General features: G+C 49.1%; 3 protein-coding genes and 1 pseudogene across 8 annotated transcripts; 2 read left to right on the forward strand and 2 right to left on the reverse strand.

Annotated features, from left to right (window-relative positions):
- The first annotated feature begins 4,385 nt into the window (after nucleotides 1-4,385).
- Nucleotides 4,386-19,112, forward strand: MEAK7 (MTOR associated protein, eak-7 homolog). Its single transcript, XM_054578997.1, has 8 exons — nucleotides 4,386-4,415; nucleotides 7,393-7,570; nucleotides 9,284-9,514; nucleotides 9,844-9,988; nucleotides 11,741-12,166; nucleotides 16,614-16,732; nucleotides 18,252-18,431; nucleotides 18,976-19,112. Exons 2-8 carry the CDS (start codon nucleotides 7,418-7,420, stop codon nucleotides 19,087-19,089), a joined length of 1,368 nt encoding a protein of 455 aa, XP_054434972.1. The 5' UTR covers nucleotides 4,386-4,415; nucleotides 7,393-7,417; the 3' UTR covers nucleotides 19,090-19,112.
- Nucleotides 19,113-27,672: 8,560 nt separating this feature from the next.
- On the reverse strand, nucleotides 27,673-88,018 carry ATP2C2 (ATPase secretory pathway Ca2+ transporting 2). Its single transcript, XM_054579113.1, has 27 exons — nucleotides 87,854-88,018; nucleotides 70,795-70,905; nucleotides 68,720-68,836; nucleotides 66,098-66,187; nucleotides 64,694-64,729; nucleotides 64,529-64,590; nucleotides 61,023-61,131; nucleotides 52,875-53,024; nucleotides 52,720-52,788; nucleotides 52,308-52,383; nucleotides 50,930-50,996; nucleotides 43,929-44,053; nucleotides 43,688-43,785; nucleotides 42,727-42,828; nucleotides 41,246-41,335; nucleotides 39,067-39,168; nucleotides 37,490-37,646; nucleotides 36,047-36,217; nucleotides 34,595-34,692; nucleotides 34,447-34,497; nucleotides 33,247-33,413; nucleotides 31,927-31,995; nucleotides 31,711-31,827; nucleotides 30,172-30,319; nucleotides 29,681-29,779; nucleotides 29,382-29,523; nucleotides 27,673-28,022 (listed from the first exon to the last, which is right to left on the reverse strand). Exons 1-27 carry the CDS (start codon nucleotides 87,950-87,952, stop codon nucleotides 27,904-27,906), a joined length of 2,841 nt encoding a protein of 946 aa, XP_054435088.1. The 5' UTR covers nucleotides 87,953-88,018; the 3' UTR covers nucleotides 27,673-27,903.
- LOC129075304 (double homeobox protein A-like) lies at nucleotides 79,795-80,471 on the forward strand (annotated as a pseudogene).
- Nucleotides 88,019-113,342: 25,324 nt separating the features above from the next.
- On the reverse strand, nucleotides 113,343-135,980 carry WFDC1 (WAP four-disulfide core domain 1). Of its 6 annotated transcripts, none has more exons than XM_054579116.1 (7): nucleotides 135,726-135,980; nucleotides 126,051-126,243; nucleotides 122,221-122,304; nucleotides 121,057-121,197; nucleotides 116,657-116,695; nucleotides 115,399-115,471; nucleotides 113,343-113,844 (listed from the first exon to the last, which is right to left on the reverse strand). In XM_054579116.1, the coding sequence occupies exons 1-6, from the start codon at nucleotides 135,843-135,845 to the stop codon at nucleotides 115,413-115,415; spliced, it is 636 nt and encodes a 211-aa protein (XP_054435091.1). In that variant the 5' UTR covers nucleotides 135,846-135,980; the 3' UTR covers nucleotides 113,343-113,844; nucleotides 115,399-115,412. The 6 variants fall into 6 exon arrangements, 4 of the variants coding, with proteins under 4 accessions (XP_054435091.1, XP_054435090.1, XP_054435093.1 ...); XM_054579115.1 differs by having other exon boundaries at nucleotides 113,345-113,844; nucleotides 116,657-116,698; XR_008529606.1 differs by lacking the exon at nucleotides 113,343-113,844 and adding an exon at nucleotides 118,353-118,563 and having other exon boundaries at nucleotides 115,453-115,471; nucleotides 116,657-116,698.
- Nucleotides 135,981-136,518: the final 538 nt, after the last annotated feature.

The raw sequence follows: 136,518 nt of genomic DNA on the forward strand, positions 1-136,518 counted from the left end.
GCCCACTTCCCTCCTCCGGTTTATCTTCAACCCCAACACGCAGCCGGTTTCCCATCTACACCCTCATTCCCAGCCACACCTCTCCCCAGCCACACCCCTTCCCAGCCACAGTCCAGCTCCTGTTTCATACTTCAGCCCAGACAACTGGTCCCTCCTCAGGCCGACCTCCCTGGCTTCTCCCCTGAGTCACCAGCTCACTTTCCCAGACCCGTCCTCAGCCCCTTTGCCAGTTCCTACTCCAACTGTACCAGCATTAATCCCTCCCCTCCCACCCACAGCTTCCTGCGTGCAGCTGCCTCCGTGCAGCAGCTTGCGTGCAGCAGCCGGTTCGTCCCACCTACAAGTCTGGCCCCGCCCAGTCCAGGGCCCCGCCCTTACCCGCCAAGGCCCCATGAGGTGAATTGCCATTGGCTGACTCCTTTACAGGACTCCACCCCATCAGCCGCCACTTCTGCGATTGCGGCACACAGACGCCAGTCAGCACTGTCGCCTGGTAACGGGGCTGGCCGCTTCAGGGGAAAATCCTTCGGACAGCCCAACCGGAAAGCGAATCCAGTTGGTGAAGCTGGAAAGGTGAGTCCAGTTCAGTGATGACAGGAGTAGGGGGGCGCAGAGGTGGCCTGGAGGCAGGGGTAGGGATCAGGGGCAGGGATCCGGGGCAATGGCCCTGGTCCTGGGAGCGAAGGTGCCCGGAGTCCAAAGCCCTGAACCTCCCTGGCTACCTCTCTCTCCCGACCCTCGGTGAGGGTTGGTTGGAGGCGATGGCGGGACAGCTTCAAGAAATGGAGGATCTTTACGTGTGGTCAGTCAGAGCAAAAATCACCCTGCACCTTTAGCGTTTCGTGTGCTGGAGATAATAGGGTCCCAGCAGGTGCATCCCCAGGGTTGAGGCCAGCTGCTTGGCAGCGGGGAAGAGAGACCAATAAAACTGGTATAGACGAGGGAGGGACGGGAGTTTCTGGGGGAGGAGGAGTCAGGGGATTTATGGTGGACTGTGTGTAGGGTGGGAGGAGGGAGGAGGAAGGAGGAGGGGGGACCTTCCGTCTTGTATTCTGATCACAACCAGTTCTTCCCCAGGTTAGTTGAGTCTGATCACTAAATGCAGGACAGAGGGAGAGAGAAAGAAAGTCCTCCGAGGCTCACACCTCTGCAGATGAGTCAGCGGGGCTATCTGGAGGCAGGAAGCCAGCCTTAGCCAGGACAGGTCACCTTCCCGCCAGCAGGGACACTGCTGCCTGAAGGCTGGCTCAGGCTCCAGCTGACCTTAGGGCTTGGAATACTTCTGTTCAGATGAGGCAGTTGAACTCGTTGCAGAAAGGGGGTACTGAGGGCCAGTCACCACTCAGGACAGTGGGCCCTTGGAGGCTGGGAGTTAGCCATTGACAAGCCAGGGCAGAGAGCACCCCCAAACAGGAGCCAGTTGGAGAGGCTCTGGCAAGAGTTCACTGAATATCCTATCGTGCCTATTTGGCAAAAAAGGGCTCCTGGCTCCCCGCAGCACCCCCACCCCCTGCCCGTCCGCCCACCCCCAGCACTGAGGGAGTTTGTTCCTTCCAAGCTGGGCTGTTGCTGTCATTCCAAGGCAAGAACTCAGCCTTTCTTTGTTGCGGGCTCATCTCTGTCTCTCTGATTCCAAAAAGCAGGATTAAATGCCCTCTGTCATTACCTCATTTAATCCTTTCACCTCCTTACAGGGTTAGTGACACTTCACCATTTTAATAAAGTTCGAAAAGGCTTAGTAACTTGCCCCCAGTCCAAGAAGAGGCAGAACCTGAACTCAGATCTGCCCATCTCTGTTTACACCATAACTTCAGCGCCTGGGGCCCCAGTGCTGAGAGGCGAGTGTTCTGAATATGATGCAGTGCAGTTTAGCGTGGACTCTCCCACTCTGCCCCGAGGCCCCACATCCTTGGAAGTCAGTGTTGCTTACCCTGTGCCCTACTGACATTTGAGGCCAAGCAGTTGTTTTGGTGCGGTAGTCTCCTGTGCATTGTAGGATATTTAGCAGCACCCCTAGTTTCTACTCACCAGATGCCAGCCAGCAGTGACCTCCTCTGCAGTTGCGACAACCAAAAATCATTGCCAAATGTCCCCTGGAGGACAAAATTGCCCCCAGTGGAGAACTACTGGTGTGAGCAGTCTTAGAGTAATGTGGAGGCGTGTCCTCCTGAAAGAGTACTTGATATAAGTAGCCTGCAGAAGACTCAGGCCAGCAGAAGGTGGTTGTATGCACAACTTGCCAGGAAAAAGTCTGTCCCGCATGGCCCGGTGCACCTGGGACAGTCCCATGAGAAAGCCATTGCTGGGGATTGAAAGAAAACAGGAAATTGCATTTTGGGAGAAGCAAGGATGCATTGAAGGCCTTCATGTCCTTTCCAAAATTGATTAAAGAGACTTCTGGCATGGTTAAAGCAGTCAAGGCTGGGATGGATGAACCAGAGAACACTTTGTAGCATTGCTGTTACTTCATTGGGCCTTGAAGAGGCCCTTTAAAAGGAAGTGGGGTTGTTGTCCTTGGAGCTGTTTCGAGATGCGTCCCTTCCCCAGTGCCCTGCAGACTGAGAGTGGTGGGGCATGGGTAGGGGTCTGTTTTTGGAGGTGGCTCCTCTCCCCACAGGCCTGAAGCTCCTACTTGAGGCTACTGCACACCCTTCTCCCTCCTCCTGGAAAAACTGGGGTAGCCTCTGGGCCTTTCCTGGTGTCTTCTGGGCCCGCCCGGTACCCATCCCCATGCTGATGGTCCGCACCTCCCCAGTGCTTTTCTGCCCAACGTGGCTGCGCGCCCAGCTTGTCCCGTTCTCACAGTGTCTGGGCGCTGGGAAGTCTGCCAGGCTGTTCCCTACTGATTTGTTTTTAGATGACAGTGGAGGAACCGATTTCCAGTGGGACAGAGGAGGAGGCGGGGAGTGCTGGAAGTGAGGCGCCGATGAGAACCCTCTTGCTCTGTAGCCCCTTCTGGTACCTTCCCCACTGGACCAGACCTCATCTCACTAAGCTCGGCGTTCACCCCACACCTTTGTGCGCACTGACCCCACTTCCCCGCTGTGGGTGCCTGAAGTCCCAGCCAGAATACATCTTGACTTCTATGTCCCTCTCACACCGATCCGCACTGATCCCTGCAGCACTTGTCCGTCCCTCCCTGTTAGACAGGAAGCTCCTGCAGGTCCAGGCCTGCTTGACGCCTCTCTGTGTCACCTGCTCTCTCTAATGGGCCTGGCCTAGGAGATGCTGAGCTATTTATTAAAGGAATAGACGTGTGTGCTGATATCAGAAAGTGTCCTGCAGGCGGTGGGGGCGTGTGGCCCCTTAGTGGCACAGCCCTGAGTATACTGATTTCTCAGTCATGGGACATGTGGAGACTTCTGAGGAATGGCATTTAATGTCGGCAGCCTTTTAGCCCCAGTCGTTAGGGCCGAGGGTGAAAAACCCCTTAAAGAAGCTGGTACCCCGTAGGAGAGCAAATCCTTGGTTTTGGGCAGGGGGGAAACTTTCTCAGGATTCTGGGAATCAGAGGTGCGACATTAGATGTCTTCATCTTTTATAAGGAAAAGTTGGAGGTGGTGTTGTCTTGAGATCTTGTCCTTGCTGTAGGCTCTTGCTGGTGGCTTTTGGGCTTGTGTTCTTCGGGCTGGGGCGAATTGCTTCCTTGCATGTGCTGAGTCCCTGCCATGGCCTAGGTCTGGTGGGCTGTGGAGTACAGAAAGGAGGCGTCCTGAGGCCATCCCGCTGTGAGAGGTACAGAGAGTGGCACCGATCCAAAGAGTCCCTGAGTGCTGTGAGCCCCTGGGAGCAAATCCCCTAGGAGCTGAACGTGGGGTGCTCGGGCCTTCTCAGGACCTAGGCCAGACCAGCCGCCTGGAATTTGCCCACGGGAGCCCGCAAGATGGTGGGAGAATGGATTGGTCTACCTGAGAGCGGCAAGGAGTGACACAGCCATCGGACGGCACTTCCCCATGCCTGCGTGCACCAGGTTGGCTTAGGTGCTGGGCAGGTGGCTGTGAGGCAGTCTCTTTTGTGACTTTCAAATCTGGCCAACCAATTAGGCCTGAACCTGAGTGCTGGGGAACAAGCCGGGTGCGCGAGGATGGGTCTGTCTCCATTGCAGTGAAGGCAGCGTCAGTGCTAGGAAAACCACCATGCCGGGTGGGCTCAGAACCTGAGGGCCGAGTATGCTGGTGAAGCGTGCGAGGTGGGCAGTGAGGGCCCTCCGAGCCAGACCAGGGCAGAAAGGAGCTGCCTAGAGGGGGAGGCGTCTGATGCCCCCAGTGGACCACACACAGCCGTGAGGCTGGCCTTGGGAGCCTGCCTGGTGTGGGCGCGGCCTGAGGGCTCAGCTTTGATGTGAAGCTGTGTTAACGTCTCAAAAACCTTTCCCTTCCAGGTGCTGGGAAGATTTTATCTCCTTCAGCATTTAGGTAAGTCACGGGGCCTTCCCACGTCATAACCGTTAAGGTTTTCTAGAGGCAGTGAAAAAGCGTGATATTTGGTATGAAGACCCTATCTAAGAATGAAGTGAATTCACTAGGGTGCATTTTCATATGTTTACCTTTTTCAGGATTTCAGCAAAATAGCAAGATAGGACACAGGGAGAGTTGTGTGACAAATTTTCTGATGACCTGATAAATTAACACAGATTTTGATTGATCAGAATTTCTGGGTGTGTGTGTGTGTGTGTGTGTGTGTGTGTGTGTGTGTGGTGGGGAGTATGAATCTAAAAATACATTTGACTAATATTGTCATGATTTACCACGGATAGATGCTCTACAGACAAGGATAAGATCGCTGAGCAAGCCCCCTGCATAAACCCCAGCCCCCTTTCCTGGTAAACATGAACAGTGCAATGTCCTCCCTAATAGGAACTCGAGCCTCTTTCTGTTCTTCCTGAATCTTTGTTTAAAATTAAGACACCCAGTCTCTGACTCACAGCCAATTCATACTGAACCCTCCCTTCTTAAACGCTCCCAAGAAGGCAGCCCCCACACCATCCCAGGCCCCCTCACACACTTACCAAGACCCCCACGCTTCCTCACGGCAGTAACCTCAAAGTGCAGCTTTGACCACGTGGGTTCTTGCTCATCCTTAGTCAGTGGGCGTGGACGTGTTTCCTGTTGTGATTTCCCCTGGGCATGGCCTTAGGATGTGCCACAATGCACGCAGCATGTGGACGCAGGAAACTGACCGCAGGATCTGTGATGTTAGCGCCCTCCTTCTCCCTTTGCCTTGCACCCTTCCCTCCTCTCTGCTGGAATCAGTGGTATTTAAAACCCCGATGATGACGGCTCATCTCCTAATCCAGTCCTAAATGATCAGGTTGCTTCTTGGAGCTCTTAGTAGATAGACGGAAGAGAATGGGTCTGTCTTGGCATGGCTGTTTGGATTGTACCCCTGGAGGGGACCAGGAGCCAGCTGGTGCTGCCCACTGTGTGTTAGAGATGAGGAAAGCCATGTGCAGGCTGGACCTTAAGCCCAGGGCCTGAGGTTTCCGTCTTGGCTCTTATGCTGCTGAGAAACCCGAGGAGTGGAAGCATTTAGATCAGATGGCCCATGAGTGACAGCTCTGAACTGGGGTGTGTAAGCCCTCATTTCTAGCCTGCCTTTGTGAGTGCGCTACGGTCCCCCTCCAAGGAGCCCTCTGCTGCAATCTTCCTGTTCCGGGCAGATGGAGCTCCCTGCTAGGATGGCAGTGATAAAAAAAGATGGAAAAAATAACAAGCAAGCTGGAGAGGATATAGTGAAATTGGAACACTTGTGCTGTGCTGCTGGGAATGGAAAATGGAAAGCAGTTTAGTGGTTCTTCAAAAGTTAAACGTCAGATTACCTACCATAAGACCCAGCCATTCCATTCTGAGGTCTGTACCCTCAAAATGTGAAAGTGGGGCACTCAAACAAGTAAACATGAATAGTGCTGCTGTGAACATGGGTATACAAATACCCAAAAGGTAGAAAGAGCCTAAATGTCCATCCACAGGTAAGTGGATAAACCAAATGTGGTATCTTCACACACTGGAATATTACTCAGCCATGAAAAAGAATGTAGTGCTGCCATCCGCTATAACATGGATGAGCCTTGAAAACAGTGTGCTGAGTGAAAGAAGCCAGTCACAAAAGAACACATATGTATGACTCCATTTACATGAGAAGTCCAGGGTAGGCAGATCCCACAGAGATGGCACATTAGTGGCCGCCAGGGGCGAGGGGGAGGGGAACGGGGAATGACTAACGATGGTTACAGTGGTTCTTTTGGGTGTGATGGAAACATTTTGAAACTACGTGGAAGTGGTGTTTGCACAATGTTGGGAATGTACTAAGTGCACTGAGTTGTATCCTTTAAAAGGGTGAATTTTATGTTAGGTGAATCTCACCTCCATAAAAAGAAAGGAGCGATCCCAGCTATACCCCATTTCCCTTTGAGGTTTTGAACAGCCAGGACTTGGTGGGCCTGTTATTCACACTCCGAGCTCTCCGGGGTGGCCTGTCCCTCCCGCACTGTCCTCTGGGAGCCTGTTGACACTTGTGTTGACTTAGTTTGTAGAGTGCTCGTCCTTCCAGCAGCTTCAGCAATATGAGTTTCCACAATGATTCAGGATGAGAATTAAGGAGTCACAGCACTTGCCCCTTCAGAGACTTTTTCCATTTGATTGTGCTTTTCTCCTTTGAATCCACGGATTTGTTGGCATTTGACCCCTTTCTGTAATGAGGACTGTGACAATGAACAAAGGTCATCAAGGTCACCAATGGTCACCTGCCTTTGGGTGCTAGTCTCCACAAACATTCCTGAGCTCAGGGGCTGGATAACTCAACTTGTTAAATTATTACAGTGATCTCTGAGGTAGGGCTGTGATTATTGCCATTTTAGAAATGCGGAAATTGAGGCTCCGAGTTTCTGTAGCTTGGCCATGGCTACACAGCTAGTGGGGGCAAGGGCACGGTCACAAAGGAATGTTCGCCAGATGGCGTGGTTCCTTCGTCCATGATGTTTTCAAAGGTGTTGAATTTATTCACATACACGTGATCATCCACACTACAGATTATTTTCAACTCATGTTTTTTTTTAAAAATGAATATTTAGATTAAAATGCTGATTTTTTTTTCCTACCTTTTAGTTATACTAGCTTGGGAACTATGTCTTCAAATAGAGAAATCTAAACTATTTGACAATTATGAGCATGTCTTTGGAGATTATGGAAATCAGGACTGGGTTTTCATACTTATTTATGTTGGCTATTAAGTCCCACCACATTGAAACAACATCACATAGCTCTGATGTGTTTTAACCACTTTTTGCAGCTAAGTCAATATTTATTAACTGGATCATATAATTATGAATGTTTATTTCCCATGAGTATGACATTTTGATTTTCCTCTCTAACTCGGTATCTTTGCCTTCTGCAGCGAGCCCCGGCAGATAGAAGGAAGGATGGGGAACAGCAGAAGTCGCTCGGGGCTGAACGTTAGTTCGCAGTTCCTTCCCGAGGAGCAGGCTGAGATGGGCAGACTGTTTGACGCCCTGTCATCGGAGAAAAGTGGCTCCAATACCTCGCCCAGATCCTTCTCTCTGAAGGCTCTAAAGGCAAGAGTATAGTCATCATCAGTTCATGTTTAGTCCAGAGCAGGAACCTATAAACTCTAGCCCCGTGGGCCAAAACAAGCTCTCCATTTTTGTAAGACTAGACTTTAAAAAGTTGGTTTTCTGTAAAGGGTCAGATGGTACATATTTTCATGTTTGTGGGCTACTGTGGTCTCAGTCACAGCTACTCTGCCCAGCCTTCAGGTCACATTTCTAATCTGAGATTGGACAAAGGGGCCAGCCCTGCTTCCCATCCCTTGACCATTGTCTCCTGACATCCCTCCGGGTGACAGACTGGTATTCGTAGGGCCAGTAACCACAAAGCTTCAAGTGTTCCAATTGTCTTTAGGATTCATAAGTGTGTGATGTCCTAGGAATCTTACGGTGCTCCCAGCAAAATAATACTGTGTCAAAGTCAAGGTTCACCTGACAAGGAGTTACAACTCCTCGTTTCCCCATCTTTTGGTCCTGTTCCATGGGACTTTTAACTGCCTGTCTTGAGTGCTCAGACTGAGGCGAGACACTGGCAACCGGACAACATCAGCCCACCTTCCCGGGCCGTGGGAGGGAAGGCAATGTGTGAAGGCTTTTTAGCAGCCTCCTCTTCTAGGACGTGCAGAATGGGAGCAATGGGCATTGGGGATCCCCTAACATACTCCCTTTACAGATGAGGAAACTGGCCAGGGAGGTCATGCGGGTCATATCTGTGTGGTATATATGTGTGTGCACAGGCATGTGCACGAATATCTCCACTAGACCAAAACCACCCCCGTCTGCCTGGTCCCTCCGCATGCTGGAGCAGACAGAACTAGACAGAGCAATTAAGGGCTTGACTGCAGAGTAGGTGGCAACGTTTGTAAGTGTTTATCAAGATAAATATGGTTAAAGTTGATCAGAAAGCTTTGGTGACTGTTTCCTTTGGGAAGGAATTCAAGATTGATTTTCTGGTAGAATTTTGAAAACACTGATAGAACTAGCTATACTCTTCCTGAGTAAGCAGGGTGGGGACGAGCTCTACAAAATCTCAGAATATTGATGTTGTTACAAACGGAAAATCCAGTTTTCAGACCCTGCTATGATGGAAGTCCATGATTTGCTTTCTCTCAGCATTTATTTTCAATCTCTGGACCAAATCTGATCTGATATTGGTCAAAAGGAAAGCGATATTTATAGGATGTTATTGGTAAGACATTAAGAACTAGATTTTAAATTTAAATAAAAATTAATTAAAATGCACATCGAGCACAAAGAACTTAGATAAGAAATGAAAGCTAGCTAATATATTTGGAAGTCTCTAATATGAAGGAGACCAAATAAGCTATAAGTAGACCTATGCCCCGTCTGTTGATAAATTCAGACATGCAAATGGTAGCCCTCAGTATAGATGGCGGAGATGTTCTAAGCAGAGTGAAGAGCAGATGCTGGCCAGGGGCAGCAATGACATGGCCAGCCTGGGGAGACTGGAAAGTTTGGAGAGATGGGAACAGATTGTGGAAGAACCCAATGGCCAATATGAGCCACGAGCCAGGTCCTGTTAAGTATGGGGGCCCTCGGGGGATGCGATGCCTGAGGTGGGGGAGAGATGGTACCCATGAGGCTTTTGTCAGGTAGCATGCTGGTAGAGGCTTCCCAGCCTGCGAGTGTTGGTCTTGGTCCCCTCGTTACCATGTTTAACTTGTACCCTGTCTAACCTTTTCTCCTGCTTGTCCTTAACAGAGCCACATTGGGGAAGCTCTTCCCCCAAAGATGGTCACCAGACTGTATGATGGCATGCGGAGGCTTGATGTGACGGGCCAGGCTAAGGGGCCCAGCGAGGGTGTCTCCCAGGAGCAGTTCACGGTGTCGATGTCCCACCTGCTGAAGGGGAACTCCAAGGAGAAGAGTCTCATGATCCTGAAAATGATTTCTGCCACAAGTGGTCCTGTGAAAGCAAAAGAAGTCCAAAAGGTAGAAAGGCCACTGTAGCCATCCCAAGTAGTCTTGGTGTCCTTAGGTGGGGCACTCGGGGCGGAAGCAGGACACGCTCTCCACCTCTGGGGAACCCTAGACCACGTAACTGGATGAGGTCAGAACTCCTGGACAAAGGCCTTGGCAGAACCGGACCAGCCGCGGGTATCATTAGAAAAGTGAATAACTACCTGAGTTACATTATCCTTGCCCACATAGGGCCATTGTAGTTGGCATTCAAGTGATAAAACGCTCTTCCCCTTGTTGATAAGACGTAGGTCATCGGTCATGGCAGCAATGTTATTAATGGTAAAATTGTAATCTTCAAGTTTACAGAGGATCTCGTGGGCTCTGTGGTGCATGTGCTAAACCACAGACAGGAGCTGAGGGGCTGGATTCAGAAGAAAGCCCCAGGCCCCCCGCCCAGGGTGCAGGTCCTGGCTGCTCAGCTGTTCTCCGAGATGAAGCTTGCAGGCAAGTGACTCTCACTGAGCCCTTGGTGGCGGCATAGAGTGGTACCACACTGTCCCAAAGCTGGAGCCTTGCAGCCAAGTTCTGAAATCTAAAAGCCTGAGTCTTCCTCCTTGGGGAGACTATTCGGATGGTCTAGTTTGGTTGGCGTATGACTGCTCATAGCGCTTCTTTATAACCCTCATTCTGCAAGGTCAGCGGTGATGTCCCCACATTCACTGCTGATTTTAGTCATCTGAGCCCCCTCTTTTTTTATTGGTCAGTCCAGCTAACGGTTTGTCTGTATTTTGTTGATATTAAAAGAGCCACTTTTTGGTTTTATGGATTTTCTCTGTTCGTTTAGTCTCAATTTCATTTATTTTCATCCAAGTCTTCTATTGCCTTCCTTTGGCTTCCTTTAGGTTTAGTTTGGTCATCTTTCTAGTTTTTTAATCTTTAATCTAGAAGGTGAGGTTGCTGATTTGAGATTTCTTCTTTTTCAGCAGAGGCTTTTATGACTATAAATTTCCCTCTAAACACTGTTTCCATTGCTTCTGTTAAGTTCCGGTATGTTGTGCTTCTGTTTTCATTCATTCCCAGTGTTTTCCAACTACCTTATGATTTCTGCTTTGGCCTGTTGGTCATTTAGGGGTATGTTATTTAATTTCTACATGTTTGTGTATTTTCCAAATTGCCTTCTGTTACTGATTTATAACTTTATTATTTTGTGGTCGGAGAACATATGTTGCATGATTTCAATCATTTTAAAGTTATTGAGTCATAGTTTATGATCTAACATTCTGTTCTGGAGATTGTTTCATGTACCCTTGAGAAATGTGGATTCTGTTATTGTTGAGTGAGAAACAGCGTACGTTTAAATTTACTTGGGATTTAAAAATACCTTGTGGGGCATCTCTGTGCAAAGTAGATTTGTTTTATGAAAGTATTACTGTTTTTATTATAAAGTATTTTTAAATGCAGTTTGAAAATAGGTTATATTTCAAAAATTCATTTAAGTGAGGCATTTGGAGCTTGGAAAGAATAATAACAATGTATATCAAGTGCCAGTAGTTTGTCTTTTGGTATCACCAGTGTATGACGTCCATTCTTAGTAGGAAAGCGAGAGAAAACAGGATTTTATAGATGCTGCTTTGAAACAGCTGAGCACAATTTGCAGTTAATGAGACCTGTTCCTCCTGATAAACTAGACAGGTGCTGATTAAGTTACCAATCACTACCTTGACTTGGCCGAGAACAACGCACTTCTAAATCCTTTCCAAATGACTTTGCTATGATGCGAGCCCCGACAAGTGGCTTTGGTGCAGTGTTCTCGGAAACAGTAGTGGAGAGGGCCGGACTGGGCCGGGGGTGGGGGGAGGGTGTGGCTGTCTCTCCCGGGCCTCTGAAACGCAGCTCAGAGGGGAAGAAAATGTAAGAGTGCTGACGTTGGATTCGCGCTGACCAACAGATCTAATTCAAGTGCCAAAGCAAAACATACGTGAAATTTTAAATATTCTAGTAGCTGTATTAAAATAATAAAAAGAAACAAGTGACGTTGGCTTTAATAGTATATCCAAAATACAATTTAACATTGGCAATCAGCCAATCAAAAAACAATTGAGATATTTTACACTCTTTTTTCCATACCAAGTTTTTGAAGTTCGGTCAGACGCGCCACGTGTTGAGTGCTCAGAAGCCATGCATGGACAGCGCAGGTTTAGGTGAGTAGGTATAAGGCAATGTAATCGCCCGCTAATGCTGTTTCCCTTCCCTTAGACGGCAAGAAGCTGCTGGGGCCTCAGCAGCTGGACTGTGACTGTGACCAAGCTATGATCGAGGACTGGGTGTTCAGGGCCCACCTGGTGGCCACGTTCCTGAGTGTGGTCATCCACAGAGGCTTTCTCCTGCACTTGTCGCTCGATCTAGCCACTCTGGTGCCCCGGCGTGAAGTTCCCCAGGAGCAGGAGTTTGAGAGTGTCCTGGACGTCCTGTCGGTGATCTATGTCAACTCCCACGTGCCCCGGGAGCAGCAGCACCGCTGGCACCTCCTCTTCTCGTCCGAGCTCCACGGGCACAGCTTCTCCCAGCTCTGCGGCCGCATCCCACGCCGAGGGCCCTGTGTGGTGTTCCTTGAGGACAGCGATGGCCATGTGTTCGGTGGCTTTGCCTCCTGCTCCTGGGAAATCAAGCCTCAGTTTCAAGGTAACACTCAGCCACCAAAACCCAGTGGTAGCACGGCGCTTGTTAGGAGTTCTGGTCAGACAGCTATGGCGTGGAGACCTCTGGGCACCGACAGGGGATGTGAGCCTTAAAAAGAATGTGAGCATTTCTTTCACTGTGTCTTCCAAGGGTTTGTCTGATGTGTTTGGGAGGAACGTGAAACATGATGCTGCTTTAGGGTGGGTAAACGCTTAACAGATTTTTTTTTTTTAAATTCTAACAATGGGGTCAGATAAGCAGGACAGGTATCCTCACCTCAGATATTAGGGTTAGTAAATGGTGCCAGGTCCCACCTGTGGGCGTGGCCAGGCCGTGGGTGCCTCACGAGGGATTCTTTCAGATGGGATGTTTTCTCTCCTGGGACATCTTTCTTTCCTAGGACCCCAGTGTGTCTGCTTCGCTGCTTCTCCCATGGTTTCTGGCTTTGTGGTTTTGCTGGAGTTGGGGAGTTTTTTTTGTGGGATCTCCAGTGCAGCGCATGAATGGCTTTAAGTGAATTTTACCCCTTCTTCAGGGAAAACGCTCTGATACACATTTTTAAAGGACCATTGTTAAAAACGCTCATCTGCTGGGCAGACTCAGGGGTGAAGCTGCCTTTCTAGGGTTTGCTGTCAGTGCGTGTCCCATGGTGCGTGGCTCGGCTGCCCGAGTCTGTGTTCTTAGTAGGGCTCCTCAGGGCCCACGGCTGTGAAGTGGAGGGCTTTTCCTAGTGGCTCTGAGAGACCAGATACCTTCCTGCCCTCACTCGCAGGGGCGCAGTGAATTCTGGGCAGGGTCCCTCCCAGAAGGGGGCGGGGTGAATACCCTCCCAGGCTGGGTGAGCGGAAGGGTAGATCCAGGGACCTGAGATTCAGGAGACAGAGGAGAGAGGCCTCTGGGACAGAGACGGCGCTTCCGGACCAGATGGCCATCAGCTCCCATCCATTGTGCCTGCGTCCCTCCCGCCGCTTCTCGCCTTCTCGCTCCTTCTCACTGGCCCTCTGCGTTTAGTCTCACCCCTCAAATCCATTCGCCACACCCCGGCCCTTCTCCTGGAAACCCTTTAACAGACCCCCTGCCCTCTACCCTCAGGGCGGTGCACCTTTTATCTCCACTCTCACGACCCACGCCTGTCCCCTTGCCATCCGTGCTCAGTCCCACTGACCTTCCTGTGGTTTCCAGACAGGCTGTGCCCTTTCTTGTGTTGGGACTTGGCACATGCTGCCTTCTTCCTCTTTAATCTGTTTGCACGGACAGCTTCTTGTTGGGACTCAGCCCAGGGTCACCTCCTCCAGGAAGCCTTCCCAGCCACATGAGGGCTGTGTGCTCCGTGAGGTCCTCGGTCAGGCTGCGCGCCCCTAGAATCGTTCCTGTCTTTCCTCCGCTAGGCAGAGCGTCTGTCAGCTGGGGAGCCATGCCCGGGTGCAGAGCTGCCATTCCTGGAGAGGGTTTAGCAGTCGTAGGCAGCCCCTTTGCCTAGGATGGGTGGACGGAATCATGCGATAAAGGTTGGGCACCACCTTCCTGGAGATCCTGGTATTTCTAGGATTTTATTTTTCTCTTTGGTTTTATAATGTTCCAGATCTTCAATCCAGGTGCTGCTACCAGTTCTTCCCCACTGTGTCAGAGGTCCCCAAGACCACCCACACTTCAGTGATTCACTAGCAGCACTCATGGACTCAGCATATAACTGTGCTCACAGCCACGACCTAATTACCCTAAGAAGATGCAGAGCAAGATCAGCATGTGGGGTGAAGTCTTGGGGAACCAGGCTCCAGCTCCCAGAGTCCCCTCCCAGGGGAGTCACGCAGGACAAGCTGAAGGCCCCCAGCAACAAGCTGTGATGACACTTGTGAAGTCCTGTCCAGCAGAGAAGCTTGTGAGGGACGCAGCACCCAGGGTTTTATTGGGGGCCGGTCATGTGGGCACCCTCTGCCTGCAATGCCCCAGCTCCCAGACTCCCAGGGGAAAGCAGGCGTTCAGCACCAGGCCCTCTGTTTGCACCAACAGTTTAGGCACAGGGGCCACTCTGATCCGTTTTGGGAGCGGCAGGGGCGCTCCCGAAATCCAAGCCCCCAGACGCCAGCCGAGCGAAGCAGGCCTTCCTGGGCCCGCAGTCGCAGGCCTGCGGCCGTGAGCCTCTTCTGCACGCCCACCTTTCCCTGTCACAGTGTCACAGGGATGGCACCTCCCCCCCCCCTTGCTGTCTTGAGGCCTTGGGGGAGTGACGCGTGGCCCTGTCTCTTTGTGTGGTTGGAGGCTGCGCTTTAGGAAATGGGGAAAAAAAACCCAAAAACCTTGAGAATCGTTATTATAGACAAAACATTCTCTTCTTCCAACTGCTTTAATATTAACTCCAGGTTAGCGCTGCTGGGTCTAATGTTTTATTAACAAGCAGAATTCATCTTCCTGAAGAACTGCAAAAAACTGCAATTAACAAGTTCTCCAACTTGAGTTTGTTCTGCTCTAAGGGGCTGGAATTCCAGCAGAGGGCAGCCTTGCACCAGAGTCTGGTCAGAATCAGGCAGCATGCTTGTCCATTTGTCTTGGGAACCGCTACTACTTTTTCAGACTTGAAGTGACAGACACAGGGTCACTTCATTTTTGCCGTCGTCTGTGGTGCAGTTGACAGGCCTGAGCACAGGACTGAGCACGGAGCCTCATGAGTCCAGCTCTGGTCCTGGGCAGGGTGCCGAGTTCCCGGGGCCTTGGTTCCCCAGAATTATGGGAAATGGTGCCATGGGAAAGCAGCTTATAAATTGTATCTCAGTGTTACGGGGTGGGGGGCGGTCAAGTATTGCTATTGTGAGCATTAGGTGGGAGCCTCACTGTTGGAATGACTTTTTTGCAGGTAACACTAACTCCGTGGGTCCTTACCGCCACGTCCTAGAAAGACTCTTGCCCCCCATGGCCTCCCGGCTGAGGGCCGGCCCCCTGGTGGACTAGAGTGGGGTCCATTGCAGCGGAGCAGCCTCTGCTTGTGGCCCCGTCGCCTTGCTTAGCATCAGGACTGGGTATATGTTGGCGGAAAGATAGCCTTAGGATTGCAAAGCAAAGTAATGCTATGCCCAGCACTGGGGACAGCAGGGTGGAACCGGGTAGCCCATTGCTTCTAAAACGGTCCTCAGTCTGCGGAGGCCACCCAGGCCCCTGGACTCAAGCCTGAGTCTTTGTCTAGAGTGAAGTCCTCTGTCATCTGGCTCCAGGTGGCTTGCTCCAGGCTCGCCTCCCTTCTTCCCCCGCCCCAGTGCTCACAAACCCTTCAGGACAAGGCAGGCGCCCTGCTTAGTCCCCACAGGTCTTGTCGCTGTGGGTGGCGGGGACTTCTCCGGGGAGTGGCCCTCGCCCAAGCCCTCTCCATCTCAGGACGTCCTTCCTGAAACAGCGTCCAGAAGCCCCCTGACCGCACCCTCAGGGGTCTGTCAGGATGGAGGCCTGACCACCGCTTGCCCAACTCTGCTTCTTGAGGCCTCTCAGGGCCCGAATCCCCCTTCGTGTCTGTTTTCCACATCTGTGTTCTCATTTACTTCCCGGGAACTGCCTTCCTGCCTCACGAATTGCCCGACCCCAAAGTACCATGAACTGGATCCAGTGTTGGCTTGTATGTCTTGTTTTGACATCAGGTGCCCTTCATTGTCACTGTGAAGGGCAGGCCTTCGGGCCAAGTTCTCCTGTCTGTGGGGGCGTCCTTCATTTGGCTGCCCCCGAGCTTGGAACTCCCTGGAGGCAAGGGGTGGGCTCCATCCCTCTCCCCAGTTCTGAGTGTGCTTCTGGGATGAATGAATCAAGAAGGGAAGGGAGCTTGGGAGTTGGGGTGCTGATCGTTTCCACAGCTTCAGTTGGTACCATCTCTCACGCTTGTGGACAGAGCTAGACGGTCGCCTTTCACTGCCTGTCCCCTTCCTTCCCTGTGAGGCAGCTCTGCAGGTCTTCTTTCCCCTTTTGGACGGCGCAGTCCTCTAGGCAGGGGACAGCCTTACCCAGCGTTAGGCACTAACTTGAGGAGGCTGTGCCAACACCAAGGCAGCTCCTGGAGTGACCGCCGGCATCCTCGCTCCTAAGTTACAAGGGACCCGCCTTTCCTGACTGGGATGCACTCTTCTGACAAGCAGCGGGCAGGGTTCCATCTCTGCTTCCCTGGCGAGGGCGAAAAAGCGCCCCGGCAAGCAGATGTCCTTTATTTTTAGTTGTCACTCTCACTGTCGAACCCTCCGCTCTTCATCTGGGGCCCTGGGCAGCTATAAGGCCTGTCTTGTGTGGGGCCTGGGAGCTGCCCACGCAGCTGTGATGGCCGAGCTCCTGCGTCTGTGGGAGCTCAGGGCACCTCTGAAGACCCATGGGATGGTTCTCGCCACTGTGCCTTCTGAGGGGTGGCTTGTTTGCAATCCCCGCCTCTCTCTGCATGGCTCAGATCAGTGACCCTGCTTATCTGTGCTCTGGTCACTTTCAGGGGACGACAGATGCTTCCTGTTCTCCATCTCCCCCAGCATGGCCGTGTACACTTGCACGGGCTACAATGACCACTACATGTACCTGAATCAGGGGCAGCAGACCATCCCAAATGGACTGGTGAGGCCTGGGGAAGGGCTGGGGACGTCCCGTCTTAGTGCTGTCCATCCCGGTGGAATCGGAGCTGATGTGCTCAGGCTGACACTTCCCGACGCCCCGGGGGCACTGTGTGCACGTGGTCACGCAGGCGTGCCGCGCTCCCTTCATTCTGCCCGCGTTCCAAAGCTAGGACAGGACTTCTGTTGAGGAAGGTTGGAGTCTCTGTTGGGGTGTTTTGACATTTTGTGTGCAAATGGTGGATTTCACCAGTTTTCCTGGTTGGCCTGTGGCCTACATGGCTGGACATGGCATCAGTGTCAGACCTGTCACTGGGCCCTGCTGCCCTTCCCCTTCCTGGGGGGTGAGCCGGGGGAGGGGGCGTGCCCAGGGCTAGGCCCCCAGGACCCATGGGGAGCTGTCGACAGCAACTCACGAAACAGTGTGTGGGGCTGCCATTGGGGTGACCACACCTGCAGTCTGCTCTGTGCTCCGGCCTGGGGACTGAGCGGCAGGAAGAGGAGGACGGGGGCGAAGGCCAAGGGCAGGCAGAGGGGCCGGGGTGGGCGAGGCGGCAGGCTGAGGCGAGGGGCTGGGCCGGGCGCCCCTGTGCGTACACCAGCCCGGCACCTACAAGCCAGCTGCGCGTGGGTGGGAAATGTGTCTCTGGCCAGCACTCCAGCCAATTTGTTTTTCTCTGCTTCTTAACAAAAAACTCCTTTTGGGAAATTGTAGCCTGGGCTTGCAGAGCCAGGGGCCAGGAAGGCCGGTCACCCTGTGCAGGACAGAGAGCGCTCCTTTCCAGGCTTGGTGTGCCTCACATGGGGCCACCTGAGGGCCCCCCGGACACCTCCCAGAAAGGGCAGTTTGGTGACCGCAGAGGCAAGGGCTTTGGCCTCAGGAGCAGCAGCCACTAGGTCCACAGAAATTGCTAATAATCAGTCTGAGGGAGCAAAGCAGCTCTGAGAATCCACTGCATTTTCTTGCTTTGGTCTCTTGCTCAAAAGTGGTTCCAGGCCACCAGGGACACGAGGTGGCACCCAGACAAGTGACTGGGGAGGCGGAACAGCAGTTCTGTTCTCATCGCCATGGGCTTGATGCCAGCAGCATGGTGGGCGGTGGCAGAACAGCTCTGCTTATCCCCGGTCTGCTTCCTGTTTTCACTCCTTGCAATTGACACACTGGATAAGGGGCTCACGCCCTCAGCACAGTGCCCTGGCCTGTGTGGGACTTGTGTCCCGGCTGCAGGCTTTCCGTCGCCGAGTTCTCTGGGCCCCGGTGCCCTGCGTTCTCTGTCCCGTGCTGCCCGCCAGTGCAGCCCCGTGAGGAAGAGCCGTGAGTTGGGAGTCCAGACACCTCAGTGATTATTCTAGTAACTTGTAGGGGGATATGTAAATTGCACCAATCTATATAGTTCAGGGTTAAAAAAAGAAAATAACATTCACTTCTCTTCCGCCCTCCTCTCAGACGGGTACCTAAGGCTGATAGGGGCTTGGAGCCTGACACTCGGGCTGAGGAGGTGCTGACGGCCTTCTCTTCACAGGGCATGGGAGGGCAGCATCATTACTTTGGGCTGTGGATCGATGAGGACTTTGGGAAAGGACACAGCAAGGCCAAGCCCACGTGCACCACGTACAACAGCCCTCAGCTGTCAGCCCAGGAGGACTTCCGGTTCGAGAAGATGGAGGTGTGGGCGGTTGGAGATGACTCCCAGACGCAGCTGGTGAGTGTGTGGGCGTTTCTCCACTTTCTCAGCTTTTCCCCTTTTGCTGGATGGAAGCATCGAGATACAGTTCATTCCAAATTTGTTTCCATCAGTTGTCATTTTCAGGGGACATTTTTAGAAGGCCAGAGAGATGCCAGTGGGTGCACAGCAGAGTCCTGTCCGGGTCTGTGGGGTGGGGAGGCGGCGGGGCGGGGGCGGGATTAGGAGGAGGAACCCCCTGGGAAGTGGGACGTGCCCAAGGTGGGAACTTGGGTGGCTGGGCGGCCCGGTCTGCAAGATGAGGAGGGTCAGGTGCCTTTTCGTTCTGCGGTTCTGTGATGAGTCATCGTTGGGCCTTCTGCACCTTGGCACCTCCCTGGGAGGGCATGCCAGGCAGGGTAGGGGGGCCTCAGTGAGGGAGCCAGAGCCTCCACCACATTTCCTTGTAGCCACAGTAGGATATTGACCCACTCTAATAAGCTTGAAGCCAGCACAATGTCACTGCCTGTTCTATGCTGCACACCATTGGTCATTGAACTCACCCACGCCCCTTTTTCTCAAGGCCACCAGCAGCAAGAGCATTCTTGATGTGGACCCCGAGGCCCAGGCCCTGCTGGATATCAGTGGGCGGACTCGCCACAGCGATGGGCTCCGGAAAGCCCCTGACCAGGAGTGAGGAGGAGCCTGGAGCATGACACCCTGGACAAGAGCGCACAGCCGCAGACCTCCCCGTCCTGTGCACGCTTGGCTTTAACACGGAGCTGCACCGGCTGCTGCAGGTTGTCCTGAACCTACTCAGTCGGAGTAGTGAAATTCCTCTGATGATTAGTGGGTATATCTCCCAGGAAACCTGAGTGTCAAATTAGCAACTTAGCTCTTATACATTGTTAATTGTGTATCACTGAAATGCAGAGACACTGAGACATTTGAGACCACTGTTGGAATCAGCATTTGATGGGCAAGTGAGCTCTTGTATGTAGGGGGTTCCCCTCGCTGGGGGTCTCCTAGCCTCTGGCCAGGCCTTCCCAGTTAAAGTGCCTTGCCATTCCATTTTGACTGCTAAAGGACAGAGGCGTTTGGATGGGAATCTTGATGTTTTTCTGTGTATTAATAGGGGGAAATAGTTGAAGATTTTGGAGATAACAGTGGCACTGGTCTTCACTAGGTGTTTATTGTAAGGGTTCACATCTGCCTTCTCAGCTGTTTTTAAATGAATCCGTGCCATGATCAAATGAGACAATGAGGAGACAGAGAAGCAAAGCTGTGCTTCTGTTACTGATCTATTGTGGGGGACATTCGGAGGCCCCAGTGTGGCCTGTTGCGTAAATTAGCGGTGAGTACCTTTGCAGCACTGGCCTGGGTTCCACGCCTCCGGACACGTACCTATCAGTATTGCCTCCCTGCCCAGTGCTGCTCCCGAAGGGGCAGCCGGGTGATTTGACAGTTTGAGCTCACTTTAAACAAACTGCAGGGATCCGGAAATGCTAACAACCGCTTAGTTGGGCTGGGCTTCCAAGCAGAGCTGCCCTGTCCCAGGCCCGAACGAACTCGAACTTGGTAAACACACTGTGCAAATTCCCTCCTTCAAGGAGCTGTGGGTTCCTCTCTCAGACATATACCTCATCATCTTGTCTTTTGCTATGCACTTTGACCTTTTATTATAGAGTTTGCCCTGATAATAAGCCATAGCAAATGGAGCTGTTTGCATTTTGAAGGTTCTGCATTTTCTACCAGGAGGCTTATCAAACTTTGCAATTAGTAGTACCCATGACTGAGGAGAAATGCCCTGCAAATTAGCCTTCACAAGAAAAGCGCACGCTTAAACAGTGCGTAGAGGTTGTGTGAAGGGCAAGCAGCGTGACACACAGACTCAGCCACGATTGATTTTCCTTTTGAAAAGCCCGTTTAGCCCTGGCTGGTGTGGGTCCATTGGTTGGGCATTGTCCTGTGAACCAAAAGGCCACCAGTTCAATTCCCAGTCAGGATACATGCTAAGTTGTGGGTTTGGTCCCTATTTGGGGCACATACGAGAGGCAACGGATCAATGTTTCTCACATTGAGGTTTCTCTTTCTCCCTCCATTCCTTTCTCTCTCTTGCTCTTAAAAAAAAAAAAAAGCCTTTTTATAATAGCTTCTTGGATACATTATGTGACTTCCTAACTGATGGGGCAGCAATGATAGTATTTGGGGATCCTTGGATATCCTTACCATAAATCTGAAGAATTGGGTCTTGAATCTTCAGTTTGTTGTAGAATTAAAAAAAATTTTTTTAAATAAAATGCAATTAAATACCTCACTAATAAATGGTCCATTGGTGTCTGTACCTTGAGTACCATTTACTGCTGTGTATTTGTGGCTGTCAGAGGGCTTAGATTTTGCCTGCGTGTGTGCTTTCTGCCTTGCACTTGTTCTCATGAGAGTGCAGGTCACAAATGGTGATATGTTCCCAAAGACTGCACACTTACAGGAGGAAGGGAGGGTTCCCAGTCCAGGTGCCTGCTAAGCTGGGGGAGGCTGCCACCGCGGCGGGCCTGCGGTTCTCAGCACATAGACCTCGGGTGTCAGTCACGGTCGGGCCCCTGGCCTGAGGCCCCGTGCTCCGCCTGGGACAGGAAACCTACGGTGCTCGTTTTAACAAATATTCTTTTATGAAACAGGAATAACAGTGCAGGTTGGAAGGACCCGCGGTCTCCCTGCAGGTGAAGAGTGATCAGCACTCCAAAAGGTGCTAGAAGGAAGAGGTAAAAAAATGCAGTTCCTGATACAAACGTGGCTATTACTTTTTCCCACGACATTTTTTAATGAAAAAAATTACCATGTGTACCTGGTGAAAAAAAGAATCAAAATACAAGGATAAAACTTGAAAAGGAAGTCTTCCTCCTGCGCCCTTCCTAGCATTTCCTTCCCAAGAGGCAAAGCACTCATGATAAAGCCACTTAGGCCTCCTTCCAGAGGTCATTCCTTGCACGCTCAGCGTGATTGTGTTTGACACTCTGGTGTGCCCCTCCCTCTTTATTGGGTGCAGATGGCTCCATACTCGCCCACTGTCTCCCTCTTCGTTTTCATTGACTGCCCAGCGTCCCATTATGCAGAAGCACCGTCATCCCTGGCATTCGGCGTCCCCGCCTGCAGGATGTTCTGTTGGTAGCTCACTGGCCGCAGTGAGTGAGTGTCCTTTGTGCTCTGACAGGATGTCTTTCGGGAGGAGTAACCCGTGGAAGCTGACTTGTTGGATCAGAAGCTATGTGAAGTTTTATCTAGATATTGAAAAATTAAACTTTTGAGTTCACTTTATAGTTTGAACACACTAGAGTTCTTGTTGGCTATATTTTAACCGACACTATATTAAAATTTAGTTTTTGTTTACCTGATGATGAAAACTATAACTTTATTTTCTATTTCTTTTATGTGCGACAGCTTCATTTCTCAAAAGCCAGCTATATCATATCCTTTATCTAGTTTTCTAGAATGTGGGTATTTTCTAGTTGATTTGCAAGAGCGCTTTTTTTGAATGAGGCCAGTTAGCATTTGATGTGTATGGCAAATATTTTTTCCAGTTTGTTCAAGTCTTTACTTTTCTTTACATAAATTTTACATTGTATGCCATATTTGCCAGCATTTCCTCTTAAGGATTCTGAGATTTGAAATTTTTCTCCACTTTGAGATTAAAAAAGTCCATGTTTTCTTCTACTTCTGTGCTTTCTACTTTTACATCTACATCTTCGAATCATTCAAAATGTATTTTAAAATAGACCTCTATCTTACCCCAAAGTAAACTCCAGTACCTTTTATATTAAATGGTATGTCTCTTTCCCACTGACTTAAAATGCTACTTTCTCATTAACTGAATTTCTGAATAAACTTAGATTTTTGTTTCATATTTTAGTTACTGGAATTTTATGATAAAAAGATGTAAGGACTGTTCCCCTATGTCTACTGTTTTTTGGAATTTTCCTTCATATGCTTGCCTGCTTATTTTCTTGTGTCACCTTTGGGAGCACTTGACTACTTCTAAAAAGCTTGATAGCATCTTCAAGATATCATTAAATATATATTATATAGGCAGAATTGACATTTGGCTAAAAATGTATGATTCTTGCTATCCAAGAATAGGAGTATCTTAAGTTTGCTATATAAAATTTTTGTTGTCATTTCTGGCACTATAAGTAGACCTTTCCCCACCTCCCCTAAGATGACTGAACATAGAAAAGCTCTTGATTTTCCAACATGGTTTTGTACCCAGTTACCTTGCTGAATACTTTTATCCAGTGGCTCTCCATCCTGAGCCTGCCTCAGAATCATTTAAAGGCCTTCTTCAGATGCAGACTGTGGGGCTCCACCTCTGGAGTTGGATTCAGTAGGTCTGGGAGGGAGGGACCCAAGAGTTTACATTTGCAATAAAATTCCCCGGTCATGCTGATGCTTCTGGTCCTGGGACCTCACACTGAGAACTACTGCTGTTTGCCATTTTGGGTCATCTATAAACTCCCTGGGAGTTTGCAGGTGGTATAATTTTTTTATTGGTGTAAAATCTTTATTTTCGCCTTCATTTTTGAAAGATTGTTTTTGTTTTGCTTTTTGAAAGATATTTTGACATATTTTTCCCCAACCACTTTAAAGCTGTCTTTCTGTGGAGTTTTGGCTTGAAGGATTACTATTTATTTTTTTCCCCAGCTTTACCAAGATAAAGTTGAACAGACCATTGTGAAAGTGTAAGGTATGACATGTGAGCGCAGGTGTTATGATTGCGTACCTGGAAATAAAGATAATTTCCCCAGTCTTCCAGTGTCTAGACCTTTTATTCCTTTCTCTTGATTAATGATATCCACAAATATTTTTGAGAACTTTAAAAACATTTTTTTAAAGATTTTATTTATTTACTTTTAGAGAGGAGGGAAGAGAGGCTGAAAGAGAGGGAGAGAAATACCATTGACATATAATTGGTTGCCTCTCACATGCCCTCAGCCAGAGACCTGGCCTGCAACCCAGGCATGTGCCCTGATTGGGAATCGAACCTGTAACCCCATGGTTCACAGGCTGGCACTCAATCCACTGAGCCACACCAGCCAGGGCTATCTTTGAGAACTTCAAAAGTAATGATATATTCTTTTCATTTCCGACTTTAATGGAAATGCATCTAGTCTTTTATCATTAAGCATGACCCTGGCCGTTTGGAGATATTTCATATATATAAATATTTTCATGAAGTATCCATTTGTGTTTATGTTATTAAAGGGTATCTATAAAAAGTAGATGTTGAATTTTATTAAAAGTTTTTAGCATCCATGATTTTCATATTTAGAGTTATTAGTAAGGAACAGAGTTCCAAACATTGAGCTATCTTTGTATCTTAACTGTCACATTTCCAATGTGTTAATTCACTTGGCCCATGTTTGGTACTTTTGTAGCAATGTGTGTAGATGGGTTGGTTGGTTTCTAGTTATTTGTTTTGTTTTGGTCAGATTTTATGTAAATCATGCTTTAGTTTTAAAGTTGTGCCAGCTTTACAAAAATAATTTAGAACTTTTCCCTTCTCCAGGTTCTAGGAAATGCAAATAAAAGGCATTCTTAAAGTTTGGGTAAAATTCACTTGTACATTTTGATTTGCTAGGTGAAGATGGGGTTAACTTTTGATGACCTTATCCATTTCTTTTATCATCTGGGTTGTTTCAAATCAATGCTGGGATCAATTTTGATAATTGTTATATTTCCTTCCAAAATTTCCATTTTAAGTTTTCAAATTAATTTATATAAGATTGACTAACATATTTGAAATCTTTCGTGGGTTTTGTCTCTTTTTAATTTTTCCTAGATTTTATTATACCAATTTTTTAAAATTTTGCTTTCACGTTTCCTCCTGCTTACGCTTATTTTTCTTTGTCAATTTTAAATATAAAATTTCAATTGTTCATTGCTAGTATATAGACATACAAGTGATTTTTCTGTTAATCTTATATCTTGTGGCTTTACTAGACTTACTTATTCATTTGTTTAGATTCCTTGGGATTTTTCTACATACGTAAATGATAATGTTATCTATGAATAGGATCAGTTTTATTTTCTCCTTTCCATTCTCTTTTTTATGCCTTTTATTTTTTCTTTTCTTGACATATTGCACTGGCTAGGAATACCAGCACTTTGTTGAATAGGAGTGGTGAGGCTGGACATCTTTGCTATGTTCCTAATTTTATGGGGAAAGCATTCAGTCTTTAAGCATTCAGTATGGTGTTAGCTGTAGGTTTTTTGTTTGTTTGTTTTTGTAGATGATCTTTACCAGGTTGAGGAAGTTTTCTTCTGTTCCTAGTTTGCTAAGAGTTTTTAATCATGAATGGGGTTTGAATTTTATCATGTGCTTTTTCTGCTTCAGTTAATATGACCATGTAGTTTTCCTTCCTATAGACTATTAATATGGTGGATTACATTGATTTTTAAATATTGAACTGGCCTTCCATTCATGGATTAACCCCACTTGGTCTTAGTGTCTTGTACTCTTTACATGTGTGGCTGGATCCAATTTGCTAATATTTCATTGAGATTTCTTGCGTCTGTGTTCATGAGACACGTTGGTCTTTAGTGCTGTTTTTATCTGATTTTGGCATCTTTAAAATCTACCAGTGAAACCAGGTTTCCTGTTTGGGGAAGAGTTTTAAATACAACTTCAGTGTCTTTACTAGTTATAGAACTCTTCAAATTATTTCATCTTCAGTGAGTTTTGGTAGTTTGTGGTTTTCGAGGAATTAGTTTATTTCCTCTAATCTGTTGAATTTAGTATTTCCTTATTGTTGGAATATCTTGAGGGGTTTATAATGATAAACTATCTTTCATTGCTAGTATTGGTAATTTCTATCTTTTTTTTCTTTGATAAACCTTTACCCAGACTGATATTCATTGATCTTTTCAAATAACTCACTTCTTATTTTTTTTCCTCTATTTTTGTTGATTTCACTGATTTCTGCTCTTTACTATTTTTTATTTTGGTGAACGTTCTTCTGCACTTGATGGGGGGAGTGTTTTATAGATGTAAGTCAAGCTAAGTTGCTTAAGGGAGTTCCAGTTACTATATCCTTGATGAAAAGGCCTTCATTTGAGTATGGTTTGATTGATCCAGTATATTGGGTTGGCCGAAAAGTTTGTTTGGTTTTTTCTGTAAGGTGTCTCTAATAGCACTTGTCTTTAACTTCATTTGAAACAATTTTGTTAGATTGTATTGTGACGGCTGTCATATTGGCGTGCCTTAAAAAAAAAAAAAGCTTATCAAAATTGGTGAATTTCTGTGTAGTCATTTTAATAATGAAGATGGAAGAAAATAAGTGACATTTTCGGCATGTTATCCTTTATTATTTCAAGAATGGTAAAAACAACTGAAACGCACAAAAGGATTTGTGCAGTGTATGGAGAAGGTGCTATGCCTGATCAAATGTGTCAGGAGTGGTTTGTGAAGATGATGCTCCATGGCTGGGTAGACCAGTTGAAGTTGGTAGTGATCAAATTGAGACATTGAGAACAATCAGTTTTATACCACACGGGAGAGAGCTGGCATACTCAGAATATCCAACTCAATAAAGTTATTGGTGAAAATGAAAAATGAGTCTTATTTTATGGAAAAAACTAAATGGACTTTTTGGCCAACCCCAATACTTTATGGCTCATGTTTTACTTAGTAAAACTTTACCTCTTTTTTCTTCTAAAAAGCTTTCTCGTTTCATCTTTTCCATTTACAATCTACCTTGGGTTCTGTTTTTTGTTTTTTGTGCAATGGTATAAATAGTGGTTAAGAGTAATTTTTGTCGTTACTGCAAGTATCAAGTGACTCTGGCTCTTGATTATTTTTTTTAAGGGGAGGCCTACTTCTTGGGTCACTTTGCTGAAGGATCCTGAAAAGGGAGAGGGGCAGCAGGAAGTGTCCCTAACTCAGCGAAGTCCCCTCGCAGGCTGCTTATGAGAAATCATTTGGCCTTTACCTCCGAGCGGTTGCCACGGGCTGGCCGCTGCTGGGCGGAGACCAGCCCTGCCCGAAGGGCTCTGCACCCAGCCTTCTCGGGCTTCTTTGTGCAGGGATGGCGCGCATGGGTCCCTCCCCACTCAGTTCTGGTGTCACTTGGCGGGGGTGGGGTAGAGGGCCACAGTGACCTCCCCCCAGGCTGTGAATATTACTCTGGAGGGATTTCAACTCTGTCTGGGAGCTGCAGGGGTTCCCTCTGACGTTTACGCTGATCTGGCCCAGCTGACACCATCCTGGGTAGGTCTGCCTGACAGCTGGGTCGGGGGAGTCATACTTTCATGTGTCAGCTTGAGCTAGGCCATGAAGCCCAGTTGTTTGGTCAAATGCCAGCCAAGATGTTTCTGTGAGGTATTTATAGATGGAATTAACCTTTATATCAGTAGGCTTTCAATAAATCAGGTTATCTCCTAAGGTGGGTGGGCCTCACCAAATCAGTTGAAGGTGTAAGAGAAAAGACTGAGGTCCCTAAGGAGGAAGGAATTCTGCCTCAGACTCGAGCTGCAGCCTCAGCCCTTTCCTGAGCCTCCAGCCTGTTACTCTGCCTAAAAAGTGTCAGACTTGCCAGCCCCAGTGATCACATGAGCTAATTCCTTAAAACTATTCTCTTTCCCCCTCCATTCTGTTGGTTCGGTTTCTCTAGAAAACCCTGGATAATAGCTGGGCAGTTAGAGCTGTGGCCTCACTTCATGAAAGGTGAGTTCATTTCTGGTCCTCCGTGGTGGTTTTTGCCCAGCACCAGATGGAGGACTGGGACAGAGGCCTCCCTGCTTTGCTGTCCTTCAACCAGAAGGACAGACACGTTTTAAGAACAGTCTTTGGGGGCATGGGCAGTAAGGCGCCTTGGCAGGCAGCCGGCAAATATTCCAGTTCCTGGTTCTGAAGGGAAAGGCTACTTCCCGTCCACTTCAGAAGCTGGGGCCCTCATTTAGGCCTTTCAGGATGTGACTGCTTCTTGCCACATAAATAGTAACGAGCCCAAGGCTGTGGCTTTCCAACCTGGCCACTAATCAAATCCATCAAAATAATAATCAGCCTCCTGGCACAGCACTCACCAAAATTACCCAAAGCCCCATTTGGTGGAGGGGGAGAAGGGGCCAAAAACAGGCAGGGAAATGACCAGAAGCCCAGACCCATCCCCAATCCGCCATCTGCCCAACCTGCCAGGCACCCACGCGTTCTTCACGAGTGGGCTGTACCGCACTGGGCTGTAGCACAAGCACCTAGGCGGACATGGTTTATAAAAATCACATTTAATAAATAGCAAGGTGTTTCTGTACAGGGCCCTCACCGTCTGTCCCAGGGCCCGGAGGGAGAGGACGTGTAGGGGTGAGCCTGGGCCGAGCTTCCCGCCAGCTTCCCAAGAAGAACTCCATGAGTGACCTAGTGCTACGGTGTCCTGAAAACACCCCTCTGAAGAAGGCTGGGGGCGGGGCCGCGGTCACGTAAAAATAGAGGTTATTTCAGGAATTTTACACTGGTCAGGGCCCGCTACACAGCTTCTTGGTGCACCTGGGCTCGCTTGGCTCTGGAGCAGAATTGTTCACACAGTTTGAGGAGCTCTGACAAAATGAACACGGATGAAGCCAATCCGGTTAGGAGCAACAAGTCTGTGAAAAGGGGAGGAGAGAAAAGGGTCAGAGAGCACAGGTCGTCCCCCCCGGCCACCAGCCCCGCTCTGCCCCCAGTGTCAGGTCAGTGCCCAGCGCGCAGGGGGCTGTGGGTCTGCCCCGCCGCTTTCAGAAGCCTTAGTTACATAGAGACGGGCAAGGGGGTCAGGAGCTGGGGACCAGCCCTTCCCATTCCCCTGAGCCAGCTCCACGAGGACCAAGAGCCTTTCCAGGCGGTTCAGGGCAAGGGGAGGTGTGCTGTGGTGTGGGCTTGTTACCAAGGTCAGCGGCTCCCGAACCGTCACCTCTGGCCCCCAGTCTCCCCTGACTTGTTCTAGTGGGTTAATCCCAAAAGACTCCCCCTGGGCCCCATTGTATCTTACTGTTCAGAACCATCCCTGACTCCCTGTTGCCAATGATTTGTGACAAATGTGGTGTCCAAGCACAGCCATGGCATTTCCTTCAGAGCCGGTGAGCCGCCTTAGTTCCCAGTGGATGGAAACACCCATTAAAATTTGGGGGGCTCTTTTGTCTGTGCGACAGGGTATTCACAGGAGACCCACCTGGACCCTGCTTTCTAGGTTTTGGGGAGAAAGAGCAGATTCCCCAGCCTTGCCTCAGACCGCATTGCTCTGCCTGGGAGCTGCCTCGCCTGCCCGCCGGGGGTGGGGCTGGCCAGTGGAGAGCTTGGGCCAGAAGGAAGCGAGGAGGTGGGAACGGGGTGGCGTTCGCCTCTGCTCCCTCCTAGTCCCTGTGGTCACTGTCTCTCTAGGCGACTTCCCCCCTCTCAGGGCCCAGGCCTCCTCCTGCTCACTGTCATCACAGCTTCAGGCAAAGGAGGTCAGGACACCCCGGGCAGCTGCCCAAGAAAGAGCGAGGGCCTCGGGGAGCCCAGCTGGGGATCGGGGAGAGCGCAGGGCTCTGCACCAGGAATGTGAGCCCTGCCCCCAGAGGGCTGGCCACTAAATCCTGTCCCTTTCAGCAAGAACTGCCCGATGGCAGATGCCCTGTCTTCAGGTAAGCAGTCGTCCAATTCACACTGGCCCCCGTTAAAATGCCCCCGCCCATGGGGGACCGCTCACTCCTCAGCTGGGGCACACAGCATGACACAGACCAGACTGTCACTGTACCTGCCGTCTGTGCTCTGAGCCTCCTTGCCCTGGAGGGACCAAGATGCTAAGTCCCCTTCTGTCCTGGGCCGTCCATGTCCCCATCATGTGGCCATCCTACCCAGTGCAGCCACCAGTCTGGTCCTTCGGGGATGGAATGGCCTCAGGTTGCTACTTAGCAGCCCCTCTCCCCAGGTGTGTAATGGCCACGGCCTGTGGTGACCCCGTCCTCAGGTCCCCTCCTACTCACCGAGCACTCCTAGGTTCTCCGTCTGGAAGACCTTCTGCAGGGGTGGGACGTAAATCACAGCCAGCTGCCCTAGAACTGACCCGAGCACCGAGTAGAGGAACATGTGGTTCCGGAGGAAGCCGATCTCGAATATCAACTTGGTCTGCGGGAGAGGGGCGCATGACCCCCACCTCAGACAAGGGTGCCTGTCTCCGAGAGCCCCTGGGTGACTCGGGCAGGGACCACAGTCTCTCACCGAGAACACAATTCAGTTCTACAGGGAAGGAAGCCGAGAGAGCCCGGAGGGCCGCAAGTCTTACCTGAGAGCGACAGGTCAGGGCATTGAAGAGGTCAAAGAATACAAAACAGGTGAAGGTCATTGTCGTGGTGCGCGGGGTGCTCGCCTTGTCTTCGGGGATCTGGAACACAAGTGCGTGGGATGAGGTGATGCAGCCCCTTCACCGAGAGCCCAGGGAGGGAGGGAGAGCCTGTAACCGCCGCGTGTGTTCAGGCGCAGCGCTTTAGTTTTACTAGGGATTATCAGAACCTCCCGTCAGTTTTGAGTCAACTGGTGTGACCCAGAAGAGTGTCTCCCGAACGCCCCACCCCCAGGACCCGGGGCCCCTCTCTCAGCACCTGGGAGGGGCTACCAGCTGCTCACATAAGTAAAGGCAATGTCCCTTTCCCCAGCAGGTGACACCTCTACAGTTAGTTACTTCCACGTTGCAGAATGTCGCTTCCCGCACACCTGCCCCGCATCAGCCTCACGCCTGGGCATTGACAGAGCTGAGCCAGCGAGGACTTTCCTCACCTCTTTCCAGAAGATGAAGAGGGTCCCGCTGATGATGACAGCCGCCGACAGGAGGATCTTCAGGATGAGGGCTCTGCTGAGGATCATGTCCTTGACGTTCCTCGGTGGCTGCCGGAGGGTGTCTTTGTCCACTGGCTCTACCCCCAGGCTGCTCGGAACAAAATGGGAAACTTTGGAATAAACCACTGAAAAAGGTCATTTTGCAAAGGCAGGTAGTGGTTAAACAAACAGGGAAACCTGAAGCAGGAAAGTGCTTGAGTCACCGAGTCACCGTTAAAGGCACAGCCAGGACAAGGAGGAGACAAAGGCCTCCCTGCAGTCCCGTGGGAGCTGGGGGTGTTCCCGGTCTTATGGGGACCTCCACTTCCTCACTGGGAGCCCCTCCCACCCACCCTCTGACCCCTCCCTAACTTCCCAGCCCCTCAGCTCCTTCCGGAGAGCCCCCACAGCCTGAACCCCAAGGGCAGCCTGCCCACCTCCATTTGGACACTCCCCCCACATCTTGATCTTGGAACCACACCTAGTCACTCCTCCGCCCAGTTTCCGTCACCACAGGCAGACCGCAAGTTGGGCCTGGCCTCGTCGCAGCTGGCCCGGAGAAGGACCCTGCCCACCAGGCCCTGCCCACCACGGAGTGCCCGTGCAGTGAGGGGCACCTGCCTTTAGCCGGTGCTGAAGCAGTGGGGTGGGGGCACCGAGGAGGGAGCGGGGCAGTGAGGTCCCGCTCTGAGCAGTTCTGGCTGAAGTCCTGCCCTGTTCTCAGGAAGAGCATGTAGGAGAGGGAGCCCTTACTCTGGGATGACCAGGTACAACCCTCTTTCCCTCAGCAGGGGTCACCCGTGGATGATTAAATTAATCATAGTAAGAATAAATCGGCTACATCGGAAACGACACCTGTCATGTGCTCAAGCACAGTGAAGGGCTTTGTGTGCTTTGGTCTTCCTAACTCCAAAGCCCATCTTGTCCTGCATTGGTCAGCTAGCCTAACGCTCCCTTCTCATTCATTCAGCCAATAATTGACTGAGCCCCTACTATATGCCAAGAACCACTGCGGGAGCCGGGGCGCCTACAGGGAACAAAACAAAAACCTTGCCTCTGTGAAGCTGATGTTCTAAAGGGGAGATGGATTATACATAATCAGATAAGCAAGGAAATGCATATTTTCTTGCCGGGGGACAAATAAGGCAGGGTAAGGTGACTAAGAGTGAGAAGGCTGCTGTTAGAGCAATCCAGGAAGGCTTCTTGAAGGCGGTGACATGAATGAACAGCATTGGGTCATGTAGCTAGCAGAGAGAGAGCATTCCAGGCAGAATGTTCCATTATCCCCTGTGCTGCCTGCCTAGGCGTTTCCTCCTGTGTCCAGTGCACTCCTCTCGCCGTCTTTCCCCCCAGTGCACCACACTTTAGTTTTCTGGGGCTCCTTATGGCCAGTGATTGTGTCTGTCCACCTCTAGCACCGGGCCCCTGAGCAGAGTAGCAGTGCAGTCAGTGGAGGCTGGCAGAAGCGGTGTGGTGGTCCCAGCCAGCCCGGCGCCTCACCTCTGTGCCGGCGGCCCGTCCATGATGATGTTGATCCACAGGATCTGCATGGCGTTGAGGGGGTTGGGCAGGTTGCACATGGTGGACAGAGTGATGAGGCTCAAGGCCGAGATGCTCCTGTGGGGCACGAGTGGCAGAAGAGGGTCCTGTCAACAGCTGCTCGCCAGGTGCAGACGCAGCACCTGACGGCACTGGGAGATGCTGGCCTTGACTTACGTGCTCAGCTGAAATCGGACAAAGTTTTTGATGTTATGAAAAATCCCCTTGCCTTCCTCCACCGCATTCCTGCAAGAGAGGAGAAAGCATTTATTCACAAAGAGGGCCTGGTGGAAAGCCAGCTCTGTCAGCTGCAAATGGAGTGATGGTATCACCCAGAGGTGAAACCATGCTTGGACCTCCCCCCATCCTGTTCCCGTCTCCCCTCGCTGGCATTCTCAGGAACACACTGGTAGAGAATGAAAATGTCCCAACAGGCTCCACCAGCTGCTGGAGGCAGGTCCCTGAGCCATGATCGCCCTTCTGTCCAAAGTCTATAAATTAATCTGTCGTCGGAGCCCCGGGACTGCAGCCCTCACCCAGGACTCCTGAGTGCCTAATGCACCTCTGTGATTTACTGATGACAAGAGGCACAGCAAAACCAATTAAATTCAATAATTAGATCCAGGGGCACAGCAAGAAGAGAGAACTGAGGTTGAAAACATCGTCTATTGTTAGAAGGCTCTTTGTGAAAGTCCTTGAGTCACTAAGATAGTAGAAAACTGTCTAAACCCGCCCCTTTTTACTAAAAATTTTTGCAAAAGAACCAAAGCTGTAGAGCTATGTATTAACTACATTTTCTCACCAAGAGGAACTGTTTTAAGAATTCCTAGGGTGAATCCATTTGTAAAGAAAAGATCCCTTTTGTAAAGTCAACAATCACGCCAAACTTCAATATTTGTTCAGCTTTTGATATCAGATTTAAGAAAAAATTTTTCCCTACCCTCAATTATTGTAATTTACTTAGACCACATTGGTGTTAATGATCTGGGCATTTCTGTCCAATCTCTTTTCAGTGCACGCAATGTACGTATCCATGCAAACACAACACTTGACTCAAACTGAAAATACTTGTTTCTCTCAAACTGAATATATTTATTTTTAGTGTTTTTCATTTAACACTACAGTGTGAGCATTTCTCTGTCACTAAATGTTCTTCAATGTGTTTACTAATGACTGCATAGTATTGCCGTCTCTTGCCGCTGGCATCTAGGGGTCCAGGGTTTCCTTATACACAGTGCTGCCGTGCTCGCACCAGCGTGTGCGTGCCTTTGTGCACGTCTGACCCAGCCTTTTCTGTCACTGCACAAGTTAGGGTTCTGCTGCACCTGTAGCATTCCCCTGGGTGCTGCCTGCCACTAACCCAGGGTGGCCCCCATGACTCTGCTTTAAGTGGTTTTTGAGCCTGGGACACCTTGTATCTACAGATCAGCAGATCCTAGGGGACAGCTGGTTACCCCACACATTTTTTCCACTAAAAACACCTAAAGAGTAACTTACATGATGGCTGAGAAGTCATCGTCCACCAGGATCATGTTGGCAGCCTCTTTGCTGACATCGGTCCCTGTCCGCCCCATGGAGATCCCAATGTCTGCCGACTTCAGGGCCACAGCGTCATTCACCCCATCCCCTGTCATGGCCACAATTGCCCCCGACTCCTGCAAAGCCTTTGAAAAGAGGCAACGAGGAGAAGCTTGCAGCCTGAGGCCCTTCCTTCTAGATCCTGCCCTCCCCCGTGATGCTCTGCATCCCACACCGTGTGCCTGACAGCAGAGACCCCTCTCTGGACAGCACTGGAGTCATGTGACCCAAGTCTGAATCCCAGCTCCACCCACACTAGCTGTGGGAACTGGGCAAGTCGGGAACCTCTCAACCTCAGTGTCTGCATCTGCCAAATGGGAGCAACAGTCCCTCCTTCCAAGGGCTGTGGGGAGGCCTAAACTAAGACCACAGATATGACAGTGTAAGGGCTTGGACATGCTGTCCATCACCATTAACAAATAATGATCAACTCGTCCCCTAAAACGACGCGACGTGCACCATTTTCTTTGAGGAATAATTTGTCTAAAGATTTACTGTGTAGAACAAAAAACCCCCAAAATAACATAAAGGAAACAACTCTACTACTAACAGAGTTAAAGAGCAAATTTTCAAAGTACACATGTGTGGGAAACCACGCACATTTGTAGGACACTCATTCCAGAACTTTCGTTTTTTTGATATGCAACACAAAAATCAGCTCCACTCTATTTGGCACCTGCTGTGAGCCAGGCACTGTGCCAAGAGCGTCACAGGCCTGGCTTCCTTTAATCCTCTCACCAGCCTTGTGATTTAGTTGATGCCATTTGTTTTACCCCGCTTGACAGACAAGAAGACCGAGGCTAGGAGTTAACTAACAAGGATATGCGAGAGAGCACTCGACACATGAAGGCCAGCCTCTTTTTATTTATCCCTTTGCATCACCCAACACCTGCCCCTTGATTTCGTTGTATGGGATAGAGGGCCCAGTTCTCCCCTCCGCAGAGGCTGGGGAAGGGCCACCGCCCACACAGCTGCCCTGGACCTAGGGAAGGAAGTCCCGGCTTGAGGATGGCTGAGGCTTTCACCAGCACGGGCCCCGGACACGTGGGCTGCCGCTGCCGCCCTAGACTGTACCCTGAAGGACAAGTGAGGCAGAACCTGTCCCCCGACACAGCTTACCTTTATGATTTTGAGTTTGTGCTTCGGGCTGGTCCTGAAGAAAACAGATACCTGGGCATAGAGGCGTGAAAGAGCAGAGTCAGTAAACGCGAAGGTGGGAACACACCCCTCTCCGCCACCTCCCAGCCAGCCCCCGGGAGGACCCCACCTTCCCGACGCAGTCAGCCAGCTTGTTCTGCTCCATACTTTCCACCTCCTCTCCGGACATGGTGCTCAGCTTCCCATTGCACAGGCCGATGTTCCTTCCTGCGTGGCAGGGAGAAACCACTCCAAGGGCTCATGCCGAGGCCCGTGCCTGCAGTCCCTATCCCCGCCCCTCGCGCCCCCACCTGACATCAGTCCCTGCCCTGGCCGCAGAGTAACAAGAATAAAACCACTATGGCTACCACTTATGGAGCACCTGCTACATTATGTAACCTAATTTCATCCACAGAATTAACCTAAAACAAAGGCCTTCTTACTGCCCCCGCCCCTCCCTCCGCAACTTCAAAGACCAGGAAGCTGAGAGGGAAGTAACTTCCCCGAGGTCACAGAGCTGGCAAGTGGTCATACTGGAACCTCACAGGGTTCTGTCTGGTTCCACAGTGCCAGGCTGCCGCAAGACAGAGGGGCAAGAAAACCAAGCTGTGACAACCCTCACAACAGTAGTAAGTGGCGTAGTGGGAACAGGGTGGCCAGCTCTAGCCCTCTGCTGATGAAGAGCCGGAGGGTCAGAGCGGCTCAACAGTTTGCCAAGGGTGCATAGCTAATGGCAGAAGTCAGACAGAACTACACACAGGGATTGACGCTGCCTGTGAAGATGAAGTGAGATCATGGAAGAAAAGCCCTGGCATGTAGTAGGTTCTCATTATATTGGGGTGGCCAAAAAGTTTGTCTTTTTTATGTAAGATGGCTCTAGTAGCACTTAGTTTTCTTTAACTTCACTCAAAACAATTTTGTTAGATAGTATTGTGACAGCTGTCAGCAGATATTATAAAAACGATCAAAATTGGTGAATTTTTGTGTAGCCATTTTAATATTGAAGGTGGAAGAAAATATGCAACATTTTTGGCATAATATGCTTTATTATTTCAAGAATGGTAAAAACACAATGGAAATGCAGAAATAATTTGTGCAGTGTATGGAGAAGGTGCTTGACTGATTGAACATGTCAAAAGCGGTTTGCAAAGTTTTGTGCTAGCGGTTTTTCGCTGGATAATGCTCCATGGCCTGGTAGACCAGTTGAATTTGAGAGCGATCAAATCGAGACATTAACTGAGAACAATCAATGTTATACCACGAGGGAGATAGCTGACATAGTCAAAATATCCAAATCAATAAAATTATTGGTGAAAATAAAAAACTGTCTTTTATTTTACAAAAAACACTAAATGAACTTTTTGGCCAACCCAATACCTGAGGTCTTTTCCCCCTTTGGACAATCTGCCAGCATTTTAGAGACAACTTTAAAGGTGAAACACGGGTGCGCAAATCTCAGAATCGCTCCTAAACGCCGAGGCGAGCATTCCTGACCAGGACTGTTGAGGATTAACAAGGGCAGTGACCCCACTGTAAAGGTGGCAGGTCCTTTCTTCCACACCCTCCACCCCTCCCCTGGTACCTATCGCCAAGGCCGTCTCCAGGGCATCCCCCGTGATCATCTTCACGGACACGCCGGACTCAGAGAGAACCTGCACCGCTTCCTTCACGCCAGCCCTCGGAGGGTCGATGATTCCAACGAGACCCAGAAATGTCAGCTGCCCCAGCTCGGGCCCGGAAGCCAGGGCCAGCACTGCAGAGAGACCAGACCCACAGAAGTGTCACTGGGGGCCGAGGGGACCGATTTTACCCCCAGTCAGCCCTGGCCTCCACTATGTTGCAGTTCCTCCTCTGTCCCTGAGGGGCTTGGGCGCTGAGTTCCTGACGACAGAAAAGAAAGGCAAAGGTTTTTGCAGCGGTCATCAGGCCCATGCAGCGCAGCGGGGCCACCCCGAGAGAGAGCGAGCTGCTAGAGACAGCTTCCGGGCAGAAAATAAGACCTCTGTCCAGTGGTGGTAGGAAACCCCCGCCCCAGCTCGGCGAGAGTGGTCACGAGGGAGTCCGTGAGGCAGCCTATGACGGGACATTTCTGACAGTTGTCCTGGTCTCTCGTTTGCTCTGCTCTCATTTTGTCACCTCCAGCAGACTGGGGGTAGCAGCTACCAAAGAATGTGCGGGAGGGGAACGTGGGTGAGAGGACTCTGCTGGCTTGTCTTGGCCCTGAGTCTGGGTCAGGGGCACAGAGGCCAGGCCCAGCCCCGGGGGGCGAGTGCTCTGAGGGGGAGCGGCACAAGAGCTGCCTGGACTTTGCCACCTTACTGACACGGGAGCAGGGCTGTGGCCCAGAAGCCCCCAGCTGCGCCGCCCTAAGGCAGGCGCCCTGTGCCCATGATGCAGGTGCTCTGCCCCCCCTGGTACGCTTGCCTGTCAGCAAGCTGCTAGTGCTGTGTAATTTGTGCTCCCTGAAGGGGAAAACCAAGGCAGTTGAAACCAATATGGCAGGTCCAATGCTTCCCATTTCCCCCGAGGGAATACAAGTGTGCCAGAATGTTTTTAAACACTTTCTCTGAAAACAGGCTGACAAATGATCCGATAGGAAATGTGGTTTTTAATGTTCAGCCCATCAGGGAAGGCATTGGCCTTGGTGCAGAAAATTGGAAATGGCCCAGGAATGAAACATCTGCCTTGATTTAAAAGCGCTCTAGGCTTCTGTGACAGTAAGCGGTGAGCAAGAAGACCAGTCAGGAAAGTCAGTTGTTTCTGGGGCGTCCCAGTCACTTGTCTCGGAAAACTCAGGAGACAGGGTTCCACCTTTCCCCCCACACGAGCCAAGTCTGGATTAACAGGTGTCATTTGGTGGGTGGGGGCTCCCTGTAATTCCACACTTGCTTTACTTTCAGGGGCACGCTGCCTGGCTGCCATGCTGACCAATCGCCTTTCCGATCAAGGACCCTGCATTAATGAGCTTGAAAAGTCAGTGCTACACGCAAACTTAGAGCTTGGGGCTGGGGCCACAGGCACTGACCCCGCAGGCCAAGCGAGCCCATCTTCTTCTCTTCCTGCTGGCAGAAGGCTCTCTGCTGGGGTGTCAGCGGCAGGGGAATGCCCCCGTGGTTGTACATGGTACAGTAACGAATCACTTCTTCAAAGGCCCCCTTCATGAAGTAAATGTCTTCCAATTCCTTGAGAAAGACAAAAGGAAAAAGATCTTTCACTGGATGCTTCAGCTCTTAGTGACCATCACTTCATCCACAGACAGATGTTCACAGCAGGGTTATTTATGCTGGGCTGTCAGCTGTCCCTGACATAGGGCAGATTGGAGAAGTCACAGGAAAGCCACACTATGGAATACTACACAGCCCATAAAAGGAACAGGGCTGATCTTTGACCCCCACCACCTCTTTGTACATTAAGTCACCTTGCTAATGTCACTCAGAGTATCCAGTATGTTTTACTAATTGGTCATATCTCAGCCAGTGTTGTGTTTTAGGTATGTGATTGATTGCTAGATATCTACTCATATTTCAGAACATTCTATCCCAGATCTTAAGGGGAGTTACTTTGGGTGGGGGATGGGTAGGAAAAGGAGAGGGGAGAAATTATGATAAAGAGCTTCCATTTTTAAAGTCACATTTCCATATTTTTTTGATGAGAATGTATTATAATTGCCTTCAGGGGGAGATTTAAAGGTATTAGGACATTTAGAAACAATCCACAACTCTTCTATGCACCCAGAATTTACATGCCTGCCCACTCATGGCAAAGACCTGGAATGAGCCGGCTGAGCCGCCCTCTGCCCAGAAGGAGATGGGAAATCTCAGCATGACATGACGTGATAGACTCCGGAAGAGCGGGGCAGGAGGGGGAGGCTGGAGGAAAGGCGAAAGGCAATAATAAACTTAAAAAAAAAAAAAGAAGCGTTTTTAAATATAGAAAATCTGAAAAGCTACAGAAAATTTTAAAATAAAAAAAAGGAAAAAAACAGTCAGCTGACTCCCACCCAGGGACAGCCACGAATGTGCATGTGTGTGTACCTGTGAGCTCACTGTGCACACCATTTGTGGTGGACCCCCTTCAAGAGTGAAGAATTGGTCATCCATTGTGTCAGTTACATGAGCTCATGTGTGTAAAGAACTTAGCATGGGGATGGGAAGGAAGGACCCCAAGTTAGCAATGGGGTCAGTGTTGTCTGTAGAAGCATACAGTGGACCCAGTAGTAATTACTCAGCAGTTATAACACAGGCCAGCACGTCTCACCTTGAGTGTGCATCAAAATCCCCAGCAAACACCAAAGACTGGGTCCCACCCCTGGAATTTCAGGAGTCCTGGGGTGGAACCCGGGAACCCACATTTCTAACAACTTCCCAGGTGATGCTGATTGCTGGTCCAGGAACCCCACTTGGAGAACCAGTGGTCCAGATAACAATCTCGGAAGAGGACCCAAGACAGTCAAAGATTTAATTTCCAGCAACTGAATTTTCATGTATTGGAAACCTCATAGAAGGAGCTAGAAACTGTCAACTCTTACTCCCTGATGTCTGCATTTTGCTTGGTTTAGGGGGTGGGGGGCCGATGGTGGAAGGGGCAGAGAAGCAAACTCACCTCATTCTTGGGGCTGCATTTTACCGCCATCCACTTCTGCTCAGAACTGAATGGGATCTCTTTTTTTCTCACATATGAATCTTTAGTATCACTTAAGTCCATCTAGGATAATAAAATGAGACACTTTCAGGGAGTCATTCTAAAGCAATTTCTATGCAAAGTTCAGTCATTTAAATTATTCATCATTCAAACCATCTCAGGCAGATGAGAAATCCAAGCTGTTAGCTCACAGAGAAAGGCCATTTGCTTTCGAATGTCCCAACCAGGAAAAAAAAGTCTCTTTTCTCTCGTCCCAGAGGCAGAACCACATGCTTTTGGAAATAGCTTCTAGCTAAAACCTGCTCAAAAACAGAAGCCTGTGGAGTTTCTGTCAGAAGAAATGTTTCAGATGTGAAGATGGAGCAATTTCCCAAAAGGGACCCTGGGTTAGCAGGGTGGCCTGGTGTCACAGCCTGGGGTCCTTGCCAGGCCTGACATTTGCTGGCTCTTTGACAGTTTGGGGGCCAATTAGTTGATAGCCCTGAGCCTCAGTTTCCCCAACTGTACACCAGTCCTAACCTGTGCATGTCGTTGCCCCACAAGGGGTGAAAATTGGTCCTTGGATGGAGGCAAAAAAAATCTACTTATTTATCTATAAAGCAAAGATATGCATACACTGTATCTGCACCATTAAAATTCCATGGAAGGAATGATTAGGAAAAAATGTCAAAAAAGGCTCATTAGGAGGGTATTGTGGATTGTACTGCGTCCTTCCAAGAGATATGTTGAAGTCCCTAATGCCCGGGATCTGTGAATGGGATCTTATTTGGAAATAGGCTCTTAGGAGATGTAATCTCGGTAAGATGAGGTTTTAGATCAGGCCTAATGCAGCAGGACCAGTGTCCTGCTGCGAGGAGGACACGCCGTGCACAGACGGCCGCACGGGAAGGACACCACGTAAGACTGAGGCGGAGCCCAGAGCGAGGCGTTGCAGACCTGGGAGCACCTGGTGTTACTCGCAGCAGCGGGAGAGGGAGTGTGGCCTGCCGACCACTTCAGTTTGGACCTCTAGTCTCCAGGCCATGAGAATCAATCCCTGCTGTTTTTGAGCATGCAGTGTGTGGTACTTTATTGTGGCAACTCTAGGAAACTAACACAGGGAGCGATCGTGAAAGAAAGGCTCGAGGATGAATGAGATAATAAACACACAGCGCTCAGCCCATGCCTGCCACGCATCGGCTGTTATTTATCTCATTTTAAAAGATATATTCAAAAATCCCAAACCAGGTCCCCCCACATAGTTTGGACCCATGAAGGAGTAAAACCCTAACACAGAAAGAACAGAGGGTTCTGGAACCTCTGCCCTCTCTACACTGCATGGGGTTGGCGGAGGGAGCATGGCAGGGACTGCAGCCGGGGGTTTTGCGCCTGCTGCGACAGCCAGGCTGGCCCATCCCTGTGGGGTGGCGGGAGTTGCTCAGTGGGCTGGCCCTCACTGCTTTAAAGGCGGCAATAACTTCTATTTGGGATTACTGACGTTCTGGAGAGAATTTTCTTCCGTGAGTGGAAGGAACAGAATATGGTGTAGCAATGTCTTAGAACACCTTGTTTACCTCTGCAGGGACGTATTAGAAGGGCAGCCCTTCTCCCGACTCCTCCGCCCGCCCAGCGTAGGCCCCGGGAACATGCCGTTCTGGGCTGTGACATGGGCGAGAGGCAGAGAATAGTGGACCCAGGTCTCATGCTGGGAGAGAGACAGGCGAACGCATGGACACAGGACAGCGCACTGTGTGACAGCGCGGATGCCTGGGTGAGCAGAGGTGTCCACAGAGGCGGAAATGGCAGTGACCTTGAAGAGAACATCTGAGGTAGCCATGAGAGGAATGGCCGTAGCACAGGAGGCAGCCGTTGGGGGCAGAGTGGCTGGGAAGGAACAAGAGGGTCCCCTCCCACAGGACGAGCACCCATGAGTGGGCGTCTACCTCCACAGAGGGATCTGACTGGACCGCTTCTGTCATTTGTCCCCCATGCACAAAGCTGAGAGGCACACCCATCAACCCACCACCCACCCCTTCACCACATGTGAGCCAGGCTCTGGGCACAGAGCGGGGACCATTTTGTCCAGTCACGGAGCTCAGCGTCTAACCGCTGAGCCCCGGAACCAACTGAATGTATTAAAAGGAAATAGAAATTTTCCCACCTTCATTGCCAGGGCGATCAAGGCGCCTTCCGTGGGCTGTCCCATCATGGTGTTTTTTCTGATGACAGCGTTGTTGGCAACACAGCCTGCCTGAAAGGGGGGATTTCTGAATGGCTTTAGTTAATTTTCAGAGCTGGTACCCCTCGGGGTCCTGGGCTCACTCAGGCCCGTGAAAAAGTCAGGCACTGAAGACTTGGGCCATTTTTGGAGCTTGGTTGGGATGGGGATGGGGGACAAGATTTACTTTTCAAAGCACATCAGTCTCCGCACTTCAAAATAAACACAGCAAGTATTTACTGACTCTGCTGAATGTTGGGTGTCGTCAAGCCTTCCTAAGGAAATCCGGCGGGAAGGCAGCAGCCTGGGGGTGACGAGGGTGGGCCACGGCGAGTGACTGACATTGAGCACGGGGTTGCTGTTCAGGGCGACCGAGGCCCTGGAATGACACAGCGGTGATGGCTGCGCAGCCTTGTGACTACACTAAAAGCTACTTAACTGTATACTTTAAAGGGGTGAATTCTGCGGTATCTGAGTGATAGCTCAATTACAAAGAGTAATTAAAAAGAAACACACAAAAGGGCACGGGGGGCCCAGCTTCCCTCCCTCACGGGCTGGGTTATCTTGGGCGCTCATTCACCTCTGAGCCTATTAGTTTACCTATGTATTTATGTACTTATGAACGTATACATGTATTTATTTAAAGAGTGGCCCACTAGTTGGATACCAGCAGGAGGACCAGTTTGTTTGTTTTTTTTAAGGTTTTATTTTATTTTTAGAGAGAGGAGAAAGGAGGGAGAAAGAGAGAGAAATATTGATGTGAGAGAGAAATATCAAATGGTTGCTTCTTGTATGCGCCCCAACTGGGGACAGAACCTGCAACTCAGGCGTGTGCCTTGATCCAGGATTGAACCAGCGACCTTTCACTTTGCAGGATGACACTCAACCCACTAAGCCTCACCAGTCAGAGCTGAGCCCATTTCTTAATCTGAACACTATTAAGGTACTAGGACAGGCCTCATTGGGTTGCTGTGATAATTAAGTGGCCCTGGAGGTGGGGCGCCTGTGAGGTGTGGGTGCTCATGAAATGTCGTCAAGGAAGACGGCTGGGTTCAGGCCTCACAGAGGGCACTGCTACGTGGGACGACAAATGCGTGTCTGTAGGAGGACGTGCACGGCTGGTGTAAGTATTGGCAATAGCAGTAGGCCATAGGCATCACATGATTATTGTCCAACCATCGCTGAGCTCCTGCTCTGTGCGGGCTTCTCGAAAGCCTTCCCAGCAGGCAGCGAGGAGTGCTAAGGGTTCTAGTGCTTCTCTTGCCTCTGGTGTTTCTGTTTCCAGGGCCACTGCGACTGCCTGACTCTCGGGGGAGGCCCCGCCCAGAACCAGTTGGTCCAATAGCTGTTCCTCTTTTCAGAGGGAATCCCCATCAGCTCTGCTTTAAATGCGTGTTTCTCCCATGGTGTTTTTTGACACGTACCTCCACCAATTTCCCCACCGAGATGTTGGAAAACTCCTTAATGACTTCCTTTGATGGTAAAAGACAGACTGTCCCTTGGCCATTGTACCCAACTCCGCTGACCTGCAGGGCAAAGGGACAGAAAGGATGGCTTCAGGTGTCAAAAATACGCTCCACAGGTTGACCCCTAGTTGATCCCAAGGACAAAATCCTAGCCACAAACAAGGCTTCAAGCATAAAGATGTTCCCTGCAGGACTGTGTATTAATCAGAATACCGCGCTAACTGCCAAGTGTCAGTAAATTGCAATAATTTTGCTCAGTGAGATATCCTGCAGCCAGTAAAAATTCTAGTTAAGAAAACTAAGTAACAGCACAGAAGAGGGCTTATGTTCTGGAAGGTAGGCAAATGTTTTCTTATACAGTCAGACAGCAAATATTTTAGTCTTTGCAGCCCATGCAAATCTCTTGCGACGACTCAACTTCACTGTTGTGATGTGAAAGGAACCATCAACAACATACAAACAAAAGGGTGTGGCAACATGCCAACAAAGCTTTATTTACAAAAGTAGGCACTGGCCCAGGGGCTGTCATTGCTGCCCCCTTGGTGTGGAGCGTGTTGTGAAAAAAGCAGCAAGGTACAAAATTGCCCATTCAGGGAGCTTACAACTGTGCCAATGCACAGGCAAGACTCAAAACCACAAACGGACTAGTCATGGTGAGTTTACCATGGGGTTATGAATAATTGTTTCCAGCTTTTTAATTTTACAATGTGCTTATTATTAAAGTTAATGAAAAATAAAGAGGGCTGCCTTAAATCAGTCATGTTCCATGCAGCTATCGGTAACAAGGAATTTGCACAATGTAACCTGTATTTGTTTTCTCCTATTGCTGTTTAGAAGACTCTCTGTGCTTTCCCAGGAAGAAAAGGGGCTGGCAGGGCTCTCATTTGTCTTGAACCTTGTAAATTCACACAGCACTCACCTCGGCATGGAGCCCATCGGATGTTACAAGTTGGGTGACGGTCATTTCATTGGCGGTCAGAGTCCCCGTCTTATCAGAACAAATGACACTGCAGCAACCTGGCACAAGAAAACACCGGGATACACAGGAAAATGCAGTCATCACCACCAAGTTTCAGGCTTAGGAAATACCCAGGTTGAATTAACAGGGCACCAAAACATCCATTCAATTTATAAGAATTCAACCAGCTGGACTCCCTCACCTAAAGTCTCCACAATTGGCAACTTCTTCACTATGACCTGCTTCTTGGCCATCCGCAGCACTCCCAGGACCAGCGTAACCATGACAACGATGGGCAGACCCTCTGGAATGGCGGCCACAGCCAGGCTGGATGGAAAGGCCAGACAGACCACCTTCATCACACACTTAAGAATGATATGAATTCCAACTGGGGTTGGCAACATTTTACCTGGTGAAGCTTGTCTCTAGTGTCCCCAAAGTCCCTATTCTTTTCTCTGTTCCCCATTCCATGATGCACCTGCTTCCTTCTTCAACATCCACTGCTCTGAGCTACATCCCTCCAAATCCCTACTTTTGGGAAGGGACCTCACCTATCAGACATCCACACTTGAGTGTGAATTAGTCTGCCAGTTGTTTAGCTTTTTTAAGTGCTTTTGCATTTAAATTGCTCTCATTTATTAAAGAGGAAAGTCTCTGGGCCCTAGGAAAGGAATTTCCAGAATCAGGCAATAAGTAGAAAGTAGAATTTTTTGGCTCATAGTTTCCTCCGTTAAATTTCATTTTTCATAGGTCTAACGGTTTAGATACTTCTGGTGAGGAAGCCAGACAGGAAATTAAAGTTGAGAGAGGCAAAGGGACACCGCTGTGCCTTTGCCTATTGTAGCAGATCTTTTGGGTTATCTGCTCAATTATCATCTCTCCAACCCCTTCTGTACCTTGTGACCTCGCTCTCCCACTGCCACAGTTGATGGGATTAGAGGAGAACAGGGATCCGAGCTGAACCAGTGAGCTTCTCTTTTTGGGAACCTGAACTGGGACTGAGGACATGGATCCCCTTCCTGTGGGCAGTGAGTCAACATGTGATAGCCTGTTAAGAAGGGGCCTTTTCTGCCTCACTTTGGCTCCAGGACATCGGGGCTGCTTGCTCCCCGATTCCACATTCCTGAGCAGGCCCACCGAGGGCAGAGGGCTGGTCAAGGGCCAGCTGACCTCAGGCCGGTGGGGGAGGCTGGAGGTGAGCGAGTGCGAGGGCGCTCACGCACAGAGCTGTGCGGTGCACGTCACCACGCCACACCCACCATGGTTCACCCTCTGCGCTTGAAACTGCAGCGGAGTCCTGCAGGCCTTCAGTACACTTTTGCCTCACGAATGAACACATGGGTGAGCGCATGGCAGGTGTCTAGACCCACAGTGGCCTTGCACGTTGCGAGTGCTCTACGTGGGCTGGTTAATGGTCAGAAAGCGTAGCTGCGACCCAAGGTCACACACACGTATTTCATCCAATCTAAGGTGATGCTGCTTGTGAAGGACATCACTGCCTTGTGTACCATTAAGAAAGAAAAAACTGCCAATTAATCAGCAACATGGTGCTTTATCATGTCACATATAAGAAGTCTAACTTCAGAGAAGTCAAAATGTGAAAAAGAATGCGCATCTTAGAATCAAAGAAATACAGTACATGATCGTGGCCTTTTACCCAGAGACAATGGACTGTTCAGTTATATAAACCAAGACGACTGCATTTGGGGGACTGTGACGGTTTCTATGGTGATGGCAAGAAGGCTTCAAAGGCTTCCTTGGTTTTATGGGACAGGCTGACAAGAGTAACTGAGCAAACATTTTCGAGGGCTACGAGTGGGACTTCCGCCGTATATGGCATGGGAAGGGTGATTTTGTACCAGGAAGCTTTCATAATAATAAATGACAAATCTATAAACTAATAAAGACTAGGATGGGCCGAGACAAGCAATACACCTTGGATCACCTTGAGTGTCACTCAAGGCAGAGGGAATCAGGATAAAGTGTTTAAAAGAACAATTCTCATTTTATCTATTTTGGAGAATCTCTTCCTCACTGGCTATCCTGCCAGTTCTACCTTCTAATTTGGTCATCCTGAGTGACTTTAATTCTGCTAAAAAACCTCCTTTCAAAGTCACAAGGAAAATGAACAGTTAATTTTCTCTGAATGGCAAGTTTACCATAGATCAAGGAGAACGAATGAGATGAAAGGGAATGTTAAGACAGGAAATCAGGCATGACCTTGGGGAGGGAGGGCTGGGATAGGCACGGAAGGCTTTCTTGTTATTTACCTGGAGATGCTGAATCGCCTTTTGGCTCATGGAACTTTCTGTGGTTTATAAGATGGGCAATGGACCGTCAGTAGATGAGTGGATAAAACAGCTGTGGTACATTTACACAATGGAATACTACTCAGCCATAAAAAAAGAAAGTTTTACCCTTTGCAACAGCATGGATGGACCTAGAGAGCATTGTGCTAAATAAGCCAGTCAGAGAAAGACAAGTACCATATGATGTCATGCATATGTGGAATCTAATGAACAAAGTGAAGTAACAGGAAAAATAGAGACAGACTCATAGAGAGCAGGCTGACTGCTCTGGGGTGAGGGGGGAGCCAAGGGAGAGGAGAGGTTGAGCAAAAAGAAAGAAAAAACTCAGGGACGCAGACACGTGTGGCGATTGTAGGGGTGGGGAATGCGCAGATGTGGAAAAATGTATAGGGGCATGAATGGTGATGGAAAAAAATTTAAATGAATGAATAAACAAATAAATAAAAGATTTTTAAAAAGTGGGATGGAACACATCATTATTTCAGGGGGGTTCTTGGGCATCCGGGCACCTGAGTGCTCGGGCTTCTCCGTCCCTCTGCCATCGCCCCTGCCTCAGAAGGCTTAGGCACCGAGCACCCTTTCCGGGGGCTCAGCCTTCTCCCCGGGTCCCGCTTCTTGCTGGACCCTGGCCAGGGCAGTTTCCAGGCGCGGCCTCACTGCTCAGAGTGTGCCTCCTGACCAGAGGCATCAGCGGCCGCTGGGAGCTTGTTAGAAATGCGGCATCTCAGGCCCCATGCAGACCTCCCAAGGCTGCCCGCCAGTAACTGTGTTGCACAAGCTCTCCCAGGACCCCGGGTTTCTCAAGCTGCCGTCCGGGACCCCCAGTCTGCAGCGATCCACTGCTCCAGGATGCCCTCCCCCGCCGCCAGCTCCACTCTCCGGGGTGCAGCCGCTGCCCGCTCCCCGCTGCCTCTCCCCCCACCCCTCCGAAACAGGCTGGGGTTCATGTCTCCCATCACCTTCAGTCTCTATGTCAAGAATGGCCAACGATTCTCATCTCTCTGCTCCAAGAGAACAGTGGTGACGGCCTGGCTTGGTTGAGAGGGGTTCTGACGAAATAATTAGAATCAAGAGGAAAGGAGACCATCACCTTCCCCAGGATCTGTCCCCTAACAGACCCCACCATCTCACCAAGCCCAACCCCACTCTCCTCCTGGGGCCCCTCAGACCCGCAGTGCTCGCTCCCACCCTCGAGCCTCTGCCCTGGCCGTCCCCGCCACCCGAAGGCCTGTCCTCCCCTTGCCTTAGCAGGCTCCTTCCCATCTCTTCAGCTTCAGCTCTGCGGAAAAACCTTCCCTGGCCACCTTGGCAGGGCACGTCCCTTCCTGCCTCCCTTTTAATCTCTTTCTGCCACTGTTTCCTTTGTAGCACTGATTATAAGTTGTAATCACTTGATTAACGTTCACTTAAATTGTTTACATTTACTTTCCCAGCCAGCCTGCAAATGCCATGATCCAGCTCCAGCAGCGCTGGATGATGCAAACAGATAGTCAGCAGATGTTCCACAAATACCTGCAGGGCACATGAGCAAACAAACCTTGGCAGCAAGGGGCACTGCCAAGAACCCTGGCTTTGGCTCAGAGCGCAGTGCGTTTGAAATTGGTCTCTTCCACAGCCCGATTCTGTAACTATGGGTCAGTGTGTTACCCCATCCTCAGTTTCCCTGCCTGTGAAATGGAGACCAGCCTACCTCATGGAGCTTTGTAACGAGGTCACATGTTCCATTTGCGCTCCCCCTCCTTGTCACAGCATCCCTAGACCCCTGGTTATGCCCCCTTCAACCCCTTGAAGATCCTAGAACTGACTTTCCTACTGCCCTCTCCACTGACATCATATTCTTGGCAACTTCAGGATCCACATCGATAGTCCTTCATACACACTCTGCTCATACTTCCTTGAACTCGCTCCTCTGTTGAGTTTCTCCTCCATCTACCTCAGCAACTTCTGCCCAGTGCTGTGGGCAGATTGTGTTCCTCCACAAAGCTGTTATTGAAGTGCCAGCCCTCAGGACCTGTGAATGTGACCTTATTTGGAAATACGGTCTTCGCAGATGTGACCAAGTCATTTGGGTGCCCACCCTAGTCCAGTGTGACTGAGGTCCTTACAAGAAGAGAAGAGACACAGACACAGACAGGGAGAGGCCACGGGATGACAGAGGCTGAGATTGGAGTGATGAATCCACAGCCAAGGATTGCAGGCCACACACACCAGAAGCTAGGAGAGGGCATGGATAGGTTGTCTCCTAGAGTCTTGGGAGGGAGCACGACCTTGCTAACGCCTTGATCTCCAACGCTGAGCACTGAGCGTGAGATGAATTTAGAGAAAGCAATACAATTAGATCAAGTGGCCAGTACAGATACTAACACAGAAGGATAAATGGCCATCGAAAACTCTGTGAAGATAAAAGAAGATAAAACTTCTTCTTTTGAAGTTGCGGGAAACCGCAATTGACGTGAGATCACACCCTGGTACATTGAGAACACCTCGGGCTCCGTTACCTACAGCCTGGCAAGCCCTCCCTCGTGGCTGTTGCAAAAATGCCTGGCGTGTTTCAGAAAAAACAGCGGAAATCCAGCAGGACCATCTCTACAGCACAAGAGCCTTATTTTCACAGTTCCAAAGAGTTTGGGAGCAAAAGCCCAAACCCAGGTAGTAATCTATTTATTTATAGATTATTTAAAGCAAAAGCCTGAAGACAATGAACTGGTAGTGCAGCTTTTATACTGAGAACTATCTTCTTAAGATATTCTGATGTGGTTTGGATGTGTCTCATTCTAGGGCTTTTTTTTTTAATGGAAAAGGTGGACTTTATTTTTTGGCTTGGAATCAGTTTCAGATGGGGCTTTGCAAATGTGTGTCATCTGTATTTTGCTTTTACGATGTTTGTCACACCTGTGTACCTTCTGGATTCTAAGTACATAGCGTTCTTTAAACCAACTTTTCTTTTTTACCTTCAGGTTTTAAAAAACATTCCCTGTGCCCAGGATTTGGCATTGAGATTTAGTTTGTTAAAGAAAGGGCAAAGTGTCTAAAACCAAAGACTTTTCCAATTTCCTTTTGTTCAATAAAGAAGTTATAGAACACTTTTGAAACAGGACACGTGCCTTCCCACATGTTGATTTTGCTGGTCTGCCCCCCGATCGATGAACACAGTGCAGTGTGACCGAAAACCAAGGCCTTTGGCATTTTTGAAGACCTGCATTTGAATCTATTCTATTGCTGACCGGCGGGTAATAGGCATCCCTTCATTTGTACACAGACAAGCTTGACCAGGTACCAGAGACATGTACATCGAACCCTTAGAGCGAGGCTCTCCTGCCCACACTGGTCAGCACTGCAGAGACAGCACCCTGCGGCCTCCATGTCCCAGCACAGGCCTGCGTGCCCTGGGCCCCTGTGAGGTGCATCACCGTAATTTACTGTAACGACAGTTACCACACGGATGTTTGCAAACAGTTGGCTTTTCATATATAAACCAGAACGGCTCCGGGGATCCTTGTAATAACATCATCCCTAGTTATCTGCTCTGTGTTTGTTTTTGTTGTCACTTTTGAGACATAATTCACACACCATAAAATTCACCCTTTTAAAGTATGTAACTCAGTGGTTTTTAGTATATTCAGAGTTGTACACCCATCATCAAAATCTACTTTAGAGCATTTTCATCGCGTCTGAAAGAACCCCCGTAACTGTTAGCAGTCACGCCTCATTCCCTCCCCCCAACCCCTGGAAACCCCAAATCTAATTTCTCTCTATGGATGTGCCTATTTTAGACATTTCCTATAAATGAAGTTGCATGATGTGTGGCCATTTCTGTCTGGTTTCCTTCAAGTAGCATCATGTTTTCTAGGGCCATCCATGTTGTAGTGGACGTCAAGGCCAAGCAACATTCCACTGTATGTTTTTTATCCACTCATTAGTTGATGGGCTTCTAAGCTTGTTTACATTGTTGTTTGATGTGCTATGTGTATATTTTTGCCCACAGATATTAACATAATTTTCTGTCTTGCAGATACCAGCAGCAGGGGGGCCGCCATCCGGAAACCACGGGGCTTAACATGAGCCTATGTTAATGTGTTGGTTTTTCTGTGTCCCGGAAGGGTCACCAGCTGCCCTTTTGTGGGGACATATCCAGCTAGTGACCACCCCTGGCATTCTGCCTCCCTTGTCTTGGTGAGCAGCTGCGGAAAAGCTGGGGCAACTGCAGCCACTGCACCGAGCCTGCTCCCTGCTCATCCCTGCGTCGTCCACCAGAAACTGAGGATGTGACTGTCGCTGGTTAGAATCACCATGTGGAGGAAAGGCAGGTTCCTTGGGCTTAAAGTTAAGGGCCCTGGTTCCCAGCCCTGCCATCAGCTGTGTGACCTCTGTCCTCAGGGTCACGTCCTTTATCCTCTCCTGTAGATTCCTCTGTAAAAGAAGGACCTAGACCGCGCTTCAGAGGAATAACAGGAGCACCCACGCACCGTGCACTCTGGACGGTTGTAGGAATCTGCCCCTACTCTCATGTCCTCCTCACCATGACCCTAGCAGGACCTGTGCCATCCCTCCCACTTTACGGAGGAGAAGACTGAGGTACAGAACGTGCAGGAGTGGCCTAAGGTCACACAGCTAGCAAGTGGTCAGGCCAGAATTTAACCCTAGGCAGGCTGGCTCTGGAGTCTGTACTATTAGCCAGAAAGATCCAGACCCATGGGCCAAAGAGCAACAGGAATGGGAACTCCAAATCCTATGCTTCCATTCGTTTTGCCCGCTTTGCACCTGTCAGACAGTGCGCTACGGGGAGACCATGGCTTCGGGTGAGGAGGACGCAGCTTCCCCACACTGTTCCTGCTCCCCAGTCTCCCCACCTTGTCTTGCTGCACTGAGAGGGAGGGCGCCATGGAGCCCTTACCTGACCCCGATCGTGAACATGCTGAGAAGGTGCTTCCCTTGCAGCCAGCCCGTGAGTATGATTACGCCTGGGGAAGAAACAGTCAAACAAAAAGTGTGTTCTCTCTCTCTCTCTCTCTCCCTCGCCCCGACCCCCCGCCCTTCAACATCTCAAAGGCATGAAGGCGTTTCAAAATCATTCCCTTAAAGAGTTTACAGCAATATAGATCAAGGACTTGTAACCACTTTTTCCTTTTTAAGGATGATACCTTCACACCTACAAAAAAGAATGGTTTTACTTTTTCAGGAAAGGATCAAGCCAGTTCAAGTGAAAAAGAAACAAGCAGCTTGTTTGGGGCTGATGTACATGTCCACAGATCACTGCAGAAGATCCCACGAGTCGTGTGTCTCCAGGACCCCCCACACCCCCGAGCTGTCTGATGGGGCGGACAGTGCTGCTTCCACGACGGGCAGATGGGCCTCTGTTTCCCGAACTGTTTTGTCTTGCCATGTTCACGGTTAAATGCATTCCCTTTTCTATATTCTCCTTCATCAATCATTTGCCCAATGTTTCCTAAATACCATCCCTTGTTTGGGTTTGTTCCTTTATTAACCCATTAACTCAATAAGTGTTTATTGAGAGCTTACTATGGGCAAGGCACTGGCTGGTTCTGAAGGCTGGGAACAAAGGACACAGACTCAAAGCCAGAGCTGAGGATGGCAGGAAGGAGCAGGTAAGGGGACCAGGGCAGCTCCACAGGGATGTGCAGGCCTAAGGCCTGGATTGAGGTCTGCGGCATGATGTCAATGCTGTCTTTGGTGTGCTGCCAAAGGCCACGGGGCATAAGCCCACGCACAGCCCACTTAGTGCGTAGACGTGTGGCTGGGCACACTACTAAATTACATCCGCAGTTTCCCCTTCGGAGAGGCAGGCTGTGTGACTCTATTCCCACCAACTGGAAATGGACAAAAGTCAGGACTCCACTTCCTGCTCCACGGCTTAATAATTTCCCATGCAAGCCTCCGCTGTGTTCTCTTTCCCCAGCTGCTGGCTAAAGAGAAGGATGACCAGCCTCCAAGGACCCAGAGGAAGGGAGAGCACAAGTTCCGTAGGGGCCTGGGCCCCCGAGTCAGTGCTTGGAGTTGGGCTCTCCAGGAAAGCCCCTAGTCCAAGGGCATGTCCGTGGACTATGATGTGAGCAAGAAATCAACGTTGACCATGTTGTCATTGCAAGGTAGGGGCTGCTTATGGCAGCAGCTAGCCTAGTCTACAACAGAAACCTTTGTCACTGTCAGAGAGTCTCCGACCCCGAATCCCCCTCTTCACCCAGGTGAGCAGCAAGGTACATGAGAAACAGCGGCGGCTGTTCAGGACCGAGTGCAGGAACTGCTTCACTCACCAATGATGCAGAATGAGAAAAGGGTCAGTTGCTTCCCCAGTTTGTCCATGTTTTTCTGCAGAGGAGTTTTAGGTGTCTGGAAGGGTGAGAACAAGAGGTTTGTCAGATGACATCCCAGTGTCCCTCAGCTTCTGCCTGGCGTGTTTATATCTTGAACGGAGTGACAATTACACAGGGGCACACATACGTACAAAGTCACACTCTACGCAGGATATCTGTGCACCTTATTGCCTGTAAGTTATATCATGACAAAAATCCTAATAAATGTCTTAAAATAAAAACGAATTTTTAAGACGTATACTCACATTTTAAAAAGTATACTCATTAAGGGGTGGGCAGGGTGGGTATCATTAGCCAAGAATAATTTCAAACGCCAGCCCACAAGAAAAGCAGAGCCCCCGGTAGCCCTCACCTCTTCAGCCCGCATCATCTTAAACACTTCTCCGAACTGAGACCTTTCCCCGGTTCCGATCACGACGCCCTGTGTTCAGGAGAGAAAGTGTGAGATCTAGGCTGGAAGCCTGCCGGTGACGGAAGCCAAGGTCCCCGGCGCGCCCCAGGGCTCACCTGCCCCTTCCCGTACTGAACCAGGGTCCCCATGAAGACGATGTTTCTCAGGGTGGTGAGGTCCCCCTCGCCGGTCAGTGGGGTGTCTGTCTTACTGCATGGCTCAGCTTCTCCCGTCAGACTAGACTCGTCCACCAGGAGGTCTGTGACCTAGGGCAGCAAACGGGAAAGACAGTGGCATCTGCCCTCCCACCCTGTGAACTGGTTTTAAAAGCACAGAACGGTGTCTAACACCTTAATGTCAATTGCCAATAGACAGCAAACAATGAACACCCCGAGATCAGGGGGCAAAAATCAGAACAGGACCTCGGATGCCTCAAGAATAGAATCGGAAAAGCTTTGAACATGTGGCCCCCCTCAAAAACCATGAAAGCCTTGTATCTCCTATTGCATTATTTTAAATTTTAATATAACATTTTAAAAACTAATTAGGCAATGCTTAGCTCAGAATACACCTTTCAAAGCACCTAGGCCTTTCACCTAACATTCCGCGTGCTGCCCCCCTTGGGAGATGCCCATATAACCTCTGTGGTTTGAGCATCACTGAGGCAGGTTATTCAGTGACAGCCTAAGGTTGTGTTAACTCTAGAAACATGGACACAGATACACACACACACTCCCCAGAAAAAGAGGAGGAAAGTGCTAACGTTTTTGTAACACCTACGATGTACCAAGCCCTATCCGGAGCATGTCAACAAAGCCCATCTCTTAATCCTCACACCCCCCATGAAAGATGCTATTGTTTTCTCCATTTTACATAGGAGGGGGAAACTGAGGCACAGTGAGCAACTTTCTCAGGGTTATATAGCTACTTAGTGGCAGAACAGAGGTTAAACCAAAGTTCTATTTCCAAAACCTGCACTCAACCACCTTCCAAGTTGACCACAGACCCAGTAGGTATCAGTGCAGAGGTGAGTCTCCTGGGGCCAGAACTGTGCCAGACACTGTGGTGGACACAAGGGATCTCAGGTGGTCCTGGCCCCTCAGGACCCTGTTATTTGAGTGTGTAAGACCAACTGAGAGAGAGAAGCCCATCTTCCTGCAAACTCACAAGAGAACCCTTAGGTCAGCATTTCTCAAATAGGCCTGGGAGTTCTCTATGGTCCCAAATTTTAAAAAATCAACAACAATCTTTTAAAAATATGCTCACTGCGATGGGATCCTGGACCCCAAGAGGGCAGGGCCACCACTTGCCTGTATAGTGCCCATCTCCCTGTTCCTCCCTACAGAACCCCCACGGAATCGGGAGTCGTGAGGAGCCCCACCACACGATCCTATTTCCCAGCCTCCCTTGCCGCTCAGTCTCTACAATGAGACAACAAGATGTAAGGAGAAGCCAGCATAGTCCTGGGGAAGATCTCTGCAGGTGGCTGAGCTGACAGGCCCCTTTTGCCTTTCTCACGTTCCTCGTGCCCCCTGCCTAACTGCGGTCATCATGGATGGAGTCCCAGAAGCCACCTTATAGGCAGGAAGGGGATGACCCCACCCAGGGAAGGCAGAGTGGGGGCTGGAAGAAGCCCAGGTCCTTCATTCCATGACGGAGCCACCATGTGGGCCCCGGACACCCCACTTCTGGACTCTCATTATGTGAGAGAGGAATAAGTCCCTCGCTAGTTGAAGCCAGTATACGTGTTTAAGTTAATCTATTACCAACCAAACACAATTAGAGACTGACCTAGAGTGCATTTGTGGTTTTTAACCCCCAGAACGTGAAGCAAAAGTCAAATGACCGCATGGGGCAGCTCCTAAGCCACAGTGAAAGAGAAAGTGGGAGAACGGAGGCACCCAGCACGACAGGCTGCTGACCCAGAGGCCCTGCGCAGCAGAAATCGGCACCGCGTCCCAATGGGAGCCAGAGATTTCATTTTCAGAAAACACTGACTAATGGGAAGCCACATAACTTGAAGGAGTTGTACTTGATGTGAAAATTTGGCTTAGGTGTACAGTTGTACGTGAGTGTGAAGTACATGGCATTTGTAGCTAACTTCATGCTTTACCTTTAAGTAATGCTGTAATAAAAATAAGTTGACACTGGGAATGGACCCTTCCATTGACTGAGCGTGAGAGCTATGAATAGAAGGATCTGATGGTCTAATCGATCTAATCTGCAGCAGAAGGTGTGAGAGGAGGAAACGGGAGGGCGGAGCGGCTGGCGCTGGGAGGATGAGCTGGAAGAGAAGGGGTGTGTCCAGGAGGACCAGGGACCTGAAACAGGCCTGAAGGATGAGCGGGTGTTTGCGAGTGAATCAGGCGGGTCCTCCAGGGAGGCAAAAGGAGGCAATTTGGGCATTGGTGAGGGGAGAACATGGTAATAACAGGCTCAATCAAAGCAACTGAGAGATGGGAGAAGACAAAGAAAAGAATTTTCCCAGCACCCCACTGGCACTAAAAGGACAGAAGCCAGGAGTGCTGAGCACCGGGACCAGTTTGCCTGCTTTGGGGTACAGGTTCTTGGGAGGGGGCAGCGGCGGGCGCGGTCCCGGGTGCTGGAGCCACGGAGGGGAGGAGAACCGCACCTGCCCTCAGAGGGCACTGAATAGAAGATAGGACTCAATCAAGACGGAAGTTTGGCCCACCTGGGGACACGTGAGGGGACCAGCTTGACTGGAGCAGAGCCCTTGTGAAAGGTGTGGTCGGAGCCCAGTTGCACTTGGTCTTGATGAAGAAATTTGGATATTGCTTTGTAAGCAATGAGGAGCCATGAAAAGTCTTGAGCAGGGAAGGAAGGGATGTGAGTGAGATATACTAAGTGATGTTGGATACGGAAAAGGTAGGCCAGCTGCCTTGGGAGGGAAAGCCTACAGTCAGAGATATACATCCCAGGTGAGGCATAGGGAGGTCTCATGGAGGGAAGGGCCAGACGGGAAGAAAGAGAGGAGAATTGGCAGCAACTGGAACTAGGCACGTGGAAGGCGAAGGCACCAGGATTTATAGCTGAGTCTGTTGTACAGAACATTTTTAAAGTATGCACATATAATCTTGATTATAGTTCATCGAAGTCTATGTAGGATTGACAAGAGTCTAACAGGTCAAAGCTGAGTAAATACCTCTACCCTCTGAGGCAAGTCATGAGTCTCAACGCTGCCTCAGATCTGTTTGCTGTTTGTTTGTTTTTTTAAATTCCAATCTTTACACTTGTACAAGGCTATCTGAACCCTCTGACAGCAAGTCCGAGAGTCCCCAGTATCTCCATTCTGGTTCCCCAATGTACCCAGGAAGGTTAGAGACTTCTTCTTCTTCTTCTTTTTTTTTTTTTTAAATCATATTTGCCCTTGTGACAATGATTTGGGAAACTTGAGTTTTTCCACTTATAAAATGGGTGGGTGGGGAGTTATACTCATTTTCCAATTGCGTTTTGTGGGACCCTCTTTTGCAAGAAGTTAACTGGTGCTCTATGAAGAAAGAGTTCCATGGTGAATAAAATTTGGGAAACATGGGGTTAAATCCAGTGAACTGGTTTTCTTTACCCCAGGACTTCTCAGAGCCTTTCCCACGTGAATAAGTGATGCGACTCTCCAAGTGGGGGCTGCAGTTCTTAAAATATCTTGTGGAGCAAAAGTTGGGAGACACTGCACTGCTAGGTCACCAAGGCGGTTCTTGCTGCAGTGCTAACCCCTCCCCGCACACCAAGAACTGCACAAACAAAACTCGGTTTAATGTTGGTTTTTGCTGTGAAAGAAAGACGAATTAAAATAGGACCTGCTTGCCCATTTCTTGACTGGTCCATTCAACAAGACTTCAGTGGGTGCCTATTACATGCCCAGGGAATTTTAAGTCAGACTCTGCTTCAAGAACTTAGAAAAAAAAAACGACCCTTGCAGGTAAAACACATGTAGGGAGATTCAGTGCTAAATGGGATGGTGCTAAGTTAGAGTACAATAGAAACTCAGAGAAGAAATAATGCTGTTGATGATATAATAATAACATTTGCTGAGTGTTTGCATTCTCATGAAACACTTGCAATTAACCCATGGAAAAGGCTGCTCTGATTCCCACTTTACAGATGAGGAACCTGAGGCTTGGAGAGTTAAGAATCTTGCCCAAAGGCTAGAATGTGTCAAAGACGGAGCCCGGTGTATTCTCCATGCTCTTAAGCCCAGCCTGGAAGGGGGATGGGGTCCAGGCCAGGTCGTGAATGGTCATTGGCAGAGTTTAGTCTTGATGCGTGTGGAGCAGGGAGCCACTGCAGGCCGAGGGCGATGAGAGGCCCAGGGAACACAGAGCCTGCGAAGAGTCCCCTGTGAGGGCTGTGCTGACTGGATGACATGAGAGATTCAGCCGGAGCGACAGCACCTCTTGCCAGAGCGTGAGGATCTTTCACAGAAGAGCTGCTATTAATTTGCAACACAGTAAAAACATGAGGAAACACCCCTCAGCCAGGTGACCAAGGTCAGCATCAGCAGCAATAAGCCACGGTGACGGCACATGCCCTTGATATGATGTGATGAGAAGGACACCTTACCTCTATGGTCTTCTTCCCCAAACCCCACACCCCAGTCTAATCACGGGGAAAAAATCAGACAAATCACAATTGTGGGACATTCTACAAAACACCCGACCAGCACTTCTCAAAAGTGCCAAGGTCATCAAAAACAAGGAGCGTCTGAGAAACTGCCGCGGGCACCTAGGGAGACATGATGAGCAAATGGAAGGTGAGGTCCTGGGACAGGAAAGGACATTAAGAAAAACTACAGCAGCCTGAAAGAGAGAGTGAATCGTACGTATCTTTAGATATAAAAAGAGATTGTGTCTAATCTAATTATATTAAATGTTATAATATGTTAATGACCAATTTTTAATAAAATAACTGTATTAATGATTAACAATAATCATTTTTATTGATAATACTAATGTACCATACTAATATAAGACATTAACAATAGAGGAAACTGGGCATGGGATAATATGCAAATCTTTTCTTAATTTTTCTGTAAGTCTAAAACTGTTCTGAAAATTAAAGTCTATTTTTCTTAAAATGAGGAATGGAAGAGGGAGATGGGACAAGGGTGACTTCCCTCAAGACAGGTGGCCAGAGAAGCAGAAACGGGAGGCGGGACCTGGGAAGAGGAGAGAACGTATGCGGGGGGCCGGGGGGTAGATGCGGGTTCGGACACACTGGCATGGAGGTGGGATATCTGTTCCTCCATCTTCTGCTAGGAGCACTGGGACTCCAGCGGTGAACTAGGCAGACAAGCTCCCTGCCCCCATGGAGCTTATACTCCAGGGGAGGAGATAAGGGTTAGGGAGGGGCCTGGTCATAAACGCAAAAGCAAATGAACATTGGAATGAATACCAGGGTAGGCAGGCACGGGGAGGCCCCTTAGGAGAGGAGTCAGGGAAGGCCCAGCACAGAGTGGGGAGAAGGCAGTGAGCCGAGGCCTCAGGAATGAGAAGGGCTAAGTCATGATGGTGGGGAGAGGGTTTCAAGTGGCAGAAATGGTCCTACTGCGCTGTGGCCCCCTGCATGGAGACACGCCACAGGCAGCTGAAAGCAGCATGTCCGGCTCCTATGTCAGAGCTAGGCATGCAGCTTGGGCCTCCTTTGCCTAAAATAGCTGATTTGTGTCCCCCTAGGTAAGCTCAAAAGTCACTGCCTCCAGGAAGCCCTCTGTGACTGCCTCAGGCCAGGCACATCTCTCCTGTTCAGGAACCCCAGAATTTGTTGTACTTTTTCCTCAAGCTCCCCACAGCAGTCATTGAATAGTTACCTGTCATGAGTAGATGCGGCTTGTCTGCCAGGCTGGACTGTAAGCCCATGAGCACGGGGATCAGGTCTATTTTCCCCACTGTTTCCTCAGCACTCAGCACAGTTCCTGGCACATAGCAGGTGCTCAGAAAGTACTTGCTGAGAATCACACAATACCAGTGGCCACCGAGGAGGTCGCTCAGCCTGAAGACAGGGATCAGGAGCTCTGGGCTGCAGGCTCAGGAGCTCCCTGCTACTTCCTGCTCAGGTGCAGCCAAAGGCTCTTTCTGTCTGCTCGCCCTGGCAGGAGCTCCTACCTCTGAGATAAAGCATCACCTGCAGTCCTGAGAGATTCCATTCAACTCGCTTTTCACTTAGAAATGGTAGGTCAAAAGAAAGAGCAGCGGCCCTGCTCTGCTGGCCGCCCCAGGTCAGCCCTTCACGGAGGCCTCAGCCTTTGCTTTCACAGTGGGAGGAGAAATGTCTTGTGGGCCCCATGCACTATGCAAAAAGGGCTGTTTGGGTTATCCATTTTAAGAACTTTCTTGAACCTGCTGTTTCCTGGCCCTAAGTAGCTTCAAAATGTATAGAAGTTCTCTGGATCTCGGAGCTTAAGAGCTGATAAAAATATTCCGCTGTGAATAAACAAAGCTACTGATTGTTCAGTGGAGTTGCAAAATACCAGAAAGGAGATCTGTAGGGTGTTCGCAGCTGGTAGCTCGGAGTAAATCCTTGTGGTATCGACAACCAGGTACAATTTAATTATATAAGAAGGGCAGGAAGAAAACTAGTTAAGTTGTAAAGAAGTTATTTGGGGTTTAAAAACTTGTTTCAAAGAGCTGCTGTAGAGACCGGTAATGATAAATAATGAAATCAGTAGCTAACACTCGGGGACTGCTACCCCACATCAGGCACCGCGCCAAGCATGCCGCAGGCCTTAGCCTGTTTCGTCTTCACCACAACCGTGCAAGGTGGGAATGAACATTATCTCCTTTGATAGATGAGGAAACTGAGGCCCAGGGAGGCAATCCTTCCCTCGAAGTCGCATGCTGGGAGGTACTGGGTGGGGATTTGAAACCCAGGGCCCTCTGACTTCCAACACGTGCCCATCACTCACCGGTGCCAGGCACCGTTCTATGAAGTCATTTAATCCTTACAACCACCTTTTGGGCATTCACACCCCCCCCTCATTTTACAGATGAGGAAACTGAGGCACAGAGAAGTTAAGTAACTTGCTGCAGGTCACACGGCTTGTGAACAATAGGCGTCAGTTTCAAACCCAGGCTAACACCCAGTACCAGAGCACTAACCACTGAGCACACTGCTTCTCCAAGCCCCTGTGGCTGGTATCCTTCTCAGCTGGGCTGCCTGGCATCGGGACCTACCCAGCACCTCTGCAACCCCCACGTCGGGAGACGGAGCCCCTTCTTGGTGGAAAAGTGGACAGTGTCAGACTGGCTTCCCCAGCCTTCCCTGGGGACAGTCTAATGGGACCCAAGTGTCCCGGACATGCATGCTGAATGCTGGCACAGGGGGAGCAGAAGGTGAGGAATCCATTCTGGGGCAGGAAGGGGCACCAGCATGTGCCTAAGAGAGAACGGCCCCCCTCCCTGGCCCCTGCCCCTCCTGGAGGTCTGAAAGGTGGGGCCGAGGGCTGGGAAAGCCTGAGGGGCTCTCTGGCCCCTGTCTCTACTTCAAAGACTGGTCAGAACGTTGGCTGCTACCTCTTCACCTCTCCATTCCCCACCCCAGGCCTCCAGGCCCCGCTTTCAACAGCACGCTATGAATCCTGCAGTTCCTGGTGAGATAAATAAATCGGGCAGATAACCAGTGCTTAATCCTTTATCACTGAAAGCTTTGAACAATTCTTACGCATTCTGAGAAGGAATCATAGAATAGATTATTGCCCTGAACTTGATTAACCTTTTCTCAAGAATCCAGGGCTACCTTAGAGAACCTCAGGGATTGTTCCATGAGGCTGTGGCACCCTGGCACCCACAAAGGTTGGGGAAACAGGTCACCCCAGATCCCGTGTCCCCAAACTGAGCAACTGGAAAAGCTTGTGCTACTTTTTTATGTTTTCACTAGTTCTGGTTCCCTTTTGCTCCCTAAGCAATCTGATATCACTTCTTTTTGACGTGAGTGCAGCTGTTTCTAGAAAGAACTCTTGCCTCATTCCTCAACTCCATCCTGGCTCAGACTGCTGTTGCAGTCTGCTGCAAACTAGAAAGTCACACAACCAAAATCTGTTAGGGTTATCCTTAAAGTGAGAATAATTAATTTATGAAGTACAATTTGAAGAACTTTGTGCTTGAAATTAGCTTGTTGGCTGCCTCGCTAACTTGTTTGTTGCACGTGTGCATGCATGTGTATGTGTCTGTGTGCATGCGAGAGAGAGAAGGCCTGCCCCCAATAAGCTAAGTGTCTGCATATCCCGCCGACCGCAGCCTGGGACCCCTCACCTCAGTGAGACGAATGTCTGCAGGGATCCGGTCTCCAATGGAGAGAGACACGATGTCTCCAGGAACCAGGTCTCGCGCAAGCAGGTGCTGGAGCTTCCCTTCTCTTATGCTGCATTGGAAAAAGCAAAAGCATCCGTGCCGATGTCCCATTTTTATGCACTTTGATAAATTTGAGCAAAGATTATAGAAAGACACTTTCTCTTCAGTTATGGGCACACCTTTATGCCTTTGTGGTGTTATTATTTTTTAAATTCATGCATCCTAAAAGATTTTTGAGGAAAGTATGTGGCTCCTGGGAGGCCCTGGTCCTCGTCGGTAAAGTGAGGCTTTCACTGTTGACCCTGCCTGGAAACAAGGCTGGGTCATGTGGCCTCCAGAAGCTTCTGCAGGTCTCAGTCAGTGGTTCTAAAGTTTCCCTAATGGAGCCAGTGGCTTGTACCCTCAGAGGAGATCCCACTCTGGTGTGCAGAGCCTCGTCAGAGCCAGGAGCTGTGCAGACCACCTTCCCACAGGGTCACGGCCGCTCCTCATGGCCATCCCGCCTTTAGACAACAGAAGCGCTTCTGTGCACAGGTTCCCACCGGGATCCCACCATACACCTCCCCCCTCCCGGACACTCAAGTGGCCTCCCAGCTGGACTTCTGCCTCCCCCTGGCCTCCTTCAATTCATCCTGTACAGAGCGGACAAAGAGCTGTTCAAACACAAAAATCAGATCAGAACTCCTTCTTGCTTCAAACCGTCCAATGGCTTTCTGATGACCTTGGAATCAAACCCAAAAGTCCTGCTGAGGCCCTCTTGACCGGGACCTGGCTCCTCCTCACCTCCTGCTGCTCCCTCCTCACACCAGCCGGCCCTTGAACATACCCAGTTCTTTATAATCTCAAGGTTTTTGGTGACTTTGAATGCTGGAGCAGACATTCCCCTTCTCCTGGATCACAGAATTCTATCTTTGTAGGTATCTACCCTTTCCCCCACAACTGTGTGTGCTAAGGATGGGTCCTGACTGGTTGAGATCATTGAAGTGATCCCACCCCCTGCCCATGATTGGCTTAGGCTCAGGCATGTTCTGTAACATTGGACAAATGAGACATGAGTGGACATTTGATGGAGCTCATGAGAAAGGTTTCCTCAGTCTGTAAATACACACACACACACACACACACACACACACACACACGCACACACACACAGAGCCTCATCTTTCTATTTGATCTTTCACATCTGGCTGTGATGCCCACAGCTATGGCAGCCAACTTGGGGCCATGAGGGAAGCCATGAAGCGTAGTCAACAAGCTGAGAATGGCAGACTAGAAAAATAAAAGGACCAGTTCCTGGGTACCATCTTGAATTAATGAACCGCACTGCCACCCCACCTCAGATCCTTTGCTATGAGACAACACAACTTCCTTGTGGTTTGTGCAGCTGGGTTTTCTGTTCCTTGTAGCCACGAGCACCTATCAGATATACATCTGCTGTTCCCTCAGCTCTTCCCATGGCTGGCCCCTTCTTTTCCTCACATCTCAGCTTAAATGTCAGGTTTTCCTTATGTGTCAGGTCAGCTATTTAAAATTATCTCCACCCCTCCACCAGTCCCTATTGCATTTCTGTGGGATTTTTGTTTTGTTTTGTTTGTTTTGATTTTTGTGTGGCTCTGGGTTTGGGGGGGTCTTTTTGGCTTGGATTCACCTGCTGCATTCCAAAATTTTGTTCACAGGTATAACCATAGCATTATTTCTTCCAGAACACAGTAGGTGCTCAATTAATATTTCATGACTGCACAAAGGATGGAGGTAATGTAGGAAAGGTCTGCACAGTAGGGGTTTTTCCTAATTTGCAAAACAGGTCTTGGAGACTTAGAGAGCGAGGCTGTATATCTGCAATACTCTTTCAACTCTACCAGGTTGCCTACCACTGCTGTTTTGAAAGTAAAATGTCTTTTAGAAGTAAAACTTCTGAGGACATCAATAACGTGTCTATTCACCTAAAAGGTCAGGACTTGATATTTAAACCTAAGATTGAATCATCAGACCACATCAATCATTTATGTTTCCCTTTGCTCGTGTGTCTCCTCCCATTACACATCTGGATTTCTTATGGCCTTGCTCCTCCAATTACTAAGCCCCGGTATTTTTACTGTCCCCAGTGACCCTCTCTTGTACCTCCACATTATCCTCTTTTTCTCTCTATTTTGTTATTATTTTCTGCTTATGTTACACACACACACACACACACACACACACACACACACACCCTCTGCTGACTCCTTGAGAGGAGGGACTCTATATCACTAGATCTTTCTATCCCCCAGCCCTGTGGCTTAGTGGTGCCATATATAACCAAGCATATGCTGAGGTTCTTTCCCAAGATTGTCCTTCAGAAAATAGTTACTGTATGTTTAAGTCCTTCCAAAATATCTCAGATCATGTGATGCTTACAATTACGCTCCTTCAAGTGGCAATGTATATCTGGTAAGGACACATGACCCGGACATGACCTCAACCATCCTGGTAGGGATGGGGGAGAAAAATTTGGCCTTCTCTGAAATCATTTTATTTTTACAAGAAGAATAAATGTATGGATTGACGGAATACTACAAACTAAATCAAGAAAAAGCCAGGCCTACAACGTGCCCCGCCCCTGTCTGCGGGCTTCCCCGACCAGGGGCAGCAGCCCTTGCGAGCGAGCGCTCTGAGCCTGAGCTGTCCGACAGGGTGGCTGCTAGTCCCATGTGGCTATTTCAAATTAAAATTCAACAAGATGAAGGACTAAATCCTTCCGTTGCCCCGGCCACATTTGAAGTCCTCAGTAACCACATGCGACTAGTGATGCTGTGCTAGATACTGCCGATTACAGAACATTCCAGAAAGTTCCACGGCACTGCACCATGCTAAGCTGACATGCCCATGAGTTATTGACAGATTTTTTTTTTTTGTCTTTTCCTTTTCCTTTTTAAACATATTTGGTGAGGGCTGTAAGATAACCAGCAATGAAGGGGAAATGCCAGGGCAGGAAAGAGGCTGGGGGGCTGCTGAGCGAACGCCCGCAGTTCATTCCCGTGTCGTTGTCCCACCCTCCAACCAGTGTCCCGATGTCTCGGCGTGTTAAAGCCCCGCATCACAGCCTCTCTTCAGCCCGCCCTTTGAGAATCCAATGAAACCCCTGAACACTCTGCTTTGGAAAAGTGCACACCATTTTACACAGTGTATGACTGATTTCATGGGCCAACCTCTTCCCAAAGCCATTTCCATCATCCATGGCCCCCAGGCTGGGCACCCTGATTAGAGGCTAATGACAGAAGGGAGGCCCAGAGAGATCGAACGACATGCCCAAGGACACAAGCAATCCACTGGCAGAACAGAGACCGGGCCAGAACCCCAGTAAGGCATGGTTCTCTTATATCACACTGCGAGGGACACAGATTTTTGCCAAACTCACCAGCAGGCCACTGGCTCCTGTGAAGAACCAAAAAATCCCAGGGGGTTAGGGGAGGAGGTCTCTGACTTACCAGTTACATTCGGGAGGAACCAGTTTGGTCAGCTCTTCCAGAGATTTCTCCGACCTGTATTCCTAGCAGGAAGCACATCAAACATGCTGTTTAAAGGTGGGAATTCCCCAGAGCTCCCCTCACACCTGGGTTACCTAACCGGGACCTCAGGAAATACACACACACCTGGATGAAGGCGACAGTGACCACGATCAGCACGGCCTAGGGAGCAAACGGGAGGGCGTCACCACCCAGCTGCTCAGCCAGCGACTGAGTCCGTGGGAGGAGGGGTCATCATCTTTCAAAATACATTTCCTTTTTTCTTGCAAAACAAGTGTACTGCACAGAAACTTAGAAAGAGGTAAACCAAAATAAAAAAGACCAGAAAAATTACCCCAAATCTCACCAATAGAGGTTCATGTTTTGGGCTACCCTTCTGGATTTTTCTGCATAGACACACTTATAACACAGAATCCTATAGTACAGACATCCTTTTTATAAACTGCCGTTTCACTTAACATATTGTAAACATCATTCCACAGCAGAAGAGGTGGATCCAAGTTCAGCCTTTTCAACAGAAGCAGCAAATTTCAGTGTGGAATGAGTCTGTGTTTTGTATTTTAAAAGAGTGCTTGACAGATAGAAGGAAGCTGGAATGATACCCATCAAAAAGTGCTTCGTAGAAGCCAGGCATAAAAGGTCACATGTTGTGTGATTCCATTTATATAAAATATCCAGAATTGGTAAATCCACAGACAGAAAGCAGATTGACAGTTGCCAGGGGCCAAGGAGGGGAAGTGGGGAGCGAGCGACTGTTCAATGGATATGGTGTTTCCTTTTAGGAAAATGAAAATGTTATAGAACTAAATAGAGGTGGTGGTCATATGACACTGTGAATGTACTAAATGCCATTGGGTTTTTCACTTTAAAAGGGTTGATTTTTTAAATTATGTTATTTTTTCACTTAAATTTGAAAATGTTTAAAAGATTTTGTTTATTTATTTTTAGAGAGAGAGGAAGGGAGGGAGAAAGAGAGGGAGAGAAACATTGATGTATGAAACATTGGTTGGTTTGCCTGTTGCACACCCCCAACCGGGGACCTGGCCTGCACCCCAGGCACGTGCCCTGACCAGGAATTGAGACGGCCAGCCTTTTGCTTTGTGGAATGATGCCCAACTCACTAGGCCACACCAGTCAGGGCTAAAAAAAAAAAGATTTTTTTAAAAGGTGCTCAGTGGTTCTCTCTACGTAACAAATTACAAACAATTATTCTTTGTACCGCATGCACAACCAGGACTGAGCAATTCCATCCCGGGACATAGGAGAGGAATTCACTGCAACGGTGTTCCCAAGAACAAAGAATAGAAGCCACCCGGGTATCCCCCAACAGAGCGATGGCCAAACAAACCAGGACACCTCTGGAAGGGGCAGTGAAGAACATGGATTTGCTTTCCTTTCTTTCTGCTGCATTTTTTACTTACTTTCCCTACAGCCAAACTCTTTTTTTTCTTGCATAATAAATAAGCAAACACTCAGCAAGTGCCGGGCGCCGGGTCTGGGGGCCGGGTTGTCCCGGTGGGTCACACTCACCACAGCGATACTGACGGCGTCCTCGTACTTCTTCGTGAGGATGCTCACCAAGGCAGAGGACAGAAGCAGCAGGATCAGGGGGTTTTTAAACTGAAAAATTAACGTGGGAGGGGTGGGCTCTTGTCTGTTCTCACATGGAGCAGCCCGGGCTTCTTAGGGGGCAGCAGTGCATGTGACACAGTTCCTCACAGCCAGGCTTCTAAGCCAACAACTAGTGACCCAAGAGCTGGGGGAGAAAGACCCCCGCCATCCAACGGTCCTCCGCCTGAAATGGCCCACAGCGTTTTCATTGACACTGGCTTCCCGGGGGTCACACAACAAACAGAACACAGTGCCAATGGGGAGAACACAGTGCGTGCCACCAGTGCTGCTCTGGCTGTGGATAGTCAGGCCCTTCCTGGCTCGTGGACCCCCTTCTAAGCCCACACATACAAGGCAGCACTTGCTGTGCAGGGGAACTGCTGAAACACTGGAGAAACAGTAATAATAAAAACACACAATATTTATTGGGCACACGTACTTGTTCTTATTCCTGTTTGATAAATGAGCAACCTGAGGCTCTGAGAGAAACTGAATTTCCCAAGGATTCATTTAGGTCGGACTGACTCCCAAACCTGTGCACTCCAATCAGAACCAACTTACAGAGATGCAGGGGGGGCGTGGGGCACGGGGACGGGGCGTGGAGCAACCTTTATGGAGCAACTTAACATGTGCAAAGCTTTATTCTTCTTATGTCAAACTCAGAACAGTGTTTATTAGTCTCATGTTCCAGATAGGGAAAATTGGGGCTCAAGGAAGTTCAATAGCTTGCTCAAAGTCACAAAGCTGCAAAGTAGGATTTGAACCCTGACAGTCTGATGTTAATATGCCTATACCACAGGATTCCAGGGCAACGTGTCTCGGTCATGCTAAGGTTGAATTCCCAGTGGTGAGTCTCGTGAGATGGAGAAGTAGGGCTGCCTTGTGGAGTGACGAGCTCCCCATCACTGGAGGAGACAGGAGAAGCCCAATGCCTGGCACATGGCAGGTGCTCAGCAACAGTAAAGAATTGACAAGCGAGGGCAGATGGACTTTCTGTACTTGTCACGGGGGTGGGCGGTGATCCTGCAAGGATTCCCGCAAAGGGACCCCTGAACTGTCAAGGTTAAGGTGAATAAATATGTTCCCTACTCTTTGACAGCGGGGAGATTTTATTTCTGGAAAGGCCCTGGCTAGAGGCTGGAAGAGAGCCCTTGGTGTGCGGTGCTGACGGGGCAGAGGCAGGAAGGAGGGTGGCTGGGGAACTGGGAGGGTGGGTCCTAGTGGCAGGGGCAGGCAGGGCAGACCTGGGGAGGCCCAGCTGCAGGAAACTGTCCCCCACAGCCAGTACGCCAGCCTCCTTCCCTGAGCTCCACTCCCAGGAACCTCCCCTGCCTTCTTCCAACACTGGGGTTCCAGGAAGCTTCTGGGCTAGCCAGAGCCGCCTTCACACCCAGAAGACTATTTTGCTGCCAACATGCATCAGTGGATGACATCACCAGTGCACTGAGAACCAACCAACGAGCAGGGTGGGGCCTGGGGGAGAGCGGAGGCTGAGGATGCTCCAAGGAGCACTGTGATTGGTCCCTGAACCAAGCAGTCAAGAAAGCTTTAAATGCTGAGCCAATAGAAGGCAGCCTCATGAAGCCTGGATTGGGAGGGGGGTAGGAGGGGTCACAAGAAAGGGGAAAGCCAGGGAGCAGGGGTGGGAGGAGGGTGTGCAGAAGTCCAGGGAGGGGAAACCAAGGCAATCTGAATGCCTTCAGGTATCTGGAAAATTCTACCTGCTAACTGGGGCTTTCTGAACTGGTATGGGTGGGTAATGTGGATGTTAACTTCTAGACTGGAACTTGCAGCTGTGTCTATTTCAAATTTTTCTTTCCTCCTCCCAGTGGCTTCCAGGCATTTGATTTGTGTGCCCTCCATTCAGCACCCTGCCGGCTCCAATGGCAGCGGTTCAGGAGGGCAGGGGCCCTGGAGGCACGTGCCTGGCTGGCTTCGCTGCCCAGCATCCCCACTTACTGCTGTGTGACTTTGAGTTCCAGTTGCCAGATATACAACAGGCCACCCAGTTAAATTTGAATTTCAAATAAACAAGAAGCTTTTTTTTTTTTTTTTTTTTTGTCTAAGTAGGTCCCACGCAACATTTGGAATCCGCTTATACTAAAAGATTGTTTGTTGTTATCTATCTGAAATTCACATTTAACAGGACGTTCTGTGTCTCTATTTGCCAAATCTGACAACCCATATGCCTGGGGCAATATTTCAATGTCTTTGTATTCACCCATCTCATCTCAAAATGGGGATTAGGAGGAAGATAAAGTTAATGTTTACTTATGTACTTAGCATGGTGCCTAGCAGGTAAAAAATCCTCTATGAAAATAACAACTACTAACCCGACGATGGCCACCTGGGGAGTTAGTGGTGCTCTCCCTCCTGTGGGCGAAGAGCAGCCTGACTGATGGGGAGCCGTGTTTGTCTTTGCAGGACAGCTGCCCCCGCCCTGGGACGGGTCCAAGGACACCCTCAGTCAATATTCAAAGAATGAAAGGCCGCCCCACTCTCCCCAGTTACACTTGCAGGGAGTGAGGCCTGTGGTCCTACCTGATCGAGATATTTCTTCCACATGGGTTCAGTGTTGTCAGCGACAAACTCGTTCCAGCCGTGGACCAGCCTGCGCTGAGTCACCGAGAACTCTGACAGCCCATTCTGCAAGTCCACCTGGAGGGAGACGGCCAAGCACAAGCTCAGCGGTGGGCCAGCAGTGCCAAGGGGCCCAACTCAGAGAACCCCCGCTGTGGAGGCCCGCCACCTGCACGACGGGCGAGGAAAACAGGCCATCCACGGAGAAGAGGGGACTTGTTTAAAGACCACATGCGCACAGGGGCAGAAAGAGGGAAAAAAAGCCATAGTCCCATTCTTTCTCAGTTAGACTGCACAGCAGAAAAAACACAACCCCAGGCCTAAGTTTCCGGAAGCGCAATTGTTGAACAGAACTGCAGAAACACATTTTCTACTTAAAAAAAGCACAAAAAACAAAACAAAACAAACAAAAAAAAAATGGCCTTAGGAATATAAAGCAGTACAGCCACTGTAGCAAAATTAGTATGGAGTTTCCTCAAAATAATGAAATAGAACTACCACATGACTCACAATCCCACTCCGGGGGGTGTAGGAAAACCAAAATAATTGGAAGTGTGTCTCATGGAGATATTTGCAGGCATTAATCGCAGCATTACTCTCAATAGCCAAAAGGGAGAAGCAGCCCACGGGTTCATCCATGAATGAACGAGCCAGTCACAAAAAGACAAATAATGAATGACTCCACTTATTTGAAGTGTCGAGAGTAGTCAGATTCGTAGAGGTGGAAGGGTTGGTGCCAGGGGCTGGGAAGAGGCAGAAATGGGGGTTATTGTTCAACGGGTATAGCATTTTGCAAGATGAAAAGAGTTCTGGAGACTGGTTGTACAACAGCATGAATGCACTCATCACTACTGAATTGTATGCTTGCAAATGCTTATGATGGTAAATTTTATGTTGTGCATTTTACCACAGCTAAAAATAAAATTTAAAAAACAACAGAAAAAAGGCCTGTCCCCAGAAACAAGAATAGCTAACATGGTTATATCATGTACACATTGTGCCAGACATAATTTCAGGCTCTTTACACAAACTAACATTAAAATAGCTCATTTGAGTCCGTAATTATATACAGAAACTTTGTTGTTCTGGTTGCTACAAAGGTATTCTTGTTTTTAAAAAGTTGACGAGGCAGGTCTGCCAGGTGGTAGAGGTGACAGGGAAATCTGAATCGATTTCCAGATGTCTTTCAATAGAGAAAGAAATTCAAGCTCATTTTCTAGGTAGGGTAAAATGTCTAGGCAAGGAAAAATTATTTCCTTCTCCTCTCCAAATACTAACAAGCAGGATTTGAGCTTAAGCAGACTTCTGAATTCTCCTCAAGCAAAGACAGGCCTGAAACACTGACTTGCAACTTCCTCAAAATAGTGGCATGTGCCATTTTATGAGTAAAGTTTTATTTGCTTTCCCCATGTGTGGTTGGTTATGAGTAAACACATAAACACATTGTGTTTGCTCAGTTTCCTAGGTAAAGAAAATTAAGAACTTAAAATAAGCCGCATCTTTTAGCCTCAAGTGAGCGCTTCTTGGAGTGGGTGTGGTTTTTTGTTTTGGGTTTTTTGTTTGTTTTGTTTGTTTTGTTTTGTACTGGCTAAAAATTCAAATTCCCTTGAGAAACTTGTGAGAATTTCGTTTCTGTAATTGGCAGTATAGAGGATGATAAAAGATGAAGGTTGTGAACAGGAGAGGATAAAGAGTTTGAGCTTTGGATTCGCCTCCGGCTGTGCTGCTGTGGAACTGCACGGTTTACGGCTTCTCCAGGTCTCTGATCAAGAGAAACATGTAGCTGAGCGTTTGCGGGGCACCTGTTCCCTAGTAAGGGCCTCATGAGAGTTAGCTCTGTTGACATCAAGGTTGACAATATTCCACATGAGAAATCAGAATGGCTCAACTTCCATAGTATCATACATATACTTTAAACAACGATAATAAAAATGTATTACAGCACAGAATCCTAAAACAGCTTTCAGAACTCTGTATTTCTTTCTTCATCTAAAAACTTTCCCACAACTGGCATCAAATGCAAATTCAATGCTTACGTAAAATGCTTCGGCCAAATCCTCTTTGTGGCATTTGCTTGCCTCCTTGGGTGGCAGAGCCAACACTGTCTTCTCCTTTTCGATGGCTTTCAACTCGCATTGTTCATCAAACTGAAAAAAGCAGGAGAGCCGTTAAACAAGTTGAAGTTTGGTACTGATGTGTCTTTTTAAGGTATAATGTGCACATAGAAAATGCACATACCTTAAATGTACAGATCGAATTCTCAGCCACTGATCCACATAACCAGCCTCCAAAACAAGAACACAGACATTACAGGCCCCCAGAAGCTCCTGCGTGCTGCCTAACCACCTGAAGGGGAACGGCCGTCCTGATCTCTGTCACAGACTGGTTTTGCCAGGGTTCGAACTTTATGCCAGTGGTCACATGTCATACATCCTGTTTCCCATCTGGTTTCTTTCATTCAGTGTTGTTAGTGAGAGTCAGGAGAACGCAGCGCGCAGCGGTGGTTTGCTAATGTTCATGGTTGCATTGCATTCCACTGAACAAGCAGCAGCAGCAGCAGCGCCCCCAACCCCTGGCTTTGTTATCCATGGTTTCAGATGCCCACAGTCGACCATGGCCCCAAAATATTAAATACAAAAGTCCAGAAATAAGCAATTTATGAGTTTTTAAGTGCTTGCTGTTCTGAGTTGTGTGTTGAAATCTCACGCCAGCTCCCTCCATTCCTCCTAGGACATGAATCATCCCTTTGTCCGGTGTATCCATGCGGTATGCACACCGCACGTGTTAGTCACTTCTGTCGTCTTGGCTATGTGGTTGACTGTCCCTGTATCACAGTGCTTGTGTTCAGGTAGCCCTTATTTTACTTACGAATGCCCCAAAGCATAATAGTAGTGATACTGGCAGTTCAGATATGCCAAAAAAAAAAAAAAAAGGTCATAAAGTGCTTCCTTTAAGTGAAGAGGTATACATGTACATGGGGAAAATTAGTATGTATAGGATTCAGTGCTATCCAAGGTTTCGGGCATCCACCAGGCATCTTGGAACATAACGCCCACCAGATAAATAGTAATGCTGGACACTTGGGTTGTTTCCGGTTGTTGGCCTAATACCGGTGCATCTGTTTTTAAAACAGCCTTATTTAACAAAATTGGAACTTACAAAGGTGACAGAGCAGGGCAGCCATTTACACATTTACAACACCGAACCTTGAATTTCTGGGATTCTCAATCAAGCATGCAGCATATTGTAGAGTGTGCCCCCTGATGGTGACAGGTGGTATCACAGCCTGTTGTATGGAATAACCCAAGAAAAGGGAGGAACTCAGCTGAGCTCTGGGCATCTAACAGGCCTGGAAAGAAGCCATATGAAACACCCGGAGGGCATGGGATGCTATAACAGAGAGGAGACCTCAGAATCGGGAAAGCATGAAGTGTTTTTGCCAGATTATTCTGAGTATTCCTATACCCAGCACATGATAATCATCTTTTTCTTTTCCACCAGGTTGCTGGGCTCTGGGAAGGAGGAAGGGGAGAAAGGCATTGGCTAATGTCTTCCCTCTTCTTTCAGCTGGAAGACAGGTGGCAAATTCCTCTTTTTGCCAGAGCACATTCCCCGCCCCACTCTGCCAGACACACAGGAGATCTCCCAAGTGCCTGACTTGCTTAGCAATGCTCTGCTAACCACGTCCACTCCAGGGCATGCTCCTCACTTACGCCGCTGACCGGGAAACACAGCAGCGATTACTGAGGTCATTCAGCAGGCTCCGCCACCGCCATGGGCTTTCCTTGAGTCGCCGTTACGGTCACTACACAAGATTTGCTTTTAAGAAAATCCTGCCTCACCGCATGACACAGAATGTTTCTTTTGTTCTCAAGAACTGGTTCCACCATACCAGATAAAGTGCTCAATTCTTGCTCACACCACAGACAGGCGTCCTGGGGTTTTAGGACCTGCCCCCCATGGCTGGTCTTGGTCTTGCCAATTCTTTCCGGCCTTGACCACACCTGAGTCACCCTTTGTACAGCATCCCAAGTGCCCCTGAGAAAAGTAAATCCAGTCCCCTCCCCCACCCCCAGCGCTCTCTCTTTCTCTCTCATACACACACACAGACACACACCATGCATGAAACACTTGGAGAGATTCCAGTTGCTCTCAGGAGAAAAACCCAGCAGTCTTCAATATGGCTTCAGGAGACCCCACCTCATGCCCATCCCCTGTGTCCCTTTTACAGAATCCTGGCCTTGCTTGGGGCAGCAGCACACCCAGCTAAAAGCCCACTTCATAGGCTCCTGAGACACAGTGCTGTCCATTGGAGGAGTCCTGTGTCCCCGTAGAAATGGGCCCCTCCAGTGACCCTGAAGGAGGCCCACGCACATTTTCGTGGCTGCCACACCATACTCTAAAGCAGGGATTCTCAGCCAAGGGCAAGTTTGCCCTCAAGAAACTTTGGCAACATCTGAAAACACATTTGGTTATCACAACTGGGAAGCGAGGACGCTGCTGGCGCCTGGTAGGTAGAGGCAGACATGCTTCCAAGCACCCTGCAATGCACAGCACAGCCCCCCACAGCAAGGAATGATCTGGAGCAAAAGTGTCAGTAGTACTAAAGGCAACAAGCTCCACTTTTGAGAGAGATGGATTAGTCTGTCCTGATGTCTTCCCAGACCAGATTAGTCAACCTGCTCCACCCTCTGTGCATCCTGGACTTCTCCTCGAAGTCACCTACACAATCAACAGCAAGTGATCATTACACCGGAAGGTGAGACCAGTGTCTGGTACTCAGGAGCAGCTCCCCGAGCATCTGCCAATCAGAGCTCAGGACGCCATGGGAAATGCACATGCAGTTGGTTCCACTGGACGGGTGACTGGATACACACTCTCAGTCACAAGCCTCAGTTCACCTGACTGCAATTTCCTCATCTACAGCATGGGGACAGTGATGTCTGCCTGGTCATGCTTTTGCAGAATCAAGCAAGTGCGTGCATGTCGATGGCTTGGTGCCGCCCAGACCCGCTGTGAGCTCCCAGGAAATGCCAGCTCAGTACCTGCTGTGGGGACTAGGCCTCCAGCGCTTGGTTGGAAATGCAGTGATGATGACATTGCTTGGGTGGCTCAACTACATTTAGGAAACTCAAGAACAGGAAGCAGCAGGGTAAAACAAAAGGAGCGCAGAGGTTAGAATGGCGCAGACCAGGTTCAAACCCTGCGGTCACTGACCAGCCCTGTAAGCAGAAGTGGGAATGTGTCCCCCGGGTGTTGTGAAGAATTAAAAAAAAATCCCAACTTGGTAAATGTGCCTCACAAATGGCAGGTGTATTCAGTAAATATTCCACAGAAGGCCAGCAACCTAAAGAATCTGAGGGACTCAGGGGCGTGGGGGCCCCCCGCCCCGGTAGAGATGGCTTCTCTCTGTGACCTTGTCCTGCTGGGGACTGAGTTTCTCTGAGAGGTCAGGGATTCCACAAGGGGGTCTAAAATGCATAAATACTTGAATCTATGTGTTTTTAATAAGTGCTATAACTACAGGAAGGAAAATCATGAGTTCTATTTTTTTAAGTCCTCCTTAATTTGCATTTGACACTGATCCCAAATAATTTCTCTATTTTTTAACTTTTTTAAAAAGGTCCATCAACAGAAAATTTTTTAAAAGGTGGTCCGTTCATACACTGGAATATGGTTCAGCCATAAAAAGGAAGGAAATTCTAACACACACTACAACAAGGACAGTATTTGAGTGAAACAAGTCGGTCACAGAAGGGCAAATACTGTACAATTCCACTTGAATGGGGTATCTAGAACAAACAAATCCACAGAGACAGAAAGTAGAATGGTGGCTGCCAGGTGCTGGCGGAGGAGGGCGGGGAGTTAATATTTAATGGGGACGGAGTTTCAGTTAGAGACAATGAAAAAATTCTGGAGACGGATAGAGCTGATGGCTAGGCACCGATGTGAATGTGCTTAATGCCACTGGACTGTACACTTAAAAATGGTTAAGATGGTAAGTGTTATATATATTTTACCACAATAAATAAAATCTAGATCAACAGCAACAAAAATATCAAAGAACCCACTCCCCTGCCCGTGTGGGTCCAGACCAGTAGGCGTCCCCGCCCTCTCTCTGGAACCCGTGGGCTCTGAAAGGCACAGGGCCGTCCAAGAGCTGGGAGCCAGCCAGGTGGCTGCGGAGTCTGTGTGGCTGGGTCAGGGGGGTGGGGCAGGGACAGGGACAGGCAGCCTGGAAGGGGTGGGTCTGGCTGAGGGGACTCCTGCCGTGGGGACAGAGTCTGAGCCCCAAGTAGGAAGACACCTACACACTCCAGGAATGTGACCAAGAGAACTGAAAACAAGGACCCAAGTAAGTACATGTTCATGGATGTTCCTAGCAGCACCATGCACAACAGCCCTGTGCCAACAGTGAATCACGGATGAATGAAAGGTGCTCTATCCATACAGCGGAATGTTATTCAGTAAAAAATGGAAGGAGGTGCTGATTCATACTATGTTATGAATTGAATCGTGTCCTCTCAAAACACATTATCTTGACTTCCTAACCCCCAGTATCTGGGGGAGGGGGACTGGGGAGTGACTGCTAATGGGCGTGAGGTTTCCCTCAGGGGTGACGAAAATGTTCTGGAACCCTCTCGTGGCGGTTCCACTAGAAGCAGTGGTCACACAACATTGTAAATGTCCTAGATGTCCCTGAATTGTTCACTTTAAAATGGTTAATTTTATGTTATATGAATTTCATCTCAATAAAGTAAAAAATTAAGCCATTTATAGGCCACAGATAGGAACCCCCTCCACAACCTTGAACTACCCGGAGGTCTTGGATCTCTGCCCGCCCCACTCCCCGGCGGCCTGCCTTCTCCTTGGTCTCCGCTCTCTCCCCACGAGGATGTCAACACTGTTTTAGGTTTTCCACCTTAAAAAGAACCCCCTGCCTGGGCTACACCCCGCGGATGGCCACACTCACTCCTTTCAGCGGCCACAGTGAAGCTCAGGAACGAGTCATCTACACTCGCCCTCTGCAGTTCTCCACCTCCCTTCTGCCTCTCAACCTGCGCCCCAGGGGTCCCAGGTCCCGCCAGGTTCCCAGGTCCCGCCAGGTTCCCAGGCTGCTGGGGTGTGGCCCCGGGCTGGAACTTCGCCAGTGAGGGCTGGTCTCAGCGCACGGCTGTCGTTCTCAGACAGCAGAGTCCTTGGACCCGGAGCTGAGCACGTGGCCTCTGTCCCCTACTGACACGTGGGTGACCCACTCAGGGCGCTAAGGTGTGGCCCTCTCTCCCCCTTAAGAGCACACACTTCATAATCGTCTGTCTGGTTGGAATCACAGCATGTTCCACTGGTAAGGAGAGTGGCCCACGGCGGGGAGGCTGGGCGCCCTCTGGGCCACCCCGATTCTCGCCCCTGTCAACCCCAGTTCAGGGGAACCGCCCCTCCCTTAGCCTTTGTGTCTCCTTTTTATAAAGTTCTTTCTCATTAAGGTGAGATCCACATACCATAAAATTAACCATTTTAAAGAGTTCAGTGACACTGAGCACATTCCCGGTGTTGTCCAACTGTCACTCCTATCTAGTTCTAAGACATTTCCATCACCCCGAAAGGAGACCCCACCCCCATTATCAGTCGCTCCCCATTCCCCGGCCCCCAGCTCCTGGCAACCACCAATCTGCTGTCTGTCTCTACAGATTTACCTACGCTGCATATTTTACGTAAATGGAATCGCATAGTATGTGATCGTTTGTGCCTGCTTTGTGACCCCCCAATTATGGTTGGCCCATGGCACAGAGACCCACGCTTGCGTCCCAGGGCAGGCAATAGTGAGGGGGGCCTTCCTGACCCCCAAGGAAATAGTGTGGAGTGGGGACGTCTTAGAGTGTTTTCAGCAAGCAGAGCCAACTCAGTGCCAATATTTAACCTAGTGGAGGCTTCCGGAGGGAACCGCACAGGGCAAACATGGCACCGCTGAGAGATGAGCTGGCTGAGAAAGTGAGCAGGTGGCACCTGGCGGTGGACTGGCCTCCCTGAGCCAGAACACAGCTTTCTCTGCCCTTCCATCCGGCTCAGAGATTTGGTTCATTTCAAACACTGACTGAGTTGGACCCCAGTGATTACTTCCGTGTTTGACCGATACAAACATTTACTCCTTAAACGGATTTGTCTAAAACCTCACTTTGGCTGCCTCCATCTCCCCGTCCTGAAACTGTGGGTTATAACAGCAGGGACTCCAAAGGTGGAGAACCACTGGGATCTTGTAAAAATGCACCTGCTGTGGTCTGTCCCCAGGCCAACTGAGGAGTGGGGCTCAGCCATCAGGATTCCTAACAGCCCCAGGTGATTCGCACATGCAGCCAGAGCTAAGTTGAGGACACCTGGCTGGGAGATGCATTCAAACAGCAACCCCATGAAGCTCTGTTCTTAGGGGCTGCTGTGTTGGAAGATAGGAAAGCCCGAGGCCAGCAGGTAGAGCACCAGGCGGGGAGTGCCCAGGGCCCCACAAGAGCCATGGGAGTCCACGCAGGGAAGGAAGGTTCTTTTGCTTCCTGGAAAAGTGAGGATGAGGCCTGGGGCAGCGGGTGCCCCCAAGTCTTTCTAGAAGTTGGGCAGCCAAGGGAAGGAGATGGACAATGAAGGGGTATCCAAGAACAGCTAATATCATAATGATGATAAAACAGCACAGCCCTAGCTACAGCAATCAGTACTAATGAGACAGCAGATATAACAGCTAATGTTTGCCATCAGACATCCCGCCCAGGACTGGACTTGCACAATCTCATTTGGTCATCGCGGCAGCCCTTTGAGGTGGATGTGGTTTTTATGCCCATCCTACAAGTGAAGAAATGGCTGAACCAGCCAGCTCCCCAGCCAGCACCTCCCATCACTGCTCTATAAAAAGATGAGAAAACGTCTCTGTGTGTTTTGTGTGTTGTGCAGATGAAAGGAAACAACAAAACATGACTTCTGGGTCTTCCAGCAGAGCAGAGGGAGCAGGACATGAGCTGAACCTGAATAATGCTCCCAAATAGCAGCCGCCTCCTAGTCCCCGGAACATGTGAATATGTGACCTTACGTGGCAAGAGGGACTCTGAATATGTGACGTAGTTGAGGGTTTTGTAATGGCGAGATGATTCTAGATGACCTAGGTGGGCCAATATCATCACAAGGGTCCTTGTTTATAAGAGGGAGCAGGAGGGTTGGAGAAGGACATGTATGAATAGAAGCAGAAGCTAGGGGGGTATGGTTACTGGCTTTGAAGATTAAGGAAGGGGCCATGAGCCTAGGGATGCAGGTGGCCTTCAGAAACTGGAAAGAAAGGCCAGGAAATGGACTTGCCCCTAGAGACTCCAGAAGGAATGCTGTCTAACTGACACCTTGATTTTAGCCCACTGAGACCTGCTGAGACCTCTGATCTCTGACACTGTAAAAGAACATGTGCAGTTTTATGTGCCAAGTCTGGTTGTCTGTTACAGCAGCCCAAGGAAACTGACACACCATCCACCGTAAGGCCCGGGAAGGAACCCAGCTGTCTGAGCTCCCGGGCTCCCAGTCCTTGCTCTGCCCAGCTCACTGCTGCCCCACTTAACCTCCAGCATTGGACCATCATCCTCAGTGGGAAGTGACTGGTCTTTCCCCACTTACCCCTGAGTGCCCAGCACAGCGCTTGGCAAATAGAAGGTGCTTAAAAATGTTTGTGGAAGGGTGGGAAGATGAGGTAAGCTTTGAGCTGCCTGGTAGGTCTCAATGCCCCGTGCTAGGAGCCACACAAGGACTAGAGGGAGCGGTGAGTGGCAGATAAGTTGTCAAGAATAGTTGTATGTGCAGACAGCCTAAGGGGGCAGCAGTTAGAAAGCTAAGGCATGGGTTACAAAGCATGTACTTTAAAAAAAAAATGTATTGATTGATTTTTAAAGAAAAGAGAAACATTGAATTGTTGTTCCACTTATTTATACATTCATTGGTTGCTTCTTATATGTGTGGTTGTTTCTAGTATGTGCCCTGACCAGGGATCAAACCCACAACCTTGGCATAACAGGATGATGCTCTAACCAACTGAGTGATCTTCTACACTGTTTATCTTGGTGGTGCCTGAGCAAATGCTTGGTGCTGTGGCCAGTACAGCCGGCCAGGTCCAGGCACAGTCTTCTCTCACTCACTCGTCCACTCACCAGCTTCTCACTGTGTGCAAGAAGCTACTGTATGCCTGCTGCCTTGAGAAAGCAGACATAGTTCCCACCCTAAATTGAAAAATTATACAAGCAAGTTCAATGAAAAGAAGAATTAGGACTAGTAGGAAACAAACAAACAAACAAACATAGAAGTACCAGAAGAAACCATGGACCACACTTTTAAAAAAATCTCAAAGTGTGAAAGGACTGTCTGAGTTCAAGACAAAACCAGATGTCATGGAGGAAGAGACTGATAAATTTGTTCCATAAAAATGGGATTGTCTTCTGCAAAAAGCACTGCACTCTCAGCCTGCAGATAAAAACTACAGCGGGGGAAATTCATAGCCCTGACAAAGCGGACCCTTCCCAAATAAATAGAGTGTTCTCATCTGTGAAGATGGGAAAAGACCAACAGTTCACAAGTGTAAAAAATGGGCAAAGGATATAAACCAAGAGTTCAGAGAAGGGTTATGATAAGTAACTTTGAAACATGAAATGATAATCAAACTCACTTAAAATCAGGGGCACATGTGTAAAAGACTGCAGTATATACCATCCTTCACCAATGTGATAGGCGAGGTTCGAGAAGTCAGTAACTTGAGGTGCTAGGGAGAGGAGGTGGGAGAGAGAGCCTCTCATCTGGGGGCGGTGGGGTGGGGGCAGGCCTGATCAGGACAAGTCCTAATGGAGAGCAACTTGGCAGCATCAACGTTGAAAATGGACCTGTTCTAGCAATTTCTTTTTCACAGATTCTTACTGCAGGATGGTATCTGTTCAGTCACTCAGTGCAATATTGTTTCTAACAACTAAATATTGGAAACAACACACGTATCCACTAATAAAGAACTAAATTAATCATGGTACCACCATAACATGAAATGCTATGCTGCCACTGAACTACCATCATGAACTCCTGGTTAATGTTGAGGCTTCTCTCTTCCAACATGGCTAAGACAACTCTCTACACACAATGAACTGTAGACAAAGCTACACCCAATTCACAGCAGATCCATTGAAAATTCACATCAAAGCATTCAATCAAAACCTTACCCAGGTTACACTTAAAGCAAAAGCTTGCTTTAGAAATAGACATTGAAGAGTCTAGAATCCAGATTTGGTTCAGAATCGAAGAGCTAGGCACCAAGTCCAGGAAGAATCAGCACTGAAGAAGGACTTAGAAGCAAGCCCAGATGAAGGTTACCCGGCAGAGAAGGTTCAAAGTAGAGAAGGCAGATGGTATCGTACCATCTACACTTCCTCCTAATTACACACCGCGGCATTGCAAACAGCCCTTATCCTGGGATTGATTCCAGAGAGCAGCTTGCTGAGGAAAATGGGGTTCCAGAGTCAAGAGTCCAAATTTGGTTTCAAAATCAAAGATCTAGATTCCACATACAGAGAAAAGAAGAGCATGATGAACATTTAGAGCAGAAACAAGGCCAGGAACAAGATCTCTGACACAAGGGCATTCAAGGTACAGAAATGACGCCCAATGGCACCACTCTCATCACCAACTATCTCATTTCTCTGAAGCCAGAACAGGATGAACCAAAAGACAAATCAGTGCATTTCATGTCATCCACCGGGGCTCCAAATCACTCTCACTCTTCCTAGGAAAATACCCTTCTCAATACACCTCCATCGGGACACGGTCAACCAGGACTTCAGGAGGCAAACAGAAACAAGGCACCACAGAGCCCTATCGACGGAGCCTGCTCCACAGTTCAGCAGGTGTACAGGACCATGAAAATAATTCATATCTTTAAAAAGAATAATATCATGAAAGTTTTTTATGAGAACTTTCCTATATGGAAAACATTAACTACATACTGAAGTGTAACCTACATGCAGTCATGTGCACCAGTCTTAAGGGTGTACCTGGGTACCTTTCTGCACGTGCCTGCACCCGAGGAACCCCTCCGGGATGCAGCACTGAAATGCTCCGGCCCCCAGGGGTCTCCCTTGTGCCCTGTGCTGGCTGAAACCCTGCGGAAGCTGACTAGCATTGGGACTTCTATCAACATGGATTTGTTCTGCCTATTTTGGAACCCCATATAAACGAATCCATACTTACATATTCTTAGGTCTGGTTCCTTTTATTCAATGTCATTTTAGCGAGATTCATCTGTGCTGCTTCATGAACATGGTTCCATAACTGTAATTCATTCTCTTTTGTTGCTGTAGAGTATTTCAAGCATTCATTGCATGGATATCCCATAACTGATTTAATTATTTACATGTGGTTGGGCACTTAGGTTGTGTCTAGTGTGGCCTCTTATACATAATACTGCTGTGAACAGTCTTTGAGCAGATATCAGCTCTTAGTTCTCCTGGGCACATACCCAGAAGTAGAACCGCTGGGTCACAGGTATACACCCCTTTAGTTATAGCAGACACTGCCAATCAGTTTTCCCAAGGGACAGTGCCACTAGCAATAGATTGGGAAGAAAAAAAAAAGGCACACAATATCGTAACACATTAGCCTTCTGTAAAGCAAAAAGGAGAAGAATGCGTATTTGCTTATAAGGCACACCTCAGACTGGGCCTGGAAGACAGAGGCAGTGAGGGACTCTGACTGGACACCCTTTTGCACCTTTTTGAATCTTAAACCAGTAAGAATTGATGATTCAAAGAGGGAAAAACCAGGGCAGATGAAGCCTGGGGCAGAGTGGGGGAGGGAGGGGAGGGAGCCTCCTAGTGATGGGGATGCTCAGGAAATGAAAGTCAGGGCAGATGAGCAGATGCTAACTCAGGAAGGTGAAGCGAGGAAGAGCCCTAGGCAGGGCACAGCGTGGGCACAGGCTGTGCCCAGAGGAGCCAAGAGGAGGCCACTCTGAGCTCTGAGGAGCACGGAAAACAGGAGGCTCGGATCCAGGGACAAGAGCGTCACAGATGAACTCAAGGGCCTGCCCAGCACCTTTTAATGTTAGCAGGGGAAAACCCCCTAAATGCAGCAGGCTGGGGGGAGGGAGTATCGCCAGGCCCATGTCCCACTAATCTGCGCTCTAATTCTAGTTTCCCTGGCTACCAGCTCTGTGACCCTCGGCAACTCCCCCGACTGCTCCGCGTCTCAGTTTTCTCCTCTGTAAAACGGGGATAAGGAGCCCCGTACTGAGGATTGATGAGGCAGCCAGGGCTTCTTCACTTCCAGCCTCAGGTCAAGATGGGTTTCAGAGGCGATTCCCAGCTCTTGAAATCACATGTAGGTACTGTGTGTGATGGGCATGTGTGATGGTGGTGCGCCCCCAGGCAGCAAAGAACCACAACAGAACAAAAGGAGACAACCAGAGCACGCGTCTTGTTTACAGGTGGCCAGGGCAGTCAGGGGAGTGAGGAGACGGCAAGCTAGGCGGTGGCCAGTTCAACCGGAAGCCAACAGCTGGTTGGCCAGGTGAGGAGACTGGGCACATACAGGGAGATGGTGCAATAAGTAAATATGCTGAGGAGAAAGGGAATTGCCTTTCTCACTGTTGGTGAAGGGAGTTACAAACATAGAAAGAGCTGGCACCGGCCCTGTGGGATTTACTGGATGGGAATCCATGGTTTTACTCACACATGTGCGCATGCGCACCTCCTCTGCGAGGGCCCAGAAGCCGCAACGCCCCAACAGCACGAGCACGCCTCGCACTGGGTCTGGTTCTCCTACCATCCTTGCAGTAAAAAGAGTCAAGAATCCTGAGAGAAATGGCTGAACCAGGGAAGGTTACAAACGAGCCCGGATTTCTTATTATGCCAGAAAGTAGGGACGTGCTCAAAGAGTGATGAAAAAAATGTCCAGAATTCACAGATGTCACCTTAAAAGGGCTCCTGTTAGCCAAATCTGGGATGATCTGAGCATTAAAATAAAAGACAGGAACAAACTTCCAGATGCTTAATAAACTAGGAATCTATGACTTCACAATGATACACTAATGAATAAATAAATGACCAAATAAGTAGAAGAAAGGGGTAGCCCTTCCTTACCCCAGAATACCAGGGAATAAATGAGGGAGGAATGACGGGATTTGAACACTGCAAAAGTGAGTCATCAACTCAGGCGAGGTTCATCAACAGATGCTAAAACTACAGAGTGAAAATGGTCTGAGAAATAGGCTACTGACATAGCTTCAACGTGTCTCTCCATGAAGCACTTGTTAATTAAAATGGGGAAAACAGCAACTTTATAGAAGAAAAAAACCTGGCCAGTTGGAGTAGAGAAAACTCCAGCATAGAATTCAGGCGGCCCTGGGTCCGAATTCCTGGGAGAGTGGTATGACCCTGGACAAGTCACCGCTCTCCCTGAGCGCCAGATTTCTGCAGGGGTGTTCGTAAGGATTCAGAATAACAGGGTGCCTCCCCAGATGTTCACCGGGATGTGGTTCTAATCATTAAAACAGGAAACCATCTCAATGCCCCTCACTAGGGGGTGGGTTAAATAAAAGTGCCCACACAGCAAGAAAACTGCTCCTGACTTGCCAATACTGCAGGAATGACTCTATGTATGTTTTTAAAAACATACGGAGTTGGATGTGAACGATAATCACTGTGATCGGGTGCTGCCCGAAATGCTGTACACCGTCATCCCGCCCCGCCAAGATCCGACACGTGTACGGCATGACCTCACCATATAGAAGGAAACACAGGCAGGGAACACGGAGGGACTGGCTTCAGGCCTCACTGTTTGCTGGCAAGTGGCAGGACCAGAATGTGCATCTAGGTAGCCTGGATCACAGACTCTAATGCTGTTAACCACAGCCTTTCTAGAACTGCCCATGCAAACAGTAACCTATTGACTGCCAACTGATGAGATGCAAACAGTACCTGCCCCCCTCAACACACACCAAAGACAAAAGTGGGAGCAAAGTGGGGGAGTGAAGGAGAATTTCATATTGTACGAAGTTTTCTTGCGTAATTTTATGAAAAAAATTACGACAAGTTTAGAAAGGAAAAAGAAAGGGAAGGAAAAATATGCATAACTCCTAGTTCATTAAAGATAGGAGATTAAAAAAAAAAAAGACTGTGAGCATAATTCTAGGAAGGTGAATCTGTTGTTCAAATGTTAATATGCTGGTGTTTGGGGGAAGGACATCAAGAGGACAGTCACAATCACGGACACACTGAAGGGATGAGAGTTTCTCAGTGGCTCAAAGGGAAAAACAATGGAGTCATCGAGTAGCACATGGCTGAGTTGGCAGTGAGTCAACTCCAAAATGTCGAACCATTGAGAAGTGTCATGGCATTGCTAGCAGGACTTCATGTGAATCCAGTATTTGTACATAGCTAATTGCTACAGTCGATGAGCACCACCTAGATAATCAAGACTAACTGAAGAAACATCCTTTCCACAATGCCCAACACTCACCTTATCTTCAAGTGAACCAGCCAGTTCTACTGTTAGCCACTGACAGCCTTTCACAGGTTGCTTGCTGGCAGCTGTGCTTAGGTAGGAGGCTGGGTGTCCCAACTAAACTAGTAAACATATTCTTGGGACACTGAAAGCCATTTTGTACATGTACATGTGATTAGACATTCTCAGCACAACATTATCAAAATCTAATCAAAAAGAGTCTAAATAAAGACTAGAACTCAAGACTAGTAAAAACACTAGCAAAAATAGGTAACTCTGGAACAGCCTGTGTGCCAGATGTGGTTCTGGCTTTTATGTGAATGATCTCATTTAAGAAACTACTGGTTCCCTACTGTGGTAGGCAGCCTCTAAGACAGCTGCCAATCATCCCTGCGTCCCCATACACACCCTTAATCCCCGCCCCTTGAAAACAGATCCAGGGGTGTCCAACCTGTGGTCCGTGGGCCATATGCGGCTCAGGGTGGCTATGAATGTGGCCCAACACAAAATCGTAAATTTATTTAAAACATTATGAGATTTTTTTTGTGATTACGTGTCGTAATTTATTTAATGTGTGGCCCAAGACAACTGTTCTTCTTCCAGGGTGGCACAGAGAGGCCAAAAGTTTGGACACCCCTGGCTAGAGCGTCCATCCTTGGGGAAGCATCCCTGAGGCGGCCTTGTGTGGAGGACCACATAGCCAGGGTCAGAGACCTGTGAACAACCACAGGAGTGAGCCCGCAAGCCGATCCTCGCCCCTTCCATCACATCAGTCTGCTGGAACTCAGTCTTCCCCCTGGAGAGCCCCAGGAAGGCAGGGCAGGGTGGAGCCTTGCAGCCTCAGCTAAGATACGGCAGCCCTGAGGGTCAGAGATAACTCCCCCAGAGCCATCCTGGAAGCAGGAATTTCTGGTCCAACAGTTCTCCTTACCCAAAAATCAGGTCAGCAGACACAAGCTTTTCCCCAGTCATCAAGGGTGTTTCTCCTACACCTTTCTTTTCCATTCAGTGGAAATGCAGTCAGAATGGGGTGTCACTGGAGCCACGAGAACTGTGCTTAGTTCCGGGCCCTGTCGCTTCTTACTCTGGGTCTACCTAAGTCCCCATCTCAGCCACCTGTCCCCCCGCCCCGCCCCCACCTTGCCCTGCTCTTCATTCTCCATTATATCTGAGACTGAGACAATGGCTCTTAAACAATAAAACTTCCCTCGAACTGAAGAGGCCCAGGAGGAGACCCACCAGGTGCTCAGTAGTACCTGCTCTAGCTGAGGTGACTCAGCAAAGTGGTCAGGAGGTTCAGAGATTGCCCAGGACGCCACATGCAACATTGCTCGTAGAAGGGTCAGGACGACTATGGAAACAATCACTGTAGCCAACTTTGCTTTTTTTTCCCAAATTTTCTTGAGAGGAAAAAGTTCAAACTGGAGGGTGTAAGTGTGAGAGCAAAGGAAGTGTTCAGGCTGTGAGTTGAACTGGCGGTAAACAGGTCGCCTCGCCCGGCCGGCCTCGCTCCCTCATTACACTCCCCACTTACCTTTATTGTAATTTCCTGGGTTTGCACAAGGCCACCTTTAGAGACAGGACACTTTGTTTCTCGGCCTGCCTTGGCGGCTGGCTGCCTGGGTCACCAGTACGCCCGTCACGCTACACTGCCAAGCTGTCACACAGCCGTTTAGGATGCAGCTGAGAACACAGGTCCACAACCAGGTGGGTGAGCCCCAGCCCCTTCCATACCTACAGATGGGTCAAGACCTGTCCCACCCTTGAGGGCCCCTCTTAAAAGCTATTGGGGAATGACGTTCACTTTGGTGCAGAGGTCAACACGCCAGCATCTCTATTCATGTTATTTCATACCAGGCACACCTGGATGATCCCTGAGGGCACGTGGACATCTCATAAAATATGACCGAAGCCAACCACACATCAGGGGAGTTTGAAAAATATCCAGCTTAATGCAAAAATCAGACAATGAAAATTAAAAAATGGAAAAAGTCTGTAGAAAAAGTAATCATGTTGGCAAGCCAACTTCAAACTCCTTTAACAAAATGCATTGTACTGCACGTAAGTAGAGAAATGGGTTTTGGTAAAATAATGACACTCTGTACTCAATCCATGTTGAACGCACACATTGCTTCAGAAAAATAGAGATTTGAGAACTGCTAGTTCCATAGTCCTGTGGTCTATCACCCTAGTGCCAGAATTCACATGCTAAAATGCACAAATATTTAGGAATCCTACAACTGAAATGTTTTGACTATTGTCATTTTGGGGGAGGAAAATTAAATGTTTGAAATCAAGTTTTTTGAGCTGCTTTTTTTCATTAAAAAAGTAAATTTAGCCCTGGCTGGGTGGCTCATTTGGTTGGAACATCATTCTGTACACCAAAAGGTTGCAGGTTCCATCCCTGGTTGGGGTGTGTATGATCAATTGATATTTCTCTGTTTCTGTCCCCCCTCCTCCAAATCAATAAACATATCCTCTTGTGAGAATTTTTTTTAAAAAAGTAAATTTAACTTTGAGGTTTCCCTTCACCAGTCAAAAGGCAGCACTGTGTTCTCATGGGCACCTCCAGAGGAATTTTATTTTTGAATGGCTGATTAAGCTTAAAACAAAGAAACTGCAATGTCCCAGAGATGCTTTCGCAGAAATCCAGTGCTCTCCGCTCTTGTGTCCTGCTGCAAGCTCTGCACACAAGCTAAGGAGAAAGCTGTAGAGACACCAGTGACCACTGTCACCTCTAGCTTCTCCAAGGAGAAGGGGTTTTCTGGGACAGCTGTTGCCACAGTTTGTCTGCTGGTAAAAACTCCCCTCCCTGAGATGCCTGTGGGGGTTTATCCTAGAGGGGTCACCTGGAGGTTACAAAATCAGCACACAAATCCAAAAGGTTTTTGAAAAGGACGCTGGAGACAGGAGAAGTGAAGCTGGAAGTCCTGGCTACGGTTACCTTGATTTTCACCATTATTGCTATTATTGGTAAAAACATGTGCCCTAAAGTTTTCTGCTGCTATTGTTTTTTACATCACTTTTTTTCCCCCCAATTCAAGTAGCTTTTAAAAATCCTTAGAGCAGCCTATCTGTTGGAGATCCAGGAATTTCAATTCTCTGAAGTTGGAGAAGCCTAGTGTCATTTGCTAGCTGTGTGCCCTTTGAGGGATGTATCTAATGTGTCTTGCCCTCAGTTTATTTTAATATATTTTTATTTTATCTATCTATTTTAATGGATTTTAAAGAGCGAGGGGCAGCGATGTTGTTGTTTCATTTGTTTATGCATTAGTTGCTTCCTTCGTATGTGCCCTGACTGGAGATGGAGCCCTCAACGTTGGCATATCAGAACGATGCTCTAACCAACTGAGAGACTCGAGCTGGGGATCGCCCTCAATTTCGCATCCGCAAAATGGGCTGGAGGCGGAGAGTTAAGTGGCAAGAGTGCCTGACCGAGAGCAGAAACACCAGCGAGCTGGCTTTGCTTTGAAGACAACTTCTCTCTAGGATCTGGGGGAGGAGGGCCTGTTGGACTCGCTATGCGCGGATGGGATCTTGGGGTGCGGTGCGGTAGGTTGGAGGGTCAGGTCCCACGCCCTGCGCCCGGTGGGCCATACTCACCAAGGTTTCCAACTCGTCCCTTTCCAGCGGCTCGTACTGATGGCCCGCGCCCGAGAAGCCGAGTTTCTGCAGGAACTTGGAGAAGCGTGTTTCAACCATGGTGAGCGGGCGGAGGCCCCTCGCCTAGCCTCCGGTCCCGCCGGCGGCCGCCCTGAGTATGTGTCTCTATCCCTGGCGAGGCCAGGCCTGGCTGCGCGCTCCCAAGCCTCCTGGGCCAGGTCCAGGTTTCCAGGGAGCCGCCTACCTGCCCGCTGCAGGTGAGGCGCCGCCCCGGGGCGGGGCTGCGCGTCCAGGCAGCTCTCAGCTCACCCGGCCCCGCCCTGCCTCGGAAGTTCGCCCGGGACTCCCCGGAGAGCAACGGCCCCCGGAGACCGGGGGAGCTGCAGCGGCGCCTCAGAACTCGGGCTGTTTCCCAAACTTGCCAGATCATGAGAATCACCTGGAGGGGGGTTGGGGCGAAGGAGGACGAGCAAAGGCTTGTTTAAAATGCACATTCCCGGATACCCCCCTGCCCTAAGTTCTTGGGTCAGGAGCAGGCTGGAAAGCAGGACTTTAACAAGCGCCCAGGTAATCCTGGGGAGCCGAGTGGTTAACCCCAAGGCGCTGGGAGCACGGTGGACAGGAGCTGAGTCAGACTCCTGCCGCTGCTGCGGCCGTGTCCTCTCTGAGCAGCGGCTCCCTAGGCTGTAATGAAAGAAGGCCAAGATCTCACCTTCGGGAAGGGCCTTGGGAATGAAACCCAGAAAGGAGAAGGGAGTTTGATGGCCCCCTCTCCCAGCCTTTGCGCTCTGGGTAGTCTTGGGTAATCCCTGAACCCATTATTCTCCTCTGCAGAATGGGCTTCTGCACTTGCCATTTGTGGGACCTTGGGCAGGCTTTTTAAACTGTCAGAGCCTTAGTTTTACACATCTGGAAAATGGTCACCATGATAGTGCCTCCTTCATAGTAAAATGGAGAAGACTTAATGGACGGTGTTGCAGAAGAAAGGCCCCGGGCATGGGCAGGGCTTGGCACAGGGTATACTGGTGGTATCATCATCGTCACAGGGGAGCTGCTGGACTCGAATGCCTCCCAAAGTGTGTGAGAGAGTGTGTAGTGCAGCTGGTGTCCAACCCCCAAGGGGATGTGTCATACTCCAAAGTGTAAGGGCTTTGGCTTCATGTGGGAGGAGAATCCAGAACAAGACCCACCACTGAGTAGGGAGGTGGCTTTTCTCATCTATGAAGTGCGGTTACTTAAGGACTCACTATAGGACATGGCCTATGTATCTGTCCATTAAATTGTGCTGCCCCTTTTAAGCAAATATTTGCCACCTACCTCAAGTACAAGGAGTGGCCACCTCAGCCCCATTCAACCTAATAGGAAGTTCTGGCAGCCCTTCTTGTAGATCCTGTCTCTTTACAGAAACAAAAAGCGCCTACCAGGATTGCACTTTCTGGCCCTACCAATTTCAACAAAGGCCCAAGGATAATGGAAAAAGTAGAACTCTGGTGTGAGTAAATTCAGATTTGAACCTCAGGCTTGTCCCTGACTGATGTATGGCCTTGGGCAACTTCACCTCTCTCCACCTCAGTTTACTCATCCATGAAATGAGGATGGCAGTACTTACCTAGTCACGATCTCAGGAGAAAACAGATGGCACCCTCAAACTGAGTGATTTGGGGAGATTTTGATAAACAGACTACTTACCAAGGTGTGGGCAGGGTGTAGAGAAACCAGAAGGATTGTGCAATTTCCCAAAATTAGCCATAGTTAAAAAATGCTACCACAAAAGGCCTGGAATGCAAAAGGAGAAAGCAGTTACTTGGAGGAGGGAGCTGTGTGGAGCTGAGAAATGAGTAGAGGGAAATGGCTCTCAAAGGAAGCCATGGATGTACCCCCTGGACCAAAAACTCAAAGAGGAAGGGAGGAGAGTGAAGAGGGGTCTACAGGAACAAAGGGGAGAGAGCCGACCTCCCAGTCCTGTTGTATATGGATCTGAGCTAATGTTTGCATAGGTAGAGTGCCCAGCAATACCTGACATTAGTAGGTCCTTGGGAAATTCCATTATTAATATAAAAGAAGACATGGTAACTCGGCTTAGTTATATCTCAGTTCATTCTAACTGGATTCTGTTATTTTAAGATACTATTTGATCCAGGGAAGAAAAAATGCCTCATTGACATAGAACTTCAAGCTTTCCCAAGGGTGTTAATCACATGTCATTTCTTCGGATGGTATAACACATACAGGGAGTGATGTGTTTGTCAACAGCCTTTTTCTTGAAAGTCCAGCCTCTTGGATCTGATCACTGTGGCCTCTGCCAAAACTCAGAGAGGTCAAAGCTGGAATTCATGGATCAGGTATGAGAATGCCCACGGTACTCAGGACTCTGTGTAGTGAATATTGTGAAACACCTGGACCTGTTGGGATGAAAAAAAAAAGTGGAGTAGACCACAGAGAAAGCAGATAAAGAGATAAGCTATGTGACTGGAAGCAGGTGAATGGGTACACTTAGGCTTCAGTTTATTTAATTTTTGTTTTTGCTTCACTGTGATCAGAAAATGTTGTCCGAACACATGTGTACTAAATTTTCTTGATTTATTGAGACTTTGTGTCTGGTTTGTACTCAATTTTTATAAATATTTCAATGGCACTAGAAAAGTTGGTGTATTCTTCATAAGGGTATCAATAATCTGTATTCTTTTTTGTAAATTAGTTCTGTAGCTATTCATCCTTTTTAGTTATATTGTTTATGTCTTTATTTTTGTCTACTTGATCAGACACAGGAAGATAATGAAGAGTTTAACACTTCCCAGTCTAATTGCTTTCCTGTCCCTGTTTTCTTTGTACATCTGAATTTTTGCTTTTTGTATTATGCTTCTTGATTGGTTAGTGCATATGATTTACCTGCTTGTTGCAACTTTTGTAACTGTTTAATACTATCTGCCTCTCATTAAAATGTATTCCTTAAATTCTACTTTGTGGAGTTAATATTGCCCCTGTTTCTTCCCCCTGTGTGATCTATACTTGATCTTGTTTTTGACTGTCTTTTTTTCATTTTCCACCAGAATGTAAGCTCTGTGGGAGCAGGAACTCTTCATCATTGGTCCATCAGTATCTGGCATAGTAGACAAAAATATATATTGAACATGTCTCATAAATGGCAGGTCATTGAAATTTGTTTTTATTTAATTTGAGATTATTAGTTTGTAATAGGGAAATGTATTATGTCTACATTGTTATAGTTGTTACCATTAGACTGACTTCTACCATCCTCATTCACATTTTATTTCCATGCTTTTTGAGATATTTGATGTCTTTATTTACTGTCATCTTTTACTTTGAATTCAGAATACATGTCCCATTGAAAATTTTACCAGGAATTACCCGAATGCATTTCAGAAATAAAGGCAAATATTTACAGCATCCCTTTTGATTTCCTCTTACAGATGTAAAGGAATTTTTGTTTGTGATTTTCTTCTTTCTTTTTTATAATTTTTGCTTATTTTTCTATTCTTAGTAATTTAATCTAACCATCCATGTTATTTTTTTTAGTCTTTTTTGTTGTGTGCTCTCCACTCTCCCCCCAAATTACACCCTGCTATTTATATTTGTTTTCAACATCTTTTCTTAGCTCTTTCACTGTGTTTGAAATCCATGCACATTACCACTGACTTTCAGACTTGTTTCCTTTGAGAGTTTTCCCCCCCTCCTTCAACCTGCTGAATTCTAGAGTCTATGCTCAAAGAATCGAATCAATTCAGACAAGAGAGTGTGCTGGGAAACTTTCTGAGCTTTGCAGCTTCCAGTGATCCTGATGCCTTGGCCAGCACTAAGAGTCAAGGGTGGGACTCGGCCAAAAGCATCCAGCTGTTCTTGAATATCTGCTCTGGGCACCTTGAGCAATGAGGTCGTGCTCTTCAACTCCCATTCACTCTCTACAGGAAAGTGCTGTTATTTCACTTCCCATAAATTATCTCCCAACAATACACCCTGTTGGGGACCTCAATGCAATACCGAGGCACCTAGAATTTATTCAGTAATAAATCTCACTCACAAATTATAAGGTTGGCGTTTGAAACTGTTCTTTTAAGAGAGGGTATAATGTACAAAGGGCATATTTTGCACACATACATATTTTTAATTTTACCACTTAGTATGAAATCACGGCTCTTTACATAAACCCTCAGTTCTGTTTGTTTTTTTAATGGCTGTGCAATAATATAATATAATCATTTTATAGATGAAAAAGTGCAGTTTAGGTGGTAAGCTGCTTGCATCCATTCAGCAAATATTTTTAAGCCCCTGCTATGTGGCATTGGCGATAGGCCCCTGAACACCACACACTCTGTTCTTCACTCCTGTATCTTCCCTCCTAGCTGGTGCCCCAGGCTGCAAACAAGCCAACGTGTAATGCGATTCTGGACAGTGGGCTGAGTAATGCCCCCCACCCCAAAATATGCTCATGTCCTAATCCCCAGAAATGGGAAACATAAACTTATTTGGAAAAATAACCTTTGAAGATATAATTAAGGGTCTTGAGATGATCATCTTAGATTAACTGGGTGGGCCCTAAATCCAATGACTGGTATCCTTATAAGAGACAGAGGATGAGAGACACAAGCAAAGGGAGAAGGCCACATGAAGAGAGAGGCAGAGGCTGGAGTGATGAGGCCACAAGCCAAGAGCCACCTGAGGCCACCAGGGACTGGGAGACATAAGGAAGGATCCTCCCCTAGAGCCTTCAGAGGGAACACGGCCCTGCTGACATCTTGATTTCATACTTTTGGCCTCCAGGACTGAGAGAACTGATCTAGGCCAACTAGTTTCTGGCTACTGTTGTTGCAGCGCCAGGCCACTAGTAGAGTGAACACTGCTATGAGGACAAGTACAGGAGATAGGGACTAGGGAGTGAGTGGGGCTCCTGTAGCTGGAGCAGTCATGAGAGGTGACAATTGTGCAGAGACTGAATGAGATGAGAAGTGGCTCTTGTGGATATCTGAGGGGACAGTATTCCAAGCAGAAAGAAGGAGAGAGCCAAGGCCCATAGTTTGTGTCACCATAGTGAGACCCACGTCTGTGCAACAGCTCACACATTTCAACAACACTATGGTCACGCACATAGCCTGTTCCAGGCACTATTCATGTCATACTCTCTCTGTCACTTCTGTCATAGTCATGTGCTAAATGATAGAGAGTCATTGGCTGAGCACTTCCTACAGCTGTGAGCATTCTGGTCTCCTAACAAGCTTAATTCCAGCAGGAGAGGCAGGGCACAGCGCTGTGGAACATGATCCAGGTGCCAAATGAATGTGCCTTGGGATTTGCTAAATCCCAAAAGATAAATACCTAGCACAGATGCCACCACTTCCTTACCTTACAGCCTTGATAGACATCACTGTTTACTCAGAGGTGACATTTCCCCTTTGGCTGGGACAGGCCTGGAAATCATTCTCCTTATCACACTTTAAGTAGCTACCAACAATTGTTTGGACCTGGTACGTGAATAGATCTATTTTACCAAAAGGTTTCAGAAGAGGAAGAAATGACTTTGGGTGGAGGGAATTTATGGAACCTTCTAGAAAGTGGTAGTGTGGCTGAAGGAGAAGATCTCCATATGTAAAGTTCATAATTTACATGAAAATACACAAATGCCTGATGTCATGCATCCATGATTACCATGTTACACAGAATAGTTTCCCTGCCCTAAAAATCCCCTTCATCTCTCCCTCTTGCCAACCCCCTGAAGAACTACTGATCCTTTTACTGTCACTATAGTTCTGCTTTTTCCAGACTGTCACATAATTGGAAATTTGACTCCCTTTCAAAATCTACTCTCATTTTAAAAATTCAAAAGCATCCAGACCTGTTGTCTAGGGTCAAGAGATTTCCAGTCCAAAGCAAAGAGGCCCTGGGCCTCCCATATTTATTTATTTATTTATAGATTTTTATTTATTTTTAGATAGAGGGGAAGGGAGGGAGAAAGAAAGGGAGAGAAAAATCAGTGCCCCTCATGTGCCCCCTACTAGGGACCTGGCCCACAACTCAGACATGTGCCCTGGTTGGGAATCGAAGTGGTGGCCCTTTGGTTCGCAGGCCGGCGCTCAATCCACTGAGCCACACCAGCCAGGGCCATATTTAAACTCCCTAGTCTGTGCTCCCTACGGTCACTGGGAGCTGACCAACCGTTGGGTTTAGCTAGGACGGTCCCACTTTCAGCACTGAAACTTCCTGGAAAGTCCCTCGGTCCCAATAGGGTTTCAAGACGCATGACTATTCATGTCACCCCCCCCCCCCAGCCCACTCCCTTCTCGTCAGGTTCACGTCCAGACTCTCGCATGCCACAGCAGAGCCACCGAGCCCTGGCCCCTGCCTCTCTCCTGATCCCCCTGCTCCAGCCACACCAAACCTCTTCACTTCCCAAAGTCCCCAGGGACAAGCTCTCTCCCCTCCCTCTTTGCTTGAGCTGTCCCCTCTGCCTGCCTTGCTTCCTGGGGGAGCCCCCTCTCCCAAATTCTTTCCCTGATAACTCCTGCTCGCTCTTCAGGTTTTATCTGAATTGTCCCTTCTCCTGAGAGTTCCTTCCTGGCTCTTGGACCAAGTAAGATGTCCTGCAAAGGGATCCCTACCAATTCTGTAGTTTCTACAATGTGTGGCACTCCATTACATGTCCAAGTTTGAAGGAAGGTGCTGAGAACAAACAGCTCAAATGTCTATCAGCAGCGAATAGATAACCAGGACACGATTCATTTACATGGTGGAATATTACTCAGCCATAAAAAATGAAGTACTGATCATGCTACAACATGGGTGAACCCTGAAAACATCATGTTAATTAAAGAACTAGACACAAAAAGCCACATATTGTATGATTCCATTCATATGAAATGTCCAGACTAGGCACAGCTATGAAGTCAGAAGGCAGCTAGGTGGTTGCCAGGGCCGAGGAGAGGGGGGAAATTTGCAGCTATGGAGTATCTTTTTGGAATGATGACAATGTTCTGGAATTAGAGGGGATGGTTGCAGGTCCTTGTGAATATATTAAAACCCACTGAATTGCACACTTCAAAATGGTCAAAATGGCAAATTTTATCTCAACAGAGATATAGTTTAAAGGAAGCACTGAATACGTATTTGTTGAATGAAGGATGAATGAGTTAATATATTAGTTAAACCAGGAAGACTGATCAGAGGTTAAATGTACAAATTTTTAATATCATTAGAGTTCAAAGTCCCTAGTTAATATCTTTGATAGTTGCTAGAACCCAAAGTCTCCCGAGGTAGGTTGTGCCTGAAGTGGATTAGCTCCCAGTGAGGTCAGCTGAGGCTTTCTTTTCCTAGGTTTGGTGAAGACTACCCCAGACTCAGCTCCCTGGGGCTGAGGAATTCTGAAGGGGCTTGGAATCCCTTCAAGCAAGGGGGCAGCGAGGCGGCCATCCCCCCCACCCTCTTGGCTCCCCTTGCCGTCAACCCTCTGTGCGACAGTGTGGGCAACCTGTCAGAAATGAACGCAGAGCAAGCTCAAAGCCCTGCGTGGTTCCCAAAGCAGATGCCATTGGACACAGCTGTCCACACTCACCTTGAAGTGAAGGCTGCTTACTCTGGTTTTTTTTTTTTTGTTTGAGGGATTTTATTTTGGCACCCTGGGCCAGAAATATGGAGTTAATGGTAGCCTGAGGCATGACCTACACTGTGTCCCAGGACCCTCCCAAAAGATCGGGATCCAGTGGCCCACAGTGGTAATTTTTGGGAGAACGCCCCCTTTATTTTCCCTGTCTCACTTCCCCCTCTGCTACTTCTGTGTCCTGGGACCTCACCCTGGGACCTGGGATGCCGTGCCCAAGTAAAATTGGACTCCCAACGCTGGCCCACAAAGTCCCCTGTTATCTGGCCGCATCGGTTGGCCCCATCTGTCAGCCCCACCCCCTCGGCCCCAGCCCCACCTCCTGGCGGTTTGTCAAACAACTTATCTTGGTCCAGCCTCCTGGCCTTTGAACTTTACAGGTCCCTCTACCTGACTGTTCTCCCCGCAGCAACTGACAGGGGCAACAGCTCCCCCGCCCCGCATCCCTTCAGGCCTAGACTCCCCCGTGTGCCCCCTCCAGGGAAGCCTGGCGCTGCACCCTGAGTAAAGCTCATCCTCATGCTGCCCTTAGGGATGTTCACTTCGTAATAGGTCGCTGAGTGGAACTTGTACTTGGTGTACTTTTCTCAGGTAAATTTCCCTCAATAAAAAATTCTGTTAAATTTTTTTTTATAAAGCAGACAAATGCTTAGTGAGAAACAAGATATTAACACAGCCATAAAGCATGTTCCACAAGCTACTGATGAACTGCAAAGGGAAAATAGTCGCTTTCCAGTGGAGAAACGTGGCAAACCCTATGGTAACCAAGGAAATAGCGTTGCTGAGAGTGACATCGTGGGGCTCCAGATACGATGCACCAAGGAGAACACCTCACTTCTGGGGTGATCCTGGCAAAGCGCTCAACGGATTTCATCATGAGGAAGCACCACACCCACGCTGCGGGGCCTGCTTGGAAATGAACGGCCTGTGCTCTTCAAAAATGTCAACACCAGGAAAATCAAGGACAGGCCATTGAGTGTTCCAGATTAAAAGAGACAAAAGAGTCATAACAATTAAATGCAACTTGTGACCCCTGGATCAGATCCTGGACCCAGAAAACATATCTTTATCTTTTGCTATAAAGGACAGTAGGGGGACAGCTGGTGAATCTGAGTAAAGTGTGTAGATAATAGTATTATTCAGGGCTGGGCAAAAGTAGGCAGACAGTTGTTCCTGTGGAAAACAATACAATAATTAATAAATGTCACAAGAAGAAACTCTTTTGTGTACTCGTCACTGTAGACCTACTTTTTTTCCCACCCCTGTATTAACGTGAATTTTCTGATTTTGATCATTATACTCTAGTTTTGTAAGGCATGTCCCTTTTGGAAAGTGTACCCTGAGTAAAGCTCATCCTCATGCTGCTCTAAAATTGGAGGGGGTGGGTAAATAAGGAAGGGGAGGAGAGAGAGTGTGCACCTGCACGTGGACTTTCAGAATCTGAAGAAGAACATACGCAAATCTGAAAAGGTCCCCTACTGCATGATCCCACTGTGTAACATTCTTGACATGACAAAGTTGCAGAGGTGGGGAACAGACTATTGGTTGGCAGGGGTTAGGGACGGTGTCGGGGGGGAGGGGATGACGTGTGGCTGTGAAGGTAGTGAGAAGGCCTCCGTGGCGAAGGAACAGTTCTGTATCTGGCGGAGGCGGTGCTTACATGAATCCCTACAAGTGATCAGATGACACAGAAACCGCGTACCACATGGCAGCCTGTCAGTTTCCCTGGCTTTGACAGGTCCCATAGGAATGTAAGATGTAACCATTGAGGGAAACTGAGTGAAGGGTACGCAGGGCCTCTCTGTACAACCTTTGTTTCTCTCTGTGAATCTACAATTATTTGAAAATTAAAAGTTTAAATAGTAAAAAAAAAAATAGTGTTCCTCTGTCACCTTACATTCCCCTGTTCCGATTTATTTTTCCCCATGGCTTCAATTCTCTGACTTCATGGCTCCGTTTATGGCTACCCTCAAGACCACCCTCCCCCGACTGGACTGCTGCCCCCGTGAAGGCAAGCAGAGAATGTGTCTGTATCTTTCCTGCTTTATTCCCAACACCTAGAACAGTGCCTGGCACATAGCAGGTACCAAATTGATAAACAAATAAGAAGGCCATAGCCAGAGGCAACGGAGTGCCTTGGCCACAGCGAAACTGAAGGGAAGCAAGCGCAGGGACAGTGGCCACCTTGAAGCACAACGGGCTCCTGCGGGGAGACAGGTGCTCCCAGGGGGCAGGGCTAGACTTTGCAGCTGCCGCAGCTTCCTCCTTGCTTTGGGTCTCGCCGCCATTTGTACCAAGTAGCCTGGATACAAAGGGATTTCTGATAACCAGTTTGGGCGGTAACTGTGAACCTAGTTTAACCACTAGGAAAGCTGGATTCTTCATTCAACAAATATTTATTGAGAGCCTGCAGAGAGGAGGTAGGTTGCCGTGGGAGCGTAAGAACAATATTAGCACACAATACTACTGACTGGCGGCAGGCGCTATGCTCACATTTCTGCCCTCCCTTAAGCCTCATAAACATATGCTATTTGTTATCAGCGCCCCCACCCCCCGTTTCACAGAAGAGGAAATGTAGTAGATGATGAGGTCCTCCACCCAGATCCCCTGGGACTCCTTCGTGGGGGGCTCCCCTTTCTAAACTCCAGCACCTGTGGATCTTTGGGGGCCAGACCTGGCAGTGCCCAAGACCAAAGAACCTGGAAATGTTCTTACCCCCAGGGCTTCCCTTGACCGTGACTGGTGAGCCCAAGGCAGAAGCCTAGCCCCTTGCCCGCAGCATGACAACTCAGGTCAAGCTCGCCCTGCAGAGGTCCCTGCTGGCCAGGCAGAGCCTGGGACCTGGCCTGAAGCCACACCCTTGTCCCTCCTGCTCCCTTTGCTTCCTTGCCAGTTGCTGCTGGAAGGACGTCCTTTACAAACCACCTGCCCTTCAGCCTTATCTCAGGGTCTGTTTCTGGGGAACCTGACCTGGGACAGAATTGGAGCACAGAGTGGTTGAGCAACTTGACCACAGCCACACAGCTAAGGGAAGCGGGAAAGCCAGAAGCTATGTCCCTAGAGTCAGATTCCAGAACCTGCCTGCCTACCCACCACGCTGCGCTGCCTCCAGCGAGGGACTCATTCATTCACACAAACCTTTGGTGACCATCCTCTGCTGCCAGGCTCGGCGCCAGTGACCACCAGCGGGGTTCTCAGGCCCCTCCTCAGGAGCTCTCGGCCTATTTAGGAAGACAGACTCCACCCCATCCATTTGATTATTCACCAATTCAATAATCCAGTGTTGAGGACCTACTAGGTGCCTGCACTGTGCTAGATGTTGAGAGGAAAGGACTTAGACATGGTCCCTGCCCCGCAAGAGTCCAGTGGAGAAGGAGCAAATGCCTGGCATGTGGGGCAATGTCACTGCATGCAGGACCCAGTGGGAGCGCAGAGGAGCGTGTGTCATTCCGCAGGGAGCTGATACACAGCTGGATCTAAACAATATACCGAGGAGTCTGCCAAGGATAAGGGGCGGGGCGGCACCGTCCAGGAGAGAGGCAGTTGCACAGCATCCGAGGCCCTTGGTTGGAGCTGAAAGGAGGATGCACAATCAGAGCGAGTCTAGGCTCTGGGGGAAACAGCTGCAGGCATGTCCGTGGGACGCCCTTGTTTGGGGACCAGCACCCAGGCCCCGTTTGATGGCTTCCCTACTTCTTTGGGACCTTGAACCACGTATTTCACTCTCTCAGTCCAGGCCTCTCTTATCTCCCTAAAAGGGAAGCACTTACACACACCTCGCAGGTGGTCATGGAGGCTACCTGAGGATGACTCAGCCCTGGGCAAGCCCTGGACAGAATGCAGCCAGGGCTGCTAAGTAGGCTGGGGCAGGTCGGGCAGAGGTCCAGGAGCACCAATCACACACCTGCAGACGCCCATGGCAGAGAACGGGCGCCCTTTTCGAACCCCTCAGAAGCCGTCAGATGGACTAGCAGTGGTGCTGCCAATGCAAGCTGTAGCTGCTGAGACCTGCCGGGGGGGGGGTCTTTGGTATCCACACGTGAGCCCCACACCCAAGCTCTGTTCATCAGAGCCTGGAGCTCCACACACTTCGATGGGTCTTTGGGCCAAGACAGGCAGGGGAGGGAACACGGCCGGAGACTGGGAAGGACTTCAGTGGGCAGAAGGCCCGGCATGGACACCCAGGGGAAAAATCCACTCTGGGCCAATTCTCTACCACTGACTTCCGGGGTCCTCCACAAATCTCCCCGCTTTCTGAGCCTCACTTCTTACAGAAAGTGTGAACAGAAGAAAAGGCATGCCCACCATCAGGACTGTTAAGGACAGATGGAAATGGGTTTAAATGAGGTGAGGCTAAAGCACCAATCCAACAGCTCCTCGTGACCTTGCGCTGAATGCCCAGCCACACCCCCTCACCTCCGAAAATCCCATCTTCCCAAGGTTATTGTACTATTTTACTCACTTTAAATCACTCATACATTAGTTATAGATGAGATTGGGTGCGTTCAGGGTGGTACGGCCGTAGTCATACATTAGTTTTAATTAAAAAAACACAGTTCTATTTATTCTTCAGGGCCTGCCCAGCATTATGGGATATGATAAATTATAAAAAATAAAAAGAAAGCTTTTTAGTCTCGATCTCAAACGTTTTGTCTTAGCTTTCGAAAAACTCAGGGCTCTATTTAGCTTTCAGTCAACGCTAAAGTTTCCCTAGGTGTATCAGTTAGAATTCACCCAGCTGCAAGCAGCAGAAACTGACTGGTTATTTTAAGGAAAAAATAAAAAATAAAAAAGGGGGGGATTTAGTGGAAGGATTTCAGGTTCACCAGGACTAAGTCAGGGGAGGGAGCGAGAAGATCTGTCCTTCCCAGCTTCCCTAACAGGAGGTGGGACACTGGCCCAGTCCACCCACCTAGTCCATCCACCTGTCCATCCAACAGACAGTCGTCAGGCGCCTTTTCTGCGCTGGAGAAGATGTGAGGAGCTGGGGTGGGGCAACGAGGGCCCTGGAAGCTGCCAGGTAAACGACCACAGGTCCTCGGTACAACCGGTGTTGAGGTTAACTCTTGCCTCCCCCCCCATTACGCGTTTCTCAGTCTCTTACTTTGAGTCCTCCAGAAGCAAACCCTGAGAAAAGGATTTGAATGAGAGTGGTTTTTATGGGGGACCACAGGAAACACTGGCAGCGCAAGTGGGAAAATGAAGCCAGGAAGCGGGGAACCCGTAAGGGAGCGCGGAGCTCGTTTCCACGCTGGGCCCCAGAGCTCAGTGCTGCTGGGGGCTTAAAGGACAGAGGTGGCCGGAGTACTGACCCACTGACCTCCGGCCCTCCCTGGGAGAGGGCTGGCCCTTGGGCATTGGCTCTGCTGCACTTCAGCTTCCGGTCCACCCTGCGGGGTTGAGCATGCTGCTGCGGCCAGCAAGGTGCTCTGGCAGGGGGCCAGATGTTCTCAGGAAGCAGCTTTTTTTGCAGGAGAGGAGGATGCTGAGGTCAGGGGCCGGGACATTGACCACCTACCACACTGAGGTTTGTTACACATGCAAAACACTTTCAGATCCATTTCCATTTTTTGATAAGTCTGCTCTGTCCATTCCTTTGCATAATGTAAGTTAGGAGCTGCTGCAGGTCTTTCTTGTCTCTCTGTGCCATTTCCTGTGCTGCTGGTGAAACAAACCTCAGCAAAATGAGGAGAAAAGCACTCCATCTTCTACAGCTGCAAGGAATGAGGCCCTGTTTTACCCCACAAAACTGTCCTTGCAATTGTTATTGTTTTTACCTTGTTAAATGTAAAATAGATCACTCAGACAATCACACACAAAAAAGGTATGGCTTAATAATAATAATATTTTAGTAATTATTAAGTTAGTAATAATATCAGGTGTGAACCCCATTGAAACCACCAGCTGCGGCAAAAAAATGAAGCTTGGTCCCTTTCCCCTGGAGCTCCGCCACTCACCCTCCCTCCAAATGTACCCATTCTCCAGACTTGTATGTTCCTACGTTCATCATATCCTTACACACCAGTCTAGTTGGGTCTTGCCTGTTTTGTTAACTCGATACGTCCTTCGAGTTTCTCTAACCCACAGGTTTTCCATCTGTATTCTTTTCCTGGGGCTGCTGTAACAGATGATCACAGACGTGCTGGCTTAAAACAGTACGCATTGATTTTCCTACACTTCTGGAGGCCAGATGTCTGGCGCAGTCTTACTGAAGTCAAGGTACAGGCAGGACCGCAGTCCTTCCGGAGCCTGTAGGGGGAATCCATTCTCTTACCTTTTCCAGCTTTTAGAAGCCACCCACATTCCTTGGGTCATGACTCTCCTCCATCTTCAAAACGCCCTGTCTTCAACCCATCTGTCTCTCTCTTATAAGGACATAAGATGACATTGGACCCACCGGGACAATCCAGGATCATCTCCCCATCGCACGGTCCTGAACTCAGCCATATCTACAAAGCCCCTTTTGCCACGCAGGCACATGTGGACAGATTCCAAGGATCAGGACATGGATAGTTTTGGGGCCATTATGTTGCTGGCCACCCCATTATGTTTCCACCCTTACAGTTTCTCTGTTGAGAAACCCAGGCTCTTTGACCTGTTCCCCTCCCTGCAGTCTGGATTTTGCAGACTGTGGACTCCAGGTGCAGTGCTGTCTGTCCCTCTCTCCTCGGAATTTCCTGCAAACGGGCGTGGGACCCAGAGGCTCCGTGGGGCTCAGGCCCCACCCTCCCGCCTCTGTGTCCTTCCGTCAGAAGGCTCCTAATGTCTGCTGGTCTCTTCTTGTGATGTTAGTACTCATTGCTACTCAGTGTCCAAAGCCACCGAGTCACTGGGCATGGCAAAGCTGTGATGTTCTAATTCTATCATTTCTTTTTAATTTATTGGTTGGAATACTTTCATACAGAGATACTTTTCTTCATGTACAACTTGTTACCAGTTGACACAGGAAAGACAGAATAGCTGCTCGATCCTTCCCTCTTCCAGTTTTCAAGATAACAAATTGGTTCCTTATCATCCTCTGAAAGAGACCCACTATTTTTAAAAACATCTTTTGTGAACTCATGAATTTAAACATAAGATGGGTTTCAGTTTATTACAGTGTTATCTCTACTGACGTTCTGACGTCACGTTTGGCCAGGGGAGTCCCCTCTAGTTGCTCCTGAGTCCTTTTTTTTCCTCTTTTATTCTTTTTTCCTGAGTCCTTTTGATACACTCCTAGGATAGCTCCTTCGACAGTGCCCTGGTCATTTGGGAAAACAAAATATTCCAGCCTCCTCTTGCACATTTCCAGCCCTGGAAGCAGCTATTTTCCCAAGAAACCCTGCTTTCAATATTTTGAAAAGACAGATAAATGGCATTTGAAGACCCCCACCTGTATGTTAGGGCCCCAGAGGTGACGTCTTGTACTAGGCCTTTCCAGGGGGCTGGGCTAGCTCACAAAAGTGTATTTAAAAAAAAATGGAATTTGTGGCGAGTGCATACCAGGGACCTCTACGATGTCCACATGTGGGTGGCTGGTCATCCCACTTCAAAGCTTGCTCCTGACCTGCCATTTGATCGGCATCTCTACCCTCTCAAGCCGTAAATCCTAGCATGCTTCTCTCACGTGCCCGGAGGTAACTGAAACAAGACCTCCGTCACCCTTTTGGATTTCTCAGGTTTCCCAAGCCTTGGAGACAGCAAACCTGGGGCAAGTGTCACATCAGTGTTAGCGCAGAACCCCGCCCCAGCCTCCTGGCTTTCCAGTGTCCAGCGCCCTCCCCATCCCCATTGTTCTCTCTTCTGGGCCCCAGGGGACGAGAACTTTCTTAAGCCTCCCAGAGGCATCTCATAGCAGCTTTTGCAGCTCAGAGTCCCCTCTCCCAGCCTCTTTCGGGGATGTGGGAGGCCCTGGGCCACCGCAAGCTCCTCCCTCATCATCTTTTGCCAGGTCACTGCCTTGCAGCCCCCCGACCTGGTTTAGGGGGGTTCCCTGCCCTTTCCAGAGTCCCCCAAACTTCCTTCCCATTCTCTGGAGACCCGCCCCTCAGAATCAAGCCCCTGGTGACATTCTAGCAGCTTAATCCCAGGTGTCGTATTATGGCATATGGATTAAGCCACCTACCTTGGCCCTGCCACTCCTGTTTTGGTAAGAACAGAATGGGTCTCTCCAAATGCCTGCCGTGTACCAGGAAGCATTCTAAGCACTTTGTACACCTTAACCAGTTTAGGAGGCAGGTGCTATCACCTGCACATTTCACGGGTGAGGAGGCTTTGGTTCAGGGTCACCTAGTGTCACAGGTGGGCACAGGTAACCAGGTTCTTGGTGATCGCGGACAAAAAATTGAACCGAACACACCGAGTTTATAGCAGAAAGCGAGAAAAAGCAGATTTATTAAGCCACACAGAACATGGGAGCAGGCCGACTCTGAGCAGAGCAGAGCAGAGAAGAGCAGAGCAGAGCCTAACAGCAGCAGCAACAGCCCCGAACTCAGGAGCTAGAGGGCTTTTATTCCTTAGGGTGAGTCTCTCATGATTTCCTGGGAAGGGGGTCCCACAATGCTAACTTATTATAATGCTATTATAATGAAGCAGAGGCCAGGTAACATCTCCAGCACAGGTGCATTCCTGATTCACTAGGATTCAATGCTTTTCCAGATGTAGAAACTACCAGTCTTAGAACAGGGTCTCCGCCCTTTATCCATGTTCTTTATCTTAGCCCTGGGGCACCCATGGAGTTTCCTGCTTCCTGACTATCTCTTGCCTCACTGGGAAGGAGCCAGTTCCCACCCACCGACCCGGGGCTCCAGACTTGGTGCTTCCAGCCAGAAGACAGTACAATGCCACGTAAGACCAGTCCTCAGAACCTGCACAAATAAATTGACTTAATGTAAAAATGGAGTCACCCCCTATGCCAACTGTCTGTCTAGAATAGTAGTTCTCAAGCTTGAGCTAACATCGGGACCCTCAGGAGGGTGTGTTAAAACACAGGTTGCTGGGCCCAACCCTAGAGTTTCTGGCTCAGTAGAGTTGGGGCAGGCCTGAGAATCGACATTTCTTTCTTTCTTTTTTTTAAGATTTTATTTATTTTTAGAGAGAGGGGAAGAGAGGGAGAAAGAGAGGGAGAGCAACATTAGTCTGTTTCCTCCCACATGCCCCCAAATGGGGACCCAGCCTGCAACCCAGGCCTGTGTCCCGGCAGCGAGCAGAACTGGTGACGTTCTGGTTTGCAATCCAGCACTCCATCCAGCCAGGGTGAGAATCTGCATTTCTAATGAGTTAACAGGGATGCGGAAGATGCTGGTCCACAAACCAAGAATGTTGTGGACTGCTGGCAGCCACTAGGCGCCGGGGCAAGGACCAGATTCTCCCTCAGAGCCCTCAGAAGTTTGGGAACCACTGCTGTAGTGGACTTGCCCACCGTGGAAGAAAGGACTGGACTGTCTGCTCCATCCCAGCGCACATGGTATTGCAGTTCCAACACAATTATTCTCATCCAGGTGGCCCTACAATATTGACTTTAGGAAAAAAAAAAAGTCCTCACTTGTTAGAGATGCATTCTGAAGCAATCACAGGTGACATATGTAATGTCTGGGATTTACTTTAAAATACTCCAGCCTCACCCCTCGCAAAAAGTTGAAGGTGTAAGTGAAACAATGACAGCTGGCTAATGAGTCTAAAAAGGTTGTATTGCTTCCTATACTGTCTTTATATTTGCAAGTGTTAATAATAAACCTGTGGTTCTGGATAGATAAAAACGCCCTGGCTTCCCCACCTAGCAACTACATGAACTTGAGCCAGAAATTTGTCCTATTTGAACCTCAGTTCTTTCTGCTATTGATCAAATGATAGCATCTTCCCACTGTTGAGGAGACAGAGAGTGTTAGACCTGTAGCACTCGCCTTGGCACATAACCCATGAAATTATCACTGCCCTCACCTATTCCATCAGGGCAGCGCCTAGTGGGCAGGGGACTCCCTCATCGCAAGGCATCCGTTCATTGAGTTCCTGGGTTGAGTGTGGAACTCGCCAGGAGCCTGCCTGTCTGGGAGCAGGAGGACTCGGTGTGGAATGTGGAGCAAACAGGTCAAACGTGTGTCCCTGAAAGTGGGGTCTCTCTGCAGTCACAGGAAGGACGGCGGCCTGGGAGCTTTGGTGGTCGTCCCACACTGTGGCTCGGACCTGCCGAGGGTCTCTTTACATGGAAACCAGGTCTGGGGCAGGAACTCTGCCATCCAGATCAAAGGTGGCTGCCAAACTGTCCCAGTCAAGGTGTTTTGGTTGGTGTTTTGTTTTGGCTTGGTTTTGATTGCAGTTAAAAGAAATTCATGCATGTTTGCCTGAGCCAAAGTTGGGGGTGGCTGGTGACTGGGGACTAAGAAGGTGTTTCCTTGAACTTCAGTATAAGGGGGGCAGCCAAGTCTCTTACTGATGAGAAGCAAGTTCTGGAAGGTTGTCAAGAACCCCGGTGACTTCTCTCTCTCTCTCTCTCTCTCTCACTCTCTCTCTCTCTGGCTTTTTGTCCCTCTTCTTCCTCTTCCCTGTGTACACGGCAGGTGGTGACCTCCACACAGTGTGCATCTATCACCTCTGTTCATTCAACCAGCAGAGCCCGCTGGCATTTGTCCAGCATTTTCTTCCTATGTGCTGGAAGAAAATTTTCTTCCTGTGTGCTGGAAGGCTAAGGCCTTCCAGACCTTAGGTGAAAAGCTTCATCACCAGGATTTCATGTAGCTCCACGGGAGCCAGGGAGGAAAGTGCTACTTTTATCATTCCAGCTTTCAGAGAAGGAAACTGAAACATCGAGGTTTAAGAAGTTACTTGAACCCACATAATCAAGAGGAGAGTCAGAGCCGGGACTTGAAGGGCCTCTCACTGCTGAGCCAGGCTCCTAGTCATCTGCCGCATTATCATCTCTCATCAAAAAGACTCAGGAGCAGGCTCTTGAAGGGGCAGGGAGAGTCTGATCAGCTTAACTTGAGTCAGACGTCCTGTTCCCGGACCAGTCATCTATGGCCAAGGAGGTGGGTCTCAGAGTCCCAACCTGACAACTCCCAGGCACAGCGATAGAGAGCCCTTTTCAGATGGGGCAGTGAGCTGGTACCTGGTCCCAGCGAGAGTCCATGAACGTTCCCTTCCTCCTTCCTCGATATCTCATTTCCTACCTTCCACAGACACACGAAACCCTGCTGCATTCATCTCTCCACTAAGAGGTTAGAAGTGGCCTGAGTGCAAATCCTGCCGCTGCCATTTCGCTAATGGCCTGCTCTTGGGCACATGCCTTTACCTCTCTGAGCCTCAGTGTCTCCATCTGCAAGTGGGATCACAATACTGGCCTCTCAGGGATGTGGGGAGAATCAGAAAAGAGAATAACCCAGGTAAACTCTTCAGTGGTTCCATATTGATTTCAGGGTCAAGTTCAGTCTCAAGATGTGAATCGGCTGGCACCTGCTTAATGTTCTACCCTACACCCTCCCACTCTAAGAGTGGCCCCTTCTCCGCCCATACTCAACTGCTTCCATGTAGGCCCTTGAACTTCTCTGGTTCGTGCCTTTGCACATGCTGTTCCCTCTGCCTGGGATGTCCTTCCCCTTCTCACACCACCTACCTTAGCTACCTGGCTCCCTGCTGTGGATTGAATTGGGTCTCTCAAAAAGATATGTTCATGTCCTAACCCTCAGAGCCCCAGAGCCTGTGAATGTGACTTATTTGGAAATAGGGTCTTTGCAGATGTATTTAGGTTAAGGATTTGGAGATGAGATCATCCTGGATGTAGGGTGGGCTGTAAATCCAATGATAAGTATCGTCATAAAAGAAAAGAGAGGGGAAAATGGCATACAGAAACAGAGGGAAAGCCACCGGGAGATGGAGGCAGAGACTGGAGTGATGCATCTGCAAACCAAGAATGTTGTGGACTGCTGGCAGCCACTAGGCGTGGGGGCAAGGACCAGATTCTCCCTCAGAGCCCTCAGAAGGAGCCGACCCTGCTGACACCTTGGTTGTGGACCTCTGGCCTCCAGAGCTGTGAGAGAATCATTTCCTGTTGTTTGAAACCACTCAGGTCCTGGTCGTTTGTGTGGTAGCCACCGGGAAACTCACACCCGGGAACTTGGCTGGATAGCCCCTCCTCTGAGAAGCCCTCCCTGATTTCTCACTCTGACAAGATGCCCAGGGCCCAGGTCTGGCTTTATCCCGGCACCTCCCATGGTGCCGGTGATGACCTGCACACCTGGGTGTCCCTTCTCCAGACAGCAGGTATCTTTGCCTCTAATGGCTTAGAGGACAGCAGCGTCTCCCAGAGGAGAGGAATCCACAGTGGAGCAGGCCTCCACGCTGCCAACCACAGATGGCACTCTCTCTAACGGTGGGGTTTTGGGCCTACAGGGGCCTACAGGGAGAAGTCTCTTTGCGGGCTGGGCACTTCCCAGCTCCTCACCCCAGGGCCTGTTCACCTCCTCCCAGCTGGAAGCAAGAGACCTCCCCTGGGGTTATTAGATAGGGTTTATCTTGCATTTTCATCATCTGGAACGGCCCCACCCACTTTCCCTTTAGACTACCTTGCTGACCTGTGTGAGAATGTTCTAGAAAAAGACTTGGGGCTAGGCAGTTAGTTTATCCTGGCAGCTCAGATGGAAAATGGCCCCAGGAAAGACTGTAACTGTGACCCTTTACCCAAGGAACAGGGAGGCTGTAATTAAGTTCATTCTTACAGAAAAGCTGCTTCACTGGGTGAGGCCCCTGGCAGGCCCTGTCTTTAGCCAAGGCCCCCAGGGCCCGGTCACTTTTTAGGTGGCCTTGGAGAAGCCCTTTGTCCCCAGCAGGCAGGGCTGGAGCAGCCCACGGGCTTGTCCGCTGTTTCCGGCTCCCTGGTGCCCCTGCTCAAGGCCTTGTTAGGAGAGACAAAGCCCTCTCGAAGGCCGACCACCCTATCCCCACGGCTGTGACAGTGCGACACGGTCCTCAGGCAGCCATGGAGGTGGTAGTCACAGCTTCTTTTGTCTTGTGTGGCAAGACCAAAACTCCTGACTGGGGATAGGGAGAAGCGGGACTGGCCTCCTGTGGTTCGTGGGACCATGGGACCGTGGGAGGTGGGGTCTGGTGTCCCGGGGGCCTGCTGTGACATTTCCAAGCTGGGTTGCCGTGCGTGAATTGCTTCATCCCTCTAGCTTCTTCTGTGGAACTGGAGGAAACCAGATAAGCTCCATGATGGCGCCAGTGCCAGCTTCCTGGTGGTGACACTGTGCCGTAGTTACATAAGCTGTCACTGTGGGGCGAGGGACCTCCCTGTTCATTTCCTCACCGGTCACATGAACGTTCCATTGTTTCGAATAAAACGTTTTAAAAAATTATTTTTTAAAAAAGAAAAGAAACAGGAGGATGACCTTAATATGAGATACAATCTAACTTTGACAACTAATGGCCGAAAACCTCCCCTCAAAACAAAACTCCCCCCAAAACAAATGCATTCTTTCCTTCCTGCAATCTTTTCCGAAGGGTTCCCGGTCGTCTGTACCTCCCAGGAGACAAACAGCTGTGCGGTGTCTCTCTGCTCTGAATGCTGCTGATAGAAGGACGTCACAGTGAAGTCAGCATTTCATCAAAAACTCAAACAATACCTATGTATGTGCACAAAACTACGCAAATGAAATACTTTTTCTTGCTGTTTAAAAAAAGAAAGAGAAAAAGGTCCTACCTCCCGAGGACCCAGGAATGGGGTTAGTTGGGCCTGCCTCCTCACTCCGCCATGTCCCAGCTGGCTGACCCTGGCCCACTGCCTTGGTTTCTCCGTGTTCAGATGCCCTCGTCTGCGAGAGGGATGTTACAGTGTCTTCCTTGGGCGTTGGGAGAGCTCAGACGATCTGTTAGTTTCTGCAAAGGGCTTACAGGGAGCCTGGCCCACGGTCTGTGCTCAGGAGGTGCGGGCTACCCTGTCAAAGTGGCCACGAGGAGTAATGACATAATACAGGGTGATTGCTAGGGACAGATGGAGTCCCCGTAATGATGAACTGTCCACCTATTGCTGCCCGGCTGTGCGCGACCTTGGGAAAGTCACAATATGCTCTGGGCTCCTGCTGTCCTCCTCTGTGAAATGAGGTCTCTGGCGTGGACATCTAGGAGACTGTCTGCCCCCGGCCACGTGAGCGTCTCCCTGGGACCCCCTCCGATGTACCACCCCCACCCTCACCGCACCCCCATCGTTGTTGCTGACGGGAGCTGCCAGTTCCTTCTTCACGCTTCCCTTGGCCTCCGCTGAGGGGCCCAGATCTGGGTGCCTTCCCCAAGGCGTCAGAGGGACAGAGGACAGTTTTCCTTTCAGTCCTGTTCAGGGGACGGGTATGCAGAGTAGAGAGTCTGCGCTGCCAGGGACATATCTCACATCATGAGGAGTCAGCCACTCTGTCTGGAGGAGACAGGCTGGGAGACTCCAGCCCAGTTCACACTGTGCCTGGGGCCCTCTTCCCGAGCTATGGTTGGTCGGCTCTTCCTTAGAGGTAATAATAGCAACGGGAACAAGAGCAGTAAGCACTTACATAATATATACTCTGAGCCAGGAGTTGTTCTGAGATCTGTACATATTTTGACACTTTTACTCTTCAGAACAGCCCTGCAGGATCGTCACCCCCTTTTACAGATGGGAAAACTGAGGCACAGTGAATCACTTGTGCAAGGCCACACACTGGCATCTGTCAGAGCCAGGACTTGAACCCCATCAGCCAGCGCCAAAGGCACGCTCTTGACTGCTCCTCCTCCCTCCCTTCCTTGCAGCCCTCTTTGCCCAGCTGGCTGGAGCTGGGATCTGTCACCACCATCGGCACAGGGGATGTATAGCCCCGCAGGCCCTTCAATCCCAGCTGGGACTCTTAGCCCCAGAAGACGCTGGGCAGGCTTTTCCGAGTGTCCTGCTGTTTTCGTGCCCTCGTCTCACTTGGTCCTCTGGAAAGGATGCCAGGTGCTCTTCTCCATTCAGTCGTGGGAGACACTGAGGCCACTGCTGGCCCCGAGCTCCAAGCCCAACGTTCTCTCATCCCTGCACAGCCGGACTCTTGCTCAGACCGTAGCTCAGGTGAGAAGCACCATTACTGGCTTCCATGCCAATCAGGTCCAAGGGAGGGCTGCGCTAGGCTCAGAGTTAGGAAACCCAGCCAGTTCCCAGAGGGGTCCTGCGCACTTAGCTCGCTGCCGGAGACCACCCAGTCATCTGTGCACCCCGCCTCTAGGCTGAGAACAGGGGCAGGGGCACAACAAGGGGCAAGCAGGTGAGGGCAAGGGGCAGGTGGCTCCAGGAAGGGGGCTCCCACGGCTCTCCCTGAGGCGGTGGGATGCAGGGCCAGAGCCCCCGGGAGTCAGCAGGCCCTGGTTCAGCTCCCCGCTAGAATGTGAATGCAGTGCGGACAGGGGCCGCTCCCGGGCTGCTCCTCTCCATGCCCCAGACGGCATGACAAGCGGCACGTGTCGCAATCCGAGCACAACTTGGTACATAAGTAAAAGGCAAAAAAGCACTGCCAACTAAGCTGATAGGATGCTCTCACCTTTCTATTTCAAACTTTTTAAAAACCTCTCTCAGGCTGATTTAGACATGGATGTTAACCATGCATCATTCTATACATACAACAAAAGAAAACATCTGGGAAATGAATGGCATAAGAAGGTATTTCTTAGGTTGTCACTGTTGGGTCCACCCCTTCTGAATCACTTTCCGTGCAGAGGCGTCAGTATACGAGTTTTTCTGAATCCCCAAGAGCTGTGGGGACACAGTATTTCCTGGAAGATGGCTCCTCTGCTGTTCCTGGAAGTTGCCACCAAGTCGCTTACACCCAACCTGCACGTTTCAATGGGCTCGTATGCAGGCAATGACCCTGCTGCCTGCTGTCCGTGACTGGGGCAGGTCTCAGCACCAGGGATGTGGACAGTGAAAAAGCGTGCATCTTGGATTTCCGAAGAAAAGGTGGTTAGTGCTTGATAAGTATTTGATAGGATGAATGTATGAATACATGAGTGAATAGGTGATGAGTAAGTGGGAAAGTTAATTAACTACCCTAAACCCAAGAGAAAATGCTCCACGGAACTTACTAATGGATGATGTGATAGAAATTATTTAGGCTTCATCTGGAGGTTCCCAGCGGGGGCAGCGGTGCCCCCAGAAGACTATTGTGCCAAGATTATAATAATAAGGAACTACAACCATACGCACCGAGTAGTTACCATACACCCACCATCTCACATAATCCTCCCCAGCAGCTCTGAAACGCAGCTGCTTTTCTCACCCCCATTTCACAGAGGAGGAAACTGAGGCTCAGACAAGGTAAGCACCGTGCTCAGGATTGGAACCCAGACTGGCCAGTCTCTGCTCTCTCTGCCCCGTCTCAGGGGCAGCCCGTCCCCAGAGCTGTACGCAGAACTGCACACCAGCAGTGTCCCCGCCTAGGCCTCCGTGGCCGCAGGCATGTGCTTCGATGGACCAGAACCGGCAGAATAGCTGGGTCTCTGGAGCCCGCGCCATGGGTAGGACAGGCTTGGCTGGAATCCTGGCCCTGGCACTTCCTGGCTGTGTGACTTTGGGCGAGTCCTTTCAGATGTCTGACACTCACTTGGTTCCATCGACTGAGGCCTGCACAGGGAGGGCTGGGCGCGCTCACATCGCTGCTGGTTGTCATTGTTTGCGTCCACCATGTGTGGCCAGCCACTGCGAGGGGGACAGTCCCACTGACCCGTGGGCCTCGGCTCTGATGAGCCTTGCTACTTGTTAGCCCCTGCTTGTGCCCAGGAGCTACAGCCAACCCCAGGTCCCTTCCCGGCCAGTGAGGCTGACCCTCCAGGACGTGTGGGACGCTGGGCATTCCGTGGGTCTCCCAAGCTGTGACCCCACTGCAATCACATGCATAAATCCCACGATGTGGGTGGTGCATGGAATGAACAGACACACACCTCACTCTCTGAAGGCCAAAGCCGCCCCCTTGCAGTGAGACGGATGCCACTTTACACACCCTTTACATGAATCACTTGACTGCTTTTCACTCACGCTGCACACAAAAACAGCAAGACTTCTCGAGCAATGTGAATGCGCTGGTGCTCAGGAATGGCACACACACAAAAGGCCATCGATGTCCGCTTCAAACCGGACTTGGAGTGTTTCCCAAGAGAACGTTGTTGTCTGGGGGAAGGGAGTGCGTGCAGGGGTCGGGGGAGGTGCGGGGGACAAGAGAGTCGCTTGTTTTTAAAATATGGGTACTCAGGTATTGTCTCCACATTTGGAATTTAAAAAGTTGAAACCTGCCTAACAGTTATTAATACCAGTCACCATGGTCCGTCTCGGAAGCCGGTTATGGGGGGATTGAGCCAGTTCCCCCACAAGCTGATGTACGACGCAGGAGGCTGCCCTGGCATTGACAGCCTCCCCCGGGGGCAGCCCCGTCCCATCATGGAGGGTGCTGGGAGCCTTGTATGTACTCGGTGCCCCTTCTGCCTGAAGGGGTGACCCCACAGATCATTTGCAGAATGAGCATGTAGCTCCCTGGCTCAACAGCTGCTAAGAATTTCATTATATCCAGTGCAGGGCCCTTCTGGGTAATTACACAGGTTCCCGCCCCTGGAGCTGGCCCTGGTGGGGCGCAGGCTGCCTCCAGGACCTCCCCCCCGACACTGGGGTTGGCACCAAAGTTACCCCCTGCGGAACCTTGACACTTCACCTTGTCTGGCCTTCTTCCCTCCTGTCCCACTTGTCCACCTGCTGCCAGTTTCTCCCAGGAACTTTCCCAATGCGTGGCTTTCATCGCACCCTCCTCCGGGTCTGCCTCAGAGGGATCCGAACTGAAACAGTCCACACGTGGCCGGAAAGCAGAGCTGAGCTGGCACGCCAGCAACACCCACCCTCCCTTCCACCCTCGGGAGTCAGTGGCTTCAGCGCATCTGATTTAAGATCAGGTGGTTAAAACTATGAATCACACGTGAATAGGTATGTTCATTTTTATTTTAGAATGAGCGAATATATTTTGAAAATATGGGTATATTCTCAGGCTCTGGGAGAGATGGGTATATGCCTTGCATCGTCAAACCTATAAATAACAAAGCTGTAAATAACAAGACACTGAACTCTGTCTCAGGAAGGAGCTTTGTACACGCTCGCAAAGCAGTGACTTCTTCCCAGGGTCTCATCTGCAGAGCTGCGGGGTCACATGAGACCCTAGGCATGTCCATGATGACAAAACAGGGCCCACCACTGGTCATTGGCTGCTACAAAGTCACCAGCCAGGTAGGGCCATCCTGAGATTGAGAGCCAGGTGTCCTGGCCGTAAGTGTTTCAAGGGTCATGGTCTGCTGATCTGGGCATGACGTCTGAGGATGAAAGCATTTTTATACGATGGTTTCCAAGTCTTAGCAGCAAGTGAGGAATGTTCTTTCAAATTATCTGAAAGAGGAGCAAAGAAGAAATGGATATGAGCCACTGCTTAGGCAGAACATGGGGTTACATTTCTGTGTCACCCCTTCCCTCTTCCCCACCAGATGCCAGAAAGATGCCAGTGTCTGCTAAGACTAAATTCTTAACTCACTGGAAAGTCTCTATGGGCAGCCTCTTATTTAGTTCCTAACAAATCCCTCCCATCGTTTCTATTTATACGGGAGGAAACTGAGGCTGGGGAGTTGAAGTCATTTGCTTCTGTCACGTGGTAGCAGAGCAAGAATGCAAAGCCAGGTCTGGCCGGCTCCCGAAAGCCATCCTACGCTGCCTCTCACAGCTATGTCCCCTCGCAGGCCCCCGCACTTCCACTTTTAAGGTGCACAGTCCTGAGGTGGGTCAGACCCGCTGCAAGGACTGTCCCTGTCATCAGCAGGTAATAGCCATGTGCTGGCATCAGTCCCCACTGGCTCTAGATTTTCCAGGAGGTCTCACACCTGAATATTCTGGAATCTGAAACCTGATGTTAGCTTTTCAAGGACATCCCGGAGGAATAGACCGCTTTAAGGGCTTTGGTTTACCATGTGTTGACATTGAGCTTTCACAGGGGAGGGTTGGGTATTTAGGTTTTACCTGCGAAGGCCCCTCCAGATGCTGCCATCCTACAGCCCTTTGCGTCCCCCTGCGTGCACCTCACCTTGGACACCTTCTGAGAGCAGAGCCCGTGCCTCACCTATAACATCCTCTGGTGTCATCTCCCCAGCCATCATTCTGCGCCCACCCCGGTGGCTTCCCTGTGGTTCCTCCAGGCCAAGATAATTCCCGCGTCAGGAGGACGCAGCTCTGAGTCCGGCTCCTTTGGCCTGGGTGCCCGTTCTCTAGGTCTTCCCATGGCGGCGCCTCCTCATCTTAGATCCTGGCTCAGGCGCCAGCCCCTGACCCCAGCCTTCCGTGACCTCCGTCTGACGCAGCTCCCTGCCCACGCGGTTACTGGGCACCACATTGCCCGCTGTTTCCTTGACAATACTTATTGCACTCTGTCACTTTCTGGCTGACTTACTTGTTGATTTGTTTAGTCTCCTGCTAAAGGATGGAGGAGACATAAAGCCCAGGAAGCAGGAACTCTGTCTGCTCTGTTCACTGCGTTACCCCCGGACCACTGCTGGCATACTGTAGGTACCGTGAAGGACCGGTGAGCATCTGAGTGCCTGTCACAGAGCTGGCACTTGATAGTATCATGTGACAGAGGGAGGGACATACTTCATGGGACTGTGGAGGACTCGCCTGTCTGTTCATGGATGCATTAGGTCAAAGGAATGGAAAGGTAAGTAATGACCTAGTCGAGTCTTTGGATTTAGGTCTAGAGGGTATAGAAATTTCTATTTCTGATAACACAGAAAGGGCTCAAATATTCACTTTGAATTTATAAAGGAGTTTAAAATTCTGCCTGCAGGTAAAGGGCCCACTCTAGCCCTCCCACAGTTCAACTTCGTGATTAAAGCTACCTAGGACACCTGGCTGCACAGAGTCACCCTCTGCCCTTTACCCAGAGCTCCTCCCACTCACCTGCTGTCATTGCTTTATTGGAAGTGCCTCTGTTGTCCTCTTCCATGTTCTGCCACGTTCTTGTAGGCGCCCTCTACCAAAAGAACAGGGCTCCGTCAGGGCAGGTATGTCGATTCCTGCCCAGAGGCTCACCAGCTACTGCTAAGTCCAAATACCTCAGCCCAGCCCTGTTTCCCCTTTTCCCACAGATGAGGGCACCCAGTCCCCATGTGCGGTCTCCTCGCCTCTCACCACACCTCACCCCCTCTGTGTCCTGGACCCACCCACAGTCCTGGCTTCACCTCCTGGCCTCTCTCCCTTGCTTGCTAGACACGCCTGCTGCAGTGATGGCTTAGTTGCTTCCAACCTCAGGATTCTCACACTTGCTGTTTCTAAAAAACCATGTGGGCTTATAGTTTGAATTTTCTGTTTGATATTAACTGTATGATGGCAGGGACTGGGTCTGCCATATTCACAGATATAGCCCTAACCTCCAGCACAGCATGAGAAATAGAATGAAGAATGAAGAAGTGCAGACTCTTGATAAATGCTTAATCATGATATGATAGAGAGGCAGAATGATTAAATGCATCATTGGATGAATACGTGGATGGATGAATGGATGGGTAGATAGATGGGTGGATGCAAGATTGGATACATTATTAAATGGAGGATGAATGGATACATGATTGAATTATTGGATGGATGGATCGGCGAATAATTGAATGGAATGATGGTGTCAGCCATTGTTCTAATTCTGTGAATGAAAGTGGGAGGCACATAAGCATCCCCAGCCCCAGATTCTGAGGTTTAGCTTGAGTCCATATGTGCTGTGAACTCCTTTTGAATCATACCTCCTCTGCCCACCATCAGGCAACAGGTCTTTTACTTTATTTACCAAGCCTAGTTTCTATTTTGTCTCCTATGAGACATCCCTGAGCTGCTGCCTCAGTCCCTGTCTTAGTCACCTGACTAGATGCTCCCTCCAGCCCTCCCAGCCTGCAGCCTGAAATGGTCCCTGCTCATGTCAGACGCCACCTGGAGGGCTGCCCAGGTTGGAGGAAAGGTTTTCTCAACAGAAGCATCTTGGCAACCCACCACCTCAGCCCCAAACTGTCATCTAGTGGCACGAAGCCAGCTATGGCTATTTCCCTTCTTAGTAGCTTCAAAGTATAGTTCTCATGACAGTACATGAACTTTTATTGTTCTTTTTCACCCAAGAAATGCTCAGTGTCCCTTTTAGGACTCTCTGCAAAGAAAGAATGTTTTCTTCTCTTACCTGGATATTCTTTCTTATCTTTGTGGTTTAGGAATGGCTCTTCTGGGGAAAAAAAAATGAGAGGATTAAATGCCTTTCAGGAAGTTTATAAGGCTCAAACTAAAGAATTGTTTGTGTTTTTCATTCTCATTCTGTCAAGAGCATTCAGCAGACTTTTCCAGAGGCTCCATGACTTTGATATCGCAGCCAATCCAATGCAGAGGCAGATGAGAGAATCTGGTTCTCTTCTCTCAATTCATATACAGAATTGTAAAAATGTAAAACCATACTGCTTTTCTCACTATTTTTTGTGTTGAAAAATAGCTATTTTTAAGAAAAATCTTTACTACATAATGAATTTATCAGTGTTATTTTAATGAATTAATACATACATATTTTTAATGTCTCAACTTTAGTTTCCAATATGGTAAATATCACAGTCACGCAAAGAAGAGCACTATGAGGTCCTCAATATATTTTGAGCATAAAAGGATCCTGAGACCAAAAAATTTGGGAACTACTATTTTCTCAGATGAACTGGAAGCATAATTTCAGCATATTGTTCAGCAAATGTCATCACAAAGTATGTTCACATGGGGAGTAAATGGCTTTTTTTTTTTTTGAGAGAGAGAGAGAGAGAGAGAAGGGAGGGGGAGAGAGAGAGAGAGAGTAATCTTGATGTGAGAGAGAAACATCAACTGGTTGCCCGAAATAGGGACCGAACCTGCAATCTAGGCATGTTCCCTGATGGGGAATCGAACCAGCAACCTTTTGCTTTGCTGGGCACTGCCCAACCAGCTGAGTCACATCAATCGGGGATCTTTTTTTTTTTTTTCAGTCCTTTCAAAAGAAATGCATAAGTGTCATTACCGCAAATGACAAAGTAACTTGAAAATGAATCTTCCCTCAACTGCTTCACTAGTTCTCTCTGAGTCTTAATTTTCTCACCCAGGAAATGGACAAAAAATTAGCATCTCTTCAGTTATTGTGAGGATTAAAATAAATTATTTCCTTTACAACATACATATGTACATATTAGAAGGAACCATATGAAATTGCCATTTTTGTGTGTAAAAAGCAGTCAACTCTTGGCAATTTGATATGTCTCCAATTACTTCTTCCTGCGGATCGTCCTTAACGCCCCCCTTCCCTCGGGCCCCACAGCAGAACATTTGGGGAAGAGCGGAAATCTGGCCAGAACACAGCGTTTCATGTGGCATTGCCTACATCAGTTAACTCCCTCCTCCCCTTTGGTGCACTGGCCTTGTCTGGCAGCTAGCTGCACGACTGAACAATCACATTTATGCACCTGAACTCATATTGTATTATATCTCAATTAAAAAAATCACCCCTATGCATAGCGGGACATTTTGTTTCCTTTTGTTTTATAGCCATCCTAAAAATCATCCAGGTATTTAGGACCAACACTGACATTCATTGTACCAGGTGACAGAGGCCAAGGGAGCAATAAACCAAATTGTAGGACTTTTTTCCAGGCCAGAGACTCTGCAACATTCCTGCTTCCCCCACTCCTTGGGGATGAGTTTCAGCCAGTAATGACAGCTCAAGGCTATGGACGTAAACTTCCTTTATTCTTCTCATGACACAGAAGGCTACGTCACTTGTCAGAGGTGAGCACGGGGCCCCACCTCCCACGTCTCGGCCACGGATGCTCAGCCTCTGAGCGGCCTGAACCCCCTCGGAACAGCGCACTGACCCCCAGCCGCTGCTCTCCAAAAAGTCAGATTCGCCACATGTGTCAGTGGTCACTTTCCTCCTGAGAAAGACATGAACTCCTCAAGAGTCGGGTTCCAGGCTGACGGACTGTGAAATCTAACTGGTCATCAGCCCCCTCTAGAAGTTAGCTCTCAGGGGAGACTGGCATCTCAGGGATAGGCATGAGATCTGCAACTGAGTCTCAAATAGTCCTGAAAAATAAATGTGGAGATTTATACAGAGAGAGGGTGAAGGTGAGGAGAGGGAAACAGAGTGATAAAACAAATGTGACAATATTTTAACAGTTGATGAATGGGGTAGAGGGTCCAAGGTACTAGAGGTACAGTTGTGAGTATGTGAAACACAGAGTTCATTCTTGTATTATTACTTATTTATGCGTTATTTTCCATATAAACAACTGTAAACCTACTTTAGCCCCACCCTGTATTCTTTTCACTTTTCTGTTTGTCTAAAATGACTTAAAGTATGTATTTAAAAAATATTTAAATAAAAGGCTTCTTCCTTGTTTGCCCAGCTCTGACTGCCTCACTCCTTAATGAGACCTTTGCTTCAAGGAGTCGTTGGAATTCAGGATGTTTCCAAAGACCCTAGAAGTACCAGCAGTTTTTGCTGAGTGTCAGCCCCCAGGCCTGGGGCCAAGACTAGAAATGTCATTTACATTCTCTCTGCAAGGCTCAGATCTTCCAGTGAGAGGAGAGGGGACACACACACGCACGCATGCACGCATGCACACACAGGCTTTGGAGCAGGTGGATAGGCTTGAAATTCCCACTCTGCTCCCTGTTAATTGTGTGCTCTGCCTGGGCAAGGTTTTGAACTTGTCCCCTTCTTTCTGTAAGAAAGAGAGATAGCAGTGTACATTCCTTGAGGACCTACTAGGTGACAGGCACTGCTCTAAGCACCTTACAAGTGCTCTCTTGTTGAAGACTTGCAATTACGCCATGAGGCAATTACTATCAAGACCATCTCCAGCTCCTTTTACAGATGAATAAACTGAGGCTAAGAAAGGTTAGGTTCCCTGCCCAAGGTCACCAGGGAAGAAAGCCATAGGATTTGAACCCATTTTGGTAGTTCTGAGCCCACACTCTTGACCGTGATGCTGCCTCCTGGTTATGCCGTCCTCTTTACAGGCTTGCGATAAAGCTTAAAGGCAGCACCCTTTGCGGCACCCGATTGACAGCAGGCATCACCTAACTGGTTTCTTTGCTTATTATCTTCATTCTCAAAGTGGGTCTCATATAACGAAGTGAGCAAGATGAGGAGACCAGAAAGGCAAAGAAGTTCCAGTCCTTTTCAGGTGTGACATTACAGTCCACAGGACTCCTGACTCACCCCGCAGCTCTCTTTTGATTAAGGCTGTTAAGTCCATACACTCCAGCACGTTCCTCCAGGCTGGCCTGCCCTCGGGGTTTTGTACCTGGCTGGACCGCATACCCCACCCACCTACGGTTTGATTTGCTGTCTGAAGATTCTGTTCTGTGCTTGGGAAGCAAGAGGCATGGCAGCTTAACTATTATGAGTCCATATTACAGAGAAGGAAAATGGAGTCTGGACAGGTTCTATCTGGGTACACGACAGTGAGGGGCCAAGCCGCCCCTAGCATCCAGGCTGTCAGGTTGAAGAACCCACTCGTAACCCCAAATAGCAAGTAGAATGCAGTAGAAATCGCAACGATGCCTAATTGGTTCAAATCCTTTCATGGGCAATTTTTTTTTTCAAAGCTCAGAATTCCAGGGATCAGGATTCTCAAGACAGCTCTAATGTCTCATAATTTTATTATTTGCGATGATAATGTTGCTAAAGGTGTAACTGGTTTAATGTGTATGTCTTTCTTGAAACACTTCAGAGAAATACATTCTCAAGTCAGAAAAAAATAAAAAAAGCTTTGGCAGACCATGCCCTCTGGTGTGTTCTTTTGGCCAATAGGATCACTGCAATTGACGAGACTGAGGGCGCTGTCTGTGAGCTCGGAGATGCAGACGTGAGGGCGTGGGCCCCCGAGTGTGTGGATCCGGAGTTCCAAACAGTTCGCCTTTGGTAAGCCACCTTACGTTTCCCTGGAGTTCCAGCTGCTTTGCTTGCCACACATTTCTTCCGAATTCACACCAAACCTCTTAACCTTATGTCTTGCATCAGGCACCCGTGGATTTTAGATACTGTCATCAGTCCTTGCTCTGTTGTCCTTGCCCTTCTTGGGGAAATTATGCAAACTCAAATGATGCTATTATGCCCCTCACCGGTCCATTTGCCTTTCTCCCCGAAGACAAAAACTAATTAAGTCACATAGAATGGTCCTAGCAGAGAGTAAGGGTTCTCAGGCAGTTCAAAACATAGATATAAAATATCAGATGTTTACTCAGCCCTTAACATGTACAATTTAAATGAATCCCCATGACAGCATAAAGTGGCCCCATTTTACAGAGGAGGAACCTGCAGCTCAGAGACTGAAGCACTTGACCCCAAGGTCAACCACTTAGGAGGCAGCAGAGCTGGGGTTGAAGGCCAGGGTCACGGACAGACGAAGGGACAGGGAGGAAGATCTGAAAGTAGGGCAGGGCAGTGGGAGGACAGGAGGAGCCCTGGGCAGGCTCTGGGGGCCAGTGGTTTTACCTGCGACACGCAGGGGTTACAGGAGAGGGAGGATGGGGCAGGGGCCAGGGACAGGGTTTGGACACCACACTCACCTGCTTGTTGGCGCTGCTTGACGCAGTGCCCGTGGTTGGGGATGCCCTTGGCCTTGTCCCCCGGTAGCACAATGTGGCACTCATAGCCTGTGGGACACAGGAGTGGCTCCACGCCGTCCGCTGTGGTGCTGCAGATCTCTACTGTGGGAAGGACACATGCCAGGGTCTCAGGGGCGCCCCTCCATGGAGACAGTGAATGTATGTTAGCCAGAGGGGCCACCTCTCATTTGTGTCCCCCACCCCCTTCCGGGCTGTGCCTTAGGTCTCACTCACAGTGTTGCGTGCACATGTACATATGCACACACGTGCACACACACAGAGCAGTCCAAAGCCACATGATCCCAAATATGTCCTCTCATGCATAGTGCTGGGCATGCATGTATGTTCACTCATGCACCCTGAGACATGTTTGTGCTTACAGTCACCTATGTACATGCATATTTATGCACAAAATGCCTAACATGCACACATGCTCACACGTCACACACATATTTTCACCACCCCACAACGCCTAACACACAAATATATACTACACACATACAGCCACCCACACACAGGTTCACATGACACAAATCCTGCACACACACATTCACACTTAGAGCTACACACTTTTACATCAACACAGATGCACAAATATTCAGACATACACGGCCACACAGTTTCTTGCACAGCTGCGACCCCTAATGGACTCAGTCTCACACACAGAAGTGTGCAGAATCACAAGCACAGCCACACATGTGCAAGGGCACACACTTGAACCCTTACAGTTTTCTAGGCCCCGGGCCTGCATGTGGTCCTTTTCAGAAACTGCTCTCCACCCCCTGCGGAGGCGGCCTCGTCATCAAGAATCAGCAAACCCCTTATTATGATTTTAGGATCTGTCAACCCCCACCCCCGGCCCCCTCCCTCTCAATTCTCTACCAGGAAGGAGGCCCCATTCCCAGGGAGAGTCAGGCCCTGTGCTGTTCTGGCTGTGCTGAGAGCCTGGCCAAGCCCCTCCATCGCCCTTCTGTGTTGGGGTGGGGGAGGACCCAAGAGTCGGAGTATTTGGGGACAGTCAGCCAGCTGAAGCAGGAGCAGCCCCTGTTATCAGTATTCTGGTGGCAGCCTGAGAAGGAGGGATCCCAGCTCTGACATTGGGTCTGGGCTTCATCCTGCAGGTACCTTGTGACACCTCCTTAGGGCCATCCAGGAGCCAGCCGTTGCCACCGAGCCACAGAGGTTTCGGCTCTACCAGCCAATCTACAACTATCAAAATAATACATGGTTAAATTGAGGCCCTCGTCAGGGGGCTAAGAAGTGCGCCAGCCTCTACGGGTGGGAGAGCCTACATTTCATGACAAAACACAGAGTTTCCCCGGGGGAGAACCACCTCGTTCCCCAGCAGACATTTGCCCTGTCTTTTAGTAGTAGACCTTTGAGTTCTGGCCAAGCTGGAGACTACATTTCCCAGCTTCACTTGCAACTAGGTGTGGCCATGTGACTGAGTTCTGGTCAATGGAATGTGAGCAGAAGTGATGATATAACTTCTGGTCTTGCTCTTGCATTGATGCTGGTTTTCTCCTCTCCCAGGTGCTTCCTCTCTCCCTCTTCCAGGCTGGGAACCACTTTGACCATGTGGAGCAAAGAGATGGAGGGAACTTGGGTCCCTGCATAACTGTACATCAGAGCCACCTGGCTGCCATGGACTGTCTATCTATCTCTGGCTTATTAACTGAAGCAGAAGTAAATGCCTAATAGCTTGGACCTCTGGGTTTATGGGTCTTTTTGTTACAGGAGCACAGCCTGTTCTATAACCAATACATTTTTAACCAGAAAAGTAACCCACTCAGTAGACTGGAAGGTTTTCAAAAACCCAAAGCAGGCGTTAAAAGCCCAAGTGCCTCCAGGGAACAAATAAGTAACATAAAGGAGAACAGGCCAGGTAGGACAAACAGGTATGGCAAACTGGAGAGCGTTTCTTCCTCAGTGGAGCTGCTGGTCAGCTCTGGCCAGCCATTCCCAGGGTTCCCAGAGCTGATTTTTGTTTTAAACTATAAAGCTATATTTTAACAAATATAAGTCTTTTGGTTTTTACATGTTGGCAATGAATTTAAAAATTTTAAGCACTTTGGAAATCAAATAAAGCTGGTCTGGAATTACAGTTTTTGGGACCTCTGCTTTAGTCTGATTCAGAAACTGACAAAAATAGAGAGGTTCATGTGCTGTCTAGCACCTTCAAAAGTACAAGATGGGCATTGGTAAAAATGCTGGTTAGGTTTTTCTTTAAAAGAACATGAGATGATTGCTCACAGCATGGAAATTGAAACAACAGAGGAACAAACCAACAATTTACAATTTCCAAACTAGAGGGATGGTATGTCGAGGTTCTGCAGCCAGTATTTTCAATCTTCTGGTTTTTCCCTCCTTCTTACCACATGATAAAAAATATTTTCAGTGCTACCTTTTACCAAATAAGAAATATATTAGTGCTATTTGTATTCTTCTTTGCATTGATCACAGGCTTCTGAGCAGCAGGGAAATGCATGCATTTTGCTATACTTTCTGGAATCCTGAAACTTGGTTAAGGCCTCCTATCAATTTGCAGACTCCTAAAGGCCTGGAAGCCCATGATCTCGCCTCTCTGTTCCTTCACTAGAGCTTCCTGGGATCACCTGCTAAATAAACCCCCTGCACCCCAGTCCTTATGCTAAGATTTGCTTTTGATAAGTCTCTCCACCTGCTGGGAATGCAACAACATGTGTAAGTAAGCCCCTTAGAATAGGGGCTGGTGCTTTTCAAATCACCTGGTTCTCAACTTGAAGCAATTTTGTCCTCCATGGAACATTTCGCAAAGGCTAGAGGTATTTTTGGTTGCCACAATGCGGGGTGCGGGAACTACTGGCATCACGTGGGTAGAGGCTAGGAATGCTGCACAACATCCTGCAATGCCCAGGGCAGCGCCCCTCACAACCTCAGTTAGCACTATCGAACCCCAAATGCCAAGAGTGCCAAGGGTGGGAAACCTTGTGTTAAATATTATTACAATGGTTATTCCGACTATCTAATGGCTCTTCCTGCTGGCCAGTGAAATCTAGTCGTTTTATTATTTTTATGAATCACTGATTCACTGAATAACTTTTAGGGGTCTAGAGATATTTTAGGTGGTGGGGATGCAGAAGTGAATGCAATAGACCAAATTCTCCTTATGGGGCTGACCGTCAAGTGAGGGAACAGTCAACAAACAAACAAATAAAACACAATAATGCAGACTGGGCTACAAAGAAAACTTAAGTGGGGCAAGAGGGTAAGGAATGCCTGGAGGGGGGATTGCCATTTAGAAAGGGAACTCTTCCCTGAGAAAGTGATCACCTCTCGACACAGACCAGAGGGAGGTGAGGAAGTGAGCTCTGTGGGTGACTGGCGGAAGGACGTTTCAGGCAGTGAGGGACCCCGCACGCGGGCCCCGGTGCTGGAGCTCGGGCCCCACACCTCTGCACTCAGGGCAGTGGACACTGCACAGAAGACTGGATTGAAATTCTAGCTCTGGCTGTTGTGTATCCTCCAGCAAGTGACTCAGCTTCTCTGAGCTTCAATGTCAAACCGTAAAATAGTAGGGCTGATGACAGTCTCTTCATCCCCTGGGACTGTCTGAGCATAAAACAAGATGACGCGTGGAAAGGAATGTCATGGACAGTTGTACAGCTTGTGCACAGCTCAAAAGCCTCCGGCCCGGGTGGTGAGGGAAGCTAGAATCCCTGTGCCCTATGGCAGTCCAAAGGAAGGGGCACTTTTTTCACTGGCACACCTGGAGGGAAGCACTGTTATGTGCTTCTTCCACCAGGAGGGGGCAAAATGCTGCCTTTCTTATACAGGGCCTTGCGGGAGCCTCAGGGAGCACCAGTCCAGTTTCTGAACAAGAGGCAGTACTCAGACGCACCGTAGGCTATAATTACGAACATCATTAAGGGTGCTGAGTCCCATGTCGTCGCTGTGACCTCACTCCAAAGAAAAAACAAAGTGTGGTCGCTCTTGCTTTGGCCTTGGGAGGAGGGGTTGGGGCCGCCTTCGCAGAGCCACCTTTGGTGACCGAGGTCCGTGGAAACCGCAGGTATGTCCACACAGGCTGTCACTGGCTAAGGCTCAGCCCAAGCAGAACTGGAAGTCGGGGAAGCTTTACTGCCCCCATTCTAACGACTTAGGGACACTTTTTCTCCCCACAGAGGGAGGTACCCGTCCACACCTACCCTGACCCCCACAGAGTGCTCCCCAAGGGCTCCTTTCCATCTTGTCCTCAACCTGCTCTCCAGAGGGATCGGAAACTTTTTCCTGTCAAAGATGAAGCCCTGAGAACTCTTTCTCCCAAAGGGATTCGCATTAAGATTATACATGTTATTGATTATCTGCCCCTAGCCCTGAAGGGGCCCCAAGCACTTCCAAGTGCTCACACTCGCCATGAGCTGCACATTCTCATTTCAGTTGTTTTACAGGTCGGGACACCTACGGAGTGGACCAGGAGTCTGCACGCCCCTGCCTCTCTGGGCACACCCCATCCAGACTGCGAAGGTCCCAGGTTTCCATTTCAAATGCCCCCAAGGCTGGGCGTCAGGAGTGAAGGGGGCCCGCTGGGGCCCGAGAGAACCCGAGAGGCCCGCTGCCACAGAGGGGCACGGGAGGCTCCAGCAGAAGGCGGCCCAGGGAATGCTATCCAGTATTTTAAGAAAAGCCAGAGATCGATTCTTATGAGACCTCTCCCTCATCTTCACAGAAGGGGTCATTTTCGCTGCAACATGCATTTCCTGGACTGAGCTCTCTGAGGGCACCGGTCCTCAGTACATCCAGCTGGACACTTGCTCAATGAGCCACAACGTTCCCATTTCATAGGTGGACCCGTCCAGGTGGCCTAAGGTTAATTAAGCCCATCTGTGTTCCTCCCGGCCGGGCCTCCGGGCAGGGCAGGCTAGTTCACCACGGTCCCGGCAGGGCCCCATTTCCCCGGCCCCAGCAGCGCCTACCTGGCGGGGGCGGCACCACCTCCAGGCAGGTGTAGGTGCAGCCGTTGTAGCAGCAGCGTTGGCCGAAATAACAGTCCAAGTCGGCCCGGCAGCGCACCACCTGACAGGCTCCAGGCGGCTGCGAGCGCGGGGGCGGCGGGCAACTGTCCTCCTCGGGCTCCTCGGGCTCCTCGGGCCCATTCTCCTCCTGGGCCTGCGGGGAGAAGGCAGCGTCAATGGCGCCCCCCGACTCCCCCGGCGACCACAGCCGTCGGGCCCGCGCTAGAATGCCAGCGCTGATTGGAGCTGTGCCCGGCAGGCAAGTCGTTGGGCCTCGGAGCCGCGGAGCCTCGGAGCCTCGGAGCCTTGCAAAAATGCAGTAGAAGCAGCCTGGGTGGGTTGCTCTGAGCATTACCAGAAGTTGTTTCTCTTTGCAATGGCCCCAACTGAAGTGACTGCAAGCCCATCAGCAGCAAAAAGAATAAACGAAATGTGAACAGTTTGTATGTTACGTATCTATCCCAATATGTGTATATGTGATATACACACATATATATCATATATATTTTATACATATATAAAACAGGATGTTTATGTGTGTCTGTATGTATATATAAAACGTGCATATGTACATACAGATATATTTCTCTATATACATGTAAATCTTATAATCCATATGGAGCTTTGAGAATTTACAAATCATACATAGAATGGATAAATTCACACAACTTGGATAAGTCTCACAAACGTAATATTGAGCCAAGAAAAAAAAAACTAGCTACAAGAGAACACACAGTCTCTTTATATTTTTAGTTCAAAAAGAGGCAAAACTGCTGTCTGGTGAGAGAAGCGGGGATCAGGGCCACTTTGTGGTGGTGACCGGGTGGGGCCCGGGGTCTCTGGAGGCTGGCCTTCTTCTGCTTCTTGCTGGTTCACTTTGAGCAGATTCATGGAGCTTGACACGCGATTTTTTCTGCTTCTGGTATTTAGTTTCAAAAAAACTTAGTAAGACACAGTACTTAATGTATAGGACGTAAGGCCATGGGACCAATACAATAAGCATGTTTGAAGGGAGATTGGGAGAGTTTGTCATGCCAGGCAACTCACTCTGGGTCCCTCTGACACCAGACCCCACCCGTGCCTGGAACATTGCCCTGTTTCTGGATTTGAAAGTAGAGTGTGCAGAGGGCAGGCTGCACATGGGCGCATGCACACACACACACACACACACACACACCCCTAGTTATAGAACAGGCTCACTGGGAAGAAGCAGCCGGCTTGCCCTGCCTCCTGGCTCATGCCCAAACTGCTCCTGCTACCTAAATTCCTATATACAACCCTCCCCCCCGCCCCATATTTCAAGTAAATAATGCACGTCTGCAGACGGGAGTAATGTACAGCCATCAAAACTTGCCCTGAATCTGCTTATGAAAGATCGCCAAGATACTGAGGTTTATGAAGAAATTACGGTAAAGAACAGTTTGTTTGCCATGTACCTATGTTTTTAAATGTGCATATGTACATATGTAATATGCATACATTTGTATGGGCCTAGAATATTTTTTGGAAAGCAATACATGAATACATGAGAAACTGTACAAGAATACACAATCCTTGCCTTTGGAGGCAAGAATTAGGTTGTGGGGGGAAAAAATTAAGTTGTTAAGCCAAGAAAGGTTTCTCCTCAGTGTTCACTATTTTGTTTTATTTATATATATATAAATATATAAATATATAAAATATGTACACACATATATACACATATATGTATATATACACTATATATATTTTTGCCATGCATACTTTTTTTCAATTTCAAGACAATTAAAAATTTTTAAAAACTGTAGAAGTACTTACGAAGAATTTTTAATGACAGGAAAAACACATGATATCCTAGTAAAAAAGAAAAGAAAAGGCAAGATACAAAATGGCATATGCCATCTATTCTTAACCAAAAACAGGGAAATTCGAGGATGCCTCAACATCCTTCCCTAGCAGTATCGCGATGGCTGCAAACTCCATGCGCTGCGCCCAAAGCCCTGTAGAGGGCGTCAGGCACCAAGAATAGGTCCCCAGCTGGCGCATCTCGGAACTGGTGCCATCCCAAGGACTAGCGATTTTAAAACTTCCTCCCAGGGGTCTTCCTGACCTCCCTACCCGCCTTCCCCATCCTCCCCCAAGGGATGAGACAGAGAGCAAGAGGGGAAGAAAGCAATAAGCAAGTTGGGTGAGAACAGGTCTCCCGTCCCCTGCCCCGGCTTCACGCACAAAATTCATTTTTTCTCCCTTACATAGGTCGTTAAATCTGTGAAAAGTACAAATGAACACAAATCCAACATTTCCAGATAAGGAAAGGAAAGTTTCAGAAGATCCGGCGTTCTTCCCAAAGCAAAGGGCAGATGGGAACATGGAACTTTAAGCGCCTGGTTGAGCCTTTTCCCTACCCCCTGCTCAGCCCGGTCCCCCTAATTCCAAGTGCCACCGTGAATAATTTCCAAGCTGCAAGCAGAGGACATAACCCTATGTCATTAGCTCTTGTTCATTTTTTTCAGAATTAACGACATTGGACTCATGTTGGGGCCCTGCCACTTTAATCCTAGTCGAATGTGACAGCTGCCCAGGCCTACTTCGGGGGTGACGGGGATGCCGGGCGTGGTCTGGAGGGGACGGCTCGCTCTTCCACCTGGCCTGCTTTTACATCGAGCTTCGTTTATGAAATTTAATGAAAACCGGAGGTCAGAAGTGAAATACTTTTCACCCCCATCTGAAGTCTCCCAGCGCAGTGACTCCCTAGCGGCACCCCAACAGGGGGTGTGTCAAGAGATCAATTTTAGATGCACCACTGCTCTCCCAGGAGAGGAAAGTTCAGCGTTTCTCAGAATTTGGAGAGAACAAAAGCAATGAGTGCCTTAGAAGTCAAATCTCCCTGAGTTATTTAGCTGGTGCCTTGGCAACAGCAGATGGTGGTGGGTGATAAAGAACTGATTTCCCTAAGGGGCCCAGATGAAAGGATTAAATGTTTTGAAAAATAGTTTATGTCCTGCAAGGTGATATTCAAAGAAGGTCCTAAACAAGGGATGTTTCCTGGAGTTCTGAGAAAAAATGGACTTTTTTTTTTTAAAGATTGTATGTATGAACGCATGTATTTATTTTTAGAGAGGGGAGAAGGGAGGGAGAAAGAGAGGGAGAGAAACATCAATGCACACGAGAAATATCGATAGGCTGCCTCTTGGACATGCTGCACTGGAGAATAAACCCAAAACCCAGGCTTGTGCCCTGACCAGGAATCAAACCAGGGACCTTTTATTTTGCGAACGACACCCAACCACCTGAGCTACATTTGTCATGATGAAAGAATGGGCTTTTGTCAAAGAAATAAATAGATCACCCTCTAATGTCTTCCCAGACCATGGGGAAGGATGGCTGTTGAAGGGTTAAAGGACAACGTCCTTGGCCTAAAGATCAAATCCAAGGTGCCCCCCCAACCCGGTCCCTCCATGTCTGTCCTCCCTCCCACAACGCTGCCCCTTGCTCGTTCCTGTCCAGGGTTCCGGCCTTGCTGAGGTCCCTGGGGCACGGTGAGACTAGTCCCACAGCTGGGCCTCTGTATGGGCCATGCCCCTCAGCCAAGATACCCACGTGGTTCTGGCCTCTAACTAGCTCCAAGCCCCTGATTATCGTGGGAGCATTATGTTCCACGGACTCATCAGTTTCTTGTTTTTCTCCCCCTACAACATGCTGTCCTTAGGAACTTGCTTTTGTTCCCACGTGTCCTGAGCACCTACACTCTCTGCAGCCCCAGCCAGCCCAGCCCTCCATTGCCTCTCAGTTGAAAATAAAATCACAGCAGGTCAAATCCCTCTAAGAATGAGGCAGCTCACCCCAGACTGACAACATCCTTCATGAAAAACCCAGAGCAACCCATGAATTTCATCTGCTATTTCCATTCCTACCAAGGGATTGTACAGCAGGCCTATGTCCAGCAGCTGCTGGACATACATTTATAGTGCACCTCAGACCAGAGCTGCCCAGTGCTGCATGCCTTACTTGGATAAAATTGACTCTCCTAAGGTTATCGGCCTGGTGGCTATTTTCTGCTTCTCGGGGAGATAGTCTTGGAGACTCTGTAGATTTGCAAAGCCATCCTGCTGCTATTAGGTGAGCAGGTTAGCAAAGTGTCAGTTCTGGCTCCTTCAGTATGCTAATCCAAGTCTGAGTTCACTGAAGCAAAGAGGCTGAATGTTTAATCCAAGGAGGCTGGACAAATAAATAATGGCACGTCTGTACTTTGGAACACCATAGAAGCCTTTGAAAAGGGGACACATATCTACCACATTAACATATTCACCATATATTGTTCAATGAAAAACGTAAGGTATAAAACAGTAAGAATAAATCAGACACAATTCCATGTGCTATATGACTCCATTTATATGAAATGTTCTGACTAGACAAACCTAGAGAGACAGAAAGCAGCTTGGTGGCTTCCAGGGACAGTGGGGGCGGGTGGCGGTGGGGGGGGGAATGGGGAGCGATTGCTTAATGGGTCTAGGGTTTCCTTTTGGGATGAGAGAAATGTCTTGGAACTAATTAGTGGTGGTGGTTGCACAATATTGTGAAAGTACTAAATGCCACTGAATTGTTCACTCTAACATGGTTATATGAATTTTACCCTAATAAAAAAAAAACTTTAAACAACACAAATAAAATCTCCTTAAGAAAAAAAATGTGTGTGGAGTATAACTGTTTCATAAAAATATCTAGGCAGGCATACCCCAAAATGTCAACCTAGCTTATGTCTTTGAGGAAGAATTTAAATCACTTTTACTTATTTATGACAGTCTGTCTGAATTTCTTTTACAGTAAACATCATTTTTATAATCAGGAAAACAATTGAAACTGTTTCCATTTAAGGAGAAAGAATCCAGTCTCCAGACCTGTCTCCATTTACCCAAGTCTTTCCCTCAGCCCTCCCCACCACATTCATTCTGTGTCTGCATCGCAAAGCTTTCCCCTTCTTTGGAATGTTCCAGCAACTTAAAAATCAGACCAATAAAAGTGTACCCCAGGATTTGTTTGCTTGGTGCAGGAAGAAAGCCAATTTTCCTCTAAGCAGTAATCGCTCCTCCTTTGGAATGTGGACGTCAAAGATCTAAAAATATGTCTCTCCTTAGAACAGAGGACATAGAGTTCAGTGTGCATTGACGAATGCCATTTCCTGACGCCCTGGGACCTTAGCACTGGGCTCCGAGGGCAGAATTTGGTGCATGGCTAATGGGACTTCCTCAGAGAGGTACTGGAAAAGAGGGATGTCACACTGGGGACAGCCCCATGTCAGCGCAAGCTGAGCAAGGCCGCAGACTCCACCAATTCTTCGACTGGTGTCCCCTGTGCACTGCGGTGCACCTGGGAGTCTTTTAGAACTGTCAATCCCTTCTATCCTTTTCTGGAAAGTTTTAACATGATTTATTCATTCATTTAATGGTAAAGGCATAGTTCCCAGGCCGACTACATGCCAGGCTCTGGTCTGGGTACAAGGAGAGCTGAGCTGAACCAGATGATGTTGTCCTTGCCTTCATGTGCCTTGGCTCCTTGACAAGTGACAAACACCGAACAAAACATCACACAGATAAAGCAAACTAATTGCTTTTTTTAAATAAAGTCATCTGCAAAAGTAGTTCATGAGAAACTAAATCAAACCACAGTAAAGAAATAAATCGTGCAGATAATAATAATGGAGCTAAATGCTATGAAGGGGAAGGGAAGATGTTATGAAAACATTTAAGTGAACTCTAAACAGGGACCAGTGCTGAAAGGACCCAGGTGAGGATGTTGGAACTCAGGAAATGAGGAGAGTGGAGGGGAGGTGTGTACAGCCCCAGGCCATCCGCCTCTCCCACTTTTGCAACTTAGCAGAAAACAGAAGAGATGCATTAGAAGGCTCTTGAGCCCACAGAAATAACAAGGGAGACGGAGGAACGCCAGCTTTGCATGGTTGCCGGCTCCTGCAGGCTTTTGTGCTCATCACTGAAAGGCACAGCTCTGGGTGGGCTAGTGCAGAGGGGTGCCCGTGAGCAGGCGGTTCCCTGTGATCCTGGCTGCTGCAGCGCATCGCTGCCCCCTCTGCTGGGCAGGCACTCCGGGCAGTGTGCAAACTGCACAGCCACTTCCCACAGCCCTGGATGGGAGCTTGAGGGGCAAAACAGACCCATGGCCGTAGCAACAAGCTGGGATTATTGGGCCACGCGGTCCCCAGGCTGACATGGCGATGGCAATGGGCCCCCCTGGTAGATGTGTTGAGAAGATCCTGAGAGTTGACGCGTGGCCAACTCTTGGCCTGATGCACAGGAAATGCTCAGGAAAGAATTGTTCTTGTGAGTTTCATTCAATGCCAGGAAAGAGAAGACCCAAACACCAGCTCCCCGGAACTGACCCTGAGCTCTCAGAAAAGGTCACTGGGCTACTGATAAACATTCCAGTTCTGTCTTATCTAGCCTCATAAATAATTGGTTCTGCTTTTTGTTTTGTTTTAAATTATGCAGATGTGGAGAGGGTGGCCCTTTGCCAGGCACGGAGCTAAGGGCTCTCCATGGTCTTCTCATTGGGCTGCAAAGCAGTCACTCCCGTGCTGCGAACGAGGAAGCTGAGGCTCAGAGAGGGGAGCCTTTTCCTTACAAGCCTCCCATAGGGGTCGTGTGGGAATAGAAGGCAGTGTCGTCCTCTCTGGCACCGTCTCTGAGTCACCAGGCTGGAACGTACACACTGTTCAGGAAGTTCCTCAGGGCCTGTTGCCCACTCCGCCGAGGGACAGGGCTTTGAGAAGGTGAGAGCCGGTGGCTGATGCAGGGGGCAGACGGCCAAGGGCTGGTCAGCGTTAACAGCCAGCTCTCAGGTACAGCCTTTGCCAGTGTCCATGGGCTGAAAACTCCCCCCGTGGCTGGTTTCCAGCTACCAACAGGAAGGTGCCGAATAAGAAGATGCAATAGCTCCTCAATAGCTACTATTTCCACCATACAGATATCATCAACATAAATAATCTCAAGAGAATAGTGAAATAAATAGAAAGTGATACAGTTCTAATGAATACTTCATTTTTAAAATTTAAATCACACAATTATACGTTTATAGGATTTAATTTTAGTGAGGGCTCTGTTTAACTCTCCGAGTGGGTCCAGTCTGGCTTCAGTATGTTACTGGACCCCGGGCCTCAGCCCACCCTGACCTGCTCCATAACACTCAAGGGTCCAGGGGCAAGGCTGAAGGTCTGACTCAGCTTGGGTGGGGCTGTGCAGGCCACGGGAGAAAGCCTTGTCTCTGAGTGTGCAGGGCCTGCTTCCTAGGACTCTTAGATTCCCTGTTGAACATTTGCAGGGAAGTTAGAATGAGAACTGGAAGGGCCCTGGCAGCCATCTGGTCCTCTGCCTTCATTTCCCAGGCAACAGCCTGAGGCCCAGAGAAGGGCAGTGAGCAGCCCAAGGCCGCAGAGCTCATCGCGATGCTGCTGAGATGAATTCCGGGGCCCGGGCACCCTGCCCAGCCTCCTTATCCTCTGGGCCACAAGTCAACAGCCTGTCTTTCCCCAGGGACTTTCTCTGAGGCAGGTTCTCGGCACAAATCTCTCCTGCGTCTCAGCACTGGGGAGGGCGTGCTGATGCTGCCGGAGAGAGCTCCAGCCCAGCAAGGGGCAGACAGGAAGTGCCTGCATTTGACAGATGCTGGCTGGAAGCAATGAAGTTTCTGAAGCCCTTCCAGGCCTGTGTTTTTAAAGAGGCTCCCCCCATCCCCGTGCACATCGTCCTCAGGCCCCACTCCCAGCCTCACCATTCCTCCCAGTGAGATGTCACAGTGTCTGCTCCCATGACACTCCAGGACAAGGCAGAGATAAGACCAGAAAATGTATTGGAAATCTCTTTGTGGTCCCCAGTGCTAAATACCTGGGAGGATGAAATCATCCCATTGGGCCAGCAAAGAGCATGGGGCAGTCAAACCTGGGAAAGGCCTCTCTCTCTCCTTGCACACACAAGCCCTCTCCTTTAGTGAGGACTGCCCCCTCAGGAGCTCTGAGAGGCACTGTGTCTGCCTCCACCCTTTAACCCACATTGAGTCTCTTCCAGGAATGTCATTCTGTCCAGGGTCTCTCCTCCTCCAGGAAGCCTTCTGTGACTATGCCATCTCCAGTGAGCTCTCCCTCCTCTAAACACGTACCATTATTTCACTCACTACTACTCTTTTCCACTTCCAGTGACCTCCTGCCTGACCTATAGAATGTGAGTCCTGAAGGATGAGATTAGCCTCAGTACAGTTTGATGCCTGTGTTCTCTACTGTGGTGAACACTCTACCATGCCTGTGTTCATTAAATAGCCCCTCTCCCATGTCTCTACCTGGCAAACTCCTATTCATCCTTCAAAACCCCAGGCTAAATGCCTCCCACCCCGGGGAACTCTCCCTCACTCTCCTGGAGCAGAGCCACACAGGGTCTTCTGTGCTCCCATTGCATTTGCCCATAACTTCCCCCCATTGCACTGGGCCCCAGCTTAATGACAGGTACCAGCAAGGCACCAGGAACACTGCGCTAAATGAGACAGAATCAGGCTGTACTCTGAGGAACCTATATTCCACCTGGGGAGGCAAGCATCCACTGACTTCACAATTATTTAATTAAATGTCACCCAGATGCACTGATCATTTGCCATGTGCTGAGAACTTCATGCATATTGAGTCGTGTCATGCTCCCATGTACACTGAGAGTGCTGGTGTTACCTTCTCGACCCTTTGACACCTCTGTGCTCCTGGGGCGGGGGGATGGACCTCCGCACTCCTGCCCTCTCCTCCAGTCCCCTTCCTGCTTTATTTCTCCCCTTAGCACTTGTCACCAAACATGCTAAGTCTTCCTTTTATTTCTCACTCATTCTCTGTCTCTCCTACTATAACATGTATTCCTGAAGTCAGGGATCTGATGTCTGTATCCCCACAGTCTAGACAGTGCCTGGTAAACAGTGGTGATCAAACACACTTGTTGAAAGAAATGTATCATTCTGTTGTTTTCAAAGGAGCGGATGAGATCACTGGTGCTCAGAGAGGCCAAACGACTTGCCTGATGTCACATCATGGGTGTGCAGAAGAGCCAGAACTCAAACCCAGACCCCTGGCTCCAGACACTGGTCCTGACATATGCCATCCCTTTGTGCTGCCCTCACCTATCACCTGGCTACCTCTCCCATGGGACTATGTCGCCCTCGAAGGGGGAGCTGGTGTCTCCTCCATCTTGTGCCCACTGGACCCACCACAGCGCCTGGCCCAGAACAGTGTCCAGTAAATGTTTACTCAATGACCAACTGCACGAATGCATACTTACATTTCATAAACCTTTAGTTATTGATTGTTGGGACACAGCACTCAGTTTTGAGTCTTAGGACTCAGGTGCTGTTTTGTCAGGAGAAAGCATACTTTAGTAGGCAAAAGCACATCCCAGTCCCCCTGCACATTTTTGGTGTTCTCTTTGCTTCTTTGCTTGCAGACGAGGAGCCTTTTGAAGATATGAGTTCCATATGCCTACCACTTGACTTTGACACTTGCAGATAAAGAAGGACACCTGCCCTGCCCGCCCGAGTTTGGGGGACGCTTATAGAACATACAGTGTCCAGGGTCGGCTCCTCTCTTCCCAGCCTCCCCGCCTCCGCACTCAGGGCACTTACGTGGGATTTCTTAGGCAGGCTCGCATACCATGACCGTTTCCAGATGTTCTTGGCAGAGGTGGCTTCCAGAAGAAGCAGAGAGCACAGAATCCAGATGACCTTCCTTCTGCCGCTGCCCATCCTGCAGCTGGTAGAAGAGGTTTCCTCCCAGATGTTCAGAAGAGAAGGGCCCTCCCCGCAGGTGGGTCCTGTGCATGGGGAGCAGAAATGTGCATAGTCTGCCAGCCTGTCTTAGCTCCATTTAACAGAGTCCCTCCGATCGTGTGTCCACGCCCAGCACATGCCCCCACCCCCAACCCCACCCCCGATGGTGGCCAGCCCCCCTGGTTATTTTTAGTTTGCCCTATAACATCTGGCCCCAGAGAGTCCAACCAGGCAGTGGTCAGCTGGCCGGGGGCAGGCGGGGGATGGGGGGGTGGCAGGGATGGTGGCGCCTCCTCCTGCTGCACCACCATCCCGGGCCCCCGCCCCCCAGCCGGCCTGCCACCGGCTTGCTTGGAGACGTGGCTGGGAGTGGCCTGGTCACACTGGGATAAGGAGCACTTCCTTGCTGGCTGGGGCGGTCTCTTCCAGAGGAGGTATGCTGGCTTCACAGCTGGGACGGCTGGGGCGGGTGGGGGTGGGCACGCAGGGGAACCAGCCCAGTAGGATGGGTGGGGACTCCAGCTGCTGCCTCATCCAAATCCGAGCTGGGCTGACAAACTCTGTCTGCCCACAAAGGCTTCTCTGGACGACACCGCTGAATGGGGGCTGGCTGAGCAGTGGCTGCGGGGTGGTCACTCGCCCCCTCCAG

The sequence above is a fragment of the Pteronotus mesoamericanus genome, unplaced genomic scaffold (genome assembly GCF_021234165.1).
Source record: "Pteronotus mesoamericanus isolate MK-2021 breed Mesoamerican mustached bat unplaced genomic scaffold, CSHL_Meso_final contig_52, whole genome shotgun sequence".
Taxonomy (NCBI): Eukaryota; Metazoa; Chordata; class Mammalia; order Chiroptera; family Mormoopidae; genus Pteronotus; species Pteronotus mesoamericanus.

Coding starts and splice junctions, on each gene's coding strand:
- MEAK7 (XM_054578997.1), top strand. CDS start 7,418: ATGGGGAACAGCAGAAGTCGCTCGGGGCTGAACGTTAGTTCGCAGTTC. Junction 9,989..11,740: donor CTCCGAGATGAAGCTTGCAG/GCAAGTGACTCT, acceptor CCCTTCCCTTAG/ACGGCAAGAAGCTGCTGGGG. Junction 12,167..16,613: donor AATCAAGCCTCAGTTTCAAG/GTAACACTCAGC, acceptor GGTCACTTTCAG/GGGACGACAGATGCTTCCTG.
- ATP2C2 (XM_054579113.1), bottom strand. CDS start 87,952: ATGGTTGAAACACGCTTCTCCAAGTTCCTGCAGAAACTCGGCTTCTCG. Junction 34,693..36,046: donor GGAGACGGCCTTGGCGATAG/GTACCAGGGGAG, acceptor CCTGCCACGCAG/GAAGGAACATCGGCCTGTGC. Junction 29,524..29,680: donor CCCTGACCTGTCGCTCTCAG/GTAAGACTTGCG, acceptor CCTCTCCCGCAG/ACCAAGTTGATATTCGAGAT.
- WFDC1 (XM_054579115.1), bottom strand. CDS start 135,845: ATGGGCAGCGGCAGAAGGAAGGTCATCTGGATTCTGTGCTCTCTGCTT. Junction 121,198..122,220: donor CCCTAAGGAGGTGTCACAAG/GTACCTGCAGGA, acceptor TCCTTCCCACAG/TAGAGATCTGCAGCACCACA. Junction 116,699..121,056: donor CAAGCAGCGCCAACAAGCAG/GTGAGTGTGGTG, acceptor TTTTTTCCCCAG/AAGAGCCATTCCTAAACCAC.